The sequence below is a fragment of the Oenanthe melanoleuca genome, chromosome 1 (assembly GCF_029582105.1).
Source record: "Oenanthe melanoleuca isolate GR-GAL-2019-014 chromosome 1, OMel1.0, whole genome shotgun sequence".
Lineage (NCBI taxonomy): Eukaryota > Metazoa > Chordata > Aves > Passeriformes > Muscicapidae > Oenanthe > Oenanthe melanoleuca.
The window spans coordinates 53,865,217-54,009,395 of record NC_079333.1 but is presented as its reverse complement, the minus strand read 5'-3'; the positions used below and the strand labels follow the sequence as shown (position 1 = coordinate 54,009,395).

At 41.3% G+C, this 144,179-nt stretch overlaps 1 protein-coding gene across 5 annotated transcripts; it reads right to left on the bottom strand.

Moving 5' to 3' along the window:
- Positions 1-35,063: 35,063 nt before the first annotated feature.
- TSC22D1 (TSC22 domain family member 1) lies at positions 35,064-125,849 on the bottom strand. Of its 5 annotated transcripts, none has more exons than XM_056503910.1 (4): positions 125,346-125,849; positions 121,869-124,720; positions 37,406-37,457; positions 35,064-36,478 (listed from the first exon to the last, which is right to left on the bottom strand). In XM_056503910.1, the coding sequence occupies exons 2-4, from the start codon at positions 124,685-124,687 to the stop codon at positions 36,221-36,223; spliced, it is 3,129 nt and encodes a 1,042-aa protein (XP_056359885.1). In that variant the 5' UTR covers positions 124,688-124,720; positions 125,346-125,849; the 3' UTR covers positions 35,064-36,220. The 5 variants fall into 5 exon arrangements, 4 of the variants coding, with proteins under 4 accessions (XP_056359885.1, XP_056359802.1, XP_056360021.1 ...); XR_008841660.1 differs by lacking the exons at positions 35,064-36,478; positions 37,406-37,457 and adding exons at positions 84,615-86,729; positions 87,743-88,000 and having other exon boundaries at positions 125,346-125,787; XM_056503827.1 differs by lacking the exon at positions 125,346-125,849 and having other exon boundaries at positions 121,869-124,729.
- Between the last annotated feature and the right edge of the window lie 18,330 nt (positions 125,850-144,179).

Here is a 144,179-nt window from a genome sequence, read left to right as displayed (position 1 = left end):
GCCACTTCAGTATGCAAAAAACCCTCAAGCTCTTAACATTTTGATGCAAAACTGCCTAAAACTGCCTCTGAAATCAGTGGCCTTTATAGGAGCTCAACACTGCCCAAGAACTGCTGTGCCCTCCTCCTGCCTTGGGAGAGGAGTAGCCACATGCCCCACAGAGGCATGGATATCTCACGGAGGCAGCAAAGGCTGTTCCCTTTCCACCTGTTTCACTCCGGGCTGGCACAGCTGGAAACACCACCAAAGATCCAGCAGCAGAAGTTATGCTTTGCCTTTTCCCCCCCCACCTTTTCCTCTTCTTTTCCTGCAAAGCAGCAGGAGGGAGCTGAGCCAGGATGCTCCCACCACCCTCTGGGTCCCAGGCACCTTTTCCTGAGCACTTGTGCAGCATCATTGCCCTTGCAGGGAGGAAGGCACAGAGCAGGGTCTGGAGCATCTCCTGCTGGCACAGTGCCCCAGGCAGGCAGGCAACAGCCCCCACCACAGCACACTGAGCAAACAACCAAACATCTGCTTTAGGATATCAGCTGGAACAAAGGCACTGGACACTTTGAGTGCAATTTAACAATGTCTGTGACCTCAGACAGTTTGTTGTTTCTTCAGCGCGTGCGGAGCCTGACCCCGTTCACATCCTCTAAATCCTTCTGCTGTCTTCTTTTTCTGCCCTCAAAAAGGCCACAGAAAACAAAAGAAAAAAAATCCAAGGGGAACTAGCATTAAATTTTAAGTAGCAGCAACCAAGCACTTCATCAGTATGAACAGGGTATTCATAAATCTTTATCACCAACAATTTTTTTTATATCTGGAATCCACTATCCTGCAAATTAGTCCCATTTGTCCACTCAGTGCTAATGCCATTAAAATCGACCTCATTTGTCAAAACATATGAATCCAGAAATCCATGGACTTGTTAATTTCTCTGTTCAAAAATATAATCTTGATTCATAAACTAAATTTTATGAAAAGGAATCTTGTTATATTTGGAAACTACACCCTTGTCACTCCAAGGAAAATTAAGCACAGACCACTCTTTGTTTGGGTTGGCACTGGAGGACACTTTAACACCTGGGTTATTTTCTTGTAACCCAAGAGCAGCCACTCATTCTTTTCCATTCCAACCCAATATTTTTCACCTCTGTCTCTGGCTGTGGTCACCACAGAAATTTCAGAATGGTTGAGGTGAGGTGACAACAATAGATGTGATTTATCACAGCTTCCCAGAGACTATTCTGAAAAAATGGGATCCTTCTCTTTTTCACAGAAGGGTAACTTTGGGTGTAGGCAAAGTATTCTGAAAACTTACCAATGCTTGGGAAACCAAAACAAAAACAAAACAAAACAAAACAAAACATTTTCCTGAAGACCATTATTTTTGTTATTTATTATTTTTATTGTATATTTCTTTACTATTTCCACCACCTCTTAATTCAACCAGCTCTTTCGCAATGAAATCTAACTTCTAATTTCACTTTCCGTTTCTGAAGCAACTCATCAAAATTGATCTCAGCTGATTATAACTGCTAAAATGTTCAGCCCTTCACCAATGGGCTGCTACAGGAAGAGATGAGTACAAATCTTACTTTGGCATGAAGAGATAATGTGAGTGGGTATCAGCAGTAGTGCATAAGTATGGGTGTGTATTTGTGAAACAGGGAAAGCAAAAACAGAGAACCATAGACTCATCCAAATTGGAAAAGACCTCCAAGATCATCAAGTTCAACCATTAACCCAGCACTGCCAGGTCCACCACTAAACCATATCCCTGACCACATCTTTTGGCTATACACACTGGAACTAAAGGAAAGGCAAGACAAGGATAAAAGGAAGAAAAACAGTGCACCAATTTCCCACCTACACTGCATCCTGTTTGGTGAAGAAAACTGCATTGTCATGCAAGAAGCCTTAAGATGTGCACTGATGACAGGTGCAGTACAGCCAAAAGACACAACTTTGATAACAAACTATTTCACAGCCTGCTGTTGCATCATAGATTGCTGAGGGTACAGCCAGGTGGGTGAGATGCACACAGTGCATGAGAACAGGCACAGACAGTGCAGGCAAGGAAACAACTCCTGAAAAACAAGCTCTTTTTCCTGGGGGCTTTGGCAAGAACCAGCAGAAAGGATTAAGATTCCACTGACCTCAGTAAGCCCATATTCTCTTCCCTCTTTTGGACATCTCTGAAACATCAGATTTATGTGGTCACCAGCACCGTCCTGATGCAGATTCATACTGTAAATAGCACTGCCCTTCTACAGCTTTGAGCTGAATGCCTGCAAAAGTAGTTGGCATCCCACAAATAGCACAATAGCACAAATATTTGTCTTGATCAGAAAGAGATTGTGACTTGCTGCTCAGAGACTATCAGGTGCTGTGGAAGAGAGGAGGAAGACCCCAAGGACCATAGTGCACAGCCCCAGCTCCAAAAATCTGCCCTCCAAAGCTGCATGGGTGGCACATTGCCTGTCCCTGCTGCAGGCAGCTCACATCCCACCAAACCTGAGCCCCGGCATCGCTCCCATTCCACCTCCCACCCCTCTGCCTTTGTGGGCAGCTGGCAGGCAGAGGGGCAGGAGGCTTCAGAGGAGCTGCCAGCCACTCCCCAGGGGCAGCAGTACAGTCACAGCCCACCACAAGCCCCAAAAACCCATGGGCTTTCCTGGCCTCATCATCGAGCCCTCCTCCAGGTCCTGGCTTCACTTCTCTTCCTGCCCCCACCAGGGCAATGGGAAGAGGAGCCCCCACCAGGGCTCATTCCTCTGGGCAGTGTCATGCCAAATACAGGACAGCAGAAAGAGCATCTGGCCCCAGACTGGGACATGGTGGTGGGATGCAAAGGCATCCTCCCATTGCTCTTTGATGCACACAGACTGGGGATCAGGTAAATGGGGCCAGGACTTGGGGATGGGAAGAGGAGAGAGCCAGGTGCCGTGTGAAAGCAGTGTGTTGGAGCTGGACTAACACCCAGGAGAGATGGAGCAGAGCTGTCCATCTGTGGAGCAAGCCATGATGGATGGATGAAGGCTCAGCATGGTGCCATCCCCTGAGCTGTGATCCAGGGCATCATTGCTGCTTTTCCCCGTAAGAACCCCGGCCCAAGTACTGCTCAGCCCACCTACAGGCAGCTCCCCTGGCAGCCAGGTGAGCAGGGCTGGGGTCCCTGGGACAGCCCTGCCCTGCCTGCTGCACCCAGCCCTGCGCCTGCCGCTCCGGGGCCGCCTGCTTCACATCAGAGCTGCTCTGCTCCAAGGGCATGTCTTCGGGAAGTGTTTGTGCAGCAATAAAGCAGCATTTTCACTGGGCAAAGCTGCATTTTAATAGTAAGGGGAGAAGACTGTTAAAGGCTGCAGCAGGCCCCATTTGGCGCCAGCCACTGCTTTTTTTTCTCTCCCCCATATGTACCCCATATGCAAGTACAGCTGAGAAGCTGACATGGAATTTTTTTAAAAAGGAGAGAAATATCTGAAACTGCCCTGAGAAGGGGTTTGGGGCTTCTTAACTCTGCTTTTCCAAGAGCTGTGAAGACCCAAGAGATCTCTTACCTCTGTACTTTCTAATTCCTTCCTTGCAGGTAATTAATAACAGGGGTGACTGTGATGTGGGTGTAGGGGTGAGAACTTTCCACTCTTTATGGGCTCTCCAGGTCACAGCCGGTGTTCAGTTTTGGTCCTGTGCCGTGAGAACACGTCTGTGGCTGACACAGCACAGGCAGGAGCTGTCTAAGGAGTAGTAGCCCACTGTTTGCCCACGTTTGGATGGCTGTCAGGGGTCCCAGAGAGCAGAGAACTGTGATGGGTCCCCCATCCCAGCCTCTCCTACCAGCCCTCCACTGCCACACTTCTAGGGTACCCACTGCCTAATGCATCCATTTACTCTCTCCTCAAGCAGTGTAGACCACCAGGTCAACCAGAACCAAAACCTCTCCAGACTCTTCAGCCACAGAAGAGGCATGGCAGTGCCCTGCTGTCAACAAGGAAGCCATGCTCACAAACTCCTTCTTAGTTTCAGCTGAGAAATTCACTGTCCATAGATTCACTTGGATGGGTTTGTGTCCTTTACTCCCAGTGTGACAGACTGAACTGTAAAGGGAAAATGACTCAAAGCATTCCCTCTTTGTGGAGATGCCAGGGTGCTTTGTTGAAAGGAGGAGGTGAGTTTTGGGTGTGTAATGGCCAGCCCATTTTCCCCCACCACTCTTTTGGATATCCCTCAGCACCTGATGGGTCTTCAGCCAACCCAGTCTCATTGCAGGGCATACAGGTGGTGAGAACTTCACACTCTTGTCCTTTCTCTTTCTTTCTTTTCCCTCCTGCATGTCCTTGGGTGATGTGGTTGCACATTTATACTGCAATGATTTCGTGTCTTTATATTGCTGTAGACAATAATAACCAAGATAGATACATACCTGTTTTCTTTTGCAACCAAAGTGCTCTGTAATAAACCCTACATGTGTGTATTTACAAACACTGATCATCCAGTGTTGTTTCACTCTAATCCACCCCAAGGAGTCTATTAACATGATCCTGGTTACCCTTGTTTTCTGCAGTGTGTCATAACACCCTGCTGCTCAATGCAACATTAAATAGCTGCCCTGTTTTCATACACACATGTGAAATATATCTTGAAATTAAAAAAAAAAAAAAAAAAAAAGACAATCTCTCCATTAGAACAAACATTCCTTGGACTTCCTCTTTTCAGACCTTGAGGCACTCCCAGGATTCACTTTGGTTTCTAAACAAAAATATGATCTTTAGTCAGGTAGCATGAGAAATACATAGATCTGGGATATATAAGATTTTCTACTTTTGAAACATCTGGCTTGCTCATCACATCTCCAAATCTGACTCAGCCTAAGACAGCCTCATACTTGCTGTAAAAGGGGTTCCTCCCCTCATGCCTCCTCTCCCATCCTTTCCTGAATTTCATTGTGCATCCTCCACAGAGCAGACACATCATTGTCATGTGGAGTCCATTGCTGTGGACTCAAGGACCTCTTGCTGCCCAAAGCCTGCCCTGTGTTGAGGCTTCTGATCAAATATCCTCCCATGAGAGCAGTCGGAGAGGAGGTTGGTTTTGCATGCATTTGAAGAAATGGAGGTCACATTCCCACAACCAAATATATCAAGCTTGCCAGGAGCACTTAACATGTGGACAGATTTTATTAGGCCATCAAAAAGTTTTAAAAATATTTGTCAAATGTAGGTTAACATAGAGGTCTGCAACTAAGGCAGTCACAGTATTTCCCTGCCCCATGTCCTAAACCCAGATTCTCACCATTGTTTGCTGCATCCTCAAGCTTCTGCAATTCCTCTGGGAAGTTATTTGGTATTGCTTGTATTTCAGTTGTGTTCAGAACTATCATCATGCTGTCAGTCTAGACAAATCAGATAAAGCAATGGCAGATATACAGTTTCTACCTCCCATTTTACACCTAGGTCAAGAGAAATTATGGGGACATCTTAGCATGCCACTTAAAATGACTCAAACTCGGCATGAAAAGTTCTTTGTAAGCTGCTCAGGCTCCTGGGTGGCTTAGTGCCAGTGTTTCCCCCAGCAAACATCTGCTTTTTTGAAGTTCTGGTCCTTGTTCCCACAAGGTCTGTGGCCCTTTCAGCACCATGCACATGAAGAAGCAGGCATCCCCTGCTGCCCCTCTCAGCTGGTCCCTAACCAAGGATGCCTGCTCCCCCAGTCTCCCATTTCCCAGTGCTCTGTGTCAGCAGCACCAGCTCCTGACAGCATCCTTGATGGGGCCACCTGAGAGAGAGCTGCTGCCCTTTCCTTTCTCACAAAAGCCATGCAGAGCAACAACCACCTGCTGCCTGCCCTCTTCTGCAGTGCATTTTAAAGCATGTAAAACATCCCTTTTCATGGCATGTCAGGTCCCCTAAATCTCTCCCTGCTTGTGAAAAATGTACCAGGAGGATGGAGATGAAGATGTGAGTCCTCTTGGCTTGCTTCTTAGCTAGGAGAAAGTGAGGGCTGCTGCTTCCAGTGCTTCTCTCATAGTGAAGAGAAGCAGGCAAGAAAGGAGTATGCATGGCAGGGAGTGCAGCTGATGAGTGAAGGACTTGGGAAGTGGACTGTGGCAGGGAAAGACACTTTCTACAGGTTTCTCTATTACCTCCTGCAATATGACCTACTGAAAAATATCATTTTGATCCTATTTTAACTGGTTTTTACACTTCAGTAGAGCACATGATGCAGTATATGATTCTCTCATGAAGAGTGAGTTTTCTGCACGATAATAAACATGAGATTGATGGCACATGGGTCACCTTTGTATGGGGAAAATCAGGAAAAATATTCAAAAACCTATAACAATTTTTTTTCTGTAGCTTTGGGGAGTCAGCCTTGAACAGAGATACAATTCACTGGAATATTCTATAGGGTAGAAAAGGTAAGAATTGTTACTTTCCATTAAAATCTTTAGGGGACTTTCTGTAAAAACTCTATAATGCTATTGGTCTTTGGGAGATCTGAATGACTCTGAGTTTTGTTCTACCACTTGAAGTGTTGTTTTAGAATTACTTCAGCCCTTTAAGTGTGTGCCTGCCAGACAATACAGCTCCTAGGAATTTGCCATTAATTGGAGAGTGGGGCATGTACCAGACGAAGTGATTTACTTTCAAAGTGCTGTTATTAGGGTTGTAGACTGCATCTGGTTGCTTAGAAACCACCCTTATCGATGATTCAAGTTTTCTCCTGATAGCATGGTGAACAGATCAGATAGCACCTTTCTTTTTCACTCAGAGGTTGTCAGGAGGAACTATTTTGTAAAAACCTCTGCAAAAGGCAGTACCCTCCATGGACTGGCAACAGCATAGCTGGTGTGTTGATTTTGGCTGATTTGATCCTTATTCCAAAGGATCAAATAAGACTTTTAGAAAACAGCATTTGGCAACACAATGCTGAGAAACCTATTGTTGAGCTAGGGGAGAGGCAGAAAAAAACTTGCTCATCAAGTGGGAAGACTTATCTGACAAGCAGCATATCTAACAAGCAAAAAAATACTAAGAAAAAGGTCTCTGTAATGTTTCATTAAAACCACAGACACATTACCAATGTGGACTTTTAGGCTGGAACTCATTAGTAAATGAGCTCTATCTGTGACAGCCTTGTCAAACCCAAGCTTTACTGATTACATTTGGCTTTCAGGCACTAACCCCCAGGGAAAATGATTTATTTCAGCACTTGATGGGTTACTTCATGGATGGCAGTGATAATGACAGTATCTTGATTTAGGCTAGCATTTATAGGGCTCTTGGAAGGACTGAGTGTTCGAGGGGGATTTGGATGAAGACAGGTGGGAAGTCAAGATGATGGTGCCTGGATAGTTGGAACTGTTTGGAAAGCACAGCCCACCTGTAATGGCAGAGGGGCTCACCAAGCTGGAATGCTGAGAGGAAATGACCCCAGGGTAGGCAGCAAGGCCACAGTGTGGCACTTCAGGCTGCTGGTGAACACAGGCTGAGCAGTGCTGGCTTTGGCTCCTGACATCTCAGAGCAAACCCAGAGCTGCAGCAGGGAACTGAGCCCCAGATGCAATGGGAGATGGCCAGCAGGTAATGATGGGCAAAATCAGGAACAGCAGACACAGGCAGAGCTGGGCTGGGAGGCTGGGAGGAGTAGAGACAGCTGTTAATGGATCAGGCCAATAGCAAGGTGCTTCCCTGGCAAAGAAGAGAGAGAGGAAAGAGGGATGGGTCACAGCAGCAGCAGCAACTCTGACTCCTCTTTAGACAATTCTTTTCTCCTTCCATGTCCTGGGGTCTACAGAGATACATTGGGATCCCTAAGATCAAGGGAATACCTCCTTGAACTCCAGGCAACCAAAGGAATTAATGTTTTACCTTCACACATCTGCCATGGCAATTCACACAATACAGATCTGGTGAGCCAAAATACCTGTCTTAAGTGGCCAGATGTGGAACAGGAGCTCCAGGAGAAATCAGAGCTACTTTTGAGATATGTCTGATACAGGCACCACAGGTGAGATTGTACCACAAGATCCCAAGCTTGGCCAGCTTGAGCTATGAAGAGATTTTCTGAAATGCAGGGACAAAACCTGAGCCCAGGAACCAAGGCTGTCCCAGCAAGAGCTGTTTGGAAACCCCTTCCTTTGGGAAATCTTTTCCAGGTAGAGGACATCAAACAGGGATCTGCAGAGGCTTGGCAGCCCTTTAGCATATCCAAAAGGTGCCTGTTCAGGTTTCTGCTGTCATCCAGCTGGCCTAGTCAGGCTCCTTCTCTATGAGGAACTGCACAGCAAACCACCCTGGCTGTGCCAGGGACATGAAATCAGAGCAGTAACACATTTGAGGGCTGATGAATTCATAACCTCTAATAAAACATCACATCACCAATCTCCTGATTTGTCTGTATGGAAACTTACTCTGTGGCAGGAGCATCTGCAGGCCTTGTGCAAATCCAGGAGAAGGTTTTATGACTGCTGAAATTGTTCTGTCAGTTTTCACTGGAGAATATGTCTCTCAAAGTGCAATGAGCATGTACCAAGTCACACTGATCTGGTATCACCCCAGCTCTAACAATGAAAGAAAGAGCAGCTTATCTTTCCCAGTAATTAACTCTAATCTGAGAAGACATAGGTGAGTAATTGCAAGAATAAAGGCTATTGCATCTCCAAGAAATGAAATTTGATCTGATTTTTTTTTCAGCTCCAGTCTTTAGTTGGACCACGAAGTTGTTTCTGTTGCAAATCAGAAGTGTGATATGATTAAGCAGCTAATCTACTGTTACTGCTTTTAAGGCAACACTAACTTTTAATATCCTAAGCAAGTAAGCTTGAGATAGAAGTTGCAAAATTCAATTACAATTTCTGGAACACAGTCTAAACCATAGGGAATAAATGGCTTGACTTAAAAAAACTTTCTTATTTAGGGAAAAAGGGGCTGGATGTTAGGCTAGTACATAGTCCTGAGATGCTGCTTCAAATAAAAAAATCTGCATATTAAGCCTTTCACTCAGTACCATACATATTGTCAAAGGAAAGGAGTGGACTTAAATTTGCTAAATGACCATGGTTATCCTAAACTGCAATGAAACCTTCTCTCAGGGAGTTTGTCAGTAAAGAGGAATTCTGCAGAAACTGCAGGAGGCGAAGAAAGAGTGAAGAGATGTTTCCTCCAGCACACCTTGTTCTTACTGGTATTGAGGACACCCTGTGAGCAGAACCCTGAGGGGCACCACCTCCTAAATTCCCAGGAAAACAGTCTAGAGAACAGCTGAGCTTATAAAGAAATGCTGTGTGCAATTTAAAATAAAAACTATAAGGCTAAATGAAGTGAATTGTTTAGCCATAAGCCTAAATTAACAAATAATGCAGATGATAATACTTTTCACCATGTAGCCATATCAATTTCTATACACAAAAGTGTATTTTGAAAGCAACATGGTTCAGAGCCACCAGCAGTACGTGGCTGGTGTGCTATTTCAAATGGCCTGTCTGTGCTGAGGACAATGCAAAATATGATTTTATTAATCTTTCATTCTAATTTCATGGCACTCAGCAGTGTTTGTGGCTGTGCACAATGGCAGGCACCAATCCAGAGGCTGTGCTGGCCCAGGCTGGGTTTGTTCCCTTGACCCCACAGAGCCATGCTGATTTACACCAGCTGAAATCTGGCCCATGGTTCCTGCCTTGGAGAGATTAAACCTCATGAGTTCTTTATGTTTGACCCTCAGCATGGGGATATCCAGCTCACAGACCCGAGGTGTCCATCTCTGCCCTGGGCTGTAGGAAACATCCCCATCCCAGGAGCTCATGACAGCTGCCTGGCAGGGAGCAGGAGCTCTGCTGGGCCACCAGCCCCCCTGGCTGGCTGGATGGCCATGAGGGTCACACACAGGCTTTTTGGAGGTGGGAGCAGGAGCTCTGCTGGGCCACCAGTCCCCTGGCTGGCTGGGATGGCCATGAGGGTCACACACAGGCTTTTTGGAGGTGGGAGTGCTCCACGGGGATCCCAATTCCTGACAGAGGCAGCTTTCAAGACCAGCCCTACAGGACAGCCCCTGAAAACCCCTGAGACTTCCTCCACAAGGAAGAGGGGTTTGACCCTTCCAAGGGACCCTCCCTGTGCTTGGTCTGGATGTGCCCTGGGTCTGGTGGTGCTGCAGAAAGGTGAGTGTGTGGTCCTTGTCTGCTCACACCGCGGCACTGGGGGTGTGTCACTCCATCACATCACCCTCCTGCTGGCTGATTCTGCCTCCTTGTTTTTCTACTGCTTAATTACCCTTCCTGAAAGCTAATATGGAGTCTCTCACAACTGCTAGCTTGCAGTCTGCTCTGAACGTTTCCAGATCTCTGACCAACAGGGGAGGAGAGAGCGTTTTGCAGGGGATGATTTAACACCAGGTCCTGCCACCCACACAGTGCCCCTGCTGCTTTGACCAAGACACTCAGTGCAGACCCTCAGGAGCCAAATTTGGGATTTTAGAGGTTAAAACACAAGCACCTTGGCTTGCCTTGCTGTGCCAGAACCCAGCAGCCGTCTGCCTGGTTCTCAGCATGATCCATCTCCCATGGGAACCACGGCTGAATGAGGACACGCTGCCACACTGTCCTGTGCTCACTGCAGCTTGACAAATGCTTATAAGGAGCAACTTACACAGGACCCATTGTAATGATCATGCCTTGGGGCTGTCTCCTTTCTTTCCAAGCAGAAGGAGCTGAAAGCATGTATGGAAACTATTTCTCACTGGGCACACTGGTGCAGAGAAATCCAAAGGCCTTTTTTCCCTGTGCTTCTCAGCCTGCACACCCTCACTCACACTCCTCTCAGCCTTCTGGTTTGTGAATCACAGAATCATTAAGGTTGGAGAAGATGTCTGAGATCATCAAACCCAACCATTAACCAACACCACTGTGCTCAATATGCAGCTGTTATGCACAGGACAGCTTAGGGCACCTGCTGCTGAGCAATTTGCTGCTGAGGGATTATTGTCTGCTCCTCAGTTGAGCAGGTTCCCTGGTGATGAAGAATAATAAGTGCAAAATCCAGGGTGCTCACCCTGTGCAGCCCAAGATGAGGCAGCACACAAGGGAAATCCTAACTCTGACCAAGTCAATGGTCACCTGCTCCTACTGCATTAGAATTTTTCCTTCTTTTTTTTTTTTTTTTTCCTGTGTGGAACTGGGCAATCTGTTATGCCAGGGATGGTGGCTGGGTTTGTTTTGCATAACACAGCCAGGAATGTCACAGTGCCTGCTTTCCATGTAGGCAGAAACAGCTTCAGTATAATAATGTAAAAATCTCCTGCTGCTAAGCTGTACCTATAGGGAATTGATTTCACTGTGTCCCTTCACTTGAAGACTTGCTGAAAGGCAGCTGTTAACCCTAAGGTATATCTCCTTACAGATCTGAAGAGCATACACTGGCTCAGTAATTTTGTCATTTCATCTGGGAAAGATCAAGTCTGGAAACTTTTTTTTTTTTTCCTCTGTTCTCTTTAACTTGGTAATTACGCTGTCTGTGAGAAAACAGAGCAGAAAGGAAATTGCTTCTAAAAGACATGGTAATAAAGGTGTCACGTATCTCACTGCCTGGGTTGTGTTTGTTATTAACTCAGAATGGAGCAGCAGTCAGGAGCATGATGGACTGGCTCTCCCAAGGGTGCAATTCCAGACTGCACTGATTATCCCACATTTGCACCAAGGGACCCAGCCCACACCCTGCACCTGAGCTAGGGACCTGGGGATCCTATCTCTGCATGCATTTCTCCACAGTTCAGCAGCAGAGAATTCCCTAACATTTCCCTCTTTGATAATTTCCACTGACTGAGGATGTGACTAATTTTAATTAAACCAATATGTACTGAGGATGACTCCTCTGACTTCACTCTAATGCCAGCCAACAGAGATGAAAATCCTCTTTGTGAAGACTCCTCCTTGGGAGTTGTCAGCTCAATGAACTTCAGCTGTGAGGTTCATCTGTAGAGATGAACCTAAAGATGTCAGCTTGATGGTGAATCTTGGACAGGACTCACAAGGTAGTGAATGTAAACTCATAAATTTCACTGTAACCAAAATTTCCCCTTTATGTCTTAAAAATGTATGTATTCAGGTATGCTATGCTACTGCTTTAGATTGATCCCAAGCTGTAAAATAGAGATAAATGTGTTAAACAAGTAGCTACTTTACTTGTGTTTCCGCCTACTTTGCATAAATTAAATGGCAAAAAGCAGCTTGGATGTGCAGTTGAACCTGGCCAAAGGTTGCCCAGAATTTTCTGTTGGAATATATATGTTCCTATATAGACAGACAATGGATGGGCTTTTGGCTAACACTGGAGCTAGAAAACTGTATTGTGGACATCCTTAGTTTGTAGCAAAACCTGAAGCAGTCCTGCTCAGAGGTGTGAAAGTCAGGCAGCTGTACCAGGGTGTGCAGAGCAGACACTCCTGGGCTTTGAAAATGGGGGAGCCATCCCAAGACACTGAAATGTCACTCAGATTTAGGGAGGACTTTCAGGTCAGCTGGGTTTGGGTCACTTCATGGGGGTGAGTGCAGGACCAGTACTAGGTGAGGAAATGTGCTCTGATGGGGGCTGGGTCACAGTGACAATCAGCTCAACAGGACCAGCTTAGTCTCTGTGGCCAGTCCTGGGGCAAATACTAGACACCATTAAAAAAAAGGCACAATATATCTATGGCTCCTCCCTGGTGACATGAAGCACATCTCTCAGAGTCTATATTTTGAAAGCTGTATATTGGCCTTTTTTTCCCTCAGGAAATTACAGAGGTGGCATCCATTCACAAAATCTCTTTCTGCCTGATTTAAGTTAATAAGCTCCACCAAGACAGCAATTATTGTCTTGTTTGGCTGCTGCCTGTAATCATTATGTGTGTGTATATTATTGCTATTTATCAGCAATCTCCTTGGAGCTATAGAGTGACACAGGATTATGACATTCCCTGCTCCCAGAGCTTGCTATACCAATTACAAACAAATGATCAGCAACAAACAGAACCACAGAGCCTCTGATACAAGTCAGCCAACTTTTGAGCTGTGGTTAGGGATTCAAAGAATCAAACTGTGGCTTGTCAGATTATCAGGACCTTGAGTTTTTATATGATCCATCAGAAAAAGCTAGTACTTTGGCTGGAGCACATTTGATGCACATTCCTTTGAGGATGGTAGGACGTTTTCCTTCTTTGGTTGGTTTTTTTTCCCCCACATGGTATTGGTTTTAAAGCATTTAAGTGGTGATTATCCCTTATTTTCCTACTTTATTGGCAACAATGAATCGTGGGGATAAACAAAATATATGCAATGGTTAAAAAAAAAATAAAAGCATATTTCTAAGCTAGGAAAATGAACTGTGGAGCAAAGACCACAGTGCAATTACACAAGATTATTCACTGATAGAAGTAAGTGCTGTGGCAGGCAATTATTTCCAGATTCTACTATGCAAGAAAGGCAAACTGTTTGCTGGAGAGCATTCATGAGGGTCAGATGATGGAGGGAAAGGCCAGGAAGACAAGAAGGAAAGCTTTCACGTCCCTTTTCCAAGCTGTCACATGAAAGAAATGCCTGTAGTAACATACAGTGAATGTGAGCAGGGGGATGTTCACAAACTGCCAAAACATCCCTCAGTGGGGCAGAGAAAGGAGGGAGAAAAAATTGTCATGGAACAAAACAATAGGAGAATTGTCACCATTTTGTGTTATTTTTATCATCTGGGAAGCTCTGAGAAGAGAAACAAGCTGTGCCTATCCAGCGTGTTCTGCCCTGGTGCTGCTACAGCTGCACAGACTCCTCAGGTGCTGCTGGTGAAGGACATCCCAATGGTGATAAACCTTGAGAGCTTGCTGGCAGCAAGGAGAAATGCAGAGAGCAGAGTTAAAAAGGTCTTAGACCTGACTCAGCCGACATGAGACAAACAGGAGTGTTAAAACTTGTGCCCTGAGCCCCATCCCAGCTGCAAAATCACCTGGGCTTGCTCAGAAACCACACTGGTCCTGGTAGCATGTGTGCATACTCCAGATTAGCCACATGTTCTGACAGACTTCTGCTGCCTGAGACTGTTGCTGTTTGCTGTTCAGCCCTGAGTCAGTGGCTGCAGGACCCCAGATGATGGCATCTGCCCTGGGTGATGGGCAGACACCAGCCCCTTGAGGGTCCAGAGTTGATGCAGGGGAAACAAAACATTCCTACCAAAGAGCCAGGGTGGTGGGGTGGCTCTGGACCTGCTGGCTCTGGACCATATAGCCCCATCCCAAGGCTCAGGCAAGCTGGGACCAGCACACCACTCCTGTGGGCACAACAGCTCCGTTAGGAATCTGCTGGGGATTAAATGAGGCTGCAGAGAAAGCTCCTCAGGAAATGCAGCCACTCAGGCATAAGTGGGTCCTGCTATCTACAAACAAAGGGCTGAAAAACAGGAAAGGGAGGTCGGGAGAAGACAGGCAGTTCTCATATGGCAATGATAGCAGTGACCTTCCATCGGGGTCTGGTCTGTGCAGTGACCTCAGCTGCTCAGTCTTCTGTAAACAGCTAGAAAAGGGGTGAGGAGGGAGGGGAGAGACCTGGCCACTGATAAGGAGCTGTCTGAGAGCAGGGACAGGCTGTGAGAACTGCAGAGAGTCAGGGGCCAAAGGGCAAATTTTGCAAAATTAGGTATTTTGTGGGGGGAAGAGAGTCCTGGACTCACATGGGCTCTGCACAGACCACTGCTGGTCCAGAGCTGGTCCTGTGTTTAGTGTCCACCAAAGCATGAGCTCAGCCAAGAAAGCAGGTCAAGCACTAGGAACCTGCAGGAAGTGAGCAAAGATCTCAGAGCCTGGCAGGGGAAGCATTACAAACCCTGTCCTCCCTCCTCCCAAAGCATCTGGGCACATCTGGGGATGGATGCTGGGCTGGATGTGAAACCAGTCTAGCCCACACAGCCTGGCCTTCTCCACCAGCCACGCTGTCAGTGCACACCCAGGGTGGGAGGTGTGTGCACCAGTGTCACAGACACAGCCTTCCTCTCTCCACACCCAGGAAAATGAGAAAGTGCAAATAACACGAACAGGAGGAGCCTACACCTTTCTACAAGGATAGCTCTGTCCCAATCAATAACTGAATTTTTTTCCCAGCCCTTAACAATGGGATAATGTAATGTCAATACCCAAAACAAACACCAGAATACCAGCCTTGGGAAGGTCCATCACATTCCTTGTTTGCCAGCCAAAAGCTGGTCTAAAAAGCACGTAGCAGTAGGTTTATTGCTCTTTGGTTGTCAATAACAATCTACATCAGTTACAGCAGCAGTCACCTGGCCATGGAGCTATGGCATGGGGCACCCTTTGTCTCCTGCCATCCTTAGTCATACTTTCACAACACAGATCTGGTTGCAGGGCTACTGCAAGAAGCTGGACAGTTTGCCATGTGTTTTCTTGCTACAGCTTGAAATGATTCCTGGGGACATGTTATATCCTGAAAGCTGAGACAGCCCCAGACCAAAGCAGCCAGTGAGCCAGCTGCACTCTCATTTCAGGAACCAGTTTGCGTGTCACAATCAGGCAATTTACACCAAAACACTCAAGACTGTGCTCACATGGGCTGGAAATAAGTAGTGCTTGTCACAAGAGGAAAGGGGGTTTTGCTTTCTTCTTAGATGATCTTGCTGCTTCTCCCAAAATCAGAAAGTGACACCTCAGGGTTTGGTAGCATGTTGTTCCAAGATGTCAGCAGACTCTACTCCCAGGGACAGAAAGGAATGAGCACCAGCAGCCCCTTCTGCACCAGCCCTCCATAGAAAAGGTGGGTGTGATAGAATTACACCCAAAAAACATAGATAACACACATATATGAATTATTTGTGTATATGTACTTACAATTAATTATATATATATATATATATATAAAATAAGAAAGCAATGATGGCCAAAGAGTGGATCTGGAAGGCAAGTGTGAAGCACAGTGAAACCCCCACCCACCAGAGAGGAAAGAGAGCCCAGCCCTGGTAAGGCAATGCTGAGGTGGTGTGGGGGTGGTGGGGGCATTAGGGGGGCTCTCTGAGGGTCATTCAAGTAAGCTCCCCTGGAGCCTGGAGAAAGCAGGGCTTCTTTATCCTCTTCAAAAGGGAGGAAAACCTCCTGCCTGGTCATTGCAAAGTGTGTCTCTGACCCAGTGAAACCAGCAGAGGAAGTGTCAAACCACACCCTGCAAAACAAACAAACCCGTGTGAGTGTGTACATCTGTACCTATGCACGGACAGCCCAGGGGAATGGAGCCTTTGTGGCTGAAGGGATCCAAAATCCCTCCTGTGGCTGTGGCAGCTGTGGGCTGAGAGCCCATCCAGCCACAAAGGCTCACCAGCAATTGCCCAAAGCTGGCTTGTGAAGGAGGGCTTTTAATTCCAGCCTTGAGCCAAAACTCAGCTACAGCTCTTCCTTGATCTAAATCCACCAAGAAAAGGAGATAGGTGGAAAGCACATGGATGTACTCCTTTCCCTTTCCTCCATCCCAGCAGAGAAGAGAGGAAAGGAGATTTTCTGGTGTCCCAAGGGGGTGGAGGGAGACCCACAGCCAGAATTTTCCTGTGAACAGGCAGAATGACCATTGTGGTTAGTGGGACTCTTCCTCAGATATGTTTGGCCACAACCCAGCTTCACTGTTGAATCATCCTCACCTCTCTGAAGACAAACTCTAAAAGAAGAATATTACAGCTCTTGGCCGTTTCCAGTCCTTAGGAAAAACTTGTTGATTTGCTTTTCTTGCAAAAAAAATGCAACTCAAAATCAACTATTACCAGCTAATTTAACCCACAGCATTCCTACAGCCTGGCACCCGTCTGATAACAGGGCGTGAGGCTTTGGGTGGATTTGTTTTTCTCATGTTTACTCTAAATCAAGTCAGTCTGTTTTTCTCTTTCGCTTCTGCCTCTTGCTGATGAGTGAGGCAGCGTTTTGGCTCCGGGTGCCCACGACTGACAGCAGCATCTGCCACTCACAGCATGAGCAGCCTGGGATTGCCCATTGCTGCCCCTGTGCCCCACACAGCTCCAGGTGCCACCCCTTGGGGCCCAGGTGATGCTCCTTGTGCTGGTTAGCGGGACTTTGCACCAGAACTGTGTTTGGAGCTCGGTTTCCATGCTTGGCACCAAGCAGAGGCATTGCCCTCGCTGGTTGGGGGACAGTGAGGGTGACACCCCTCAGGCTGATGGCTCTGAACCCCCCTCCCTGCCCAGCAGGGACCTGCCCAGCACCTGCCCCCGTGGGGTGGGTGCCCAGGGCAGGGGGAGAGGAAACAGAGGCTGTGGGAAGGCACCAATGAGCTGAAATGAAAAATGGTGAGGAAAAGCAAGAAGAGAGGGAAGCCAAAGCAGAAATTCAGGTACTCTCTGGAGCTGGGGGAAGGAGTCAGTGTGTTCCTCAGCCTTTACTCTGCTGCTGTTAAGCTCTACCCACTGAATGAGTCCAATGAGTGATTATCAGTATATGCCAGCTGTTATGGCAACATCTGCATTTAGAGAACATCTGTTTTTTTCTGTAAAGCTGCAAGTACTATATTGGTATTTAATGTTTTGGGTGGGGTTTTTTTTTTTTTTTTTTTTGGTTTGTTGGTTTTTTTGTTTTTTTTCTTTAAATCTTCAACATGTTCTGTACTGCCATGCTAGCAGTACACATGAAAACAAACCCTAGCAGTTAAAAATTACTATAAATTAATTAACTTCTCCTTTCCACCTCTGTCCCCAGCCTCAGAGCCCTGCCTCATGCTGCTTCATTGTACTCACTCAAAATAAACCCAATAGAAGTTGCAACATCTTAGCACATTTCACATAAGGCTATTCCTAGAACGTGCTGAAAAGCATCTATTTTAATGGGACTTGAGGGGAGTCGGTAAACCATCTAGCTGATTTTTTGGGAGGAGGTGCCTGTATCAATAGCAACTGAAGCATCTCTGCAAGAGCAAAAAAACAACCTCCTGAAAGAGAGATGCTATGAGATGTTGAGGCTTTCAGATCTCAGGGCACCTTCTATTTTATTTATAGCTCCTCTTTGACTAAATATTATTTTTCAATTACTACATTGTGTTTTTTTCAGTTGGGCTCCTCATCCTTTCTTCGAAGCAACGTGACCGCATAGTAAACTGTTTTTGAGGAGTGTGTGCTGTTTGAGGTTACAAGATGAAACCACAGAGTTCCTTATCTTGTCTTTCTGCATCTGTTTTTACATGAGCTAACAGAGCAAAAGAGCAAAGCAGCAACAACCAAAAACTCCTTCTTCCCCTCTCCCCACCCACATTTTTGAAGCCATGGGAGAAGTCCTCTGTAGGATCCAGATGCTGGCTCTCTTTGGTTTTTTGTCTGCAGACCAGGTAGGAACATGCTTTGAAGGGTGGGCAGAAGGGAAAGCAGGAAGGTGGAAAGCAGTCACCAGCCTGGCATGGTTCCCCCTGAAACTTGTGCTTTTGCCTTAGGAAACAGCTCTGGAAACAGCAATAAAGTTTGTTTTGCTACCTTTCCTCCCCATACTTTCAGCATTCAGTATTTAATGGCCAGAAAATGATAGAAAACACGTCTGGGCATGAAAGCTGGTGGGAGTTTTGCTGGGTGCTGGGGCTCCTGGGCAGGTGCAGGGGGTTTGGGGGCTGCTCTCCTGAAGGCTGTTCCCTGGTGCTGGGAGGGCAGCCACTGCTGCCATCTGGAATACTCTAATCACTCTCAAGGGGAGACTTTTGGGTGAGCCCCAGTGACAAAATCTGCTCCTGTATTTACAGTTTTAGGTTACAAGCTTGTTAGAGACTTCTACCAGGGATGAACTGGGCCACCTTTCCAGGGAGGGATGTGGGTTTTGGGGGCTGGAGCATCTGGTCCCTGAGCTCTGCTGGTACCTAGAGACCTTCCCAACCCACTCAAGCTTCCATAAACCTTGAATTGCTTTCAAAGGTGTGTTTTACATGTCCCAGTGATCACACTGGATGTACCCCAGTATGTACTTGTTTCTATACAAGTGTGCTGGTACAAATCATTGTGTAAGGCTATCTCATTGCAAGGGCTCAGCAAAGCCTGGCCAGCCTGGGATTGGTGTTTAGTTCTAAGCTTTAAGAACAGCCACACTTGGACTGCTGTGGCTTTTTGATCCTGTGACCTTTAACTAAGAGGGAAATTATAAAATAAAATTATAAACACCTTCTTAGACATATGTCTTAAGTTACCATTATCTCCAAACTATTGCTCATGTCACAAAGAGGTGCCCAGGCATTTCAAGGATCCTTGGGCAGACAGCACAAAGCTGCCTCCTGTGCTCTCTCCCCACATGTTCATCACACTGAACCAGCCCTTTAGGAAAACAGAGTCTGCCCCAGAGCACCTGGAGCACTGGGATGTTGAGGAGGAGGAGGCACTGAGAAAGCACAGGAGTTCAAGTGTGTAGTGGCCGAGACCAAGCCAACAGGGCACATCTGACTAGGCAGCCTCCTCTCCTAAGCTCGTGGCTGGATTTGGGAGACAACACAATTTTTCTAGCAGTAAATGATCTCCTCAATCAACAGATTGATTTCTGAGCAAAAACATTTGTTGTAGCATTGAACTCTGAGGGACATTCATTTCTTTGCACAAGCCTCCAGCAAATCACACGGAATTCTGCCTGACAAACAGAATTAGTGTCATTATCTAGAGACCCATCTTGAAAAGACAGCACTGATAATGACATGGGTTCAGTGCTGTCTCTCAGAAACTCCAACTTTCTTCCTGAATAAGATGGCTAGGGGAGCTATGTTTGGACAAACATTTCCTGCTGGCAGAAGCCACTTCTGCATCACTTCTCAAGCTCCATGTAAGTCCAGGAAGCTTCACCCCAGTGGGTGACTTCTCACTGCTCAGCCCTGATCTCAAAGTCTAACCTGAACCCTGCACCTCCTTCAGCTTCAAGCCATTGCTCCTAATCTGCCACCTTCAAGAGTAGAGCAACTGCTTGCTTTTGTTTTTTTGTTTTGTTTTTTTGTTTTGTGGCTTTTACCCACAAACACTTTTTCATAGAATGATAATGTGATTTGGGTTGGGAGGGGCTTTTAAACATCACCTCATCCCAACCTCCCTGTCATGGTCAGGGACACTTTTCATTAGATCAGGCTGCTCAGAGCCCCATCCAACCTGGCCTTTAACACTTCAGGGATGGGGCATCCACAGCTTCCCACCGTGCCAGTGTCTCACCACCCTCACAGAAGATAATTTCTTCCCAATACCTAAAATAAACCCACCCTCTTCCAGTTTAAAACCTTTGCCCCTTGTCCTATCACCACATATCCTTGTAAAAAAACTCCTCTCCAGCTTTCTTTTCCTATGGGACCAACCATCAGTTCTCTTCCCAGTGCTTTTTTCCACACCACCATAGCATTTCACCCAACATCCTCTTCACTGGTGACTGCTCCCCATCCCATGTTTATTTTAGAACAATTTGGTTGCAATGGAAAGCAGGTGTGTAGCTGTTTTGGTTACTGTTACCTACAGTAATATGGCAATATGAAAGCATAAAAATATCACTCACTTAAGAAAGTGTATAAGGGAAAAGAAAGAGAGGAAGAAAACGTAAGAGGAGAAACACGTCATCACCCACGGATCTCACGGCAAGACTTGATTGTTGCAATTTAATGTCCCTGGGTCAGAGTGATGATCACAGTCTTGATCTGTTGGGAGTGGGAGGAGAAACCCATAAAACACAAGTTCCAGTGGGTTCAAATACACTCTGGCTCAGTGGGAGCTCCCAGGTACCTCCCCTGGTGAGAGCTTTCAGTCCTCTGGTGGAAGGCTCAGAAATGGGTCTGGGGGCACTTTGGGGGTCTCTGATGGTTTGTGGCACCTTCTGAGCCACCACAGCTGCCTCTCACATTCTCACAGGAATGCCCCACCAGGAGGGATGGAAACCCTTCCCCTGGAGGAGATGTGGGGCAGTTTTACAGCTGGGTGAGTTGTGTAAGGGAGAGCAATGGGCATGATGGAAACACCATCCCACCTCACAGCATCTGCCTCTTGTCGGCTCAAAGCCCCTCTGCAGCTCCAGGGGTGATTGCTCAGCCCCCCTGGCTCATGCAGAGCAGAGGTTTGCCATTACACACCCAAAACCTCACCTCCTCCCCCTCGGGCGGGGTGCAGGGCCATTGTTTAGAGTCATTGACCATTAACATTTCTGTCTCTCCAGGGCTGGGGGATGGCAGGACACGATGGCATTGCCTTCCCCCCGGACACTCTTGACACACCATGCCACACCTGAAAGGCATCTTCTTCATAACTACTTCATCTCCTACACTGAGTGACTCCTCTCTCTTGTTTTCCTTTCCCCTGGTTCATGAAGGGACGGATTGACAAGTCTTGCAGACCCAGCAGCCAGAGCTCACTCTTCTCCCTGCTCACCCTGAGTGCTGGGGCAGAGCTGACACAAGGGCTTTGCCACTCCCAGGACACATTTCCCCATCCACATCCCTGCTGTGCCTCTCCAAGGGCACCCAAAATCCGGTGCTGGGCATAGGATCATGCAGGGGTGAGCTCTGTGCTCTGGCCTTGCCAGAGGTAGAAGGGATCCCTCCATGTGCCCTCTTTGCCTTGACCCATTTCACTCCCTTTCTCTGCTTTACTTCCTGTGACAAATTTGCTGTGCTGGGTCTGTGGAAAGCAGCTGGAAGAGTTTCATGCTGCCCCTGTTTTTCTCCTTTATACCACTCAGCAGGCTTGGAGCCATTCAAATCTCCCTTTCTTTTCTTTAGTTTTTTTTCATCTTTTCAGTGCAGCTTCCTACAATTTCGGCTTTTTGGCTGACTCGAGGCTTGAAATCTGTCTTTCCTCTTCCCTGTGCCTCCTCCTGCAGTAACCCTTCACGTGCCATGGCCTTGCTTTCCACAGGCACACTGAGGTCTGGTATGAATGCCAGAATGGAAAGCTGCTGGCACCCAACAGGCCACACAGAAGGAATCTCAGGGTGGAAAGTTTTCAGGACACATTGGCTCCATCCTACAGACAGCTAAGGCAGGCAGATGCCCAGCTCACAGGAGGACTGCAGCCTCAGGCAGACCCTCAGGGGCATCAGGAGCAGAGCCTTTCCATGGCACAGCTGCCTGTGGGGCTGGACACTCCCAGTTCTGATGGCACAAATGCAATTTCTGGCCATCTCATGTCTTCTTGCACAGTCTGATGCAGGAAAGCCAGCAGCCAGCTGCTCTTCCATTTGGAGGTGCCTGTGCAGCTGGAAGCCTGTGGTAGGACAGCAGAGTGATGTGCCACCACCAGCCATGCTGCTGGCAGCTTCAAGCTGAGATGTTGCTCTGTGGTTGGACTAGATGGACTTTTCCAGCCTAAATGATCCTACAATCAGCACTGATGCTCACATTATTGGGCAACAGTTAAAGCAGGGCAGGATGAGTTACCAGAGGGGAATGGGAACCCTCACTGGGCTTCTACCACCCTCTCTAACCAAGGACCTGCAACACAAAAGCGCATTTTTGGTTTATACTGATTTAAACCATATTGGTAAGCCAGCCTGGAGCTGGTCTGATTTCACCCTGCTCTTGCCAGGGAGCATTTGTGTGATGACTGTGTGTGTTTATTTCTGGATGCTGCTCGTTTTGTGCACACTATCATATGATTGTGTTTGATGCTGGAGGAATAACAATAACAATAACAGTAGTAGCAGTAGTGGTTATTGTTATATGCTCACACGTAGGGTGTGATGCTGGCACTCAGTTCCCAAATAGCTGCAGTCAGACGTGGAGCTCAGCACGCTGTCTCCTGGAACAGACCCCCAAGTCCCACAGATAAACTGTCTCCAGTTTATGCTCCAGACTGGGCAGCTCTTTGGGGTTTTATTTTTGTTTGAGAAACATATTTGCCAAGAGTTTTCTCAGGCGTCTTTGCTGATCTGGAATTTTTCTTGGACGTTAAAGGAGCCAGAGGCAGCAAGGCAGGACTCATCCTTGTCACACAGGTCATCCTCATCCCTTTTTAAACAAGTCAGGCATCTCCAGCCTCACAGCCCTGCCAGCTCCATGCCCCATCCCAGCAGAGTGCAGGGCACACTCAGTGCCTGGCAAACCCAGCCTGGTCAAAAGGAAACGACAAAGGAAAATACCCTTACCAAAAAAAAAAGTCACCTTCTTCTAAGAAATGCTCTTTCATGCTTTTTATCTGTGGTTTAGGTTTTTTTCATATGATTTCGTGGCATTTCATTTGTCCTGCGTATTATATAGGAAAACCTTATTATTTTTTTATTCTGTTTCATTTTAAAACTATTAAAACCATCTGCCACTTAGTAAACACTAACATACTTTCTTTTCTAGATCAAAGTGTCTCCTGCCTATGTTATAATGGAAGTTTGACATTATTTTTTTTGCAAGACAGGCAGGAGACACTTTGATCAGGTGCCAAACTGTTTCACTACAACAAACAGGCAACACTCTGAGCTAGAAATGATAAGATGTTATTATGCACTGTGATGATTTCATGACATGTCAGCCATGATGTTAAAAAAAAACCTATAGTACATATAACTTTAAAAATATCACTGTGAAATTCCAGATTTTTAAAAATGAACAACTTATGAATTGAAATCATTCCTATTATAATTTTCCTCTACGGATTTATGACCATTTGACTATTTTTTGGAATTATTTTAATTTTGATCAGTATCTTCTGTCAAAAACACTTCATTGAAAAAATTCTGATGGATTCAACTTAAAAAGCTTTTTTTTAAAAGCCTTTTTGCAGACAAAATATTATTCTCCCTGTCAGAGAACAAATGAATCACCTGCTAGCTCTTTTGCCATTCCTAAATAAATTAATTGCTTGAGGATTATTTCATCCATGTTTCTCAAAAGCACTGCTCTGACCAGCCCCCCATACATATTTGTCTTTTATCCTGGGATGCAGGATGACTCCACATGGCTTTAACATAATAACATAAATCCTGCAGTTACACACTGTGGAAAAACAAAAACAAACAAAGAAAACCATGTACACTGCAATTTCTATCTTAATTTGCATTCTGAAGAGAAGATGAGCCCTTCCATAGCCACCCATGCCAAGCACATGGACACCCCAGGGAGGCTGTGAGTGTGCAGCCCCTGAACACAGGAGCAGCAGGTGGAGCAGCTAAAGTCAACCAGCCTCTCTTGCTCTCCCTGAGAGCAGGTTTTCTGTGTCAGCAGGAGCTATTCCAGCTTTCCATGTGGACAGTCACAGCTGAGGAAGGGTTGGTTATCTCTGGTGGACCTGGCAGCTGGAGGAGGTGTCTGCAGCCCAGGATAACTGGTAGTAGAAGGGAAGCAGCATGCACAAGGTCTCACCAGTGGGAAAAGATGGGCACACTTGGGCCTCCTCATCTGCAGCTTGCAAGTTATTTCACCCCAAATGAGGTGAGAAGCTTCATGGGCCAAGACTTGCATCAAAGAAAACCTGATTGTGTATTAGGAAAAAACCCAAACAACATTGGAAGAGATTCCCCAGAAGGGCTGTGAATTTTTTGTCCTTGGAGGTTTCCAAAACTCAGGTGGACACAGTCCTGAGTGATCTGCCCTCGCAGTGAAATTAGCCCTGCTCTGAGTGAGAAGTTGGAGCACATGACCTCCCCAGGTCCCTTAGAGGTTCAGCCATTCTACATCTATGCTACCATGTCCCTGCAATCCTGTGAGGAATCCCAGGTCAGGAGACAGCAAGTCTCAGGTTTGCCCAAGAGTGATCTTGTATCCTTAGCCATACAGCAATGGCATTTGCTGTGCTGCTGGTGCAGGTCATCCTCTCCCAATCCATGTGCCATTGAGGGACAGCACCCAACCCTTCCAGGAGAAAGCCCTTGGCTTCCCCAGTAACTGCATTGAACCAGTCTGGGGTTGAAGGACCTGTGTCACACCACCCAAGGTGAGATGGGGACCCAAGGCAGCACAGTCTGAGGACATTTTGGCACAGTGAGTTGTTTGTCCAGCACATCCACATGCTGGTGCAGCATCAACACATGGAGCATGTCTGAGTACAGCCCTGGCCACTGGTTCTGTGTCAGTATGTGCAGCACAGACAGGCACCAAGCACAGGTCACTTCATGTTTGGGTCTGCTTTCATCCCCTGATGCTTCAGGTCAGCAGGTGTCACAGCCTGGAAAATTACTTTCCAGCATCAGTGGAACAAAGGCTGCTCAAGAAACAATTAATCCTTAGATCAGCCTCTCATCTTTTAAAGGAGAGTTGTTTAAAACCAAAAGCCATAGGATTGTGTACATTTGTCATTTCAACCCAGCAGTAAGTATTTTAATGTGCAATAAAGCATTATTCACAGAATCACAGAATGTGCTGAGTTGGAAGGTACAGCCAAGGATCATCAAGTCCAACCCTGGCACAGCACCATCCCCAGGTGTCACACCCTGTGTCTGAGAGCACTGTCCAAATGCTGCTTGAACTCTGCCAGGCTGGTGCTGTGACCACTTCCCTGGGGAGGCTGTTCCAGTGCCCAAACACCCTCTGGCTGAAGAACCTTTTCCTGATATCCAACCCAAACCTCCCCTGACCAGGTTCAGGCCATTCGCTGGGGTGCTGTCCCTGTCACCCCAGAGCAGAGATCAGTGCTGCCCCACCTCTTCCCCTCACAAGGAAGTTGTAACTCCAGTGAGGGCTCCCCCCAGTCTCCTCCAGGCTGAACAGACCAAGGGACCCCAGCTGTTCCTCATACAGCTTCTCCTCCAGGCCCTTAAATCCAGAGCCTGGGAGACAAGAGGTTTGGGTTGGGCATTGCAAACCAACCTAAAGCAATGCTATTATTCTATGATTCCAGCTTTTCAAACAACTCTCCTGTCATTTGCTATGCTCCTGATGAAGTTCTGAAAGGATGGGACCATTACTGCAGCTAGTTATTTTTGCTGGAAATGGCTGTTGCTATTTTTCAGTCTCATTGACTTAGCCAGCAGTTTCTGGAAAACAGAAAAGTCAGTGCTTTCTCTTGACCCTTCAAAACACAACACAAGCTTCAGGAAACCTGTTGTTGGAGAGTTCTGGATCCACAGACCTGCCCTCACTGTTGGGGCCACTGAGAACCACTGCTGGCTGTGTCCCTGGGCACTGAAGGGCATTGGAACACAGCTCCAGGAAAGCAATCCTCTACAAAGCACTTGGTGCCAAACACTGCCCAGGTTGTAGAGCTATAACAAGTCCTCCAGATTATTTTGGGGTGAGTGAATGAACACCAGTGCCCCTGAACTAAATGCTACTTTGAGAGGCTCAGTAGAGCTCACTCCCAAATCTGAGCACTGTTTCTTGTCACCCATCTGCACAGCTGAAAGGGACTGACCCCTTGCCTTCCCCGTTTTTGTAAACAAGGCTGCAACCTTTATTCCTGCCTCGAGGAACAGATTGAATTGCTTCTGATGATCCAGAACAATGTCATCCTTTATTCCCTCTTCAAAAGCAATTAGTATTTCAGCTTGATTATTTGCAGATAATATGAGTCACCAGATAAAACACGCTCAATACAAAATGCTCCTTGGGAAGGAAAGAGAGAAATGGTATTTAAGGTTAAAAATCCAGCATATGCTTAAATATCACAAAACTGTCACACATCAAGGAAAAAAAAAAATCAGTCTCACTTTGTGAAACAGAAAGATTGATCCTGTGTTTGTTTAACCCTAAATCCTTAATTAATTTGTTGCAGGATCAGGGCACCATGACACCAAAGGCAGATTGTGTCACTGTCACAGCACAAGAACAAGCTTGGTGCAACACAATTTCAGAGTTGTCAAACTATCCAAAACTTCAGGCCAAATATGTAATTTAATCTTAAAAAACAAATTTTGACTTTTTTTTCTCATATTTATTTTCTGATTTCTAGCTTGGTGTATTGCAGCTCGTTGATATTTTCAGCTCTTTTACCCAGAAACCCAAGGCAAGAAGCTGACTCATTCTTAATAGAAGGTACAAGTCTCACAGGAGCAGCATTATTTCAGGAACTCACATTTTAATGGGAACATCAAATCTATCTGGCATTATGATAAGGTCATCAGAAATTAGCAATACTGAAGGTTTATCCTGGGTTTGCTTCTAACACAGATGGTAGCTGATATATCCTTTCTCTGTACTGATGTTGCCAAGTAGCTTCATTGATATATTTAGAAATAGAGTTTTGTGAAAACTTAGACCAAAAAAAAAGGTTGCTTTTTTCTGGAAAGAAAATTAGTGTCTGAGAATTTTCATATACAACATCTCAAAAGGGTGTAGGTGTTTTCTTTCAACCTTTCCCTAGATTGGTTGGTCTTCCAGGAGCTGGAACAGCCAAGAACTGCCCAGCTTTGCTGGAAAGATTCTTTCTTCCCCCTGGGATGTACATCACTGTGTGCAGAACAGCTGTGGCACTCTACAGAGTGTTTTATACTTACATTTGTTTTTTTAGCATTGATACAAGATTTTTTTCCTCTCTAAATTACTATCAACTTTCAACTGTACTTTCACATCCCCAAAAGGAGACTTTTGTAAATAAAGGGGTATTTGCCACTGAAGCAGTGTGGTGAAATGCAAAGAGAATTGTGGTACAAGTTAATTTTACCTCCAGATTGCCTATGAGCAGCCATACTGAGATGAAATTAGGAAATTTCCCCTGGGGTACAGGGTGCAGCCCCATGTGCCTCACCAGTGGCTGGGGGCATCATCCTCACGAGGAGCTCCTGGAGGGAAGGGTGGGTGGGCAGTGGCCAGCTGAAACTCCTGTAGCACCTGTCTTACAGCCTTCCTGATCCAACAGGCTCAGCAAGGATGGCTGGGGGGGTCTAGGCACATGCATGTTCTGCCAAAGCCCAGACTGCCCAGGAGCAAGTTAAAACACTGCAGCCTTGAGGATGCTCCACCAGAAAAGCAGCCCCAAACCTCCCCACTGTCAACTCTTTAAAACAGAAAGGGACCCCTGCTAGACTGATTCCTTCCCCTGTAAGGTTTCACTTGATTTATTAAAAATAAACTAAGAACAACAATATTGTGAAAGGCAGATGGAGAAAGGCCAAGGCTGCAGGCTTCTCAGCAAGGCTTTGCTAAGCCCTGTACTCAGGGTAGCACAGACAGGTACAGCACTCCAACTCTGCTACACCCAGCTGCACTGCTCTGATCCCCATTCAGCTTTCTCCCATCCCAGGTATTCAGTTTTCAGTTTTCCCCTCTGTCAGCTGGGGCCACTTCTCCCTGAAGGCAGGGGAGCTTGCAGTAAACTGCAAACCAAATCCACTCTTCATGCTCACTTTCACTTTTAATTTCTCCTCAGATCTGGTTTTTCACCAACTACATCTTTTCTACAAAGAAGCCGTTCAGGCTTTTTTCACTTGGATTTTGCAGGTCTTTATAATCAGTTCTTACAAATACTTTAAGCAGACCACTGAAGCACTTTGTAACATCCTTCTGGAGCGTTTATAAACAAGGTTGTGGTTCATGTCAGGGACCAGCCTGACAACCCTTAGAGACCAACATTTACCTCTAGGGTCATGGAAATGTTTCCAAAGAGCTGTTCCTTGCAGGGTTCCAGTGGTCCACCCTGCCCAGATGTATGGTCCACACCTCAGTCACCCCACAGGGTCCCTGCAAGCAGGAATGGTGCCCCTGAAGCAGCTGGCACCAGGGAACATGCCTCTTACAGGACCAAGACTGAATTAAGTCAGCAAAAAAGTCCAACTTCTTCTAGTACAGGCATTCCCATAAATTCATCATGCTTTCATGTCTATGCCAAAGATGCATGAAGTTACTCCTTAATGTCCTATGTCCCATGGCAGAAAGATTCTACTCTGCAGCAACCACTTTCAGCACATTATAAAGCAGGTTTCACAGCTCCTCAGCAGTGCCAAGTTTCCAGCTTCTCTCCTGCTCTGCAAGGAAGAGGAAATGAGCTCCTACAAGCCCCCTCTGAGGAATGGCTCCTCATTTCAGGCACTGTAAGCAGGGCCAGCAGGGCAGGAGGGGGATGAGGTGCAAAGCACTGCAGGCTGCAGCCCCAGCGAGCCCATGGAGGGCACTCTGCTCTGGCACTGGCTGGTTTCACAGAGACCTTGAGTTTAAGCACAGATCTAATTGAATTGCAGATGTCTTTTCTGATGGCTATCTGCTAGCAAAGCTTCAATTAAAGCAGGAGCAGAGGCAGAACAGGGAGGTTCTCAGTAATAAAACTAATGGAAGGAAGAGTGGGCATTTACAGCAGCCTCCACAGAGAGCATAATGCAGGTAGATTATTTTAAGAAGATTTTTTTGGTGGGGTGTAGGGGGAGAGATCTGAAACCTCAGCACAGATACCAAGCTTCCAAATCCTAGAGATCCTGAGTGTACATTGCAAAGCAGCTAAAAGTAATTTAAATAATACACAAATAAGCTCATCTCCATTGCTGTCAGTACCCCCTGATGAACAACTCCATCTGCTTTCCATTGAAAGGCCATTGAGGTTTGTTCTTCCTGACTTTGGTTTTAAATGCTGAAAGGTTTTATTCATTCTCCCTTTGTTACTTCCAAGATTAAGGTGCATTTGCCCTGAGCTTGCACCTGCCAGATCAAAACCTCTGGTCATTTTACAGTGCCTTTAGAGCTCCAAAGAGGGAGAACTTTAATAGGGCTCTCAGTGCACCCAAACTACAGGACCATAAATTGGAGCATTATGACCTTTTTTTTTTTTTTTAATTTTTGCCTGGAGCGACTTTCTCATGATGACTTGAACCTCAGCCAATGTGTATTACCACATACACACCACTGGAAAACCACCCCCACCCAACCCAGCTGAAGAACCAAAATTAAGCTTCAAGATGGCCTGAGAATCTGGTTTAGCTCAGGAATAAGGTTTTGAGAACTGTTTTCCCTTTCCCCAGCCGATTGTTATGCTGTACCCAAATTCCTGTTGTGCAACAGCTTGGAGGCCTCTTGGCCATGTCCTACCCAAACTCTCCTGGGGCATCTCAATGGACAATCACCCCCTGGGATTCAGTTTCAAGGAAAATAATCAGAGTTTTGCTCGTTTTCCCTTTTGAACTGCTGCCCTTTTCCGATGTATTTACAATGTAAGGAAGTCAGTTTATTCATGGTTTGGCTTTTAACTCCGTTGTTGAGCTTGGCTTTGCTCCTGTTGGAAATTGGACCCTGGCTGAGGAGGGCAGTTGCCAGTGTCTGCTGGAAACTCCTTGCCTGGGATTTTCAAGCAGGTCATTTATTGAACTAGCTCAGCACATACTAAATAAATGCAGTCAGAAGAGTCTGCTTACTCATTGCAGGAAAAGGACTGGCCCAGTGGCAGGAGTTTTCAGAATATCCCAAGCATTTCAAATGCCTAAGTTCACTCCAGACTTCTCAGGAGGTCACTCCAGCAACCATCCTCCATTTAATTTCATACATCTAAAGTAACACTGAACAGCAAAGGTCGGAATTGGGCTGATTTCCTTGAATTTGTAACTTCTTGCAGGTATACTCCAGCAGAAAATTCACCAGGAAGTTAAAAAACATAATCCTAAAGAGAGAGGAGAAAAGTGAGAAATAATGCATCATCTGTAAGATGTGACCTGTTACTAATGTGCTCAGGATGCTTCACAAGAGGTTTTGCAAATGGCACATATTAAATAAACAAGTATCCCTTCAGCCAGCAAGCTGCTATTTCTCCCTGCAAGGAATAAGGAATGATTAAAATTCTTTGTATTGAGGTTTGTAGCTACAAAAAATCATGGGTGGCAATTCCCAAATAGCCTTGTGGGGTTCTTTCTGCCACTGAACCACAGGAAGATGCCGCCCAGGCATTGATTTATTCCCTAAGAATCAGGGAGAGGCATCTCTGAGGCACTGCATTTACTCCCCTGCTGCTGGGAGGTTTTGTCTGGGTGCTCTCTGGACAGTTTCCAGGCATGTTATTGAAGAGTATTTCTCTTTCCTTCCATGACAGTCACTTGCTCACTCCCACCCCCACTGGGATGGGGGAGAGATTCGAAATGAGAAGACTTACAGGCTGATACCAAGACAGTTTAATAGGTAAAGCAAAAGCTGAGCACACAAGCAAACCCAAGCAGGGAATCCACTCACCACTTACATCATGCTCAGATCTCATACTATCCAGTACCTCCTCACTACCCACCTCCACTGCCACCATCCTTTGATATAATAATACACAGGTGTAATTTCCTTAGTCTATGGATCACCCCTGTGAAATGTCTGTCAGGCACCCACACAAAATGTCCTTTGAGTTCCTTTAGTCCATGACTTTGGTCAGGACAGGAGATGTGGTGTGCTGTGTGGAGTTACTGGGCACCACAGCTCAGGTCACTGCTGCACTTGCACTGCTTCCTGTAAGGCTTGTCCTCCACTGGTTTGGGTGATTCCTGCTGTAGTAATTCCTATAACACACAACTCAAACTCCACATTAAAACAATTTCAAGACCTTTCTATTACAATTTCCACCTCTGATTCATTTGGAGCAGACCATGGGGTTTAAAATAGTTAACTCTTCTGCTTGCCCTGCTCTGGCTTGGACTTTTCCACAGACCACAGTCCCTTAGAAGAGTACCTGCTGCAAGTGAAGCCTTATCTATGAAGCACAGACTCCTCAGGGGTCTGTCTACCTGCTGTGGCACGGACTTACCCACAGCCACAGCTGCTTTGAGGCAGGCCAGTTTCAGCATGGTCTTTCCATGGGCCACACCACCTTCGGAGATGTTCCTGCTCCAGCATGGCCATGACTGCAGTGCCTCCAGGGGTGTATTTGCTCTCTCCTGGGCTTATCCACAGCCACTTTGGGGTACTCTTCCGTGACTCAAGCCACTGATTGTCAAGGTGTGCCTTCTCCAGCATGGACTAAGCCTTGGGCCACAGTCCCTTCAGAGGTGCAGTGCTGTGCACAGACACAACCACGGCCACAGATGCTGCGAGAGGTACCTGCTCTGGCATAGCCTTATCCAGGGCCACAGGTGCCTCAGGGTGTCCAGCTCCCCCACAGACTCACCCACAGAGCAGAGGCCCTTCCAGTGGAGCTGACAGCAGCATGCAGCCTGCCCAGAAGGGCAGCACAGCAGCAGCTCTGGCCATCTGCCAGCCCGACACACCGCCACTATCGAAATGCTCCCAGGCAGCCAGCGAGGTGATAAGCACACAGCAGGGCACTGAGCAGCACTAACCAGCACTACACTCAGGCAAGCAAGCCCTATGGCAAACAGGAGCCTGTCAACTAATAGCAAAACAGCAATAATAGCTACAAAATCGATTGAGCGCTTTCCAATCACATCTGGTGGGACTCTGAGCCCCACAGCAGGCAACAAAAAGGACTGCTGTGGTTTAACCAAGCAGCTGTGCCACAACAGCCACTTGCTCTTACTTCTTTCCTTCCACAACAGTCACTTCCTTGCTCCCCCACAGTGGGATAGGGGAGAGATTCAGAAAAATGAGAAAACTCATGCATTGAGATAAAGACAGTTTAACAGAGAAGCAAACAAGGAATCTATTCACCACTCCCTGTGGGCAGACAGGTGTTAGGCCATCTTCAGGAAAGCAGGGCTGCATCACATGGAACAGTGATTTGGGAAGACAAACACCATCATTCTGAGCCTCCTCCCCTTCTTCCCCCAGCTCTACCTGCTGAGCACAACGCCGTGTATTACAGGATACCCCTATGGTCAGCTGGGGTCAGCTGTCCTGGCTGTGTCCCCTCCCAGCCCCTTGTGCACCCCCAGCCCTCTCTCTGTGGGGTGAGAGGCAGAAAGGGCCCTGACTCAGTGTCAGCCCTGCTCAGCTGTGACAAACACATCCCTCTGTCACCAACACTGTTTTGGTCACAAATCCAACCCATGACACCGTACAAGCTACTCTGAGGAAAATTTGCTCTACTTCAGGTACAGCCAGCACTCTCAAGTATTTATAGAGACCCCAGAACCTGAAGCACCCAGACTTACCTCAGAATTATTTGCCAAAAATGTACTGGTTTGGAAAAAAAAAAAAAAAAAAAAAAAAAAAAAAAAAAAAAAAAAAAAAAAAAAAGTAAGAAAAAACAACCAGTAACCTGGTCTCAGTGACAATTTGCTTTGATCAGTTTATCATATTGCTGTTAAGAATAAAGCCAGCATGCAGCTAATTGACAAGAAGAAATTAAGTGATAAACAGCTTGACTACAGCCTGAAGAGTTACTAAATTGGTAATACACTGAGAATAAAAAGATGGACATATAAAAGATAGGTTACATTTAATATGACCCTCAGTGCAGATGAAAACATGAGAATCCCAGAGCTCGTAAAAAGAGAAATTTTGTTGGAAAAAGAAAACGCTCTTGACCACTGATAACACTTGATTTAAAGTTCTCTGAAAAATTATTTGTTCTAGAACAAAAGCAAAAGTCAAAACAATTCATTCCAGAAGTATTACAACATAACTGACAAACATCTACTCTTTGTCTGGATTTCAAGCACTATTTTAGTCAATTTGAATCCGTTTCATGAAGAGGCTGCTGCTTTGACAGAGCTATTGCTCAAATCATCTCAGCAACAAAACATTGCTTGGCCTCATTTTAGCAATTAATAAACAGCTCCAAGAACCAGCTCCACAGTTTAGAACTACTCATACATAAGTGATCAGATTTGCCAGCATTGATTTGCAACTGTTTAGTACAGTGTACTAAAATTATTAATGTATTATCTAACCAAACTCCTGAAGCCTTCCAAACCCTTTATTAAAAAAAGAGTTTAAAAAAACCCAAACTTGAATTTAGAATATGTTGACACTCTTCTTCAAAGAAATAAGCCCAGAGGTCAATTTCATTTTTAAATTAAGGACAAAAAACCCCAAAAATTATTCGCAAATTTTGATAACTGAAGTGGGTGAAAAAGCTGATCTGTGTAAGTATATTAAAAAGTCAATTTTCACAATGTTATGGCCTGGAAGTGCTAAAGAGACAGAATATAAAGGCAACTGGAGACAATTAAGCCCTTTAAAAAGCACCAAAATTAGCATTCCTTTTGTCCGATCCAAATAATTCAAGTGTTGTTCTGCCACAAAGGCCATCAACAATTTCTAATTTTAGCTTAATCCATTAAAAAGAAAAATCCTGCACTTCTCTCGGCTGTTTCCTCATTACGAATGCTCCTAAATTGTACACTGAAATCTCAAGAACACCAGGTATGAATTCAAGTTCACACTCCTATGAAGACAAACTGACAAGCACTTTACTATGGCAATCCCAATAAAGGCAATTTAACTATTCGTGATTCAGCTAAGCAGTGCCTCAACTGCTACATGGTAAGCATCCACCAAAAGCAAAAATTCAGCTATAAATTACACAAGAGTGACCTGCCCTACCTTTGAATCCTCAGCTTTCCAGTTTCCTCTGCTACACTTGATTACTCTCAGTATCAAGATGCTCCACAAAAATAGTATCTCCTGATTTTCATTATGTGTAGTAAGACATCATATGACCCTATTAAAAAACTCTTTGTAATTAACCCTTATATTTTAAGTCAAATTAATTTATTGTATTCACATTTTAAGCCACTGCTATAAAATTCCTTTGCTCCCCTGACTGCAGTGTATTGATGACACCTTCACTACTCATTCACCTAGGAATTCCTAAGTTTAGATTCAGTTTTAATCAGTATTACTAAAGAAGCATTTTTTCCAAGCTTACACATGCAAAAGTGGAAATTACTCTCAACATTTTTCAGAAGGCAGAATTACTACTGTAATTAATAAATCCAGGCTGAGCTGGTGGGAGAGCTGCAGTGCTTACTGCCTTTGTCACCCCGAGTTAAGGGTGGCAAGTGTGCCAGCATGGGACGACCCATGCACAGGCAAGGGCAGTTTGCCACCAGGAAACAACTTACATATTCGTATACAACAGGTATCTGCAGCCCTCCAGTCCTGATCTTACAGGACTGGACCAAACCCAGCATTTTGCTTAGTCAGGTGCCCTTCTCCCTCCAACTTCAGCATCTGCCTGTTTTAAAGAGCTATGCAAAGCAGGAGCTGCATTTTTAGCTGAAACTATAGATCTAAAGCCAACAGGCAGCATCTTGCACCAAGACTTAGGCTTCCTGACCTCACCGCCTGTGTAAAACTGCATTGCAACATATTAAAAGTGGCTGCGCTTAACACCAGTACAATATACAAACAGTGATTTATCAACATTGTATGCTTTATTGAAAGTTGACAAGTGCAACAGTTAAATACATTGACGTGTTACAACTGTAGAGAACATGCACAAAAACATATGCATACTACTATACAGATCATATGCAAAAAATCCATACTGGGAAATCCAATTTTTTTTTTCTTTAATTCTTTGCTAGCAGGGCTTGATAGTTTTTGGAGTGGTTTTTCCCATCTTGAACCAAACTACAATGAACAATGATTTACTTCAAGATAATCAGCAGCCAGGGAACTTCAGAAGTTACACAAACAGCATCAACTTGCCAAATTCTGAACAGTTGCGTAGGTGCATTCTTATTTATGTAGCATAAAAAAAAACTTTTCAAACTTCTTCAGATCAGCCAATGAAACAACTAAACTTCAATCTGTACAACCTAAATAGTTACAGTTTTCTATTTTACAAAGTAATTACACTAAATACACAAATATACAGTAGGCAAATAACCTTCATTGTAATTATCCTATGACCCAACAACTGTATTGTCACCTACCTGTTTTCTATATATAATACAGCTTTATGCACCTGTCCACTGCTTCAGAAAACGGTGCAAGTATTTGCACTTAAGGTTTCAGGTGACAATTAAGTGTTAAACACTGAGATTACCTTTCTCCCTCTTCCTCTTAGATCCTCCTATGCACCAGAGTCCACACTTTGGAACCCCAATGCACTACAGGGGCTTGAGCCATCACTTTTTACTCCAGTCTATTTCTTCACGTTTCCAAGCTTGAAAAGCACTTGTATCAGCTGTAGCACTGGATGAGTGGAAGATTTAAAAACAAACAAAAAAAATTCAGGCATGCAGCTTCGTTTCTCAGCCATTTGCAGAAGCTGCTCGAGTCCCCAGTGTACTTGTGCTAATTCTCTGGAAGAAGTTTATTTTATTCAACCAACCTAAGAACACAGACTCCTTCAAGCCAAAGGGGTAAGGGAGGTAAGAGAGAGACAGATGAGTGTGTAATACAAGGGGGAGAAGCCCCTCCTGAAGTGTGCACGGCATGGAGTCCAGTCTGGGTTCGATGTGCATTGAAATGGATGAAGGGCGGCTGCGGCGGATTCCCGCCAGTCCTCCTCGCTCTGGGCAGTCCAGGAGCCGGCGATCATGACGGCGGTGACAGCTCGAGCTATGCTGAAGGCCCTGAGCCCTGTGACGCCGGCTGAGCAGCCTGCTGCGTTGTCCCTTGTGACTGGGAAGAGGAGGGCGGAGAACCAGTCTGCAGCTGTGCTTGGAACTGGGCAAGCTGCTCTGGGCTGGCAAGTGTTTTTAGCAGAGTGTTTTCTTGCTCCAGCTGCGAGTTCTTCTCTATCAGCTCCTTGATTTGCTCTTTGAGGACCTCCACTTCCTCTCTCACTGCGTACATCAAGTGACTCTTTACGAGATCCTGAAACGCAGAAGCGTGCGTGCGTTAGGAAGGCACGGCAGCGGGCCGGGGGTGCCCGCAGCCCCTGCCCTGTGCCAGCCGGACCGGGCCGGGCCACGCCGGGCTGTCACCGGCGGCACTCACGTGCGGCCCGGGCTGCTCGCGGCCCCGCCCCCGCGCAGGCCCCGCCCCCCGCGCGCCGGCTGCAGCCAGTTCTGGGCGCAGGTTGCCGCATTTCCCTCCCTCCCGCCGTCCGCGCGCGGCCGCGGGTGACGTCAGAGCGCGGCGCGGCCAATGGGCGGCCGAGTTATTTATAGCCGGGAGTTAAAGGCTCCGAGTTTGCCTAGCAACAGCCGGAGAGGCTCCCGGGAGAGCGGCTCCAGGCACCGCTCCAGTAACAAAGGGCGGCCGGGCCCCCGGCTCCGCTCCGCTCCGCGCCGGGCGGGGGCCGCAGCCGCGGCCCCGAGCTCAAGCCGCCGGCTCCGGCACCGCGCTGCCCGCGGGGAGAAGGGCGCAGCGCCGGGGATGCCCCGGCTGCAGCCCGCGGGGGATGCGCTCGCTAAGCTTGCGCTGGCCTGCGGCTGGGGGAGAGTTAAAAAAATAAAATGAAAAGTACCCCGAAACGCCCCCTGTTTGGGACTGTAAAAGCCCACAAATACGCTCCGCTTTCTGCCCAGCAGCGCCCCTCCGCCGCCGCATGGATCAATCGTTTGGGAAGGCAGGAGCCAAGAGCAATGCCGTCATTCCCTCCCCGGCATCAATACACAAACGTGCGCATTCCTCCCCGCGGGAAGCCTTTGATCAATTACAAATAAAAATATCCAAAAAAAAAAAAAAAACAAACTCCCGAAACCGAAACGCGTCCCCGCACGGGTTAAACGCCGCCGCATCCCCATATTGTTTACCGCTTCAAACACCAACAAGGTTTTATGCCCCATCGGTACGTACCATCGCTTGCTCGATTTTGTTGTCGATAGCTACTACGCTTGCACCAGAGGAGCTGCAAGAGAGAAAGAGAAGAAAAAAACATACATTAGCAGCGGCTGAATTATTTAAGAGACAAGAGACGCGAGCACTGGTAGCCAGTTGGCTGAGAAAGTCATCCTCACGCTGCCCTGCCGCCGCCTCGCCAGGATGCTCTAATGCAGCAAAGCAACCTGTAAAGCCGCGCCGAGCCGAGACCCCCGCCCGCAGCCCGACCAAATATCCCGACATTTTGGCCCCCGACGGACCACAAAGATGGAGCTCGGCGGCAGGCTGCGGCAGAAGCGCCGGGCGCCGCGGAGGGCAGCACCTCCGGGGGGAGAGGCGGGCGCCGGTGCCGCCGCTGCGGCTCCCCGGACAAAGGAGCCAGCCGGCGCTCACCTGCCCCGCTACCGCAGAGCCGCTCGGACACAACACTTATTTACCTACTGTCGAGCCTCAGAGACGAGTTGTCGGTGCCCAGCAAGGACGATAAGAACGAAATCGAGAAGTGTCTTAGTTGATAAACTCCTAGATCCATTGCCACCGGTCTACAACATTGGGCATTCATGCAACCGCGGCCAGAAACGCTCCCCGGAAAAAAAACAAAAATCGCGTCTCGCTGCTCCGGGAGGCGTGTGTGCGTGCGGGGCCGCTCCGCCGGGCGAGGCGGGGCCGGGACCCTGCGGGACCCTGCGGGGCTGCGCTCGGCCGGCTCCGAGCGGGGTCAGCGCTCCGCCGCGCAGCACAAAACCCGGGCATCCCGGCCCCCCCCACCATTTAAGCGCCGGCGCCGCCTCCCATTGGCTGCGCCGCCCGGGCCCCGCCCCGCCCCGCGCATCTCATTAGCGCGTTCCCCCCCCGCGCGCGGCCCGGCGGCGCCCACGCGGGACGGTCCCGCGCGCGGGAGGGGGGGAGGCGCGCTCCCGCGAGCCCCGGCACGCGCCCGGCCGGCCCCCACCCGCAGCAGCCGAGGGGCATTTAAAATTTAAAAAAAAAAAAAAAAAAATTAAAAAAAAAAAAAATAAAAAAAGGGAAAGAAAGAGAAAATAAAATAATAATTATCGGGCCGGGGGAGAGGCAGGGAAGCCCCGCGCGGCCCGGCGGGAGCGCGGGACGCGCCGAGGGGCCGCCCGTGGCCGCGCCGACACCGCCACCTGTCGGCGCCGCGCAGCGCCAATCCCGGTGCCGGAACCGCACACTGAAACCCGCACAGCCGAGCCCCGGTGCCGGCTCGCACAGCTCGGCCAGCGAAACGAACCTCCGCGCCTCGGCACAAAACCGCACACTGCAGAGAAAGATTTCAGACACCTGCATCCACCTTTATCCCTTACACACACACCTTATGAGCCTAAAGCCATTTATGAAAAAATACTCAGCCACTGATCGGTTACACATGGCACAAACCTGTGGATTTCGAGCAAGCCGGCCGATACTATTCTACAGCAACAGGGAAAATGCCTATTCACTTATTTTTAGGTGGCACCTTAAGGCACTTAGTCTTAAAAGCTGCAGCACATGCATTAATAATTTAGGAAAAGATCCTTCTCCCACCTAACTGTGGTGTTTTTCTCAACAAATGTTATGCTTTCATGTGTCATGGAACATATCAACTACATTCAGTGCCTGCCAAAGGGATCTTCTCTACCAGTAACAGATTAGAAAGACAGCCGAGACTGAACTAGACCACCATGAAATACTGTCACAAGAAACAGACAGCCTCTAAAACCACTCTTCTAGACCTGCACTTTCAGCAGGTGTTACATTACTTAAAGGCACAAAAAAAAAAATAAAGTAAAAAACCTTTTCCATTCTCTATAGCAAACTTCTCCAAGAGCTGCAAGTCACATACATCACAGGTGCTGTTCCCAGAGAAGCAGGAAAGCCAGGAGGCACAGAATAATCATCTTAAAGCTAAATTTAGCATTTGCGTATCTGCATCATCCTTCTTAGTTTATTTATGTTGTCCTAGACTACTATTCTTTCATTCAATAATGCCAGCAGAGTAGTACAAACTAATCCTCTTCACAGGGAGGTCACATTTAAGAACAGGAATTCCTTACAGCCACTTTCCCGCTAGCAGAGAGGGTTCACATCCCACAAGGGCACAGCTCTCATCCCACCCTTTGGGTATGTGGGGAATTTGCACGGGATAGCACCTACCAGGCTGAAAATTCTAGTAAGTGTTTTAGAAAAACCCTCGCCTGTCCTGACTTGCCAGCTGGTGACAGCGAGTTAGCTGAAGCAATGCATTCGAACACGTGCAGGGGCTGCAGCTTCCCCCTCCCGAGGGACCAGCACCAGGACCCACGTGCTGTACTGCACATACACTTCCCACAGCACTTTCTCTGCACAGGTTACTCACTGCACACCGTGGTACTCATGGCCTTCAGTGAGCAAGCGAGCCTTTTAACAGAGTGCCAGCAGCACATCATCTGTACTGGAATCTGCATCAACTCCTGTCCTTGACTTGATCTCAATTAATGTTTTATGACAGGCTGGGCTTCAAAATCAGTAATGTCTCAAATGACTCCTCCCCACGGCAGTTACTCAGCACAATTAACAAAATTGCAGTTGGATAAAAGCTCTGGGACAAGCTCTGTCCCTTGTAGTTCTTTATCAGAAAAAGGGCAGAGCAGGTGTTAAAACAGGTAAGTCCTATCACTGCTAATCAGGCTTGTGCAAAAGAACTTGAAGATAGCAAACTCACAGACATATCCTCAAAACTCCTCCTTTGCTGCTGCAGGACAGGCAGCAGACAACTCTATGTAGTTTCATTCATACATGTATAAATAAAGGCATGGATGCCATAACAACTAATAATTATCAAATGTCATTATTCCATTTACAACAGAAAAATTCTTCTCAAACTAAATTAACAACACTGCCATCTTTAATCTATTATTAATCTTCACAAAGAAGAGGTAACACATATGATCTTAAATTCCCACTAAACTCATTAAACATCTTCTATTAACTTCAGTGGGCTTTTAACAAAATCTGTCATTTATTTTTAGATGCCTACAAGCAGAGTTGTGATTCAACAGAAAGCTGTCAGCTGCGTAAGTAGGACTGCATATTAATATGCACGTTCTGCTTTGCCCACTCTATAAAAAAACAAATTATAAGTGCCCCTTTATGGCTGAGAAAGCAGATCATTTAGGAAATAAAAAGCCCCATGACATAAATTACTTTACTCTCCAAAATTGGGGTGAAATTTTTTGGGAGGAGGAGACAGCACCACTATCGCTGATGATCCCACTTCAACACCCCCATCATCTGCCTGACAAGATTCACTGAACTCTAAGGACTGCACTTTTGCTGCTGCTTTTAACAAATACTTATTTATGAAATAAAAAATATACGGAAGATTTAAGGAAGATAGTTCTCCAAACTCAGTTTTCCTCTAGAAGGGTGTCAAGATTACTACTGTGTTACTCAAAACCTTATAACAAACTCCTTTAACACCCCGTTAACAGATAATATACGATGTTCTTCTTCTGAAAAAGCTTCAGTTCCCGGGAGTAGAGGTGAGAAAAGCTGCAGAATTCCTCGGTTTGGTTAAGACACTCTGGGTCTGCACTGGGTTGAACAAATTCATGCCCCTGTTAGCACATGCTTTGGAAACCGGTGTATCTACAGAGCACCTCAGGTGTTCACAAACTGCATAAAGTAACACAAAAAACTCAAGGTGGACTCCTGAGAAAACAGCAGGGTAGAGTACAGTACAGCAAACGAGTAGCTCATCAGCATCGTTGATCCTCATATAAACTAACTTCTTAAATTGAACATCATTAACTACATATAGCAGTCAATGACTTTTTAGCACGCGTCACCTTTTGTAATATTTCAGCTCTTAAACACTGTTTCTCCCACTAAATAATTTCCTCTTGTCTCAATTTATTCATCCTAAGCACTTGAAAAAAAGCACATGAGGTAAACCAGCACAGAATAATTTTGTCTCTATGAAAGTCTGGTTTGTCATATTTCTCCATGTGTGTTAAAAAGTTCTCTAACTGAAAACATTTATCTTTTAAGTACCTTGTCAGTGTATGCTCCCTTCAGATGCCAACATTAAAAGCCCTCGATAAGCATCTTCTGAACATAAAATAAATCTCATCTTTTGATGATGTTACAAAGATACCACATCAGAAACCATATTAGAAAAACAGCAACTGCTGTCACAGCACACTTTCATCTTATGCTCAGACAGGCTCAGATCTTGTGAACTTAAACTACGGTTTTCAACTGCAAGTACTGAAGAGGTTAAAAATAAAATCTGCTATTTAGTCAAGAAAAGGCTACAGTACTTAGATTCCACCTGACATCTGACTATGCATTCCATCTAAAAATGGTGAATAAATGGCAGAGTACTTTTCTACCTTAAAATCCATAGATTCAAAATTCTTTGTGTAGTGACAGCAAAGCCCCAAGAATCCAACTTATGCAAAATTGTGCCAAGCTAATAACTGAGAGAGAAAGCTCTGGCTATACTTGACATCAAGGACTAAAGGTTTATTTATTTCAATAGGCCATGATTTTTTTTCTTCATCTCAATAAAGGTACATAACTGGAGAAGCTGTCCAACAAACTTTCTTTCCCACAGTAAATCAAATATTTTTAACAGACTAAGGACCAAAAAAAAAAAAAAAAACCCCACCACCAAAAAACAAACCCAAAGAAAATAACCCCACCCACACAAGCCCCATCTTTAGATGGCCTAAATAAAGATCACAAAATCTCAGCCGACTTCCTTTTCCAGTTCCAAACCTTTAGCTAAGATCTTTATTTAAAGAAACCAAACTACTAAGAACTTACTGCTCAGCTCCAAAAGACATGTATTTTATGTTTAGATTGAATTCTGCTATTTCAATGTATCTACTTCTGCTAAATTGAAAAAGCTCTTTCTACAAGACAGTACTCTCTGCTTTCTTAAATGTGAGCTTTTCCTCCCCCACAGTAATGATATTTGCATCTGTAATTTAGTTTATTAGTTTGCTAGAAATTGGGGTTTAGTTCCATGAAAAACAGATAAAAGGGAAAGCTATGCAAGATGCTAGTAAAATGAAGTGCTGTATTTGTAAATAGTACTCTCTTTTTTTCCTTTTCCCAGATGTGCAAGCATAGCTAAATAAATATTTAGTGGAAAGAATACGCACACCCTACTGGGGCTCTGGAAATAACCTGACAGTATCTCTGATCACAGTGCATACACAGAAGTATCATGCTGTGAGCTCTGCACAAGAGACAGAAGGCTGCATTTAAAGCAAGAAGATAACTATGTAAGATCAAAAGAAAAACAAAGAGAGGTTCTCACTGGTTCCTCTGAGGATATCCTCTTTCTCTTTGACAGGCAACTAATTGCCAAGTCAATCATGGTTATTTTTAATGAGAACTATAATGATGCTTTTAATTTTAATTTTTTATTTTAATGCTGACAAAACAAAATATACTGTCTATAATCAAGTACCTGGATATAGCCAAACAAAGAGATGACCCACTTGCTCCCCATCAAAGAGAACTCTGCAGGAAAACATGAGCCATCTTAAAGCAATTTTGATGCTTGGAGAGGGATGTACGGCATTCCCTTTCCCGAGATCATCCATAGATAACCATCTAGCAATGCAGCTGAGATGAAGGTCTGTGTTCTCTACATATCCAGTGAGATTCAGAGTCCCCTCACAGAGCCAGCTGAGGTCTATCATAACCCAAAACCTGAAATTACATCCAGATGGTACTCCACTTTAAATTTAAAGAAGTAATAGGTTTGCAGTAACACGCAGCTTGGGAATCACAAGTTCTCCTGATTTCAGAAACCTTTAAATGAGTAGGTGTGAAATATTGAACTTTACTACAGGTAAAAGCCCTCCTCCTCAGCACACTATAAAGTGCCCTTGACCAAGGACTGCAAAGGAAGGAATCCACCAACATGTTAGCATCCTGGAAGTTTTAAGTGAGACATCTGAGCCAGGAATTGATTTTCTTTCCTCCAAAAAGCTGCACACAGCGTGCTGACATTGTCCCCTGGATGGATGTGGGAAAGAAGTTTAGTGTCATAAAGCAGCATATAGAGAAGAGTGATAAAATGTTACAACCTTTAAGTTTCACAACTCAAATTTATTTTTCTTTTATGTGAAATTTTGCTTCATTAATATTAGATTTAAAGCATAGAAAGAGTGCTCAATTCCCTGATGTTCTGTATAAATTTACACCTTTCATGTGTAAATGATTTTCTCAAAGGCAAGAACATCCCGAAGTAAAAACCACTTATACAAATATTTAATCCCCCTTATTCTAGCTGTAAAACACACACTCCAAAATTAAATGAAGAGGGAAGGAAAGAGTCACTGGAGCATTTTAAATTACACTAAACATAACAAACGTGGCAAGTATAGGGAGTGTTTTGGCACACTGACATGACAAGCATTTGGAAAGATGAAATTCTCTGCATTAAAAGGCTTCTCTGACCCAGGGGACAAACAGCCAGGAAGGACTACAGGACAACGGCTGACACCCACCCACCCCAGCTTACCTTCAATGTAAGTACACAGTGGGTTTAGGAATCAAATTAAAAACTGCCTAATTAACCTGTAACTAAGAAGGGTCATCTTTGTTTTTGAACTTGTATTATTTTCTGTTTGAAACTATATTGAAAATTTTGCATCAGCTAATAACTTAGTCATGCTTATTAAAAAAGTATTTATACAGCATTAACAGCTGGTCTGCACTTCCCACTGAATATCATTTGCCCTCTGATGGCATTTTTTGGTGCAACACTTGAAATTAAGGCTCTATTTCCCACAGAAGCCTATCACACTAAAGCCAACTCAGGTTTGCTAAAGTCAAAACCTCTGCAATTAGCCAGAGTTGTCCTACAGTCTTCAGGAAGCTGGGAATGAAGTTCCTTACCCCGGCTTTTACAAAAATTAGCAAGAACAGCTGAAAAAAGTACAGAAAACAAACGTAAATCCTCAGTGTGGGAAAGGAGCACTCGGGATGCAGAATCCCATCTGCTGTGAATGAAGATGAAAATCGGCCACTTCTCAGCTTTTGTGGCAGCAGATCCCTCGTTACCACCCTGCTGTGCAGAAGCATTTTAAGGTCATTCTGTTAAATAATAAACTCCCAACACTGCTTACATGTATTGAAAAAAAAAAAAAAAAAAGACAATAAGCTCAATGCCACTCTTCTTTATCAGCAAGTACTTGAGACAACAGATCTCTACCCAGTTGCCCATTTACACTCCCACAGTTTCAGTCTCTGCAATCACTAGCAAATAGCTTCACTGTATCACCAGTATCAACGATCTAGCAGGTAAATGACTTTCAGATTAACTCCCCTGGCTCCAATGCATTCATATTACACAAATTTAAAATGTGTATTTCCTAATCTCTCAGTGGTCAAAATACTCTAGTAATACTATAACCCACAGTTTATCATAATTTGCTGACTTCCTAAGAAAATATAGGGAAAATTCAAGACCTGTATCATCCAAGAAGAACTGTACTTTAACAGGCTGAATTTACTGTGGCCTATTTAAAGGTATTTTTCTACCTGAATGGTGACTTTCATTTATAGAAATCAAACCCCATGTACCTCCAACCATTCAGGAAGCATGGGGAGAATTTCCACAAACAAATTAGAATGCAACCTGATTTACTGCACAGTGCAGTGTACCCTAAAATCTTACTTTCCTTTAACAACCCTGAGTTGAGCATTTGTGGGATAATTTCCTGCCTAACCTGTACCTTCCCCCCATCTGTGAAAACGAGCATATGAGAGGAATTTGATAAATGCCCATGCTTCAACTCAGTACAGCGCTGAGAAACAGGTACAGCTGAACTCTGGAGTGGGAAAGCACTCCTAGGCTTCTTAATCCAGGCACAGCTTCAGTGATTTAAGAGAGACAAATCCTGCTGACTCACAATCGCAGGAATCCCATCAGAGTATCTCCATTTACATTCTCCTTGCTGAAGGAATAAATTGTAAAGCAATACTGATTTGAAATAGAATACAAGATACCTGGGAAAATAAGACTATGAAATGAGGTGTGCTTCAAAACTTAAAAAATTACCTAAAGAACAGATTGACTGAAATTTTGATTTGACCTGACTGCCTCGTGGTTTTAGGGATGGTTCTTGAAACCCTGCCACGCTGCAAACCAAAGAGAGCAGAACAGATGTGCTGGCTCAGCACATTTTGAACATGTCCCTGGAGCACCTTCTAGGCCAGAGACTGCAAACAGCTGGCATGGGTCCACGTCATCTACAAAAGGCTGTATATCCTGAAGTCCTGGTTCTCCTTCAAACGGGATCCAGCCTTCCTCAGTATCCTACTGATCCTGTAAAGGAACCCCAGGCAGTAAGAAGCTCTAATTTTCCACAGGACAGCATCTTCTAGCTTAAAAGCAGCAAGCACCTCGAGACTGTCGGGCCTGTGGTGGCCGTGCAGGGCACACGGCAGTGACATTTAGCTGCCCTTGAGCCAGACATTCTGCAAACAGCAGAAGGCATTCTCTTTATCTTTTAATACACAACTTGTGAAGGAAAGATTGCAGCGTATCGTTTCATACCTAATCAGTATCTGGGTAATCGCCTTTAGGCACTGATGGCTACATTTATGAGAGGCACTCTGTTTACAAAGCATTCCTGTTCTCTTCCTAAAACTGCTGATGCATGTTTTTTGGTGGATATCCACCTAAACCATTTACTTAGATGTCCAAGGTTTTTCTGTATTTAAGGTCCAAAGCTTGTGTACATACTACATCAGGCACCTAACACTTCTGAAAAACAATTACTTCATCCTCCAGAAACCACTATCATTATAATGACACTCTGAACCACTGTGGCTTAAAGCAATTTAATACAAAACCCAATCCCCACAAAAATAAAACCAAAAGTAACTGCAGTATCAGAAGTCTGAGTAACCCAGTTAGAAATGCTTGGAGTCCAAAACAGCTCCCAGGAATGTTTCCTCATTCTTATACAGGGTGTTAACCCAGTAGCTACTCTTCTACAGCATCAACATGATGAGCTGCCACACAACTCTCAATATATGGGAAGGGGAGAAAATCCCTACAGCAACACAATCGAAATCCCCTCTTCCACCTCCACTGACAGAGCCAGGGAACCACTGCTGCCCACCAAGCACAGAGGACAGATGGATCTCTTCTAAAACCCACACTAGGCAGCCTCCCACCCAGGGAGGCATGCCTCCTCCTAGGGAAATTCCCCTCTTAGCTACTACTAATTGATAGGGGCCCTTACCAGGTGGACAGCAACATCAATCAGCAGCTCAGGTACAAGCAATCATGACAACTATAAACAAAAATATTTGTAAGTGAATGTCTGAGTCACAGGGCAGCACTGCTGCCACTCAGATAGGCTCCTGACTTAAATTAGTTTGCCCAAACCTGTTTTTCAGCCCCATTTCTGAGGAACTCAGCATTTTAAAACAAGCTGTCAATAAACTGAAGCAGGAAGAAAAGAAATATTAAACTGATTCCAAGGCTAGGGGAATTAATTATACTGATAGACTGAAAGATGTCAAGGTACTTGAAAGGATCCTTTAAATCCCTGGTAGGACTGAGAAGTGACTTGAGTGAAAAATTACCTTTAAGTAGAGAAAACACTAGGTTTAAGGGGCTATCAGACTTTTGTTTTATTTCTTCGTATTAGAGTACAACTAGCTAATATTTGCTCAATGATGAATTAAAGCCTCTTTTTAAAAAAGAGTAAGAACATTAGCTATAAATATAGTGGGTTTTCTATCCCTTGATATCACAGAGCCATGGGATCATTTAGGTTGGAAAAGACCCTTAAGATCATTGAGTCCAGCTGTAAAACCTAACATTGTAAAGTCTACCTGTCAGAGACTAGATGCCCATCACTCAGGTATGCTTTAAATAAATTTAGATTACTAATGTTCTGATAGGGATGACCTAAACATAACAGCAAGACAGCTGTTTTCACACCTACTTCAACAGCCATGTATTTTACAACTACAGCCCACTTTACCCATTCAAGGAGTTAGCAGGTGTACCCAGTGCTCCCTCTTTCCAGTTTATGCCATAACCAAAGGCTGAAGCATCCCCTGACCTGTGTTTATCTCCCCCATCCTCCCCACTCACATCTTCTGCACTTCCAACCAAGTTTCAAAAACGAATATGGAGGATGCCACACCACCATTCAAAAAGAAAGATGGTGGTGTACATCCAAAGTGGACAGTCACCTGCCTGCACTACACAAGAGGCTGGAGCTCCTACACACCCATACAATCTCCATTTCCAGCTGTCTAGTTGTAGACAGCTCCCCAACAGCACACAGGCATCAGGGATTACTTTTCCAAAACAACTTGGTGGAGCTCCAGAGCATAAACTCTGAATCTTGGACTTCATTCTGGCAGCCAAACTTAAAATGAAGAATACACAAAGTTTTTAATTTTATTAAGAGCACAAGTCCTTCTCAGTATGCTGTAAACTGCTCTTGACCAAAGACTGCAAGTAGAAAAGGATTCACCAACTGTATCTGTATCCTCTAAGTTTTAAATGAGATGCCTGAGCACAGAGTTGATTCTCTTTCCTCCAGAAAGCCACACACAACTGCACTCTCTCAAATTCTGCATCTACACCAGAAAAAGCGAAATGCTTCTTTGTATTTGACCCATGCATCCATGGGTCAGTTTTGGGAAAAAACATATAGTTACATGCAATATTAGCCAAGAAAGGCTGCCATTTGCAATGGCCATTTACCATTTGCTATTTATGGTGTCACGACAACCAGCCAACCTGAATTCACAGAACAATAACCAGGAGAAAACCAACATCTCTGCAAGAGAAACTAGAGGAAACAAAGGCAAATGAAAATTAAATAGAAAGTAGCTTACAGAGTAAGACTACAGGAGAAACTGTTCACATTATTTGTATGATGCTAACAGATGCAGACGTTGGTTTATGACTTGAGGTGCTACATCATGCTCCTGTGTGTATCAGTAAAAGTCGGTCACAACAAAACCTTTTAATAATGCAGAAAGGTTAAAGAAAATTACAAGTCTTCTCCACCACACCTTTTTCATTACACGTTCTATGGAATAGCTTGGTTGATGGTAGGAATCAACCTCCTCAATACTACCACCCTCCTTCAGTAATATATGATACCAGTGACTGCTGTATACATGTGCTGCTCACAAATAACATACCTGTTGCCACTATATATCAATTGCTATTATAGAATATTTCCATTATACTTAATTGCTGTTACAGAGTATTTCCATTATACTTATCCTTAAGCATTTAGATTAATTTACTACAAGTTTACTATTAATTTGAAAGTTCAACATGTTTTCAGAAACTGTCAATTACTGAAAAAAAAAATTAAATGGAGCTTTTAAGAAAAAGTTTTCTAATGTATAATTTTATATTCTTTAAAGTGACACCATTCACAGAGAAAAGCTGTTCTCAACAGGCAATACCATAAACATAATGAGACAAAAATATGAAGTTAAATGTATTAGTTGATATATGTAAACATTCATGTAAGATCAAGGGGTTTAGATTTTAAGGGTGTGGCAAAACCAAAGCACCAGTTCAGAGATCAGCAGTTAGGAACAAATTCCATACTCCCTCCCACTGATGGGTATTTTCCTTCTGCACAAACAACCCTGTAACATGAAGAGACAGGGCATTTTTTCCCTCCACTGTCATGTATTTTTAACTCAGTAAAATAATTCTTCCAATTCACCACATTACTTGGTATTTATTTTAAACATTAGAAAGAACCACAACAAAAACATGCAGTTCATATTTCACTGTTAATATGGAAAAGGAGGTTACGGAAGACTAAGCTGCATCTCAATGCTCTACAAACATTTAACAAGACTGATTAACTAAACTTTTTCTTAATCATGTGACAGTACAGAAGATAGTGTATGTCATCTATGAAAAGTATTTGAAAGAATACAAATTTATTTGATAATGAGTTTAAAATCCTGTTTTTTCAAATTCTCTTTTTTGGTTTAATATTACATTACTTAAGATTTGTAATAAATGGAGTGTTTTTTGAAAAGAAAAAATAAAAGCACTGTAAGTCCAAATGTTTTCTAATATGGATTACTTTAAATACCACAGTAAAGATATTTCAAGGCATGTACATTTTCACTGAATAAGTAATCAACTCTGCATGACAGCATTCTCAACCAGTATGATGTTCCTAGCTTGAAATAGTTTTAACAAGTGCCAAGCATCTTGATTTAGATGTATTGAATACTTAGGCAAACAAAATAAAGGAACCTCCCCCAAAAAGTGAAACAAATAAATCAAGCATTTACATATTAAAAACTTTACAAATACCTCTTCAGGTCCTGTTCCAGCTCCAAGAAAAACACTTTCATGATTATTTGGCCAGGCACTTGTTCCTGGAGAAGTGCCACTTTCATTGATGTATCTGTTTAGCACCTGCTGATTAGCCTTCCCCAGCTGGAGGGTTAGAGAAATACCTCTCAGTCCTTGGTGGCTGTAAGATTAGCACTAGCATTCCACTATTAACTGTGGGTCCTGAATTCTGCAGCACAGAATTGCAAAGCCTTGCCCGTTAAAGATTATCCACTCGCTTCAATTCAAAGTTTGCTGAGTTTAATACTGGTTGGTCATGATCAAGAAAAACAAGAAGGGTGAACACTGACACAACAGATCCTGAGGTCACATGGTGCTGTGTTATATAAAGCATCAAAAGAGATTAAAATCTTCATGATTACGTTTTCAAATCTCAAACAAATGCATCTTCTCTCAGCAGTGCCAAATTCGCCAACTCTGAAGCTGATTCAACCTGCTCCCACTTTTTGTGAAGCACATATTAATCACTACAGGTAGCTAATTCTGCTAATTCTGCTTAGAGAAAGGCAGCTCAATTTGTACTGTTTCTCAAATCAAAGTTCTAAGGCTTAATGGCAATTCTAATTAGACACAAAAGTGACAGTAGCTTGTTTGCCAGAAAATATTTTACATAGACAAATGTGTTCGTCACTGCTACTTTAAAAAGAACCAGTGATGAGAGTTGGAGACATGTATCTAGTTAGTCAGATAAAGATAGCAACTCATCATGTATCGAGCCAAAATTCAGTCAAATACTTCAAATACTGCATATTCTTCCTCACAGAAACACAGATTGCCACGAGGAGGTTCTGGTGCATTGTAGCAACTCTCTGCCATATAACTATGACCCTATATGCACAGATACCATTATCCAACATTGCTTCAACATAAGCATTTTCCTTCCTTGACCCTGTTGAATGCTTTTCAGCAGGAAGAGAAGATTCATTTCCTTACTCCATAGGCAAACAGAGAGAGCCCCTCACCAGGGAAAGAGCCACTTGCAGTATGTGTGTAGGAACTCCCACCACACCTCAGAGCATGGGCATTGATCACAACAGTTACACCCTTCCATCAGACCAAGACCTCACAAATGCAGAGACAACACCAGAAACCCAACCTAGCAGATGTTACTTGGGCTTACTGCTGACTGCCAAAGCGATGTCAAATGTGTCTCCTCAAGCAGATTTGCCTTGCAAGAATACGTCGGAAAGAAACCAAATGGAAGGGTCAAACAAGTTCTTAGAATCATAGAATGATCTGGGTTGGAAGGGACCTTAAAGACCATCAGGTTCCAACCCCTCTGCCATGGGCAGGGACACCTTCCACTAGACCAGGTTGCCCAAAGTCCCATCCAACCTGACCTTGAACACTGCTAGGGATGGGGCATCCACAGCTTCCCTGGGCAACCTGTGCCAGTGTCTCACCATCCTCACAGTCAATCTAATCTAAACCTGCCCTCTATCAGCTGGCTAAGAGCATGGCCATATATTATTTACCCACACTCCTGTTGTACCTTGCCAAGGCAGTGAAGATGGCAAGAGAAATAGGTGTTACATAGTAAAAAAGAAAAGGGTCTGGCTCAGGTGAGGAAGGGAGAGCTAAAACCAACTGTACTTAGAACCAAGAAGTCTACCATCACACACAAAGGAACATTTCCTTTAGGAGGTAGCAAGGAAGCAAAGAAAAGATGCAAATTGTTTTCCCTTGGAAATAAGGGGTGCAGTGGGAGTAGTTCCCCATTCCCAAAGCCTGGAGGGAATTCAGAGAATTTAAATGGAGCTTCAGATGTACTGACTGTGAAGGAGGGCAGAATATTTCTAAACAGTTTTCACAATCCTTGTCCGCCTGTCTTACAAGGATTGTAAGGATGTGCCTTTTAAGGCACACCAAGGAGTTGAAGTTGACAAGTTACACTTTATAATAAATGTTTCTCTTATAACATCAGGTCCATCTGTCTCAGCACAGCATGAGAATACGTAACAGGGCTGATTTTAGCATTCTTCTCTGACTCACACTGAAAATGCACAGAGGTGGGACCACTCAGATAGTAGAGGAGTTGTATTCCCAGATCTTGGTCCTTGGAAAAGAGACAGATGAATATAAAACCCTTAAAAGAGGGATGTTTATTTTGAAAGCAGAGCTACTCTTGAAAGCTTCAAGTGGATACAACCACACACAAGAGGGATGTGAATCAAAGTCAACAAGCTCCAAAGGAAAATAAACAAGCAACAAAGGAAACAGCAATCACACCAATAAACAACTAGTGAGAAAGTCTGATACAGTATAATTGAGTTACTTCAGCATTCAAAATTAGATATTATTTATAGTATGGAATCTTGCTTATTTTAAAGAACTGAAGCATCAAGCTCACTAGAAGAATGCTCAAAACCAATTCCAAAAAGCTGAACCAAAACAGTTTGACTTTGAGTGGCCTCCTTCTATATCCTTCCAGAGCTGGAGACTTGGTACAGCAATAACTCCTAATGAATCCTGCTGGTTACACAGTCTCATATATCAGATATGCAATAACCTCTGTCTCTGTCAGACAATCTACAGAGCTGAGCTGTGGCAGTCAGGCTCACCCAAGTCTGTGTCCCTTAGAAATGCACCAAGAGAGCTGACAGATTTTAAGATGCCATTCCCCTAACACTGTTTAACATCCTGTTCGCCATCTCTGTTGCCTGTAAAATCGACACCAAGCAGGAAAGCAATCTTTCTCCATACCTATTGTGCATACAGTATGTGCACTGGTGTCACAGGTGTTTTCCAGGATGCCTGACACTATGAATACACACTGACATATGCTGGAGTGGGAAAGGGACAAAAGCAGTGACATTAACCTTTCCAGTCTTTACTTTCTCCTTTCCTATTCCAAGATGCCCTTTGAACAGGAGCTCCACCAAGCTAGCAGCTGTGTCATGAGAGTTAAAAACAGTGTCCAGTAAGCTGTGCATATCTGACTAATACACTGCTCAGCTCCAAAGCTCTGACTCAAATCTGGGTTTCCCATACAGCCAGAAAGATCACTAAATGTTCGATTGCATGGCAGAAAGGAATTTCTTAAGAGACACAAGTCTAAGCACTGAATAAAATTTATGAAAGATTAATAACTGTACTATCAACTCACATCCACACACAAATAAAAAGATGCTGCAAATAGTTATCATGAATTTCTGCAAAAATTCTTGTAATTTGCTCTGCTTATTAGAAGCAGCCAAATCTGAGTCAGTTTGAAAGTGAAAAGCAAATATATACAACCCAAGCATGTGTGATGCAGGACTACAGCATATATGCATCTGCTTCATTCTGCAAAGCAGCAAGTTCACTGCTGAGCCCACAAGGAAAAGCCACAGGTTACAATCTCTGGGAACACCAACCACCTTTCCTCATGCTCCAGCCCCAGTTCCAGTGATGAATTTACAGAAAGGCAACACTCACAGACTTTATTTGATGCTACTTCTTTAGCTATGTCAAGGAAAATGGTTTCTATACCACTGATCTAAAAGTGCCTGGTTCAAAGTAATCAGCTTTTTATTTGTGCCACAGAGGAATCTTTAGCAATTCCACTTCTCACCTTCACAAAAGGCAGCAAAGGATGTGCTTTGTCAGTTACCAGACTGAAACTAAATTAAAGTGAAAACACAACTGCTACAGAAGCAGGTATTCTGATAATTATACAATTTTTCTCCTAAGCATTTCCCATAAATTTGACATAAAGTTGGTTCCAGTGCATTCAAGTAATTAAAAACATTTCTCTGTTATGTGTAGGCCAACAACTTACAGGTAATAGAAACTACAAAGAAATTGTAAACAACTGGATTAACTAAGAGATTGAATATTTTTATTGCTTAAAAAATAGCCTCTAGCTGCAACTGAAAAATGCCTGAAGTACAAGGATCTCCCTTCTGTCACATTCAAGAATTCAGCATTGAACTATGCTTTCCTTCCTTTGTCCTGAACTATCCTGGCTCTTATATAAAGTGACAGATTGTGCACAGATGAATTATCACTCTGGGTACATGAGAATGTCAGATACAGGCAAATTTTAACATTTAATGAAACAAAAAACAAGATTTCATGCATGAGAACATCAGGGTATACCTAGGCTCTCCCTCACCCACAGCTTTCATGTCCAAAGGGGAGGAGGGAGCCTATTTCAAGATTCTTGGTTCGTGGTACTCCTTGACAGTTTTGTTTTTAAAAAAAATTAAATTAAAAAATACATCAGCCCAAGTTTAAATCTAACCTGTAGGTGAATGGATCTGGCATTCATCCAGCAGAATTTACTGTTAGTGTCAGTCTGAAGTGTAGTACTTCAGCCCAAATTCCTCAGCATGTCACACATCACTGATTGAGCTGCCATACCTTCACAGGGTAAACATTTAGTAGGTTCACTTTCAATGCTCTATAGAGGACTTCAGACTGTTTGAATAATGCAGACTTCACCATAAGACAAAGCAGAAAATAAAGACAACCTTTAGACAACAGACAAAGTGCCCTACTAAAACAAGCACCAATTTTGACTTGATGCAACAAACTAAGAATCAGTTTAAAATCTGGATCTGCCTATGGGTGCTTGATAAAGCACAAAATATACTAGACATTCAAGCTCTTCTAGAAACTTTAAAGTTACAAACATGCAATCCTTAAGATAGTTAGGGATTAAAAATACTTTACAAATACAGCAAGTTACACTGCTTATTCTTATAGGAGCTATCCCATAAATCATTTGCATCTTAACCTACAGGATTTTTAATGCCCTATTACCTAGCACATTCCTATTTTAAATCGGTCTTTATGGAGTGCTTTGGCACAGGGTTTTGCAAGGCTCCTAGTCAGCAAAAGCAGAACATTAAAACTGACTTCTGAAAATATTAGAACCCATGAATAAAGAAATGCATGCCAGATTATCAAAGGAAATAGTTTTGATGACAAGAAAAGGTAAAGAGCACAAAAAAAAAAACAAAAAAAACAAAAAAAAAAAACAACCCTGTAAAAAGACACCTGCACTGTAGTGAAAACCAAAACACTGAAGGGAAAGACAAGAACATGGACAACAAACCAGGAAGTATCTCATTCCAAAATGCTAGCAGCAAAAATCACTGCTGTACTTCTGTCATCTTCATATTTCGAATTAGTATAATGAAGTGCAGTTAGAGAAGATAGCTTTCAATGCATCATTAAGCAATTTTTAAAAGGTCTTTAGCTACTAACATCGTAATTGAACATCTGAGGAATTTTCTTATACACCCCTCATAGTCATCACCAAGCAATACCAAAGGTATGGCTTTCAGTTACCCAGAGATAAGGTTTTAGCCTGTTAGTTTACACTCAACTTTTATTTTCATCTTGTTATGTCTATATATACTGCTGAAAAGCAAATCCTCCCTGTGTGAAAGAGCAAGAAACACATACAGGGAAGATCTCACTGGATTGAAACACCCATTTAGCCTGGGAGCCACTTCTAGGCATGATCAGAGGCAGACATTTAGGAGAGAACCCAAAAAGGCAAGCAGATAAATGCAATTTTCCTACAGTAACCTCTAACCTGCCAGCAACCAGCAGCTTGAGCAGTTCCTGCACAAGAAAAAATAACTTAGCGTTTAATGGTGCAAGAGAATTTTTTTCCAATAACTGGTCCATTTATTTTCCTTTCAAGAAATTACTTACATCACATAGTTCTGAAGTTTTCGTAAATTTCTGGTGAGTTAATTTGGACTTACTTAATTACCCAGTGAAGAGATATTTTTAAAATTATCAAATATAAAACATCAATCACCCTGGCTTCTAAAGAGATATGATTTTGAATCTCAAGAGCATTCCTGATTTAAGAACACACATTAGAAACACCTGGAAGCCAGCACAAGCATGAAGCTGCAGGAGTCAGTCTTCTCCAAGAGCTACAGCGAGCCATCTGCAAGTGAGGGCTTTACATTCCACTAACTGAAAGGCACTGAACTTCTGTCATTTAATTATATAGAAGAGCAAATGTCATCAAAGCATCTTCAAACTGTGGAACTCTGCTAGCATTGATACACACTGCCAATTAGAATAGTTACTGCTTTTTTGTACTGTGGAGATGAGCAAGATCAGATTAAGCCTAGAGGGGACAAGCCCAGTATCTCTTCCACTTTGACAGGTAAGGCATGTCTCTGCCCTGGCTATGCTTTGTTATCCTAGTCTAAAGTGAGTGCTCCTTTCCTTTGCTGTAGCACCTGTGAAACACAAACCAGCAGAATCTCTGATTAACAAGAAGCCTGATGAACATGAACTGGCACAGCACCTAACAGCAGCTCAGCATTTTTTGCTGCAAGGGACTGACAATTCATTTTGCATGTTACATCAGCTGAATACAGAATCAAAAATGGATTTGCAGACATCAGCCAGACTGGAGAGGAAGGAACTCTGCCCCCAAAACACTTTTGCATTTAACTTCAGCATACAAGAGAGAACTTGAGAATACTATGAAATTGTAGTTGCCAGTTGTACAATCCATGAAATGGAGCCTCACAGTTTCAACAGACAAATGCACCATGAAGAAAGATTCAGCTTCCTACTGAAAATGGAAAACCTCCACAGGAAAACTCCAGACTAAATCTCTGCCCTGCCCAAACCTCCAAATGAGACTCATTACTAGGTGTGAGCTAACAGGAACCAACTAAAGCTATGCTTATGATATTCTTCCTCAGTAATACTAGAGCTTTTTGAAACTAAATTACAGCAGACATTCCTTGAGCATTTGGTGACATCCATATTAAAGGAGTAAATTAAAGATTTAGAATAACATAGTTCTAACCATTATCAAGATAGGAAAATCTGGGAGAAGACAGCTGCAGAGTTAAAAATTCTTCCTTTATTCTAGATTTCAGAGAGCAGCTTGTTCTCAGGCAGCAGTTTAGACCCAGTAAGCTTTGGAAGCCATAAGGCTACCACCTTATTTTTAACAAGTCAGCCTGTTTAAAAAAGGAGGCAAGTAGAACATCACCTCTGAGACACTACAAAAGCACCAATTCATACAAGAGTAACCAGCCCTTTTGGTATCATGAGCACAGCAGTTGAAACATGACCCTCACTGCTCTAAGCAAGTTGCAGAGACCAGACAGACTGAGGTTCTCTCTGCCATGCCAAGTATTTCCCTATGGAAGGAACAATGCTTTGTTATCCTGACTCTCTTCTTCAACTGGGCCAGAAATTCTGCAAGGCAAGATCTAGCTAAAATGTGATTCTCTGATGTTTAAAGTAGAATAAAGCCCTCCATTAACACATGGCTTCCCAAGAGAAGGCCACTCCAGCAGGTCCAAGCACTTGGCTCCTGGACCACCCCAGGACCTCTCATGAGCAGCACAAGGTGAGTGCTGTGCATGCAGAAGAAAGAACGGTGTAGCTTGCTGCTGAAACTGAAACTTCAGGGTCTGACAAGTGTTCAGTGTGTTACTTGTTCTTGTACAAATGACTTCCATCATGCTGTGAAGCCTAGTGAAACACTTACAGACATTTGACAGGAAAACAGCATCAACAAAGTAACACCACAGGTGGCAAACAAAACACCTAGCCATATTGAGACACTGAGGCCACACAGGGATTTTCCTGGAATTAATCCAATCAGTGGCCCACCAGGAATGATTAAGCTACATCAGTTCAAGTGTCAACAACACCCTAACATTAAGCATTAGCTCCTTTAGCAGGCATTGGAAGACAGCACTAGTCTTATACTTCATTATTTTTACTGTGAACATCTTACCCTGTGTCTATTTCAGTATACTTCTAAACTGACTGCCTTTGCCAATGCTTATTTCAGAGAAGATTGAAAGTCATCACCTGCAATTTTCTTATTTGGCTATGTAACAACAGCCAGCAATTCTGAAATTAGCTGCTTCTGACAAAGCATTTTCTTCAGAGACCTTCTGACAATATTTTAATTTCTTCCCTTATCAGTCAGAAGCACAGTATGTGACAGCATTTCAGATGTGCTGAAATGCCCCTCAAGCCAGAAACTGGGACTTCAGTTCCACAGCTAGTAATTATCAGTGACTTTTCTTGAATTGAATTGCTGTAATCAGGTGAGCAAAAAGCTAGGAAGGTTATTTGGGAGACCAAAATAAGCACTTGCAAGAGTATCACTGCATCTCAGAGGAAGAGATTGTTTTTATATACACTACAGTTGAGACTGAAAAATGTATTTATAATGAAATTAAATATTAAATAACAGAACCACAGGAAAACCATCAAACTACAGATTTGGAAACTAGAAAAACACGTCAGTAAACTAAAGAGAGCTGTAACAGTAAGAAGCAAAGTGGAAATAGGAAAGGAAGAGGGAGAAAAAGTAATCAGGGCAAGCCAAACAGGAGAGCAAAGCATTAAAGAGAGAAGGGTCAGGAACTGCATAAGAGAGCGAAGAGGATAAAGGAATTATTGGCTAAAAATACCCAAAAGAAAGGTAACAGCAGATGCTATTTTTTGGTACATTTAATACAACATCTGAAAAAAGAAACAGCATTTTTGGAAATGCTGTATTTTTCAAGGGGAAAAAAGAAAAAGAAATATAGGAAGGGAAGAATCAGGAAACTAAATCTACAGCAAGCATCTGCCAAAGTCCTGCAGTTTCTTTTGGCAGAACAGCACTTCCACTAATAAACCAATGCCTTGGGATCACTCTCTTATGATGACAACTTTTAGAAAAGAAGAAGAAAAAAAGAAAAAAAGAAAAATTAGACATTTCAAACTCTCTAGCTCCCTTTTCCATGTACATGAGCAAAAACATTCAGCCTGTGACGACTCTCTCCTTAGTTCATGCTCCAAATACAGTGTGTACTAGAGAAATGCTTTAACTTAAAGTACCAGAAGCAAACCAGTTACATTAGCCAAGACCCCTACACGGCTCATCTTACCCCTCTGGAAAGGGCTGAGGTGGCATTGCTAGGGTAGCTCCTCCCAGAATGACACATCCAGCCCTGAGCTGTGCTGTCCTGCCTTTGCAGCCATGCACCAAAGTGCCCCCAGCACACAGGATGTGCTGCCAGGGGCACTGCAGCTCGACAAGCACAGCAGCCCTGGTGTAGCCAGCACAGCAGCTGCCCTCCAGTGCAGGTTGGTTAAACACCACTCAAAGCAAAAACCCGGCCTACATCCATCTTTCCACAACCACAACTGATCCGGTCACTGCACGTGTGAGGATTTTTTAGGAGAGCAGCACTCCTGTGTGATCTCTGAAGAATATGCTGCTATCTTCACTCCTCTTCAGAGCACAGCCTTTACAGTGGGAAGGACAGATGGATAGATGCAATGCTAGTTTATTGACCTATGTGCACTTCAGCTATAGCTAATAATGGCCAATGCCTCATATTGTTTACTGAGAAATGCACCAGAAGTGACAAGGATGATGGGCTCTAAATGCATTCCAAAAACTCTCTGTTTTTTTTTTTTTTTTTTTTAAATTAAATTTATCAAGTTAAAATAACCAAGAGTTTTGTTTCCAAGGCTGCTGGGGGGAGAAAAAAAAAACCCCAGACCAAAGTTTATTACTTTCCCCTTTGGTGAACAGTTCAATACCCCATTAAACCTTTGCAGTGATGCTTAACAGTACATACATACTGAGCTAAGTCCAAAGATGTAAGTAACCTGCTCAGCATTCATGGCAACAGGTCTTCCATTGACAAAGGCTGAACTTTAGGTGTTTTAATAAAGGGCATGAATGCAGCTAACCAGACAAGTTGAATAACATTCCTTTATCTCACTCCATTACACATATTCCACTATTGTACTTCATAACAGGCTCCAACTAACTGCCATGAAAGGTTCTCCTACTTCATCCTGCCCACATACTTTTGCCTTCTCCTTTTCATTGGATCTGAAGGAAAACCAGAGATTACCACCTGCTACTCCATGTGGACAATACAAAAGTGAAGGCAGAAATGAGTGACTGGCAGAGTGGGAAGAGTGAGACTGTATAAACTCTTTTTTCTAGGCTGCTTTCCTCCTCCTTACACACACGCCAACTCCATTATGAGCATAAGGTCTCCCAGGAAACACCACCAAAAAGCAAATATGAAATTTTCTAGCTGAGTATTTTACTGCTGTTAAAGGTGGGGGAGGAATAAGAAAGAACAGATAAGGAACTAAATATGCCTGGCTAATTATCTTTTCTAAAGATGCACATCATGGCAGCAGCATTTCCCTTTCCCAGTCTACGGATGTGACATGTATGATTCAAGATTCATGGAACACTGCCAAGCAAAGGGCACGCTCAAGAAATACAGATACAAATAGACTGGTATTTACCTGTGTCAGAAGTTTATCAGAACAATTGAAGAACCACATTCCAGTGGAGATAAGCAGGCAGGCAGAAATGACAGCAGAAAAGAGAAAAAAAAAAAAATCAGTTACAAATGAGTTATCATATTAAGAGACACAACAGCAAGTACAATTAACACTAAACCCATTATTTCAGGGTCAGTCAAGAAGTGACTGAATCACTTGTGCTAGGAAGAGAGAAGTATTGACACAAATGCAACATTATCCAATTATTTTACTCAAAAGTATTACTAGAGTCATGGATTTGTCACATGTGACTGTGTGTGGACCATTCAAAGGCACCCTACAAGGTAAATGCACAGTTAAGAAAAGGTCTGCTCACAAGCTCAGTAAATGTAATTCACATACTGGATATCAAGTGGTGTTTCTAAAGCTCACTTCAGCAAAGACAAGGTTAGAGATCTAGAGGATAGACATCCTCCCAGGGTCACTGCCTTTTCTCCACTAATCACAGAAACAGCAGGATGAATATCCTGAACTAAGGTTAGCATTTATAAATACCTTTCCCTCTTATAAAGCAGACTTTTTAGTGGCCAGCATAAGCCAAAAGAACAGCTCATAAATAACACAAAGCACAAGCACACAAAACCCCCAAACTCATAAAATAATTCTGGTAGCTAAAATCTACTATGCACAGCACCTACTGGTAATGTGACTTGACAAGGCTACTCAAACTGAGACCCTTACTGGAAAGGATTTGAGTATCACCTTTTGTGTTCCTGTGCTTTGTGCTGGCTTCTGAGCCCATCCATTTCTCTGTTCCCATCTCTCCTGTATTCTTTTTATCTATTCTTTCAGGTACTTTTCCCCTTTGGGTTACCAAACTGGTACATAATAAACCTTCCAGGTGTTCTCCTCTCCCCTTACTCCCAGAAGACACAGTTGGCAATTAAGTTCCAAGCATGAGGGAAGTGTAAGCAGATGGGTAGAAGGTGAAGGCAAAGCATACATAATTAACCTGAGCTGCAGATATCTTGGTAGAAAATGCAGAAAGAGTCTTGTAGCACACCATACTATAGGGAAAGATCTAGGGCAACACAAAAAGGTCAATCTGGCACGTTTAAGAAAGCCAGAGATAAGAGTTTATAAAAATCAAAAAGCTCCAAGGAAAAACCATTAATATATTATCCTAAACTGAACAGACTAACCTTAAAATAATTTCAGCTTCAAATATTTTTACATTTATTTCAACAACTCAAAAAGAGTGTTCAGTATCTAGCAAATTCCACTGAAGATGAAAAAAAATCAGCAAAAGGTACCTTAAGAAACTGGAACATTATCATCTTATTGCTGTTTTAGCATTTATCCCAATTATTTTTGCCACCCTGAATTAAGAGAAAATTAGGCAGATTGTGCACAAAAGAAAGTTTTTACTAGGATTAAAAGGCATTCCACATTTTGTTTTTAAAGCAAGTGATTACTCAGGCTGATTTTAAACTCCCTTCACCAGTTATGCGCCTACTTTTTTCTTCAAAGTCCCTGTTGTATAATACTTCAATTGCCTATAAAACACTCATTTCTGTACAACAAGCATAAAAGACAATCGATTTTTGCATTAAACACTCCTCTGTTTTCCTTTACTTTTGCACCAACTTAGAGCAAGAGGAAGCTGCCACTAATATCAGTGCCACAAGAAGGTATCTAAAATACAAATGCAGCTTTGTTAAAAAACAAAACAAAACCAAAAAAACCCCACATACCAAACAAAATCTCCCAAAAAAAACAATCTTGTACCTAATGCAATGCTTGGAGAAAAGCAAAGAAGTCACATAGATTTTTAAACTTCCCATACAGCACAGTGTGCCCAAAAAGAGGAATTACAAGTGCATAATGCTTGCTTGCATAACCAGAAATTCTTCTTCTCAGTGCAGAAAATTTCAATGTTATCACCACCAACCTTGCCCCCAGAGAGCCCTTCATTTATGGAATTATCTGTAACAGTCATGCTAAGACAGAAAAACCTCTCTTGTTTATTACTGGGAACTCAAACAAGAAAGATATAAAGTGCAAATACTAGTCTAGACCATTCACTGTTTTTATCACAAGCTTCATCCAAATTTGGGAGTAATCCAGCTACTGCACTAATTAAGGATACCTGGAGAACACCATACCTGAGCAAAATTTATTCTAATACACCCCACTGCTGACACTGGAGACTTAGCTGAACAGCACCTTGCCCTGGCAGCTTTAAAGCATTTTCTGCCTTTCCTTCCCTCGATGCTTCCCTCCTTTAGGGCTCCATGGGCTTGGAGAGGCAGACACTTCTCTGGTCAGACACAGAGCTATCTTGCAGAGGTCAGGCAAACCCTACTCACAACTCTGCCCCACAAGTCTAGCTATAAACATCTTTTAAGTTAAAAGCTAAATCGAGGTGAAATTTAAACAGGAAATACCAGATCAGGACTCTGCAGAATCAATCTGGAAGAAAGTGGAATACAAAATATACAAAATGACACAGAAATGCAAAAAGCAACCTTAGTGCTATAAACTACTTCCATCAACCCCGTCCTTCCCAGAAACTCATATATAAGGTCGGTGGAAAGCTCATCTTAACCTACTGAGCGCATTTCACAACTGTCATGTACAAACAGTCTGCATTCTTGTGGGGCATCACTGTCCCTTGCCCTGACCCACTCCACAATAATCTTAACTACCCCTATCTTGGCCAGTTGTGGGTTCACAGACTCGCAAACACGAGTCGTTTCCCCTGGAAGCGATTACCACTGGGATCGGTAATCCCAGGAGTTAACCGGGCACAGCGCCCGCAGCTGGGATCGGTAATTCCAGGACACGGCGCCCGCCGCGGCGCTGGGCAATGATGGAGAGGAGGCGGCGGTGGTTCAGCAGCGCCACCTGCCGGCCGCGCCCCGCCGCCGCCGGAGCGGGACTCGCCGCCGCACCCGCGCTGCTGCCGCACCCGCGCTGCCGCCGCGCCCTGCGGAGCGGCCGGTCCGCCCTCCCCGCACAGAGCCGCGGCTGCGGAGGGAAAGATCGCATCCCTCCGGAGCCCCGAGCCGCCGCCGGGAGGGCGGCACCGCCGCGCCGCGGCCGCCAGGGAGCGCTGCGGGCCCGGCTGCCGCCGCAGGGCGCGCAGGGACCCTCCCCGTGCGGGCCCGAGGCGCCGCGGCACCAGCGCACCTGCTGCGGATAAATAACTACACACGAACCGTGAGACGCGCCCCCAGAACGGCACCGCGGGCCAGCCCCCTCCTTCCTCCCTAAAGGAACGGCGTTATCTCCCTGAAAACATCCTGAGCGGGGAGGCACAACGATCCAGCTATCTGGCCTTCACCCACAGCGATAAGGGCAGAGCGCGCTGGCACAGGAATATCTCGGCCTTACACGGACACTGGGTATATAAATAAGAACATCAGAGCGGACAAAACCCGGCCGGCAGCGAAAGGCGGTTTTGCGGGTGCCGGTGGAGCACAGTGGGGTGTGGGAACCCACGGCTTGCAGGGCACACGTGTCCCCCAGCTACAGGGCATCACCGCAGGGCCGGGACACACTGCTCCCACTGCTTTATATACCCCCACCTAGCAGCCTTCTCTCACCGCAGTCCCACTGCATAGAGTGCCAAGGGAAAGCTCACCGTCCCAGCAGAACTGTGAGAAAGCAAACCTTTACCGCGGGACATGCTCCCTGAGAAAGGGGGTGCACACACTGTGCCAACACCCCAGCACTACCAGCCCCTTCCCCAGGGCGGCCACCAGTCACCCACTGCACTTCCAGCTCTGAAAAGACCTTGGGGCCAAAACCTCTGCTGGTTTTTCCCAAATATTCAAGGCTGTGTGCATGCAGGAGAGGCCCAGAAAAAATCTCCCTGGTGCTGCACATACAGGAAGCCAGCACAGCTTTGATTGCTGGAGCCTGCTAGTGAATGGAGGCAGAAAGAGACAGTGATCTGAATCAGACCGAGCACACCATGTTTTTCTTGGGAGAGGAACCTGCAGAACGCCACAGCAGACAGGCTGCAGTACACCACGCTTGCCAATTCAAGTTGAGCAAAGCAATGCACTCCCCTCAGTAAAAAATCACAGGCAAAGTTAGCATGATACTCGTGTCACACCAGAAAAATCCACGTTTTGTGAAAAAAGGGGGGAAAAGATGATTTCAATTTATGGAGGCATAATTTACAAGAGACCTACTTTTTTGTTTTCCTTTCCAAACACTGAATTGATAATATATTTATGAAACCTTTCACTGTAAAGCCATTGTCATTTCTCAGACAGAAACAATCCTTATATCAATTGGATTAGCAGATTCCCTCTTATGTTTTCCTGAAAACTCGCCTAAATTTAGTCCTTTCTATTGCTAGGAGGTCATTAGCTAGTCCACCACAAACGCATACCCACAGCATTGAAGGTTTATCAAGAAAGGACTCTTATCCTTTGGGCCAGCCCACAGCATAAGGCAGGAAATAAAAACAACCCAAAGAGTTTTTTTAACAGAACTTGTCAAAGGGTCATCTCACTCACCTCCAACCCAGTCCAACTTTGTTAGCTGGTGGCTTACCTGTGAGCAAATACTAAATCAGTGAGGTGCTGTGCACTCAAATCCTGCCATGTTCCCAGGGATACCACAAGAAACAAGCCCTTGCTGAACCTAGCTTAAGAAAATACACACAAGTGTGGGTAGGTACACAGTGCACACAAGCAAGGTTTTATGTCAGAACAGATTTTAGAGTCTTAATTTTCAACAAATTTTACTGCTAGAATATACTTTTTAAAAGTCGGGCTTTATAGGTTCTTTTAGGTTTTTCTGAAAAATGTGAAGTTTAAAGAGAGTGTACTCCCCTGTGCAACCATTTTTCAGTGTTGGTGAACATGCAGCTTAGTATTTTTCCTTTTTATGAGCACACAAACACTTGAAAGTATTGTTGTTTGGTTTTTTCCTTCCCTGTTTTTTTTCCTGTTTGTTTGTTTTAACAAAGCATCAGCCAACATGGCACAGACTTGTTCTTCAAATGCCAAAAGCATCACTAGTATAAAAGTGATGTCAGCACTGTTTTGTTAGTAACACTGGCCTTCTCTCTGAACAGGCAGAACATACACATTGCCAGGTCAAGCATTAATGGAAACTATTGTTAGTTTTCTTAGCCCGGCAGCGTGAAAGCTTGTAAGACAAAACAACATCATCAAAAAAGATCTGGATTCACCTCTAACAATTACCCCAACTCACATGAAGATCCATACATTCAGAAACTCAAGTAATTGAAGAAATTGCAAAGGTAATCACAAAAAAAAAGGGACCAAACCTAGATTTTTTTTTTTGCCCTCCTTCACCTCACCATCTCCCTTCACTGACTTACCTGCACTTGAACATAGTATTTCACAGAAAAATATGTGCCTGCAAGATTGTGAACTCAATGAAAAACAGGTACTTTATGCAACCTACTCTTCCAAATTTAGTATTGAATCAACTGTCATAACAGGATTTGATACAAGAGTCTGAATCTTTTGTTACTGTGCCAACCTGGAATTTTGTCAACTATGATAGTTTCAATACAGCACGTAGACTCCACAAGTTATCTGATCAAACCCAAATGTACACTTTTAAATTATCAAAGTAATGTTTTATTCAATGATTTCACTGAATCATCTCAGTTTTCCTGAAGTAGTTGAGCTCTTTCTATTCTCTACTTCACAAAACGTGAAGCAGGCAGTGAGTTTTCTCCACAAAAAATCTCTGAAAATGGGCCTTTTCCAGGATGCACAGGGAAGAATACTGATGGGCAATTCTTAACTGACTAAAAGTCTCTTGCTATAGGTTTTACAAGTTAGAGAACTGAAAGTTTCTGCCTTCAACATATGGAAATAAATAATAACATGGCAAGTTCAATAAAAAGAAAAAAGGAATGAAAATAAGTGCATAAAATGTAAGACTTCAAAACCACTTAGTTAAGTATAATACAGGTGTTACCAACCACAAAGTAACAGAAAAAAAAAAATTAGACTAGAAGACTCCTTTGGCTTCCATCTAGTCCAACCTCCTGCTCAAATGAAGGGAGTTCAAAATTATATGAGGCTGCCTTCTGAAGAAATGGTACAAGAATAGACAGAGCCCAAAGCTCATGAGCACTACTACCCTGACAGACCACCTGAAGTTGGAAGGTGCCATCCAAAAGATTCAACTTTAAGAATGGTGAAGAGCAATCAACAAAAATGGTGCAAACTTCATATGGACCTTGCAATTCAGACCAGCAGAAGCCACACATCCCCACCCTCAACTAAAACAGCACAAGTTATTTTCTGGAACAGCAGAAAGGAAAAGAATAGATTATCCAAACAACCAACAATCAATTCCCAAAATATTACAGCTTTAGGATGCAAGAACCAGGAAAAACTATATGGCTCATCAAAAGTACAGTTACAAAAGTACAGCAGGCAACTTGTCAGAACATACTTTATATTAAGCTGTGTTTGAAAAATTACTTCAGCTGTTTGTTTCTGCACTCTTGGTAGAGAGTAAACCAGAATATCAGCTCTCCACAAGCACTGGCCTTTAATATGTCATATTCATTTTCCTGCGACGGTTTAAGGTAAGAGTCCACACCAACCCAAAAAATGAAAAGTATAACTCTCCTCCCTCGAGGATGTTTTTAAGGAGGAAGGTCTCATGCCCTCAGACTTCTACTGGCAAAGGAGATCAAGGCAACAGCCAAAGACAGCAAGAAACTCACCACACGAAACCTTTTCATAAATGCCCAAATTGCATTTGAACTAGGGCAGGAAGGGTATCAAAGGGAGACATGGCAGTGGAAACACCCCCAAATCCATCAGTCACACAGAAGGCAACAGGTTTTGTAGTACTGTCCCAGCTGAAACCCTGCTCTCTCGTCTTGCAAATGTAAATAGGACTAGATCCTAGCTCCGAAGCACCCTGAAACCTCAAGAATTCACAGTAACTGTATCAGTAGACTGTGCTAATTAAATACAATTACATATTTAAAAACAACAGTCACAAACAATTACATTGTAATTAGGTATGATATCACGATCCGGGGTGCAGACAGCATTGAAAGAAGGCCATATCCAAACTGACAAGAGAGATGATATCTAAAAAAGAACCCCAGAGACTGATCCAAAACAGTCATGCTGACTAGAATTCATTTTAAAAATGCCACATCTATAATACACATATATACATAATAAAAAAAAAAAACCCTTAAAATGCAGGCAAGAATTAGATACTTTGGTCTTAAGTTAAAAACATGCCTATGAATCTGCAAAAGTTTTATTAGCTTTGGTGCTGTTCTGTAATACTCGAATGACCACTTTCACAAAGCCCAGCACCTGTGTAGCTTGGGACTGCTTTCTAATTTAGCACTCTGAACCACTGTTTCAGTCCAAGTGTTTAAATGAATGCTACCAGAATTAAACCACTATCAGTAGTTTGGTAAAGTTTAAACACATATATTTCATTAGTAGCTCAATGGGTGTAGCTCTGTACAGTCACAAGTCAAAAGCAAAATACAGCAGAAAAGAAGAGAAACATTAACGTTGCTATTACTACAAGATTCAAAAAAGCAATCAGGTTACACAAAGACTGGAGATGTATCTTAGCCTTACATCATCCCATTTAACATTATTCTCAGAATATCAAAATGTCTGTGTTATATAAGTACAAAATATTAAGTGTTTTTTAAGTCTATTAAAACCAGTTACTCTCTTTTCTGCATTCACTGCCTTTCTATATTATAGCTTCTAACAGTTAAAGACTGATATTTCTAATGTTCCAAAACCTCGAAGGTCACAAAGTTATGACGGAATTTTCCTTTTTTTTTTTTTTTTTTTTTTAAGAAGTTGTACTCTAGACTCAGCTCTAACAGCAAGGTTAGACATGCTGGAAATGTTTGCAATACATGTTTGCTGAGGTTAAGAATAGCCCAAAGATAAGCAGTTGCCTAAACTTGGCAGTTATGAACTGGGACTCTACACAGGCACAAAACATTCTTCTGATGCTCAGACTCATTTGTTCTCAAACACTGACTGTCCTGGCTCCACAGCCATACAAAAGTTTAATGAGGTGACAATCCCCTGCTGTCACAAAGTTTTGAGAGATTCAGGTCACAGAAAAAAAAAAAAAAAGTAACAAACCATGGGTAATTTGACACAACAGGAACTCACTGAAGAGAATTAGATAATAGGTGCTGGGACTTGGGTTTTTCCCATCATCAAGATAAAAATCTTATTTTCTTCCCAACACTAAATGAGATACTCACACTTGGTATCAGAAAATGTGCGTATATTTGATCTCTGAATCCGGGGTAGAATTTAAAGGAAACCTCTGATAAAACACATTCTTTTCAGGGGAGTCACAGTCATTTCTTTCCCAAAGCTTTCAGAAACCTGAACCATCTTAAGGTAGTCTTACCTTTATATACATCCACATAAAACTAAACTTGAAGGAGTAGGCTAGTGCAGAAAGAACAGTTTTAGCAAACCATGTAATATTACCCATGGCAATGGAGTCTGCCTCTCACCAGCAATACTGCCATATTAAATCTGCCTTTATTAACACCATAACATTTCCCGTATTTATCAGAAATATAAATTCTGCGAATTTAGCATTATTTGATCCCACATGCATTCTGCACCATTCCTCCTGAAGCCACTGTCTGATACTGATACCAGCAGTAATTCTCCCAGCCCCTAAAACACATCCATCTTGTCTACAGTGAAATATGTTTTTTAGTTTTGTTTTCACATTCCGCTTTGGAAAATAAAGAATACTGAATGCCTTGTTTTATACCAGTAGAGCCCTGGTATCAAGGCTCATTATTTCTATCTAATCAGACTCATTATTTCTATTTAAATTTGATTAAATAACACCCATAAACACCCTGAATTCAGACACTAACAGTAACTTTAGTAAGAGTAATTGTATATGCCAGCTCTTGATTAATTTTATTTAACACCAGTTAGCATAACATGCAAGGGTCCACTAAGTCCAAGTGATTCCCTATTAGGAAACTGCACTGAATCATTTTTCAGCCAATTTTAAACTGCACAATTTTTTTCCCTAGAACTGGTGATCAGTTTCTGAAAGCAGATAAGGCACAATTATAGGCAGATTCTTTATCTAAATTAGTCAGACATTAAAATACTTCATATTCTTTCTTTTCATCACAGATTCTTAGTAGGAAGGACCCAGGTTTCCACCCATTTTAAAAGCAAAACCAGAAACAATGGTATTTTGGTCTCTGAAAATGTAAGAGGCTTCCACATTCAGTGAAACAGTGCTGCTCCACAACAGCATGCAAGACCATTGCAATGTCATTACATTTCCCAATTATTAAGAAAATGGAATTTCCAGATTAAAAAAAGAACAGGCACAACAATCTGGATATTTCCTAATCACGTGTAATGGACAAAAATTATATGATAACAATTTAGACTCAAACTTTACCATAGGGGTCAGTAACTGTGGCCTTGTTTGAGCAGAGAAGACAGTTTTTCATTGTTTTCTAAAATAGCTTTGGCCCAGAATTAGCTTTCCATGGAATGTTCCCCTATCCATTAAAGGATACTATCACTATAAATACTTACTGGAAATAAAGTGTTAAATAAATTGAAAGGCTTAATGGAAGACTTGTTTTCTTCCTCAGATTGACCTTCAACCTAGCCCTAATTAACAGTATTATCCTCCTCAAATATTAGCTAATTAAAATGCTAACAGAAGCTGTAAGAATTAAGAAAAAAAAACCTTACCAATCAGAAAGGCAGAATAAATATTCAAAATATACCAAAACACAGGAAAGCATCATAAATATAAAATAATCAAAATTATATATATAACTTGAAAGAATCTCAAAATGTTTTTATTCCTTTCTTATCCTAAAGGACATGGAAAACGAAAACTTCAGCTTCTCTCCCCTCCATATCATGGGAAAGAAGTTTTATGCTTTCATCTTCATAATTACTAGTTTTATCTTTTGTGAACTACAGTCACCTATTTCCAACTGAAACCAATGCATTTATTATTAACTTAAGCAAGGAGGATTTGGACTTCAAGTCATTAAGGATTTCAGAAATATAGGCTGGATGATCTATAATTAGCATTCCTGATGATTTAAACATGGTTTGATGACTACTAAATTCATCATCTTTAAATAAACACTTCTGACTCAGCATCAGCAAAACAGAGACATTTTCATCAACTAATCTAGCCTAAGACATTTTGGCAAACAAGAATAGGAAAACCAATAGCTTTATAAGATCAGTGAAGGCAGGAATAGACATGCAACTATCTTAACAAGTAGAAGGGAAAATATTATCATGAAAATGAATCCAGAATCACTGCAGACATTTGTTCCCATACCCCAGTGTTTTGCATTTTAAAGTGACTAATCAGAATGCAGACACTACATAGACAAGAAAGAAGTCCTTATCTAGGTACAGGTAAGTGACCTACCCTTTTTTAATTATGATTAAATACTAACACGTTAGAAGTCAAGCTGTATCTTGTAGAAGCTCACAGAACATAAAATGGAAAACATTTATTTCAGTACTTAGTGGTCAAAGAGGATGAAGCTAATGACTTCTGAATCAAAGTTTTAATCCTATAATAGAGTCACATCATTCAGTTGCCTGACAAGCAGGACACTTCACCTGCTAAGTGAGCCAGGAAACAAAACAAACTAAAAATGCTGAATATCCATAGTGGAAGAATGTACAAAGACTGAAAGAACACGTGCCCATTATGATCCTCAGCAAACAAACAAAAACCAAAATCAGGCACCACAATTACTTGATCAGTTCACTGTTGTCCAGAACTCAGACCTTCCCACAGCTCTAAGATCTGACCCATATTTAACAGCCAGAGCCAGAACACTACAGGTCATCTGAACTGCAAAATCTTGTTTCCAATACGCTGGTGTCACATGAGGCTGTCAGTCTTTCTAAACTCTCACACAAGATCTGCTCAAGGATAAATATAATCCTTTACACCAGATGATTGATAATACACACCCCCTCCAATAATTAATTGTAGTAGAACACAAATAATTTTGCATATCAGGTCTTACTCTGTTTTGCCTACAGACTCCTTAGAAACTCAGTTTGCATAACATGTTCTTTCCAAAAAATTCCTCTGCTGAAATTAGTATCTGTTTGTTTGGCTTTTTTACTTAAAGATACAGCACTTGTAGTTTTCAAAAACTCATCTAAATTCTCTAAGTTCAGCAGAGGACCCTTCCTTCCATCTTCATGATGCAGGCATTCCAACCTACATAGCTTGAATGAACTCATTCTTTCCAGATTCAGTAGCCTCTTCGGCTTTTACATATTGCATTAACTTACTCTACATTAAGATAAGACACCTTTAACTCTCTTTTCTACCGCGTTACATCAGTCTTCAGCTACTGGGCTACATATTGCTCCCCAAACAGCACAAGCCATACTGATTTTTTACCACTATGTACTTTGTATGAAGTAAATCATTCCTCATTTTCCCCCTACATCAGTTACTTTAAAATAGAAAAGACATGAATGATGACAAATGTCTAATGTGAGCTTCTTCAGTGATCTCATTTTAAAAACAAAATAAAAAAAGGGACAGGTGTATCTGTACAGGGTATAAGAATATGGCTGACTATACTAGCAACCTATTTACACAGTGCCTGTGACATTTTGAAACAGCCTTGCAGCATAGTATCAGAGCAGAACAGCATCAAACATTTATTCACATGATTGCTTCAAGCAGCTTTTCACTTTTCCTGGTTTTCTGTATAGAGGTTGTTGAGATTTTATATTTTTTTTTTTGACTGATAGCTATTTCCTCCAGTCAAACAGGTGGCTGAGAGAATCCATCAAAGTATTTTTAAAAAACTTGTCAACTTACATAAATTTAGACAATATTACTAAGTAACAGTTTAAGTATCTAAGGTTTTATGAATGATGGCTTTTCTTCAGATGAATTTTCTTACATCATTCCAGAGATTATAGCCTTAATACAATTTGCAACCTCCACTAAATCAATATAGAGAACTATCCCAGAAAATGGAGAGACTTCAATATAGGCTGCTTGTATGGATTTTGCTTTAGGGTACACATGCATGGAAAAGGTTTCGAGGTCAGATCTAGGACCCTGAAATGTCTCAAAACAAAGTGCAAAGTAATAAATAATGACAATGTACTCCTAAAAAGATTTCATGAACAGTCTGAAAATGGACTTAGTAGCAGTCTAGGAGGGAAACAATGTTGTCCAACACCATATGCCATACTTAACAGCTGTATTTTAAACCAGATTTTATATTCTAAATTGTATATATGTTCCAAACTAGTTATAAATTATGTATGCTCAGACTTCTGATTTTCTGTAAGCCCCAACATCTGTAAGTCTGTACATAGAAATTATTTCCCATTATACTACAATTTCTCTTACATGTTTCACCAACACAGCACATTTGAAAACTGAAATCAGTATCTCCTGAAGTAAATTATCTCAGATGATCATTTTAATTTTGGTAAGGAGAGATTTCTCAGACCCACAGCCCTCGAGCAGCAGCTGCCGAACCCAGCAGCGCAGCAGAAAGGGCGCCAGAGCCCCAGCTCCCACCCCAAGGTCTGGGCTGGTAGTGAGGCTGAGCACAGCTCCCCACAGGCACACACCAAACACGTGCACAGCACACACACGTCTGGCAACACAGGTCACTGCAAGCTCAGCACTCGGGTAAATAGAGCCGGCACCAAGATCCTCTTCCCGCTGCTGGCTGCTCGGGTGAAAGTCCATTGCGGAGAACGGACATGTGCGCACTCACACTCACACATGGAACTGGCCCTCCGGCTGGCCTTGGCTCCCCGCAGTTTGCCCGGCAGCTGGGCTCTGCTAGCACAGGCACACCAGCCCTCGTGGCCCCCTGTGCTGGTGCTCAGAGCCCTCACAAACACGCAGACCCCCATCACAGAGCCCTCTGGGATACGGCCCTGCCTCTACCCACAGCTGGGCCCCAGAGCCTCCCGCTGCTTCACGCACAAATACGCGCTAACAGGAGTCTCAGCCAGACCCAGAGCCTCTGCAGCACTTGGCCTGGACTCCCAGCTCCTCCAGCTGCTATCATACAGATGCACACAGGCTTTTTTCTGGACTTCATGGCCACTCCCAAGACTCTTCACCTACTCCCTCTCCTGCTCCACTGTCCTCACTCATCACACCACATGCACACCCCCTCACCTGACCCTGCCACGTGGCCCTTGTGACCCACAGTCACATCTGAGCTGCTGGCACTGAGACCCCTAAAGGCACACACAAGATTGAGCCCCTTACACAATAAAACAATTAGAGTTTGATAAGACTGCACTGATGAGGTCAGGGCATGGCCACAGCAACATACTGACCAGCCACCTGCTTACACACAAGCAACTCCCTTTGCTCCTCTATTTTACCTATGATTCATTCCCCACAAGGCCACCATTCCCTCCTTTCCCCAACCTTGTCCCTTACCCAGCCATCCCATTCTGAGCTGTGTACAACTGCAAAATGTTCTTACCCCCTTCCCAGTCTGCCAGCTGAGCTCTGTTAACTCAAGTGTCAGTCACCCAGGTCCCCAAGGGCTCATAATCTCCAGTGACAGCCCTGGCAGGAGCCAGGTCAGGGGGCTCACTTCTCTGACAGGGTTACCGGGCTCCCCCACCCACTGCTGTGCCTCAGGGCTTTGCTGTGTGCACAGAGACAAGGCTTTTAATCACAGAACCTATCACCCTTAGTATTTCCAGCTGAACATCCAAAGACATTACAAGAGTATTTATCAAAGCCACAAAAATAACATTTCAAAGTTCAAAGTTAGTGTATTTGGAAAATCATCATGTTCATAACTTGTTTCAAGTTGTGGGGGTTTAGATTAAAACAGACAGGCATATAATTTATCAGATTTACTTATTCAAGTTGTTGCTCTTAAGGGTCAGGTGCTGGCTCATGTGTAATCCTAATAAACGTTTTCCAACAGTTATCAGGACACTTAAGTAATACAAAAAGCACCACATACCTTGTTGACCATATTGTATTATATTTGCTTTATAAACACTCATGACTGTTAATGTTATTGCTAAGCAACGGGATGATCTACCCTACAGTATTCACAAAGCACTGTCTATCAGCAAATAAATTACTTGGAACTCTTGGTTCACAGTTACACACCTAACTAACACTGAATAGGTTTTTTAAAACTTTTGATAAATTATCCAAATCATTAGATGACAAAAACCAATTCACCAATAGTATTTAAGAAATTTGAAGTGTAAAGAGATTAAAAAATACAGGAGGTTTGGGTTGTGTAGGAGATAAGAGGAAAGCTGAAGTTTTAATTAGACAGCAGCTCAGCAAGGCAGAACTAGAATTGCAGACATTATCTGGAATTCATGAAACATTTTATGCTTAGAAGGTGAGAGAACTCATCACTCCTTACCTAGTGGTTATAGTAGCTGCAAAATGCAAATCTGTTCATGTACAGAAAAAGAGTTAGAAGAAAAAAAAATAATTAGAAAATGGAAGAGGAACAGACAAAGAGGAAGCAGGGCTGGGTTTTTGTTACAAGTAAAAAGCTATCATCTTCCACAGCCTCCTACATATTGCCTTCTCCAGTAAGCCTGTGCTCTCCTTCACCAGGACATGGGGTGGGTGATAGCTCTTTCAGATCCTTCCTCCTTTCCATTTTCTCTGAAAAGTAGAGGTTTTACTTGAACAAAAACCTCACGATTTCCAAACTATTTGATCCCAATGACATGAGGTACAACCTAGCAATAGAGTTACTGTTACTGAATTACTTTTAACACGCCCCTTCCCAAGTCTCACTGTTAAATGGCTCACTGCCTTGTGCAAAACACTCCACAGAAATTCATATTTTGAGGGAGCAATGAGCTTGGCCAGACAAGCTGAGGGAGGAAGCATGGCTGGGCAAGCCTGCTAAGGGCGAGTAAAACAGGCTTTTGTATCAGAGCAATTTTGTAAAGGCTGAACTTTAGAGAGGGGCTCTGAAAATCTCAATAAAAAAAACACACTCTCACCACTACAGTGATGAGCTGAAAGAGTGTCTGTCAATGCTGTGGAAAGATCAAACATCCAGCAAGAGTCAGCATACATTTTTAAATGCACCATTCTTCCATGCAGAACCATCATCTCACTTACTCACTGGTGTAAGCAGCCATACACGAGCTGAACAGCAGCAGGAGGAGCTCACATATTCCCATTTGTCAGGCCAAAACACTGGGTTATTTTAGAACTACTCCACAAGAGACACATTAAAATAGACAGATGAATGACAGGAATTTGGAGCAGTGGGCGTGACTACAAAAATTCTGATTACCAAGTGTCTGGAACTGAATGCTCTACTAGCTAGAGGATCATCCAAATATTGGTTAGGCAGGTTTTCTAAACATGGAGCTCCAAAAAGTCTATGGCCACCCACACAGCCATATGCTTAGGTTATACCAGACATTCCTAACAAACTGCCTTATTTTTTGGTTTGATCTTTGCCTCATGATTATTAATTTCCCACCTGTACTATTACCAGGGAAGCTGTGGCATCACTGTTTGCAGCCTAAAGCTCAATACAGATGTCAATGGAAAGAACACCACACAAGAGGATAAGAGAACAGATTTAAGCTGCTTTGGCAAAAAAACTGACCTCTTCACATAGGACAGAGAATCTCTTTTCTATATTAAACATGAGAGAGGAAGTTTCAGTTTGCTTGCAAAGTCAACATTACTACAGCTGGGACAGAGGGAGGAAGAAGTGGCAAGAACAATGTCCTACCCACCAAGTGGAAGTGGGCTGCCAAAACAGAAGAATACTGCTACCCTTTTAAAAAGGAAACAACTTCCAGGGCAATGTTCTTAAAAATCTGGCTATCAGCAAGAATCAGAAGTAGAAAGAGTAAGGCTAAAGAGAAAGAGCAACTTCCTACCACTCCAGCACTACAATGTCTACTTAGCATGCATTGCATATTAGCAAAAACACATTACAAGCAGAATAATAGCTTCTTCAGGTTAAACAGTTTTATAGAACAATACACATTTAATATGCATATAATGGCATTACCTGGCATCATACAGGCTTGAAGTCTCTGTGGATAATGGACTATACATCAATTCTTTCTCCAGGTTAAAATGTAAGATATTCTAGAGACTACATATTTGATTTTTTCCAGGGAGAGTCAGAAGGAAGTGGTACAAGACAGACAGAATCTTCTAAGTACATTATATATGCTTACTTGGATTAACAGTCATGGGTTTTAGAATCCTATCATGAACCTACATTATATTTCAATACAAGAATAAAAGCTCCCACCATCAGTGTCAATGGAGAACTACTCACATACTGACAGACTTGGATAACTTTAGAATTTGAATGTAATAGCATCAGATTTGTACCAGTTTAATGCCATTATTTTGAACCAAAATTAAACACCAAGTCCTGGCACATCCAATTATGCTAGAACTTGGATATCACCATGATAACATGAAGATATAAAAACAGGCCTTTCAAGAATTATCTTTAGATACACATAGTAGTTATGCATGGCCTAAAATCCTCAGAGGGAAATACTACTGAAAAAAGAGAATATTATCAATTTCTATGATGATGATGGATCAGAGAAACATAAACTTGAAAATTCTCAAATTGTGGAGATTTCAGCACTCAGATTACAAAGGAAATGATTGACCACCAAGAGTCTGTTTATCAACATTATTTTAATTACTCTTTGTGAAGGCTCTCCTTTCATGTAAAATCATGTGTGGTACTTGGTTCAAAGTATACGTATGATGGAAGGAGAAAAGTCTTTATGGCTCAGAGACCATTTCCTATGCTGACTTACACTTTCAATCCTACTTTAAAAGGCAGTCAGCAAGAGCAGTATATTTCTTCAGTAAATTGTGATTCCTCTGTTGTAACAACTAACCTGTTAAGAACTTATAGTTGGTCTACATAACATCAAAATAGACTTTAGGAAAAGGTCTCCAAGAACTCCTGCCTCAGATGTGTGTGAGAACTACTCAAAAGTTGCAACCAAGCTGTGTAACACTGTCACATATCTGCATAAGCAGAAATCATTAATTTCTGCCTGTGAAACACCATCTGCAAGCAATAAATTCTATCTTATTCTGGCATCCAGAAACATGACTAATGGCCTTTCACAGAGAAGATATACAGCTGGAGAGGGTGCCAAGATAAACCTAGAGTACTTCTGTTATTGTACCAAGTCTTACACAATTGTTAAGAGTTCCCAGGAACTCTTAGCCTCTTCTGAAGTCTGTGTCTTCCTTCTCTCTACACATGCCTCAACTACAACATCTATTCTAACATGCTGTAACAAACTATTTAGCATAATCCAAAATCTGCTAATATGCCCCAGATCTCCAGGTGAGATATTGGAACAGACCCAATTAACAGCACAAGCAGGACTGCTCAGCACAGCATTTGGGGGAAAAGCACTGCCCTATGCACTGTCACCCATCCAAGCAACAGTAACACTAATTAAGCACGTTTAGAGTCAGAAGGTACCCCAGACATGTAACAGGCAACTATATAAACCAGAAATAACAGCATGTCCTTCAAGGATACATCAATTCACAACAGTATAAACCAAAACAACAAGTCCTAAGAGGTTAAGATGCTACAAGTTGTTAACAGTATTGGATAGTACCTGTCTATCCATGAGCACCATAACATTTCCACGAAAATTCAGCAGCCACCTCTTAAGGAGACTGCCCTGCAGGACAGGTCCTCTGTTAAAGCTATAGAGAATTCTTATGTCTTCCCCACAGAACCCTCAATGATCCTCGTGGGTCACTTTTAACTTGGAAAATTCTGCAATTCTATGAAATTAAGAGTGGTATTAATGAACCCTCTTGAATTCTTAGATGAATGTAAGATCTTTTTATGAAACATCTTCTTAGAGGTGGTCTCAGGACTAAAAAGGGCCTTCTCAAAGCAGAAATCTTTAGTTCATGCTCTTCAGCATTTGAATTTACTTCTAAAGCATAAATTTAAAATTATTTTCCTCTCCATTGGGACCTTTGGTATTAATCTCAAACACCATTATGGTTGTGACTGAGAAATATTTAAAGTCCACCATATCTGAAGTTTTGAAAGCATGGAAAAATTAAGTTGCAGGTCATGTTATTTCAGCACCATCGAGAAGACATGATTCCCACCTTCCTCAAGCCCTAGCCCACTTATTTCAAGTTTCACTGAACTAGCACTCAGGTACTAAGCCATAGGAGTTGCAAATCTACCTCTTGCCTAGTAAGTCTAGCATTGTTTTATAAAACAGGAAAATCCCTTCTGAAAACCACATTTACAGATCGAGGCTTGCATACCCAAACTCATTTAAAACCTGGATCTTTAAACAAGCTAGTAATATACCTGTTTTTCATTACTGCAACAGCTATCGTAAGCAAGCAGATTCAGCAACTTAATTTCTGTGAACTCCACAGTTTATGACTGCGGACTAAAACCACCAAAAACTCCAAATGGTTTAGAAATCCACACTGCTTACATAAGCCATCTCTTTCAACTTGTAATGCACATCAGTGACCACCAAAACCATGTTAATACTTTATTTAAAAATGAAAGAATTAACTGACTTAATGCCTCGTTAATCAGTCTGTGCTCTGCATTTAAACCTCACCGCCCTTACAGGGCAAGAGCATTCAGGTCAAGTCAAAGCAGCACACAGGCAGATGGCAAAAAAAGCTTCTAGTGACAGAGGGACACCACTGCTGCAGAGACTGATCGCTGCTCCTTGTGGGGACAAACCCCTTCGGTTATACTTTAGTGCAGAATCATCAAAAATCAAGTAACTGTAGCATAGTAACACTGTTTTGAATAGCTGGGGAAAGTTATTTTAAAGCCCTTACAACTTAGAGTCTGGTTTTGACAATCTTTAAAGTCAAATGGAATAAACAGAAGTTTTGAATCACTAAGGGTGTTTACAAAAATTATATTCCTCACCAACTTGCTCTATCTAGCTGTAGAGATAAACAGATCCATAGCTATGTCTGTCTATCTACAGACATAACCCTCTTTCCACAGACAAAATAGATACAATTATATCCAATAGATCCATCCCCAAGTTACTGTTACAAGCTGCAGGAGCTTGGAGTTGACATCAATCCATTTTTTTTAATTTAAAAAGACACCAAAAGTAATGGTTTGAAGCTGAAGGAAACAATATCCTCTCTCACTGAATGACCTCACTTTAAAAGTAGTCATCTGCATCCTTAACCCAACCTCCTTATGACCACTGGAATTACATCTCCCAGAATCCTCAGAGAACTCATTATCTTAGTCTGTTTTTTTGCAGGCAGTCATGTTAGTTGTTTTAGTTTGAGCTTATTTGGGGTTTAGCTTTCATTTTAAAGGTCAGTAAGAGTGCCTAGTGCCATGAAGCAGTTCTTTAATAAGATATCTGTATTTAATTTACCACTTCTATATACAAGAGCACAATGTTTATAAAGAACAGTAAAAATATACACCGAGTTGCCATATCTGTAAGAATGGTTTCATTTAGCAAAAGGCTAAGAAATTCTCAGCTGAAACTGTCAGTAACAGCACAGTAAAAACACAATATATGAACATTCAAATATTTAACAAAAAAAATAATCTTTCTACTGTCTTTAGATGAAGAAGACACCACTACAACACAGACAAAAAAATAAGGTCAATGTGCTAAGAGAGCAGCTAGGCAAGAAGGGCAGAGGGCTTATTAAAAATTGGTGGTCATCTCTAATAAAGTGTCACAGTGTTCACAGATACAAAATTATTCCTTTCTAAAACACCTCAAGCTGTGAAGAAAAAAATCCCAACAGGGTACAATCCCCAGTCTCTGAAAGTGATTATTTTTGTGTCATGTTAAAAAGAGAAGTTGTATCACACATGACACCATGCTTTATACTACAGATCCCAAAATTCTACCTCAGGGGGATTTCTGTCATAGCAAAATCCTTGTATGACAGCCTATGTTTAAGTCAGAATTTTGAGGGAACAATCTTTAGCTTTAGGTGAAAAGGAGGAATTGAGATTCATTTGGGGTGTAAATAATACACTTTATAAAACAAATGCCTTATAAAACAAATTAGTTATGTTTGTACTGAAGCACCATCCAATGGTCTCATGTAATAAGCGAAGTCTACTTCCTGGGACAGAGAGGAAAAGGAGAAAATACTTACACCCTAAATTTTATACAGACTAAGCTGAAGATTTGAGGGGGTAGGTGGAAACAGCATTTATAGCACATTACAGTCACTGTAATTGTTGAAAAAATTGAAAGGTAAATTCCTATATTTTGATACAGGGTGAGGCTTTATTGATATTAATGTACTTTGTAAATTAAGTAATGGATCATATAGAAAGCAATGAATTTTCCAGGCTTATCTAACCTGCATGGATTCTCCAAGTGGTGGATGGAATTTGCTATGTAAATACACTTCTTAATTATATAAGAAATTAATGAGCAAACACAGGAGCAAAGGAGGAGGGAACAAACATGGCTTTAGCAGTTTTACTGCATTTTCTTTTAGGTAGTGCAGAAAAAAAATTCCTTCAGGTAACAAGAATACCTGCCTCACAGAAAGCCAGTCACTACATGATTTATTCCAATTAAGTCCATATAAAAACAAAGTTCCAAAACGTAGTGAACTGAGAATAAGTGAATGTCACACATCAATCAAACTGATATGACTATTCACTAAACCAGAAGATTACACTATGTGGTTCTCAAACATCTCCAATCTAATTCTACATTCTATGCTAAGAACCAAATAGGAACAGCTAGTCAGGCCACAATATCTTGCATATACTTTGGTATTTACAGAAAGGCAGAAAGCAGAATTTCATTAGGAAAAAGTATACAGAATCAAAAAGCAGGGCAGATTTTGAAACAGCAGGCGCTTAAGGAGGGACACAACACAGATGGCAGTTCAGGGTGACAAAATGTGGCAATACACACCATTCACTGCTTAAGTGCAACAGCAAGTGAAGATCCGAGATTCATCCATTCACACGTGGTGCTAAAGCCCAAAGAAAAATGTTGAACTGGCAAATTTGTATAGAATGGGCAAGGAGCACAGATAGCCTTTGTATCATTATTACACTGTCATCAAAATTACAGTTTTTCAAAAGTTTTGAAGGAGGCAGAAAATTAATCTGAAACAGTAACTGGAGTTCAACTACAAGCAGGAATTTGGGTGTTAATATTGCACTGGAGAGACAAAGAAAATGTCCTGTAGCTTCAGTACTGCCACACTGGAAGCACTGGTTTCACTGCTAGCAGTGGAGATACAGTCAGGTCTTACAAGCAACATGTATTTTTGGAGAATGATGTGAGAACTGACATGGGAACAGTAGTTTTTATTCTCTGAACAAACCTACCATTACTGTTCATAGTCTCATTTGCAAAGCTGCTATATTAAAAAAACCCAGCAGTTCTGGGCTAATTAAAAAGGAAGTATCAAAGACCTGACTAGTGCACTCATTCAAAAGGGATAAATGGGAGAAATCTCCAGAGCAGATCCAAGTTTAGGGAAGAATAGCTAAAAAATTTTGATAAAATTTATCACTAATACAAGGGAACATATACCTACAAGGTATCACCGGTACAAGAGAAAAAAAAAAAAAAAATCAATACAAAAAATCACTTCTTGGAACATGATCAATATAATACATAACAGAAGAAAGTACTAGTGTTCCCTAAACTCTAAGAAATTAGTTACTTTGTGTGCTAAATAACTACTGCTTACAAAGTTCAGAAACCAATTAAGCAATTTATGAAAAACATTATTTGTACTCTAGGATACTATAAAGGTAAAACTGAGCAGAGATTAACATATGAAAAGCTAAAAAGTTTGATGAGAATGTGCTACAACAAATGTTATAGCTTTTGATGTATAGCATATTCTCATTTCTATCACTACTTTTAATTTATTAGGAAGGAACCTAATGTAAGTTGTTCTTTGAATATCCTTACTCCTATGTTCTTACATTTTTTAAACTGTTTCTAATTTCAAGCAGCTGCAAGTGTTGCAGCTGCTGAAGATATACAAGGTCTTAAAAAGTTATACAAGAATAAATGTACAAGTTCAGAAGCTCTTCTAACTTGTCCCTACTTTTTCCCCTCAAAAAAAAGCTGCAGCATTAACTCAGGTTATAGACACCACTAGGTGATAAAAACAACAAGTGCCCAAGGCACAATAAAGCTTCAAATCAACACTTATACTCTATCATACACCAGAGAACCTAACCACATAAGTTATAAATCTGAATCCAAACTTTTCTATCATTGCTTATAGCGGGGAAAAAGGTTTAGCTGCTTTGAGTGATTTTCTGTCAAGTCTAATGCCTGTTAAGGGAAAGTTCCTACATTACTGGCTGCTTGTTAGTCCAGTTCCTGTGCTGTCCCAGTATCCAACTAAGCTTCATTTTCACTGAAGTCACCCAGGAACATTCCATCTGTACACAGCAGCTGTGCTGATGTCAGCTGTTCTTCATTTACTCTTACATACTTCTGTCTGATTTCATCTCTCCATTGTTTATATACGCACACAAAGATTTTGCAAATCAAATCTTTTTTCCCCATGCTTTCTCATCTAATATAAAGTAGTACCAGAGACTAGGAAACCATTCTAAAAATAGCTAAATTTTACTTTTCAGAACATTTCTAAACACATCAGCAGCAGGTATGTGGAAATTCTTCTGAAAAATTCAAACAGATAAGAATACCTTAATGTGAGCTCTAAAGTAATTCCACCCAATGAAGAAACGTCAGTTCAAGTCAGAACAAAGTTATAGTTCGGGAAAATCCATATAAATCACATTTCTATCTTCAAAGGCCAATTATGATCTCATTAAATCCATTTATAACCATACAAGTTGTTATTTATTGAAAAGTCATTTTCTTCAGAATTAAAGGTGATACTTAACCTGAATCTGGCAAGAGGAGGTCAGATACTGCTATAGTTATAATTGCTGAAGTAGCTACCCAGAAAAAAACCACCAAAAGCCATACGCCTCTTTAACTGTGCAACCTCCTACAACCCTCTCTCAAAATAAAATATTATCTTGCCCCCATGGAAAGTGACACACATTTGTGCAAGGTACAATTTCTTCACTTGCTGTTCTTTAACACCAGGCTAAAACCCACGCATTTTACTGATCTCCACTTCTTCAGTAGATGGAAAAAACAAGAAATGTCACTTTCTACCAGGGAAATAGCAAAGCCACTTATGTGAGAGCAACCAAGGAAACCAAACAATACAATATAGTTCACGAGAACAGCAAATTTGTATTCTTTAAAAAATTAGCAAGTGATCAGGGAAGTGTCACTGTCATCAGCAAAAGAACTACAAACTTAATATGCTCTTTAAACTGACAACCCAACTTAAATAGCAAAACATAGCAATTCCTGCAACAACCCACCAACTCACCTCGTGTTGCTGACATCAACTTACGGACCTGTCCTAGGAGCCGTGCAGCTGCAAGTTCTTCGTAAAAACTGGAATGGTTCAACCATTTGACACCACTGCTTTCAGAAAATGCCTTTTTTCAGCTTTCATTTAAAACTACTTTTTCTAAACTTACCCCTAAATCACATTCACTCTTTCAAGACTCAGGGATGCTTTCATGTCTAATAAACAAAGGTATGAGCTGACTTCCTTCAATTAAAAAAGGAACTGAAAACATATTTTTTTCCAGATGTTCAATTTTTAAATGTTACCTGCTCAAATCCTCATGTCCTGCAAACAAGACTGAAAGGATGAAGTCCAACTTAAAGCACTTAAAGCTAATGGAACAAGTCTGGCTTTCAGAAAATCACAGCAAATTGTTCATGTTTTGTTACCCACCTCCTCAGTGTAAAGCAAGGGGATACAAACACCCCAGAACCTATGCCCTTTAGTCTCACTTTCTTGTTTTTAAAATCAAAGCAATTTTCTTGTTTACAAAAATAACACTTTTTGATACCTCTCCCTTCCAGAAACTAAACTGACAAAGCATCTCTCACACAAATTAAAAGTTTAGCTCCGGCTGAAGTAGCAACATCAGCAAGAATTTCCCTCAAATTTCCTGATCTTTACAGGGTATTTCCTCAAAGCATCCTGTAACAGAGAAAAAGCTGCAGCATAAGCCACAGAGGGTGGACAGAAGGTGAAAAGAAGAAAGCAGAACTTTCAAGTTAAACAAGATAGCTCTTCTGGGAAAGGAAAAACTGTGTCAAAAGCCAGGATTTTATTGACCGGCTATGAAACAATTAGGAGGAGCTGGTCAAGACATTAAGGATTACACAAAGTGAGTTAGGTAGCTCAAATGCTCAAAGAAATCTTTAAGAAAATAGAAAGAGGAAAAATAGCAATTTTATATGCCTGTTTTTTAAAATTCTTTTGGTACCAGGCATTAAAAACTTCTGAAATTGTACAGTGTTTTTCCATGTCTCCTGGCATTATGGAGTTTGTCAGAAGAGTCACTCGATACATACATTTATGGCAAGTACAATATAAACAAGAAGAAAATTTTTTCAGATATCTTTATTATTTAATAACACAAAGGCAAGAGTTATTATTCTAAGGATGTATCAAGAATCCAGGATTCCAGCTGTAAAACTCAGAGCATGACAGAAACATGCTAACCCAATGGTGATAGACAAGTATCAAAATACTGACTGTAGAATTGCAACAGGCTTTTTACTTTGGTTTGTATTTTGTTTTGGTAGTTTTGTTCCCTAATTGTGACAGGGAGGAGTAAAGCCATTTTAGAAACTGAGACACAGTAACAAACAGTCCTCAGTGCCTGTTTCGTAAGTATTTGACAGTCCTAAATTTACCTACTACAGAACAAAATGACCAAAAACTGTGGCTGAGGCAAGTGTAAGTATACTTACTAAGGCACAAAGGATATCAGACCTTAAATGGACTAGAAATTTGAAAAATAGGTATTTTCAACTAAAAGCCCTGCTGGCACAAAACTCTAGTCACAAATGTTAGATAGAACTCACTTCTAAGACCCACAGATCTTCAGCTATTAATGTCTAGATCACCTCTGTTCAATACACAATTCACCTCTGTATCTGTAACAACTACTCAATTTTAAGGTCATCACATACATATTTCCACTTATTATAATAGGATTGAATTTGATATATTAAATTGAATTCTTCTTAAACTTCAAAGTTTACAAGTGTTACTGTGCTTGCATAGTTTAACACAGGCATGTGACTATCAATTCTCTAAAAATACCAGGTTATAAATTCAGCACTTTACTTAATAACCACAGAAACAGCAAGACAAACAAGTTTGATAATCACAGCAAAATAAGATATTAAAAAACCATCCAACAGAAAGCCAATTTCAGAAAGTCCAGTGAAAATGGCTCACTACATAAGTATGTACTTCAACAGCACCATCTGAACAATTATTTTTAGAATGTACTAGGACTGCAACGCATTCCAGAATAGTAAGAAGTCACAACTGCCATGAAGCAGTAGCCTCAGGGCTATGTGACTATTGAGTAATTTAAATAAACTGGCGAATTTAGCAAAAGATCTAGGCATTAGTTTAAAAACAATGTTTTGTGGTAAGTGATTTAAGAAACTAATTGGATTCAAGTACAAGCATCTGGCTAGTTTACTTCAACTGCCAGAAGCAGAAAACAGAAAAATGCAAGTGCTCTTTACCTACTGCCAGAGGGCTGGTACACCCTCCTGCCCCCTATTCTCACATTCAGCTTCAGAACAAAACTTTCCCCTTTCCTAATCTGAATATTTGAAGTAAGTCCCATTCTTAGAAACCAATTTCCTATAGTGAGAACAACACAAGTACACAGGCATGTGTGTGCTGTTCACTACTGCCAAACATAAGGTTTTCATTTGAGATCCTGCAAGACATTTAATTAAGTTTGACTACAGAATCCCTTAGGGGGAAAACAATTAAAAGCTTTCTGCTTTCTAACAAACAACTTCTCAATCTTAAAGAAAAAATCTAAGATTTCCACTTTTTTAATGCTCTGCAGTTGCAACATACTTTTTTGTGACATAAAGCCACAGGAAACCTCAAAAGATGCACTATTTCCCATACTACCCATTGTGACATTTTGGTTCAAATTTATTTTTAAGTAAACCCAGCAAGGTAGAAGTCTAAGTACCATTTTCACAAGAACCTTTATTAATATTATTTCTAATAATTTTAATGTAAGTAGAAAAGGCTTTACAAATGTAACAGTCTGAACCACAGCAGAACCCTGTTTCATAGATTCATGTGGCATCTCCTATGCAAGAGACAGCAAGACCCGACCACATTATTAGACCTGTAAACTCTTAATCTTGGATTTATTGACTTGAGCTTCAGATAGGAAGATGCCAGGTTTAGATTTAATAAAGGATATCTGTACGACACTGTAAAAGGACCATGGAAGGCCAAACACATTTCCTAAAGAACGACGCACTAGAAGTAATTTTCTGCCTAGGCCTCCATTTCTAGGGTGGTTCTGTGTGATGGAAAAAGGAGTCATGTCTTTCCCAATCCCATTTTTTGCCAGGAGATCCTGCTTAGGGAAGGCCAAGATCCAAACCCAGTCATCTTCCAGCAACATAAGATCTTCTGCTGAAGGCTTGTGATGCAGTATAAAGATTAGAAGGTGTCCTGAAGCAATTTGGAGGGAATGAAGAGGGAGAGAGAGTCACAAGATGCAACAAAGCAATAATGCATGTAACATAGTTCCAAATGACTTCAACTCAGCACCAAAGAGGAACTGGTAAAATATCCTTAGAATTTCATTGCCAGTTTTCAAGTGCTTTCTTTTGCTAAAAATCAAAAAGGAATTTAGAATAAACTTCCCGAGCCAGCAATCACATGGCTGGAAAAAGAAAGGTCTGACTGTGAGCTACTGATGTCTGCAAGGAAGAGGCTGCTGCTTTGCACAGCACGAAGTGAGAAAGGCAGAATTTACCTGAGCTGATTCCCTTTCTCTGGGCCTGAGGGATTGCTGATGGTGTGGGTTAGCAGCACATCCCCTTAAACAGAGTGTTCCAGTCTATTTCCTTCACATGGGCAAAAGAACAGGACTTTACAAACCCAGCAGCCATAGGCTCCTCCAAAGGAAGAAATGTATTTACACGTTTAGAACTGGGGAACTTTTTCAGTGCTGGGAATCAAGTCAGACTTCAAACTCATTTGATGATCTCCACCTTATTGCACATTCAAACCTAGCACTAGTGTAAAGAGACAGGGAGGAGATGAAACTCTGTGGCTATGGACCATACACAATCACTGGCTTTATCTTGGCTCCAGCCACCAGCTTCTGCTCTTGACTTAAGTTTCCTGTCTAGAGAAGGGTCACACCAAGAATGTCATTAGTGCTTCACAGAACTGAAGTACAAATATGACCCACAGACAGGAAGCTTACACCGAGGCATTCTTTCCAAGTGCCCAGAACATTTTTCTCCTCTCTCTCTCCCCAACACTTTTTCTTTACAATGTTCACACTCCTTTCCTCTCTCAGCCTAGAGAAGTAGAAGACAATATCAACAAAAACAAAAAAAAAAAAAACCCAAAAAACAAAAAAAAAAAACCAAAAAAAAAAAAAAACATAGAGAAACAGCATAAAGTTATCCTTCACACCTGAGCAGATGGCAGTTCAAAGGGGCCCTACCTACCTGCAACCCTGTTGTTTGCTTCAAGAACTGTTTGCCCAAGGAAAAAGAGACGAGCAAATCCTGGAAGCAGATCCTTCCCCAAAGGAAGTTTCTTTCTGAGTCTGCAACCTGGAGCTTTTGCTTGAGACTCAGTCCTCTGAGCGGATTCTTTCTTCAAACTCTCACACTGGTTCTTTACTTTTGTGGGCAGCTGGAAAAAGAATGAAGCCGTAGGCTGAGGCAGGGACTCCATACTTCCAGGATAGGGAGGCAGAAAGACTGGAGGGGAAGGAAAAGTGCTAGTTGGTAACTTCTTGAATAATGATCTGTATTCCCTCATTTTCTGCCACACAGAGACATACACATAGTCACTGCAATAGGGGAAGATGACAAGAGATGAGTACTAGACATGCAGTTTTTTTCATGCTCTGATGCCAAAAAAAACCAACCCCAAAGTGTTGAACTGTGAACTTTCAAGACTATTAAGACATCTACCAACAGATGAGATCAATCATAAGATGTTTTGTCCAGAAAGTTCTCTGTTTGTTACAAGTAGATGTAGGTGGGGGGGAGGGGGGAATTTAAGTGCTCATTTCTTGGAAAAATAATCCAAATCTTTCCTCTGTTCACTTTTTCTCAAGTGAATTAAAAATAGCATCTATTGCAATGCAGTGAACAACTCCCCACAACCTCTTTAGAAGAAATGGTCATACTTACCTGAATGTTTCCCTCACCAAAGACTTCCTAACACCACTCACAATTCCTCCATAAAGCTTAGTCCAATCTTAAGTCTTCTACTTTATTTGCAAAAATCAGACTGATTGAACACTAACAGCAGTTTAGTGCTGTTGCCACAACTTTTGATCTAACCTAGGCAGATTATGATTTCTGTGAAAGATAAGAGCCTACTCAAATTCCTGCATCTGGTTTCTGGATTTCTAAAATACTCCTCTTTTTATTCCTGAAAACCAAATGCCCTAGAAGTCATCATTACATGAAAAATAAACAAAAATAATGTGTTACAGCTGAAATTTTCTCCTTCACAAATCCTGAAAGCTGGTTAAGACTCCTGTGAAATTTTATCAGTAGCATGGAGCCCACATGCAACAAAACAGAAGTCACTGGACTTCCAACAGCTACAGGGATAGCTGCTCACATATGGATTTACTGGCTATTATCCACTGCAGTACCTTCTGCACAACAACAGTGTCAGGTATTTGTATGTGAGGCAGTCATTGTGATGAGGAATGCGAGGCACCTTCGTTTTACCAGGAAGGCTCTTCTCTGCTCTTAAGACATCAAGTAGAGCATGATCCAACAGTTAACCAAGCAGGTACATTACTCATTATGGTTGAAGAATTTTGCTTAATTCATTCTGGGACAATTGGTGGTATTTCTTCATCCTCTCCTCTAGAGCACATACTTTAACAAAATAGCATCATGTGGTTAGATACCTCGCATGTTCTTCAATTACAAGCTTTCACCTGCTCAAATAAAACTTTCTTTCTTTGTACTCAAAATAATACAAGAAAATGGTGGGGAGAAGGGAAGGTTTTGTCATTAAAACCACAGCAATTTTGCAGTTAAGAGTAGCATACAGGAAACATTTTGTTTTTTAAACAAGTGACAGATAAAGCCATCAAGGACAAATCCTGATACTCTAAAGTAATTAAAACAGAAATATCAGCAAGCTCTCTCCAGAGAAGCTGCTCAGACATGCAGAATGATACTCTGCTTCTTTGTTCCTGAATATGATTAGAGTATCTCAAGCTAAGGTAAGAGGTAGTCTAAACAGAAAGAGTGGTTCACAAAAATAGGGCTCTTTTATATTGTAGTTTCACGACTTTTCATCAACTTAAGATCAAGATATGTTCCTGTGCCTTTTAACTGCACAAAACAGTGTCTCATTATTTCAGGCCAGCTTTCAAAGATAAAAGAGTGAGGCTCAGTCTTTTCATCCCACATGCATGTTCTTGTGAAAGGAGGCCTTCCTCTTCGGAAAGAATAAGTGATGGACACAAATACAAATGTACTTGGCCAAGAGATGTCTCCAGGCTGATGTTTGTACTCTCCTCTTCAAGTAAAGGAGACAGAAGAAAAATGAAAGAAGATAAAATACAGTAAACAGAATGTGTTCAATGCAAGTTTCTACTGTTCTGTATCTGTTGGCTAAGAAAAATATTTCAAAAGCATAGCATTTGAAAGCATTATTTCTTCTTAAAGACTCCCTTGTGACTAGACGGTTCTTTTTGACCAGATAATTTGGAAAGTTCTTGAGATTCAAGGCATTGCAAGTTGCTCTAATACTAGTTATCATTCATAACTATAATGCCATACACAGTACTACAGCCTTCATTTCAGCTAATGCATTGAAGCCCACAAATACTACTGACTCCAGAAGTCAATATTCTTTTCCAGCAACAGAAGTTATCAAGACATTCAAAACAATAGAAGGTATCAGAGCAGATCAGCCCAGACAAAGCAGCATGACCCAGCTTATTGCAGGTTCCTTTCAAACAGCAATCTGACTAGAACCTCTGTAAGAAATAGTCTTTCACATGAAAGACCCTACTCCATGGAAAAAACTCCAGATGACCTTCAATACAGTAAACAGTCTGACATCACCCATCACAGCTTCAGGAGCATAGGAGAGAGGAGTACCTGGTCTTATTTGATCCATGTCTCTTCTTCAGCAGAAGACACATAGATCCAAAGAGCAATTTAAGAGAAAGATAAAAGGCATTATGATTATTTTGTCCATTGGTGTTCACACAGAAACAGCTGAACAGTTTCTGGAAGATCAATCTGAAACAAGCTGTTAGGAATGATTTGTTTTTAAATTCTTTTTCGTACATCAAGATCATGATATCTCTCCTTTTACAACCAAGGAAGAACTCTTATTTCTATCCTTTCATACATAATTCTTCCCTCAAGCAGACTTGTCTTGAGCTGTAAAGAATAAATGAGGTTGGCAATTTTTATGTTCTAGCTATCAAAAATCCTAGCCTGATTAATTCCTACACAGAGATAAGCATTTCAGGCTGAAACAACTAAATCTTCCTGCATTTTGAGATGAGAAATGTTAATAAGTACTCCATCGCCCTTAAGAAGATTCAAAAGAATGAAAAAGAAGTCTAGAAAAGACCACCCAAAGTACTTGAATCCCTCTTACAGGAATTTTGGGAAAAGTTCTTTAGCTGCCTCACATCAATCACTAGAAGTGATTTGTACTACCTAGATGGGATGTTAAGTCAGCTTAAGTAAGCAGCTGAATATCCAACAGTTCTTCTCAGCCACTGCACTGTAGTTTGTTGGTTTACCTCAAAGACAAGCTCTGATGGGATCCTTCAGGTGGAAGCAGAAAGAAATGATGGCCATGATGACATAAAAAAACCATGCTGGTGATACAGATAGAGATGAAGTCAGGAAAGCACCAGTAGTCCTGTTTGTCAGCATATGGAAGATGGTAAGGAATCCTATAATCAATACCCTCATCTTCTCTGGGCAAAGAGAAGAATCTCTGCAATGTCTTTCCATAGTGCCCTGACTGCTGATAAATACACTAGGGGAAAACTCCCTTTAGTGCTTTCCTCTTCTCTACGGCACATTCCACAGCCAATTCATGAGTCAGTGAGCAGTAGTCTCCATTTTTCTGCAGCAGTGAGCAGAAGCTCAGTAGCCAAAAAACTGGAAGTTTAAACAATTGTGAGCAAATTGTACAGGATACCATCTGTAAAATAAGCAAAAAATTGAATCTCCATATTTGGTTAATGGTATAGAATATAAGCAACAATACTTTTCATATTGCTAATACTGCAGCTCCAACAACTGCTGGATCCAAGTGAAAGAACATAGAAAACAGGACAAATTGCCATACCTGATTCAAGTTATCTGCAGTCAGGTCAAGTACTTCTCAACCCTCAAAATGAACTTTTAAAGCACTATACAATTATTTTAGATCTAAGGTTTAACTACCCCTGCAGAACATTTGCAGCTCTTCTAGTTGTTGTCCTGCTGCCTTTACACCTCTAGATGTGCAGGCTGCAAACCCACCACACGATCTACACACCAGCACCCAGATGAACTGTTATTCAAAATAAACATTACAAGAACAGAAAATTTTAGTAAAATATCTTTATCCTGGAAACTAGCACCAACATGGCATGTGTATCAAAGTATCAAGTATCACAGGAGTGACATATGCTGTTTAAGTTCCAAGCTACAAAAAAAAAAAACATAGTTTTCCAAAACTTTCTGGTTTAGGGCTTTTTTTAGGGGGAACAAGAAGAGGAGACTTGAATGGAGAGAAGGGTAAAAGTCATTGAACATTATAACAGCTACATCAGATAATGTTATTTAGTCCCAAGATGGTGAGAAAACAAAACAGCAAAAACCTTGGACAAAGCATTATTTTTAAGATTATCATGCAACCTGTCATTAAAAGATAAATATGCCAACAAACAGAATGGCAAAAACCTTGACTTTCTAAATTTCGGAAGGTGTTTAAAAAGCATTTGGCATCTCTCCAGAAATGCTTTGTGCTCAACTTCTTTAAAGGCCTACTAAAACCCAGAGTGTCATAGCATTGTCTAGATTATCAGACAAGGCATCAGACAATACTACTTAAGACTGGCACAGGTACCAACCCCTGAAAGACCCTCCACAAACTCCTGTTTAGGAGTGGCTAAAAGCCCTGGCTTTTCTGAACTCAGCATGACACAGAATTCTGAAATTATATATAGCTATCACAACCCCACACATTTGAGAAACACAGCCAATATTTTTTGGCACATATACAACAACAGGAAAACACTAGAGGTATAAAATTGAATGACTGGTTGGGCAGAGAAAATGCTACCTTGTAGAAACAATTCCCACTAATAGATGCATCAATTTTATGCAATTAAAGAAATGGGTATTTGCTAAACAATGTTATAATTATTTTTTCCTTTTTAAAACTGTTTACATTGCAAGAATATTTTTAAATGCCTTCATTAACATGCTTTTTATTTATTGTCAGCTTTTATGCCAAGTACAGTTGAGAGCAAACCTTTTTTGGCCTAACTAAACCACATTTTAATCAGATTAACAGACTTTATTGGCACTAACATACATTTCTGTCATAAAAACACATCTCCTTTCAGTCTTAGGGAAATTCTATGCTTCTGGGCAGAGTGCATGAGCCAATATTAAAAAAGCAAACTTTTTAAAGACATCATATGATGACTATTTATTTGGGCTTTTTCTGCTTAAGAAAGCCAACTACAGAAATAAAGGTTACAGTATTTCTGTATACCTTAAACTTACTTGATAAAATGATCTAAAACCTGTAGTTTCCTAAAGTCAACAGTAGTTCTTGTACTTTGCTTTGTAGCTCTTGATACACAGCTTGCTTAAAATAATTTGAGTCTATTTACATACAATTAGGTAACAAATTTCTTACACAGTTTTTTTTAAAGCACAGTTTCTCCTACTGAGTTTTCAATCTTCACATAATTCCTACACCTCTCTGGTCAGTCTTCTAGACTGGCTCTCTGTAGAACCTGGAATCTAAAATACCACACAAAAGGAATGTTAGGAGTGGTTTCACTGTTTTGGCTGTTCCACCAGCCACACCAGACTGGATGCTTTGATTTTGTGGTGGTTTGGGTGGGTTTTCTGGTTTTCTTTTTGGTGGGTTTTTTGGAGGGGACTGAGGTCCTATCTGAATTTCCAGAAGAGAACAGCTCAAGGCTTTTCTCTGTAAGTTTTGACACTTCATGACTTCCCTCTGGTGTCTGGGATCTCTGGAGAACTCAAACACAGCAGAGAAATTCCCCTTTCATGCAATATTTACTCCAATATAAATATTTAGTAGATTAATGTTAGGAAAGGGCAATATGGATGCACTGATAAATAAAAGCTAAACAAATTACTGGGTTTTTTTTAAGTCATCAGTTTCAAAAAGTTTTATTTTGGAAAGCACTCAAAACTTGTATTTCATATATGAGCACTTATGTTACTTTCCATAGCAAATCCTGATTTCTACAAAGGGTTTCTTTACTGTTAGAGTTTATAAATTTAGCATGCAGTCAGAGCAACAGGCTTGATCCCTTCTTCATTTTTAGAATCAGTAAGTACTCTACAGCCAAAACTGGACTGAGTTTTCTAGTAACTGTTACTGCTCAGACACAAAGTGATGTCAAATACTATTGTAAGCTGTATTAGTTCTTCAGCAATAATAGGTCTGTGATGCAACAGAGGCTTATTATTGTCTAACATGAGCAGTTGACAGTGGAGAGGAACTGATTCAGTCATGACTTGCAAATGATGTGCAAGCACATCATGATACCTCTGTAATATACTGACTTGCAGGTTCAAGATACAAGTTTAAAGTCTCATGTGCAGTCAGATGTTTTAGATCAGAATTACATTTTTATATTTTTACCTAATATGTGCTAACAGTATGTGAAACAAGCATTCTAAATTGTCTTGTACTGCTACTACCATACAAAATATAATGTCTTTAATTAGCTAATTAAATGTTTTCTGAAGGTTTGCTGACTTAACTTTCCTTATTGGACTAGTGCCTCAATTCACCCACATTTCAGTATTAAATTAAAATTGTGTCGTTTTTTCCAAATCACTTGGAATAAGACCATCACAAGTTTTATTATAAAAATGTTTCAGTCAGCTGAGGTAAATGCCTTTTTAAATTTATAATTTTGTTCTGCTTATGTAAAACTATTTGCATTGAGTTGTCCCCTTCTCTCCATGCAAGCACCTTCACACCTACCTGCTTTGATCAGCCAGAACTCCAAGCTTTTGCACTAGACACAATTAACTTTGGCAGTGCCTCTTCATAGGCATACCAGTGTGTAGTGTTTGACTGTCATTCTGTATCTGTTGAAATATTAGCATTTGGTTTAGGTTGTATACAAGAAAGAAAACAGTATCATAAAAGAATACATACAAAAACAATAAGATCTATTTCTCGGCTAGGCATACTCTCGTCACAAAAATTATTCAGAGCAGGGAAAAAGACAGATATCAAATAGCCATATCAAAATAGCAACTTACCCCAGTGACTGATCTGGGCTGGAGAGTGTTTAACCATACACTGAATCTCACAGGACTCTCTTTCCTTCATGTGAGTAAAGATTTCATTGATAAAAATAACCACAATCCAGGGCAGATAAAGAGCTTCCCACGCACTCAGGCAAACACGCAAAACAGTATCACAGAATCATTATGGCTGGAAAACTTATGAACCCTCTTGAAAACAACATTATCTTTTGAATCATTATCTAACATTTCTGTATACAATTATTACCTACAATAGGCACAGTTCATTTTGAAGCAAGTCTGACAACAATATACAACGGAGATATTCTTGACAATACTCTTAGCATGAAATTCGTTGCCTGATTTCTGATTTCTTTATCGAATATATGTAAAGGTCAAATGTTTCCTCAGAAAGAGTGGTTATATTTAATAAAATACTGCCTAATCTTCAGAAGAATTCTATGGAAGTCCAACATACCTCCTTTCCTTCCATTTCCTTTTTAAGGCAAGATTCTAAGATAGGTTTGCAACAGGACTGAAAAGCAATCTGCATTTAAGGTTACCAGGTTTGAGCCACCTAAAAAAACCTCCCAAGTATTCCATGCTGCTGTTACTTCTACACATTCTAAAATTAAGTCAAACTCCATCTTCTAGTGTAGAAATATGTACCAAGAGGAAAGATATTGCACGTGACAAAGCTTGGCACAGCCAACATTAAGAAAACTGCAGATCCCTAAGAAAGTGAAAGACCCGAACTGTTGGCATGTGTTTGAAAGCCTTCTCTAGAGGACGCAGTTAAGCATTACATTCTACAAAACACAACTGAGAATGAGTCTGTATTTCTGTATTCTTCCTAACAGCTATTTCTCCAAGTTTCAAATTATTCTTAATTCATAGTTTGGTATCTGCATAACTGAAAACCCCATAAGCATTTTGCAAACTAGAACAGAGTTTAATTCTGCATAACTGCTTTTTTCTCCTTCTGCTTTTTTTGATGGCTTATATTACTTCACACATTTTACATGTGCACATCAAGGAATTTCTATTCTTTTATTTCTTAATTGTTTTTACTATATACTTCAGTCCAACAGGAACACAACTGCCAACTTCATATTTTAAGATGCAACTTACACTAACAGTCTAGCTGGCCCATCTTTGAATGACCTTTTTACAAGTCAGAGAAATTCTATTTACCAGTCAATTTCTTTCATTTTATTTTTAAAAATAAAGCACGTATACATATATACATCCCAGCATCAAACCTGACAGAAGAATTATCTATGCTACCCAAAAATAAGCATTCTAACAGTACTTGCATAGGCAACTGCACAACTTTGAAGCTACATGATGTATTTGGGCAAGCTCACAAACGTCACACTGCAATACAGCATTAAACTTTTTTCCCCAGATGAACTGAACACAGATTTCAGAAATATGGCACATTCAACCTATGTTAAAAGTCTGATTTTCCAGCAATGTATCATGATATCACGACTCAATATTTTCATTATTTTCTCTCTTGTACATGTAAAACACACAAACAGAAAAAAGAGGTTCCACAGAAAAACCAAGAAGTACTAGTATACCAAGTTGCTCACAACCACAATCAAGTAAAAATTTGCTTTCATACTTAGTACAGTTCATTACAATAATGTGCAATAAAACATATATTGCACTAAAAAAAGTTACTTGGAAGATACTTCCCATCTCCAAAGCTGGGACATAGAGCACTGGAGCACTGGAGACATGGGGAAGGATAGAATTCCACAACTCCAGAGGAATCACTTGATCACCTGTGAGTAACATGTGGCAGACTGTTCTCAAAGAGCTAATAATGTCACCATGATAACCTTGGCCTTTAAGGAAATGAATCATTAACTGGATAACACAGATTTTTGAACTTCACTATATCTAGAGTTCCACAACTACAGCAAAGCAATCTTGAGTACAGACTAAAAAAAAATGTATGCAAATATATGATAGGCATTGGAACTATGTTACCTTTAAGGTCCCTTGCAACATAAATCATTCCATGAATCTAATTGTAACTTAGTAATAGTGGTAAAAGACATCATTGACAAAGCTTAAATATTTTAAAGGGAAAGTTAAGAGATAAAATGCAAACATTAACATTCTTCTTCCACACTACCAATCCATCTTTTCTTTCCTCCACTCGATTCACCAGTACGCATTAACCAATCCTTTCCTCTTCTTCATCACTTAGATATAAGCAAACGGTTATTCTGAGCAGTGTCCCAAATAATAATGTAAAAAATTATGCCTATGCAGCAGCTTGCAATCAGAAAAGCCAATACCATCTGATTACCCTATTCTCCTATTATCATAAGAGATTCAAACTACCACTACACATTCATTTTCAGCATGAATATGTAGAGAATTCAAAGTTAGTCTGATGTAAAAGCATGATACTGTGGATAAGGACATTGGTAACCCTTCTTCCCACGGCCCAGGCAAAGTACACAAAAGGGAGGAACCAGAGTTACTATAAGGAAGCCAAATCCAAACAAGCCTAACAATCTGTTTCTGAATTGGGGCTAGCATTAAACACAGAAGCATACAAGTCATAGGAAACAGGGGCTCGTAGCTAGTGTAACAACTAACTCCTCTCCGTGTTTGATTAGAATCATTAATTTGTTCAGAAGGTGACAAAGTTAATAAAAATTTATTTCGTTTACACACACAATTAGTAACTCCATGGACTTGCAAATTTCTGGTTATTACATTTAAGTAGTTTGCAGTCATAAACCACTCTCATACTCAACAAGATTACTGGCTACTACACACAGTTCAATCACAATTCTGATGGTCTTCAAAAGCAAAACAAACTCAAAATAACAAAAGAAAGCAAGTCCCCACAAAACCACTTCTGAAGCCACTGTTAATTTTATATCCAGTGTCTCACCTCAAAGAATAGAAGAATGGACCAAGGGAGTAGATGAGCATAGCCCTATTTTTTCCTCCACAAGTATGAGGGGAGGAACATCAAGAGGCATCCCCAACATTACTCATTCTGATGGACAACCACCAGCTACCCAGGTAGTACATCCCAAGGAAAGAGAACAGCAGCCCAGCCAGGGTTTCTTTTCAGACAGTCAGCAAGCCAAAATACACAAAACAAAAGGGAAACTACAATGAGGAACAGAGGAAAGAGACAAGAACTGAAATACTGGGGGCAAAGGGAAGAGCAGCACGGCAATAGAAAAAGCGTAACTGCAGTGCCACAGTCAACGAGACTTTTGACAGAAACCCCCAAAAAGTCATGCACACACTTTTTTTTTTAAACTTCAGTACTCATGGGTATTTTTGCTTGTTTCTTAGATATTAAACAAAAATAGCCAGGGGGGCAAACATACTTGAAAATAAAATCTTTCAAGGCTGGCTGCTACATCCTACACTCACCCAGCAGCAGAACCACTGACTGGATTAAACTCCACTGAATTCAACGCTCCTGAAGCATTAACTTTACTCATTTATGAAGCCACTGGCAGGACTAGAGTCAGTGTTATGGGTATAACACTTAGGCTTCAACGTTTGCCTGACTATTGCATCAGCCACGCTACTTTTAAGTACAATTCAGCTTCTTTCATGATCTGATGCAAGTCTATATGGTTTTTATTTTGCTTTTAAACACCGTTAAAAACTCAGCAATTTGCTCAATGCCATCCTATTTGCCAAACTTTTAAGAACCATTTTAATATGATATAACAGTATCTACTGGTGAGAATATTAATTAACAGAAGCGACTGCTATGCTTGACAAGATAGCAAATATTAAAATCTATCCTTCTAAGTAACACAAAGCTGGCAAAGCATTTTTTGTTATTACTTCCACATTACTACTTCAGGCTGAATGAAGGCTAGTATAAAAACATCTGGCATCACCATGCAAAAAAATTTAAAAGCATCCCAGGTACCCTGCAACCAAAACTTTTCTAATAGAGGCACACAATAAAACAAATTAAAAAAGACCTAAGAATTTACAGTGGACACATGAAAAATCAGACTGTATCATGGTTTAAACAGGCAATTCAGGGGGATTCTCAGGAAGACAGCCTTCAGTCTTTAAAATTTCCAACCAGTACATGTCCATTTGTGTTGTATTTCAAAGAGCCAAATCAGTTCAATTTAAAGCTCACAATTTCAATGTATTATTAATTCTGAATTTGTACATGCACTTTTTTTGAAGATGATCAATGAACACATTAGCACTTACCAGAGCTGGCAATCAAGTATTTGAAGAAATTAGGCCCTGTCAAGAATATTTGGCAATAGATATAAGTGTTCTTTCCCACACTTGTTTTAATTGCTCACATTGGGAGAGAAGAACATTAGGTTCTCAGTTTTTATGTACCCAACATTTTAGAAATCGCTTCCTCCACTAACCAACGCAGGAACAAATGTTTTGAATGTCTTCTCCAACTACAAATGGTTTTGAGTGAAGAATCCTTGTCCCAGTTTCAGGAGCATTCTTCTTTTGAGACCACCAGTACAAGTGCATTTTAGAAAACTATTAAGTAAGACTACTCTGTGCTAGAATAAGTATCATCTAAAAGACAGCATGAAATTGAGACTTAACTATAACTCAAGCAGTTTTATTACAAAAACAAATCTGTAAAAAAAAAAAGAAAAAAGGAACTCAATAGTTAAGTCAAAAGCACGACAGAACTATATTTTTGTTTCACCTAGCACAAACCAAAGTTCAAAGTATTTCCAAAGAAGCAAAACCACACTTATGAAACATTTCTGAAAGGTAGTGCTATACCCTCTCAGAAAGAGCTCAACATTAAAAGTTACTCACCTAAAAGGCAAGTTGAAAAGAAGAATTTGGGAATTCTCAGTCTAAGACTGTAGCAGAAAGGAAACAGCATCCTTTAGTCAGTTTTGCTGAGCCTTCCCCAGTTCCTATGCTGTGTACCTAAACAAGTGCCTTCCCACAATTTCATATCTTTTACAACCTTGGGAAACATTTTAAGAGTCTGATTTGTCAGGTAATTTGACTCAACCAGGAAGCTAGAATCATTGTTTTGCTCCTCATGCTGACTTGATCCTTAGACTGGCTTTCCTTTACAGCAAGGCACATTCAGGATGACATTTGCAACACTAGAAGTTCGTCAGCCATAAGACAAATACATCTAAAAAATACACCAAGGGAAAACAGGTTCATTATTTGTAAAACTACTGTTGTCATGATGAAATCATCGGTCCCCAAAATATAGAACCTGGCAAAGGGAAGACAGATTCCCAGATACCTCCCTTTCCTGTTTCTTTTAATTCTCAACATCCAAGCTTTTTGAAGTTTCACAGAAGTTCATGAAAAGGTAATCAACAGGCTCATGATGTAGTGTTTGAAGAAAGACATGTAGTTGCCAATTCCACCACCTTTGTTTTCCCTCAAATTATCTACCAAAGTCATTTAGCAATCCAGCAAACAGGAAAAGGAATAGTTGTAATAAACCTGAACAATGGTTCAAAATCATATTCCATTTCCTTGGCTCCAATGCACTCACTCTGGTCTGCTTACAGGCCAAAGCAAACCCACACAGAGACCTAACAAGTTCTGAATTACCGGTTTAACGATAGTCTGAGCATGTTATTTTCACTCCCATCATGCATTTATAGCACATTCTCTACCAGATCAGAAGACACAAATTGAGAAAGTGATGAAGAGACACTTTCCAGTTCTAGAATATACAGAAAAAGTAAGTCTGAAGTGTCTAATGATGCCTAATGAACCCCTGAGAGTCAGAGATGCCTATAAGTACAATGGATGTCTCTTTGTGACAGTCCTGCCTATCCAGCTGCTGCTAACTCTGGAAGGAGTATTGGACCTGCACAGGTTGACAGCTGTCCAGAAGCTTGTAGGCTGCTGCCCAAAGCAATGGGTTAACAGTGTACCACAAAAAGCAGAACTGCTGACAGTAGCAATTTCTCTGCCATACTGTCAAACTTAACAATCCTTTACTTCTTTCTGTTCCCTTTAACGAACACAGAGACAAGAATTCAAGTAAGGGAACAAAACCAAGACTCTCATTCCTTAGGTATCTCCCCAAAAATATGCATAACAAAATTTAAAATCCTTCAGCCCCAGAAGTTTGAGCTCATAGCAGCTTTGCCAATGGCACTGTAGATTCCAAAACCATAGGAGCCAGGAATGGGGACATGATATGGCTATAACCCAACAAAGGATAAAACAGGCAAGCACTAGCAATAGATTGCAGAAGGAACAGTAAGTTACTTCATGGTCCTTCCAGAAACTTTAAAGAAAGCTAGATGTTCTCTCTCAAACTCCAGTGTAGTAAATTAAATTCATTAAAAATCTATGTTCACCATCATAATACATTTTTATATACTGATTGCAATTATTTAGTTTTATGATTTGTTTTATATAAAACACAAATTCTATCACTTCCTAAAACCCTCTACTTTTAAGTTAAACTTACAATTGTATAGTGTTTTAGAATAAATTAAATATGGATAATGGACAGTGTCACAACCACGGGCTTAAGATACTACAGTGAATTAACCACATTGTCTTTTCTTTCATCGTCCCCAGACATCCCATCTTTAAATAAAACAAACCAACAAGTATGGAAGAAAAGCAAAGATACAGACAGCAGAGAAAGGTAAAGGGACCTGAGGAAGGAAGCAATCTGTTTGAAACAAGACAGCCATTGGAATTTACAGCAGTATCTATATGAAGTTTCATGAAAAATGTTCCTTGGGAAAAAAAATCAAAAAATACAGGTGTGTACCAGGAGAAAGTTAAAGGTGTTCTAGGGAACCAATAATTAACTGCAAGCTTAAGGGGACTAATAACATTTGCAGTCCATACATCTGACCTAAGACACTTCATGTTTCTGCTTTCAGTTCTGTGACTGAAGAAGAACATTATCTCTTTTAGTGAAGTACCGCCTTCAGTTCTGGTTTTACAATTATTGGTTCCAATTTCTATGCTCATTTCCTAAAAAAAATAAAAATAGAATCACCAAACAAGTATTTTACCTCCTTTGTAAGTGATGGAGTTTAAAATAAAAAAATTATGGAAGTGTTCCAAATTTCTCACAGGATCACCAACCAGCTGAGGTTGGAAGGGATCCCTGGAGACCACCTAGTCCAAACACCACTGCTCACGGCTGGGTCAGCTAGCAGAAAGTAATAAGAAGCTACAAAAGAAGAATACACTGCAAGATGTTCCAGTACACCAAATTTTAAGATGCATTTCTCTCTTCTTGCCCATTTTTAAAAGCAAGTAACAATGGTACTTCCTTATAAGAAAAAGAAGCTTCATTTTAGTGTCCTGTACTACTTTTTGGGAAAACAGGCTTTTTCTTCATAGGAACTATCAAGCATTCAGTGATGCACAATGTGCCACCAGCCCACGAGGTAACTATATTTAACATATCATTCTGACACCTGATTATCAAATCAGTAAACTTTCTTGTTTACACATGTGTCACAATTTGATATTTCCCAAATTACGGAATTGGGAAATTCCAGGCCATATACCATGCCTGCACTGTCAGGAATTGTCTATAATTGATTTGTTACTAATGACTTATATATAGCAGAATTAGGGTATCACATAAACAGCTTTCCATCTTAAAGTTTTAATTTCAAGAGTGTAAAACATTTAGTGACTATGTTAAATTCTTTTCCAACTGATACAGTCCAATAACTGTATTTTTTATTTATAACCACTTGTTTTGAAACTGAAGAGCAAAGAGACAGCTAGAGGAAATGTGTGAATTTTCTTCTATCTATCTGCAAGACCTAGGAAACACCAAAAGACATGAAAAAAACAAAGTGTGAACAGACACAGAAGCTTCAAAGAGCAAGTTCCAAAAAGCGCAAAGACAGCAAGTAATGTTCAGGGACACTGTTTTGATTGACTTCAAGAGATTTTCACCAGGATGCTTTGGGACACACATGGGTTTGAAGGCAGTACATGGCAAAACTGCAAAATAAACCAAAAGAGGAAGAAAGCAAGCAACATAACCACTTTGGAAACATTAATGCTAGCATGAGGGATTTTTTGGTTGGTTGAGTTTGTTTGCTATTGTGGCATTTAAGTATTGTTACATTAAATCTGTAAGAAGAATTCAGGAGACAAAATTGCTCCTCCCTAGTTGTCAATTAAATACTGACAGTTACCTGGGACCCACTAAAGACAGCAATTTATATAAACTGGACCAAAGACTGAAATGTCACAGGCATTCCATATTACACTTCTCTATTATGTATTATAAAATAAGGTTTTAAACACCAAAGACTTTTTTTAAGCTAAGACATCTCTTCTAGTTTTCATAAACTAATGTCCACATTAATGATAAAGAGCATGCTATACTGCAAACACACTAGGAGAGATAACATCATGTGAAATCCCAGTGACTTCAATGAAATCTCTTGAAGTACATACATGTTTTCAACTGAAGTTACATTAAGAAAAATATTAAATAAATAAATAGCTTCAAAAACTACTTAAATTTCAAAGTTATGGGAAATCAAAATCTTCAAGGAATGTATCTAGATTCCTATTTTTGAGTTTCATTGTTACAAAAGGTAGATGAAGTTCAAAAAACTAATGTAATCAACTCTGTGTCAAAATCACAGCCATTCACATTTCCCTCTGTCTTGCTAACACTCCTTACAGAGCCATCCTGACAAAAAAACCAAATCACTGATTAGCAGTTTTAATACAAAATCTCGATAAATTTTTAGACAGCTATGAGAAAAGTCCAATAGAAAATTCTTCCCCGGATACATCACTCTTCCTCCAGGGAAAAATGGGCTCCAAATATCTAGAAATAATAGGCGTTTGTCAAAGGCTTTGAAATTCATGCTGCCTAGATACAGCCCAGAAATAACTAATCACATACAAATATCTTAAGAATGCTTTTCCTAAATCTATCTAGGACTGCAAGAGTTATTAAGTACCAATTATAAAGTTAAGGAAAGTATTTGTTCATCTCCCTTCAGCTGGACTACCACACATTAAACCTGAAGTTTCACATTCAACCTGATTATTAATTACTAAGTATGCTTTCTACTACATAGCTAATTATTTGAACTGATTACATTAACTTTTAAAGTTTATTAGTACAAATAAAATAATTTAACAGGTTTTTTTTTTGATGCTGAAATGCAATGTAAGGTTCATTTGTGCAACATCTAAAAAGCTTGAATTACATGGGGGAATCATCCAAACCAGAACAGAAAATCAGCATTACACAAATATCTGAATCACGTCCCACCGCACTTATGACTGGTCACATATTCCATAAGAATTTCTAAAAATGCAAGAGTATTTCCTTTTCAGTGTCATATTCTGACAAATAATACATTTATTGATAAACACAGTCACGGAATTTCTACATCTATTCTATTCTATCTGATAACTTCTTAAGCTTCTGGATTTCAGCAGTTTATATTTTTTCATGTAAGATAATGAATAGCAAGCTTTACACTCGAGATCTATATAACACGCAAGCTTTTCTATTCCCTTCTGCATTTTTTAAGTGCAATGACATTAGGGGTCACCAATTTCAAAGCGATTTACATAGCATAAATTATGCACTGAGTTGTTCTGGCTTATTTTTTCCCTCTTGAGTTTTATGTTAATCCTTACTCTACTTACATGATTTTTTTTCTAGCTAAAAGAACTTCAGTACCATCTTGGTATACAGTTCTCAAAACTATTTAATCCACATCAATTAACCAAACCTAACTATCTAAACTTGGCAATACTAAAAACTCAGCAATCCCTTTCATCATTTTCTGCCATTAGTCTCAAACCCCTAATTACAAGAGCAATAACGTTTCCAAAGCACAAACAATAGTGACAATTCTCTTCAAAGGCAAAACAGAGTCAATACAATTCTTGGTTCTAAGTAAGTAAAAGGAAGAGTATCAGGAACATCTTAGCTTAAAGTCCTCACCCAGCAGAAATAAAATTCCATCAATCTCCAAAGCCTATTAATCAATACTGCATATTTCAAACACTTATGCTGAAATACAACCTGATGGCATAATAGAAGGTTTTGCAAAAGGCACCTATTAAAATTTCTGGCACTAAGTTATTAGACTAAATAGTTTTATAAACTCATCCAACTCAACAGCCACTGTTCTACGGAATCACATGGCTAGTTCAGAGCAGTTTAGTCTCTTACACTGTTGAGCTGTTCATCACAAGCGTATCCTGTTGCATCCAGGAAGCAGCACATACACAGACATTTCTTACATGCACATCTTAAACATCATACAGTACCATAAATATGGAAGACAAAAAGGCAAGATTAACACTTGTAAGTTCAGCACAATGCTCTAGTCAATACAATATGGAAAATGTTTCTGAAATATGCTAGCCAGTCTAATTACATATACCTAAACATACTCAGTACAGCAGCTTAAAATAATATATTAGAAAGGATCACGTACATTTTTTCGCAAGTAAAACTACATGAGTAGATTACACATGTAATTGCACCATCCTCCTCAGTCTTCAGCAATTTTTCTTCCAAGAATGCAAAATACTCATGTCTGTGCCTCTTCCAGCAGACATGAGCAAGATGTGGGCACACGGTAAGGACTGATATAAAGGAATAATGACTAAAATTCTTATTATGGGTATTTGATTCCATTTTCAGTAATTCTGCACCTATTTTCTGAAAAGTTTAACGTATGAAAAACCTGCTGAATAAGTAATCCATCACCTTAGTGTTCCCAACAAACACAGTATATTACAGTATCACTCAAACAATAATATGATGTACACAACTACCCAGCATGATGAAGAAGAATCTCCTGAATATTAGTTAAAGTATAAATAAAACACTTGGCCATCCTATTTTAGATATGTTTCATTTAGCATATTCTAATTTCATTACCAAGATGCTTCACTAAGGCTATTGAAAGCCTTAGCAAACCTACATAAAATAGGTTCCAGAGGAAAAAAAAAAAAATGGATGAAGAATAGAAATTCATGCCAAGACACTAAGCAAAACCACAGTTGCTAACTAGCCTCATACACCAGCTGTATGCCATGTGAAGACTTGGAGTATATTACATTGGGTTTTGAATTTTGTATTTTCAGAGCAATTCCCTCCAACACTCCCTCATGTGGCAGCAAACAATACTTGAAGCAACATTTTCTATACAGTAAACACATACTAGAGTTATCTATTGACTTTAATAACTGCAATTAATTTTTACAAAAAAAGCTTAAGTTTTGCCAAACTTTTTATATTTAAAACAAGATCAACAGGCTTCCTGCATTTCTAAATTTATTACTCTTTTTACTCTGTTAACTTGCAACATCATGCATTATTTTTATATAACCCACAGTACACACCACTTTAAAAGCTAATCAAACATCCTCTCCAAACACCAAGTATAACCCCTGAAACCTTTGCAGACTCCTCCAGCCTCTGAAGTAGGTCTGGAACAGGTGGTGTAGATTACACACAACACTAACATTTAGCCAGAGAGAAATGGCAGATGCAGTACCTGGGCCTTGCCTTAACCCAGGTTTTGACCCAAGTCCTTCCCACAATGGCACCCTTTGGGGGATCACATTCAGGTCTTGTCTAACATAACACTTGTTTCCACACACTGGACGAGATAGAAACATCCTCCCTCACTACTGGACTGATTAAAACAAAAATACAGCACAATGAAAAGAGAGCTATTTTCAATGTATTTCAAACCAGAAGTTATAAATAAAGTCAGAAAAACCCCCAAGCGCCTAAGTAGATTACTTGTCTCCTTTAGGGTTTAGTGACCTCTGACGTGCTTCCTGATCTGCAGAGAATCAGGTATGCCAGCACCTCTGAAGCCCTAGAAAATGTGCTCCAGTATTTATGAGTAGCAGTAAGTCAAATTCCTCCTCTATGTTAATTACTTAAAACATCTGAAAAAGGAGCACTGTGATGAGGGCATATTTTAAACACTTATGCCAAATCTCAGAGCCCTGGTAACTGATTTTAGAAAAGTAAATCCTAGTGTCCTGGTTGCAAACATGAACACAAAGAGACTGATTAATCTAAAATGTCTGATTCTCCTTTTTTTTTTTTTTTTGGGGTGGGGGGGTGGTACTGTGAAGACAGTTCACAGCAACTTTGGTAACAGCATTTACCCAATACAATTACACATGGAAGCACAGGAAGCATTCACCACCCTTTATTTCAAGTCCTTTTCATGCAGCAGTAAAATTGAGAACCTGGTAATACTGAATGCTTTCTATTTGCCAATTTATTCATTAGCAACAGCTAGGCATTACCACAGACACTCTAAGAGGGGTATTTACGACAGGAGGCATCTTTCCTACCCCGAGGCAGGATCTAACTACCAGAAGTAGGGAAAAGCAGAAGAGGCTGCTAAAGGCCACCCCTCCCTCTGGTACCAGCAGTATCCTGCAAAAGGACAAACACCCCAATTGCATCAGGTAACCACTAAACCTACTTGAATGTTTAAAAAGAAGAACTGACCTAGAAAGGCCTGCACTGTAACCTGACATGCAACTAAGAATTTGAAAACTACACAAGCAGAGAGAACAGAAAAATCCAGCGACTGAAATTATTTCTTTTTATCTCACTGGTACAGTGACCTCTTGACTGCACAGTTGGAGTCATTCTTTGCAGCTACCTGCCTACATGAACTCCTATAATCAATAAAATTAATTAGTGCTGCAAATAAGAATTCTTGCCATCTAGTGTGTTTTCACAGGATTTTCAGCTCACTCAAGTATTTGACTAAATAGACATATAATTGGAAAACTTTAGAATATTTAAACTTAAACAGAAAAGAAAATTGAAGTTAAATTTAAACAGAAACTTTTGAAGCTTTAACACTTAAGACATTTTATTCTTTTACAGGCCTCTTGTATGTTTGCCAATGAGGCTCTAATGCCAGTGCTATAGCATCCAAAATGCTATTTTGAGCTATTGCTATGCTGACCATTACATTTTTCAAGCACAAGAACAGTTCCCAAAAAATAATAATTGTGAATAAGTGGGGTTTTTTTTAATGAAACCACAAATATCTTGCTTCTACTTACACTACATCCTAATTTCTGGTCTATGTTTTGACAGAGTAGGGCAGTTGTTAAACTTTTCCCTACTTTAAAGGTGCAAAAACCTCTAAACTTGGTTTTTTTCCCCTTGTAGGTCTCCACAGGATCTTGAGGCAATAAGTTCCACAGACAAAATCTTTCTTAATATTAGCCAAGGCAATTTTACCCATGGTCTCTTGTTAAATTGTTTGAGGACACATAGTCACATACAGTCTAGATCGTGATCTTAGCTAGTCCTCATTTATAATTTAAAGCACAAAAAAGGGAATATGCTATCATAGCTTTAAGGCTCCTTATGAGTCAATGTCTCAATCAGAAGTCTGATGTAGGTCTATCATTCAGCTTTAGAGATTTACTTCTTGGTTTAGGTATTACTTGGTTTCATTTTGAATTCCTTCTAATCCCTGCAGATTATCTTTTGTCATTTAAGAAAAATACAACACGTCAACTCAATTTTGAGATGTTGTAGGACAGGCCTCAGCAACAGCAGCTTTTTGTTTTCAAAGAACCAAGTTAAAGTACCTTCTTAATTTACAAGATGGACATTCTGTGCTTTGTATCTGCTCACATCAGAAACAAATGACCCTTCTGACACTTTTGGCAAGAGATGTGAACTATCAAACATATTAATTCACCATAGATAATAGTGGGTGAGAGTGAAAAATCCTCAGGAAGGCAAAAATGAACAGGGTAAGACACTCCATTGTACATGGACAATATATGAATGACGTAAGAGAAAAGGAAAGCCAGTGACCCTGGCTACACTCCTTCACTTCCTACACGCCTCCACTTCCTACAGACACCAAATGTTTGGAGCAAGCAAACCTAGTCTACAAGGACAATACAAAGGCCTTCTAGTTCAGTAAGAATGACTTTCTGAGAACACAAAGAAGGAAAAATAATACAAATGGAGGTAATCTTGCAATCTGATGAGGAATTAGCAGCACACCAACTTTGGCCATTCACTAATACCATTCTTTTCCTTACTGCCTTTTATTGCTTCTACTCTTCAGACTCACCAACTGAAGCCCTGGTTTCCTGAATGTGAGTATTTACCGTTCATCAGGAGTCCCCAAGCAAAGAACAGCAGATGCTGAACCAAACTGGACAAATGAAAAAAGCACAGGACACAAAGCTGAAGCAGAAGAATCCTAAGAATCGTTCCAGGCTTAGAAATTGGATGCATTAGTTCATACAGCATAACCTAGCTCGGCAAGTGTTGCATTTTGCCAACATTATCAGGAAAGAAGCAGAACAAAGTTCTGAAGCCTTTACTTCAGCATGTAAGCAGAACAATATAATGAAGCCAAAATACAAACAGTTGACACCAAGTAAAGAAAATACACTATAGAATCTTGAAAAGCAATTTGTACATGCATAAAACATGCTAACCTAGGACATCTACAATTATCATGAAACAATCAGTTCTATTGCTTATAAATGTGGATGGTCTTGGCCTCAACAGTTAAGTATCAATTAAACCAGTCACTTTCAAGGACATATGGCATCCCCACAACACTCAGTCATACCAGCCAGATGCCACAAAATCTACTCCAGCTGGCCAAATGCTTCTCCACTAGCCACTTATCCCCATGGCAGTGAGCCTCCAGCCATGAACCATTAAGAGAATAAACTCTTCCACAGACATGCATACATTTCTAGATGTCTTTCTTCTAGGTGAAGGTGCAAAAAGTTCTAGTAGGCAAAGGTTTGGAATCCATACAGCAAAGTGCTCCAGAAGGCAAACTTCAATTCAGTATTTCCAAGTTCTTCACCTCATAGGGCTCTTATTGAGCCTTCTCTTCAATATCTCTTTTTTATATTACTGTTATCAGTTACTCAGGTGAATTGACTTGATCTCCTTCAAGAAAATCAATCTGCCAAGTTAACAGAAGCCACACTGACATTTCAGGTGTTCATTACCATGTTTCAAACATACCTTCTATCCAGTTTTAATTTTCAGAACAGCCAGAAGCAAAAAATTCTAATTTTTATGTTTCTATCTGTGCCATCTTCATAAAATGCCACCACATCAATACTTAGAGGAAAAATTGCTTACCTCACCAGAAAAAAAAAACATCTCTTCAGACACAGTATTTCAAACCATTTCTTACCAGTTTGAGATTAAAAATAACCCTTGTTTACCACTTAAGAACAATCTCATAGAAACTAGTCACATTCACTAACAGACACTATAATTAAATAGTATTCAGACATGGCTGGATCTTCTTTCATGAAGAAAAAAGCCTACTTTTCCCAGCAATTAGTTTTGGTACATTTTTCTTGTGGTCACATTAGGAAGATGAAACTACCAATGATAGTTACTTCTTTTAACTCTTAAAATGCAAATCTTTACAGCAATCTCATGATTTCTGAAATGGCTTTGTTTTTAAACCTTGCCTCTTCATCATAAGCAGACAACATAAATCAGTGGTGAAAAACATGCAGCAGATGAGAAATAATTTTTTTTTTTAAAAAAAAGGGTTACCCATATGCTTGAACAATTCTGCAATGGAACAAACCATTCTAATAGCATCACTTTAAATGCATCCCTTCTGTTAGAGTATATAATTAAGGACTGAAAATGCTACAGAAAATATTTGTTTCATTTAATATGATTTTTCATATTATAATTACAATTTTTAAGAATGGTATCCAAGAAAATTGAAGTTTTTAGTAGAAAACATATTGTTTAAGAACTCCCAGCATATAATTTACAGAAACTCTACATATAGATATTACAGTCTGCTACAGACAACCAGAACTTATACTTGACCAGTTGTGAGCACAGACCTCACACTGCCAAGCTGCCTATGCCAAGTTGTGCACAGCTACATGGCAATATCATTTGATGAATACAGCACATGTGGCCCTAGTGATCACAGTAACAAAAGCATGAGAAGATTTGTCTGCAACCACAAAGGCTATAGACCTAACCCAGAGCAAACTGACAGCAACTTTGAGAAAGTACTTTCAAAGAGTACCTGTAAATTCACAAAATCATAGGATTTTAAAGCCAAACTAGAAGGATGGATGTCTGGGATTTAGGTAACTGCATGGTTCTTATATTGATCTGACTTATCTTCTGGCTAACAATATTATATAAACTTCATAATTTAACAAAAAGATATCCCAGAGCTTGGGTGCTTCTTTGTTCTTTATTGTTGTTCTTGTAATATAAAAACAATTAGTACATTTTAGATAGTTTTAAATGTACATGTTTCTGAAACATGAAGAATGGTTTAGTCTATCATCTTCAGAGTCTGGAACAGGAGTAAACATCTCCCAAGATAAAAAGTATTAAGAGGAACGATTACCTGGCATGCTTTAAATACTTAAATATCTACGTATCAAGACAAGCCTCTATTTGAAAATATGTATGATCACTTCATACAATTTCAATGTCCTTTGCAAAATTCTTTGGAGAACTTTTTCAGAGAAAACATTATTATTCAATAACTTCACAGGAATGAAAAAAAACAGTTCTAAATATTTTAAGAATCTGGACACTAAACATACATAATAAAGATTCCACATTGGATTCTGATGGCCAGACAAATGCAAAAGGTGAAGATAACTACACCTGCCTGCTATAATATGCTAATATTTCTTTTCCCCCTTCCACAGATCACAGTGCTCTAGAAGCTGAAGGTATCTTGATGCAAATAATTATCTTCCATTTACATGTTAAATTCCAGTGAACTAACAAGACTGCTCAGTTTCTTCTCCACCTCCAACACTAAGCAGCACTACACTACAGATCTATGCACCCCAAGGGCATCAGTGAGACCTCCTGAAGAGGCTGACCTGCACCTTCAGGGGGAAGTGGCAGCTCAATCAGTCTTCAGTGCAGCGCTATTCCAGAGATGATACACGTCACTATTAACAGGGTACAACTCCACAAGAACACAGAGATTACTAATCCTGCTTCGTTGCTCTGTTTTTCCATAAACCACTAAAAATATTTAGGATTTCACCCGCTTTAAAGCATCACCATCTTAAAATCACTTCAGAAGTTGCATGGACATCAGACACCAAGTCCTTCAACATAATCTTTTCTGCTCTTTTTTATAAAGCAGTCAGCAAAGCAGAGCACCACTTCACAACACGGCCTTTTAGCTACTTCCCCAAAAATAGGAAGAGACCGTACTGCCAATAACTGCATATACTTGACTGACACAATGAATGCCTGATAGTATTTCAAAAATTAAAATCCCTTTCCCCACCAGAAAGAAAGAAGAAAATCAAAACAAGCACCATGAACATTTCTTTCACACCTTCTACCCTCCCTCCTCTCTCTCCAATCAAATACAGGCTCAGAAACTCCTCTTTTTCACAACCAATTACAGAGCTGGAAGGAGTCTCATACACTTGGAAAGAAAAAAAAATAAAATGGAGGCACATGCACATCCTACACCAATCCCTGAACATTTATGAGCAATTCGACATTTCACCCAATTTGGGATATTAGGCCTACTAAAGAACACTTGGCAGTGCAATATGCTGATCCATTCTTAACATAATAACCTCATTCAGCAGATTAAAGAGGTGCATTTATACCTTGAATTCATTTGGGTGCTACAGTAAATTATTTAACAAGTACTTAAAGTACATAGTCATTAACTCATGATTCCTTTTATTTTATTTTTACTTGGTCTTATTTTGTAGGACTGCAAAAGCAGCAATTGCTCATTCTTTCACCAGCAGGTTTGCTTCAGGTCATTTTATCTTAAAAAAAAGCTCTATACATTCTCATGTGCATACATACAGATAAGGAACATTAAGAATTTCAGACTAAAGAATTTCAAAGAACAAATTCATCAAGATTTCAGGAGCCATTTCAAGTTAAGGCCAGGTCAAGATTCTTCACTGAACAGCTGATAACATAAACAAACTATAATGCTAAATATAAACTAATTATTGCTATAAAAACCTTCCTTGACAGATTTCAGAGATGCTTATAATCTGAAAGTGACATCAAGGGAGAATGACAATTAATACCATGCACAAGTTGACACACACACACAATAATCATGAATCATCCTAAGTAGTTGTTCTTCCCCTTACATCCCTTTCTATATGGCAGGCATTACAGCATGAACCCTCATGAAATCCTAAAGGGAAAGAAAAGCATTCCACTTCTGTCAGGCTTCAATCTGGAAGTACAAATTAAAATGCTGTTTATAGTCCACAGACAGACTTCCTCAGAAAAATATGGAATCTTTCATATGGTACAAAAACACATTATGATATTTCAACACACATATATCCAGTAAAATTATGAAGCTTAAAATAATCTTCCAGGAAATCTACAGAAGCCTTTTTTTCCCTTTGCTTATCCCAGCTCAGTGGCAATATATGCCAAACAAGTCACTCATTATTCAGATTCTGTCTGAGAAATTTTTGCTTGCTTTTCGTTAAAAAGAAAAGTATTTCAAAACTGCAGTCACAACAGACATCAAAGCAATCATACATTAATTACTGGGTTAATTTTTAATCACAGTCTTCCTTACTAGCTATAAGAGGACTAAATATATAGAAATACAATTTTAGTATGGTTACATTCTGACTTCTGATTGCTACAGTTTCTTATATATAAATTGACTGCCAGTCATCATCTTTCTCTGTCATCTATCCATGACTGTGATGGAATTGGGTGAAATGAAGGTCAGAGGAAGCTTAAGAGGCATTTAAATTTTCTCTCCTCTTGACAGGGATTTCATCCCTCTACATTGCACAGACTTCAAAGTTACTGGAGAAACAGTAACAGTTATTTCTAGAACTTCTATTTGTTTACAAGGATTTAAAGGAAAACACCATTTACAAACCAGCATATGCAACTCTTAACAGATACCAAATTCAGAACTTAACACTTTATGCAGCTAAAAGGACTACTGACTAGATATGTAACTACCAAAGACAATTAACACTCAGTTATCAATAACTAGGACCCACAAGACAATAGATTACAAACAAAAGACTAACAACATCTGTAAAAATATTGTGCAACTTATATTTGATCCACACCTTGTGATCTTATGGGGGAATGAACCAAATGTAACACTGAGAATAAAGAAACAGCCATACAGTAATAGCACTGCGTGCTGAAAGTATGTTACCTGTGTAGCTCATCATTAAGAGCTACACTGCAGTACTGTAGTAAAAAAGAACCCTATTATTAAATGCATTAAGATGCTAAGACTATTGTTGAATGTGTATCCACATTTTCAGCAGCTTTCAGTACTATCCCTAGTACTTAGCATAGAACTTTGACACTGTTGCTTAAACAGCTGCTGGAAAAGTTCAACACTCAGTAATACACCAAGAAACCAGAGTCCTGAAAGCTTCCTGCCGATATCCACGCTAATTAGAACAACCAAACACACAAAAAACCAAAAACAAAACAAGACCAATAAAAGGAAAGAAGACAAGACATGCAAACAAGAAAGCTGGAAAAATACTTAAATCACACAGAAGCTCAAACAATACGCCTGGCCGAGTAGTTTAAACTTAAGCAGAAAGTTATAAAACATTCTACAACCAACTTCCATTTGCTATCAAATCTACACCTTATTATTAGTAGTGCCTGTATTTTTAATAGACTGGTCCCATTCCCCTAGTAGCAAGTTTTCCAAGTCTAAACTTAGAGAAGATCCTCTGCTGCCTGTTTTAGCAATTTATAAAATGGTACTTCTCTGCCACACTCAAAATCATGTAAACAGATGAACAAGATAACCCCTGAAACTTAATTAAAACAACTACAAAGTCATTTTCTGAGAATTTCCTTGAGGACAAAAAGTAGCATCAGTGGTAGGTGCATTTGTTGCTCTTTGACGACTAAGTAAGCTCCAGAACTGTGTTAGACTTCCAAGCCTTAATGATAAACAAAATCCCCCAACTACTTCACTTCTTACTCTGTTCTTCTAGTGTATTTTCAAAATTTTATACTCATTTCAGTCCATACAATACCTACAAGCCCCAGCAAGGAAGGCTAATTATAAAGAGTAGTTTGCTCTGGTAGCCATTCTCAGTGGAACAAAGAAAAGCTACTTTTACTGTTCTGGACCATTACTAACCCTGTACTGCAAGAAGAAGCAGAAACTGGGACAAGAACTTCAAGCCTGAATGCCTATGATTCTTAAATTTACATCCTGATTGTCAAAGGTCATCAATATAGGAAGCCCCACCAACAGCTCAAAACAGCTAATAAACCATTAAACATGAGGGACAAACATCTAACAAAATCCAGTGGAGCAAAGTAGAAAAAGACCTCAGGAGTAATTTCTGGTACACAGTAATGCCAAAATGATTTAAAGGAAACATAGTCAAAGTAATTGTTTGCTCGAAGAAAACAGCGAAAAATTTTACAGTGACTTTTCTGTTTTACCAAAACACGTTAAAGATCTTACTTTTACAGAAAAATTTTAAAAAATATAAAAAATTGCAGAAAATTGTACAAGTTCCCATTACAAAAGCATAAGGATGAGTTTGAACATATCATTCTTCATCTCTGCACAGCACCAAAATCAGAAGTCCTCATTAATAGGTACCAGCAGGTCACTTAGTCCATAAGGTAACCAACAACAATAGAACACCTAAACTACCACAGGCTCTACCACTTGCATGTATGGCATCATTACAATCCCTGCCTGCCTGCCATTTATAACCTCTAAATATCTCTCTCGGGAAAGTCAATTCAGCTTCAGTGGAAGATGGAGACTTTACATATAACTGCAACCACAAACCAAATCCTGCTTCCTACGCTGACAATGCACAATAGGTGTTTGGAGGCTTGCACAAAATGAGCTGATAAGGATTTCTACACCACTGACTTTAGCACAATTACTGTCTTTGTTAGCAAATTCCAAAGGCAGACAAAGAGTTAAAGTGTTCCCAGACATTAAAGCCAGAAGGATGATCAGGTGCTCCAATTTGATACCATAATTATGCTGCACTTCCATCATGCAATTCCTAAGTCTGAATGCTTTAGAACAGGCTAAAATAAATAAAGTGCCTATCTCCAGTCACTCAGGAACTCTTTCCATCTTAGCTTTAGGCTATGGTTTCCTGTACAACCATGCTGAGAATAAACTAGTTTCTTATTTACAGTGATCATTACCATGAAATAATTTACTGAATAATATTACCCTCATTTGGCCTTAATAGCACTGCTTTTGGTGGCATAAATGCAGTAAATAAAAGCTATAGAGCCACTTTGAGAAGTTTTCAGTCATTTGTTAAAGTATAATATGTATTACACACAGTACATTTTAGTCTCATAAATTAATCAAAAGAATAGAAAAAGAACCAGTGCATTAAATCAATGAGAACAAAGACATACTATTCTTTTCTATTCATTTTTATGTTTCACCAACATCACACTGCAAACCCAGATCAGAAATTATTCCCAGAAAGGTCATACCAAGAATACACTTGCTATAATCGCACTGATATTCAGGTGTGTGCAGTTTTTTGTTCAAAAGATCATACTAGCCAACTGTTTACAATTTTATGTCCTTCCCATGCTGCTAAGAGACAGGTCTGAAAAGACTTACTTACTTTATTACCATCTGTAAGATGAAGAGGTTATAGGGGGTCTTTTTGTAGCATAGGTATGCTAACCATACGCCTTTTTACTTGTGTCTAAGCAAGATACATTAACATATTGGGGGTTGCTACGCTAGGCTGGAGTTGTTTGTTTAGGGTTTTTTGGAGGAGATGGTGGTGTTTGTTCTTTAATTATTTTCCCCTGCCACTCTGCTAATTTTGCTAGCTTACCACTGACTGACAGAGCCATTATTCTGTCCCCCATTATCTAATAAACAGTAACTTGTAAAGGCTGAAACACTTCACTACCAATCCATTTGTCAGTGGGTTTAATTATAATTTTCAGATTAGCCTGTAAAGAATGCAAATCCTGAGACAGTAACAAAGATTGTTTTTCAACATTAAATACTTCAAAATCTTGTTTGCTCATTTTCAAATACACATACATATATGGTTTCATATTTATGCACTACTCCAAAGAGCAACCAAAACTGCAGTGCTAAGGAATGATTTTGGGAAATCAGTTGAAGAGATTAATTTCTCAGTATCTGCCTTAAGTGTTAAATTACTGTTTTTACAACTCCCTGGTATCTGTTGGTTCTTCCTGTCTTGAAAGACAATGCAATACCAAGCACTGCAGCAACCCTTACTTCAAAGTGTATCATGGCATGCAGAAAATGCATCTATAAAAGACGCCAGGAAAAGCTCCATCAAAAAAGGTATTGCTACCTACAGCTGGGTCAGCAGACATACAAGGTGCAGACCCTAAATTCCTCATTGTTCTTTACTTAGAGCAGAACTAACAAAGTCAATTCCACTAACAACAAGTCTTTTAGTCCATCAGACAAAGCGAGAAACTGGACTTGTCAGCGTGACACAACAGCAAGCACATTTTCTCCAAAGTTCTCTTTCTACTCAGTCTACTTGCCATTAGTGAGGCTAATAATTTTTTCAAGTTCCACAGAAAGCTCAATTGAAGATGAGAAGAGATTTTTTTTAACAATTCATCTCCTAGAATTCAAATCATGGTTTTCAAAATGGCAAGACTATGAAGCAAGTTTAAAATCTGCAAGACAGAAAATAACACCAGTGCCCCTAATATGCAACTAAAAAAAAAATAAAAAAATTACTACAAATCTATGCTTATCCACCAGATAGCCATTGTTGTAAAGTATCTATTCCCTTTCTCACCGAATATAGAGCAGCAAAACTTCCAGCAAACAAGAAAGCCCATATAAACTCCAGTCACTTACAAAATCAAAATGAGTACGCAAAATAGTTACTGCACCAAAAATATAATGGAAGCTTCCAGTTCTACCTTACTCCATTCTCTACTACTTACTAGAATCTTCAAAGAGTATTGAATTTCAAGTGTAAAAATCTCACTTGTACCTGGTCAATCTTTCCACAACACAGCTGCATACATGATGAACATTAAACCAGTTTCCTAACTGTACTTCACTTTACAATCCATTACTAGTTACTACTGCTAGAGATTTCACAAAGGGCACTCACAAAGTCTTTTGATTCTCATGTTCAGCTTTAATCTTCCAGCCCCTCTACAAACTTAGTAACAAGCCAAAACACACAACTTACACAAAAAAACATTTCTAAAGGGATCTTTTAATAAAAATTTCTCTTAAAAAATAATGAGCTTGTCAGAAAATAACAAATATTTTAAATCTCTATGCCTGTTTTGTGTTTACCATCATCTTTTCCTCCTTTCTCTTCAGCTTTTGTTGGATGACATGCACAAAGAGGTGAACACAACTTGTACCAGCCTAAAGAATGCAAACAATTCTACAGGAAATGTTGTCAAGGACAGGGAGGTAGTTATTAGTTCTCTTATCCTTCATTCACAAAATCTGCTTTTGAGTAACAAACAACATTTCATTTTTAAATTCACTTATAATAGCCTTTATAAACTCTACAAAATAAATTAACTTTTAAAGGCTTCACTTTACAGATAATTTAAAAATAAAGTCCATACAAAATCTTACTGCAAGCGTGTACAGCAAAACATTGTCTACGAAGATATAAAACTGATTTTTCAATACTAAGTATTAATACACAGAAAGATTCACCTTGATATCAACATGTATTCTTCCATGCTTAATCATAAACATGTGAAAATATAAGCTATCCTGCCCTATGGTTCTAAAGATAAAATTCTAATCTAAAAAGACCATGACTAAAATTAGTAAGATTGAGTAACTACAGCAAATAAATCAAGGTAACCACTTCAAATCCAAGAAACTATGTAAGAACTATGCCTAGAGTCCATACCATGGCTCAAGCTAAGGAGAAGAAAAAAAAAAAGTATTTTAACAACCAAAAAACTGGCCTGCATTTTTGTTGACCAAAAAATTAAGAGATGATGAATCTACTGACACACAAGCATCTATGGCATACCCAAAAGGCTTAAGAAAGACTAGTCAGAACAACTACGGGTATTTGGTGATTTTGTTGGTGTTTTGGGTTTTTTGTTCAGCAGTTTGATTACTTTTTTTTTAATACAGAAAAGTATAGAGAGTATTATTTGTATCCTCTCCTTATCTATTAAAATTTGCAAATTAATTTTCCATATGGCATTCTGCCAAGCAGCTCATTTTTAATATCTAATCTTCACTATGACTTGAAACACAAGTCATTCATACTGGGGAAATAAAGGTTACGGTTCTCAAAGCAGATACACTCCACACCGTCTATATTTAAAAGGGCATGCCCTGATAACAGGCACAGAAAAGAGCTGCAAATGGTGTTCTAAAAACTGAACAGACTTAAAGATACTGGCACGGCCTTAAACACAGTTATATACAGGTTTAAGGAGAGCTGGGAGTTAATCTATACAAGGTATTACATGGGTCAGATGTTTTTTCAAACGCACACTAAATGGAATTTTACAGCTTCTTTGCTGGCCCAATTATGTCATCACTCACTTCTTTTCTCCTACCTTTTCCTTTGCCAGGTTTAGAATCCCTTGGGATGTATTGATAGAAATCTTCAGTGATATATGTGTGTGCAGATAAGACCGAGAGAAATGGGGATTTCAAACACACATTTAAAATACACCTGCTTCTGATATGCATACGTCCTTTTACAATACACTACCCTTTACCTCCTGCAAAAGAGGGAATAATCTAACAAACCTGCAAAAAAAAAAAAAAACTAACTAGAGAGATCCCACGGCCAGAAAATAAGGAGCCAAGCAGAATAACGATGTATCTTGCACTGTCTTTAGCAACAAATTCTGAGCTCCAGCCCAAAATTCCAGGGAAGATCACAGTAGAAGCACCCTGCCATGAGAACCCCTGAAAGCAGAAACAGGTTTTTAATGTCACATACAAATATATAGGAGACATGCCGCTGTAAGTTGTCTGAATGTACACAAAAATGACCTGGCCACTACTGCCATGCAAAAAAACCTCAATTATTTTTGGTCTCCCTTGAATAGAGTCATATCCTGCTTTGTGTAAAGAATATAAATGGTTTTCCAACTGCAGCTAAACAAAAGTGTAGTCTACCTGGAGATGACAGATTGAACAAAGACGCAACGTGCACGGGAGAAGAAAGGATGTGATCTTTGGCTAGCGAAACAGAGGAAGAAGGTATTTCTGGCTATTGTTACCCTGGAAAAACTACCAATCATGTCAAACTGTTAACATACGCTCTTAAAATCAGGGTACAGACATATTCTAGATGTCATTTTCCAAAACACTGAGTGTCAATAAGCTTGCAATTCTCCTACTCTCCTAGGATCCCCTGAAGGCTTACGGGGATTTTTTTGTTGATAAAACAAAACCAAAAAACTACAACCACACAACAACAAAAACTAATGACACCACCAAACGCCAGTGGGACCCACGAATAGAAGGATTAGTGTCTTGATTTACAAAATTCAAACAGAAGAAAACCAAAAAACATTTCTGAAAAACTGCTAGTAGCATAATGGTAACACTGTTGGCTTTAACACCTCAATCTGTCTTCTACCACCTTCATGTACTTATTGACTAAAAAAACATAATCAGAATGCAACAGTGTTGGAACTTGTCTTCTAGCACTCCTGGAAGACAAGCTGCTACTCATTACAGCTCTTTGGCATCTTAGAAAGATGTGATGAAAGCCACTATGGCATTCAACACCTTATGATCAACATAATCAGACACTGCTGATAGAGTTAGGATTTTCAATATTAAGAACAGAATTCAGCCTCTCCCAGCAACCCATTTTATTAAAAAAATTTAATAAAATCTGGCCATTGGTACTATTCTTGATATAAGTTATGGCACCAAGAAGGTATTTCAAAAGTGTTTCACCTCCCATTGCTATGGCATTTTTACCACCTTGTGTTTAGTGCGTTATTTTGTCTCCTCATCTTAGTCTCAGTTTCTCTAGTGTTTTCTGTCCTGCTCCCAAGGTGGGTTATTTATCTTAAAAGTTACTTCTCCCATTAATGCAGTTTCTTAGACAGGAAGTTCTTTGGAAGAAGCAGAAGTCTTCTGAGCCACTCGCAAACCCATATCACAAGAGGTCCTCAACACATTGAGGACTATCCACACATAATTAATATCAAACCATCACACTTTAAAATTAATGTTCAATCAATTCAGCCTGCACACACAATGGTCTCAACTTCTTTGCACACACTGTCAAAGAATTGAGAATATTCGCATGCACGTGCTATTAAGACCAGGCAGTGGTCATTTACTTGAAAAGGTGCAGGTGACAGAATACATGTAGTTTGAAAACTGGAAAAAAGGACAACAGGAAAGAAATATGCAGTTTTCTTACTCTAACTGCACAGAATTGGTGCACCAGATTCAAAGGTTCACCACCCTTCAGCAGGCCTGAGTGGATCTCACCCTGCATTAATGCTTTGAAGCAACACCATCAAGACCAAAAGGATCAAGTCAAAGAGCCACAACAATGTTCTCAATGAACATCCCTTTTTCCACCATACTCATTTGCCTAAGCGTCACTTGGCTGTCAAAGAGGTTTTAAACACACCACAGAATCACAACTGGTTCAACCTAAGTAAAGTGAATACTTTAAAAGGAGAAGCTAAGGTAGAATGAAGTGCCAGCTTGTGAAAAAAAATATACCTAAGAATAAATATTAATTATTTCCATATAATAAATAACCTAAACTGCAATCACCACTAGTATAACCACACTCTAGAGTATTCTCATTTTCCTCAACACAATGGGAATATACACACTGAACAGACTGTTAAGCACAATTTACCCACACAGTAGTTTCAAAGCATAATCAATACAACCCACCCCCTCAAGAGAAAAACAAGTTCTTTAATACAATATCTGCATGTGCTGAGACCTGAGAAATAGTATTTTAATTAGACAGAGACATCACACTGCTTCATTTCACCGAATGGCTGTAACAAGACCTGCAAGTTAGTGCAAATCAAACTATCAGAGAGTCCATCTTTTAATAAAGTCACAGGCAGTCTTACCTCTCATCCTCACCATCTACAAGAGGCGTTGTCAAGGGCAGCACCTTCAGCGGGAAGAGGGACGCCGAGGACGGCATGCTGCTGCTCCCGCCATCTGAAGCGGCCGATGCTCCACCACCGCTCTCGACGCCGGCAGCTTGAGGTAAACCCACCAAGGAAGGTTCTGTAGGGCGTCTGCCATCTTCCATTTGGCTTACAATGGACTGAGCTAGGGATTGTGCAGGGAACTGGCTAGAGCTTAGTGGCATCTGCTGTGGCACACTCTGTGCCACTGGCATACCTATACTTGTTGATATCAAGGGAGGCTGACTAACGCTTTGAGCCAAATTGCCATTCTGCACAGCCGAAGCCTGTGCTATATTCTGTGGCTGTCCCAAACCTACAGAAGCAGAAGGTATGCCAGGAGGCACAGCTGAACCAGCTTGACTTGGTGCAGGAACAGTACTAGCAGAGGGTATTGGGCTTACCGCAGGCAGCTGCTGGCCAGTCATCCCTTGGACTACAGATTCCACTCCTTGTGCCTGTGGCTGTACAGGTAACAAGGTGCTTTGCTGAGCAATGACCATTTGTTGAGGAAGGCCTGTAGCACTAGCCTGTAATCCCTGCTGCATTATTCCTGTCTGCACAGGCTGCACCACTTGGGAAGATGGAGGAGCAGCTGCTGATGGCATAACTGGAGGTGGAATTTGGTTTGTAGCAGATGGTGGTTGCACCACAGCAGCTACACTTCCTTGCTGCCCAACATTTAGTATTTGACCACTGGCAGCTACACCTGGTATTGCTGCTGGAGCATGTGCAACAGGCTGAGCTGGGGCAGCAGCTGGATGTGCTTGCACTGAAGGCTGCATGCCCTGCGCCTGGGCAACAGGAACCGGTTGCCCAGCTCCTACTCCTGTAGAACTTGGCTGCATGGCAGGGGCTGGAGTCTGAAGGATCTGCTGATGCTGGATGTAGTCTGGCATAGCCCCTGTGACAGAGTTTTGGTTCACCGCCTTAACGTGACCCGCGGCCATCTGCGAAGGAACTGGCTGCTGCTGCTGTCCGTACTGCAACTGCTGCTGCTGCACCACTGGCAAAGTCTGCACAGGCTGTGCCGGCTGAGAATACGGCAGCTGCTGCTGAGCCATGCTCTGGAGGGCAGGCTGCTGGTGGCCCAGAGATGGGGATACACCTAGTATATTAACTGGAGCTGGCTGAACCCCAGTAACAGTGGTTAGACTGGCCTGTGCAGGAGGTTGGACCCCTGGCTTCTGCTGTGGATAGTTTACTTCTTGAGAATGCAGCTGGACTTGTGCAAGCTGTGATTGAGAAACACTCTGTGGTATACTAGATGCTGGAATTGCTGGAGGAGCAGCACTGCTAAAATCCATCTGCTGCGGACCCACACCTTGAAATGCTTGCTGCTGTACCACAGTAGGTGCTCCCATTTCTCCACTTCCCACACTTTCTGTATAGTGACTCAGTGTGCTTACATTGCTGCTAACAGAACTCCCACTGGTGCTCTCCCTTTCAGAAGTCACTTCAAGCGGGTTTTGTTTTATCGTCTCTACTGCTTTGTTTACTGCTACTCCCTCTGAAACTGCAACAGTGTTTTCTTTATCATAGAATTCAGTGCATGTCCATCTACCTTTTTTGAAAGGTTCAGAACTAGAATCTAATTTTACAACCCTAAACCTTGATGTGCCAGATGCAGGTTGCTGCTGGCTTGATCCCACTGCCATTCCTGCAGTTGGATTAGTAACATTGTTAATGACACTAGAGGAAGCACTCGTACCATTGCCAACACCACTCAAGATATTCACATTAGCATTGCTGCTAGCTCCAGACAAAGCATTTACATTACCAGTACTCATGATGTTGCTTAAATTAATAGTACCAAGCACATTGCTTGCCACACTAGAACTACCACCAGCAATATTATTTAAGGTACTAGTTCCAGCAGCAGGACTTATACCTAAATTTCCAGGAGTACTTGTAGTGCGGATATTAGACACGGCAGATGCTGGGGAACCAGTGGATGATGCAGCAGAAACTGGTGCAGTTGATATAACATTGTCAGAGCTTCCAGTTGTTGATAGTTTTCTAAACGATGGACTGGGTGGTGGTCCTCCAGAAATTGGGGCACTACCCACCCCAGGATGCGATGGATGATGGTGTCCATGATGGTGGTGGTGAAGATGGTGGTGGTGATGAACATGATGGGGATGAACACTTCCATTGATCACAACACTCTGCTGTGGGTGATGAGGCAGAGGAGCATGCTGCTGAGGAAGGTGAGGCTGGTTTGGAGAAACAGCCCCAGGAGTCTCTGCCTCTTGGAAGTTATTTAGAGTCTCTTCAGAAGAACTCCTCTCAGGTTCTCCCATGTCAGTGGCTCTGGATAAAGACACATCCAAGATTTCTGAAGATGACAGGTCTTCAGTGTGAGACTCATCCAGGTCATCGTAGCTTTCTGTATCCTCAGCTATGCTGTTATTAGAGCTCATACTAGCTGATATTTGAGCAGGGGTCACACTGGTAATTTGAAAGCCACTTTTCTTTTTCATTTGAGCTCCAGTCTGTGCAAGGGGCTGTGGCTGGAGCTGAGACTGCGAGAGGAGGTTCAGGCTTTGTGGATGAGGGGGTGTCGGCTGTGGACCCGCCGTTGAAGCTGCTGCAGGAGATGGAGGCGGCGGCTGGACCAGCAAAGGCGGCTGATAATCCTCGGCAGAGAGGGCAGCGCTCCCAACGCCGGTACCTGGTGCAGTGGGAGCAGTAACGCAGCTGCTGCCGCTGCTACTGCTGCTGCCCCTTCTAGGAAACATCGCCGGGTGCGCCATCTTCCTAGCACTAATGTCTGCGGCTGAGTCAGGCTGGTGCATTGTATCGGGTGTATTTTAAGAGTGCAATCCCCCGGTATGGAAAGAGACAGACAGACACACACATACACACACACGCACAGTTAGCTGTGTGCTCAGGGCAGGGCAGACACCAGCACGCACAACCCCCCCGACTCCCGCAGCGCACGGGCTGAGGCGGCTCGGCACCGCCGCTCACCGCCACCCCCCTCCCCTCCCCTCCGAGACAGGGAGGGGGCGAGGACCGGTCCTCCGCCGCCTCTGAATGTGACACTTTCAATCCTCCGCCATTCACTTTCTTTCTCCCCACCACCCTGCCCCCCGCCTCCCTTTGATTCCTACCACCACCTCCCTTCCCGGCCGCCCTCCCTTCCCCAGCCCCCCGACTGCGCCTCTCCCGGGAGGGCACCCAGCCGGCCGCGCCGGGGGCGAGCCCCTTCCCTCTCCCCGCGGAGGCTCCGCGGCCGCCGCGGCTCGCCGGCAGCCGGCAGCACCGCCCTCCCTCCCTCCTTCCCTCCCTGCCCGCCTCGGCGGGGCCAGGGCAGCCGGCGGGCCCGCAGGGCAGCCCGGCGAGGCGGCCGGCGCCCCTCGCCATCACCGCTCCCAGTAGTAGGAGGAGGAGGAAGGCGCGGATACGTACAGGACTGGCGCACAGCAGGGCGGCAGCGGCAGGCTAAGCCGGGCAGGGACATCCCCGTCAGTGGCAGCCATGGAGCTGAATCATTTTGGGTATTAGAGAGACGGAATAAGGACGGAAGAAAAGCAGCAGCAGCAACCCGACAAGAGAGTCCATGAAAAGGAGAGAGGGAGGGAGGAGGAAGGGGGAGCCAGCCAGGCAGCCTCTCTCTCCTCCCTGTGTCTGGCTGTCTCTGGAGGAGGCTCCGCTCCGCACGCTCTTCCTTCCCCCTCCGCCGCCTCCTCCCCCTTTATAACAGGCGACACCCGCTCGTCCTCCGCAGAACCGCGCCTGGAATCCGTCCTCCTCCCGCGTGCGCGTCCGCCCCGTCCTTTCTTCCCTCAGGGTCTACTCCCGGCTTCCCCGCCGCCGCGGGTCTCTCCCTCCCCGTGCCTGCCCCGTCTCCTCACGGAGCGCTGGAGGAGGCGCCGCGGGGGGGAGGAGGGGAGAGCTCGCCAAAGGGGAGGGCGGGCGAGAGACAACGTAAGATGGCGGCGGCCGCCGCGCACGCGCGCCCCGCCGGCAGACATAAAGCCCGTCTGGCCGGGCCGGCGGAAATAGGGCTCGGCTCGCGTGGCGGAAATGGCCGAGCGCCGCCGAGCCCGCGGCGGGCGGCTGAGGGCGTCCCGGCTGGGAGGGGGCGAGGCTGCGGCCGCGGCCATGGCGGGCGGCCGCCCCCCTCACTCCCCTCCGCTCCGCTGCCCGGCCGCGTCGTGTACCCGCCAGGTGCCCCCTCTCTGCCCGCAGCATGACTGTGCCTCACATGACCTGCCACCGCCGCCTCCCTCCCCCTCTCCTCAGCTCCGCTGCAGATTTATTCAAGTTATTCATCACCTTCTCTCCTTCCTCCCCTCCCTCGGTCCAGAATATTCCTGCCCGCTCCTTCCCCCGCGCACGGGAAGGAAAGCGGAGTGTGCGCGCATCCCCCTTGCTCGGGGCCGCCTTTCCCTTTGTGCCGGCTCGCCCCGGCGCCTCGCTCCATCCCATTCCATCCCGTCCCATCCCATCCCGCCCCATCCCCGGCGGGGGTCGCCGCCCGCCCCCAGGCGCCCTCAGCACCGCCGGAGGTCGGGTGGAATCGTTCATCCGCATCCACATGCGGTGTGTCTCTGTCTGTCTCTGTGTATGTGTGTGTGTCTGGAGGAGCTCCTCATGAAAGCTCCAGACGAACCGTGCCGAAGCACTGATCAAACAAAAAAAAAAAAAAAAAAAAAAAAAAAAAAAAAAAAAAAAAAAAAAAAAAAAAAAAAAACCACGCACGAACCAAACGTTCAAAACTTACTAAATGGGATCGAGATTAAATCGATCCACCTTCTTTCCCTGCTCCAGTGCCAGCATCCTCAGAGCCAGGCAGCAAAGCTCAACGCGCCCGCCACGCTGAGGCTCATCCCATCCCATCCCATCCCATCCCAGATGGAGCTGGCTTCTTCCTGGCAGCAGGACCATCTCCAACCAGACTTTCAGAGCTCGATGGGTGGGATGTCCTGCATTCCTACAGAGGCAGGTTCACACCCTCTGCCCTGTTTCTACATGGTGTGCGCCATGCCTGGAAAGCTGCTCGTATTCCCAACTCCTGGCAGCATGGCCCTGTCTCCAAATGGAGGAATCCACGAGCAGGCAGGATGTGCCTCTCAAATCACTGCTTTGAAATTGGTCCGGCTTGTCGGCAATGGTGAAGTGTTTGCAGGGCTTGAGCCCACTGGTCAGGACAACCAACAGGGCACGGAGAAAAACAGGGCTTGGCTCTTGCTGCGGTGTATATTTTGGCACATAAGGAAGAGTAGTAGAGCTTTAATGGGAAAAAAAAAAGTTGTGAGAGTCCAAGGTATTATATCATATAGCTGAGTCATTAGAGAGTTCTTATGGGAGATGTAAATGTTAGTTCCTTCAGGCAGAGAGGAGATTTGAGTCTCCCATGTTTAGTGTGTGGCATTTAATCACCAAGGAACTAAAAAAGCTGCTTTTCTTGCTCCATTTTGTGAAAAGGGCAAGGATTCAAGGTCACACACAGTAAGAGCTTTTGCTGCCTGTTCCTGAATTTCACCCTTCCATCTTGCCTCTCCCTGCTAACCTGGCTTATCCAGCTCTCATTTGGTGTGGGGATAAGGGTGGCTTTTGAGAAAACCCTGTCTTTTGCCGTTTAATTCCTTTTATCTGGAATGCAGGCATTCAGCTCAGGTCTCTAGGTACCTGAAAGGTAGACTTGTAGCCCTTACTCCTTCTGTGGTTGTACTGCCTTTATACGTCTCTATAAAGAACCATTGACACATAATTAAATAAGATTCTTCTTTTCCTGAGGTCAAGACAATATTATTTTTTTTTAAACTGATAATCAGAAGAAGGTCATAGTTAAAGACCATACTACCTGAAAGTGAGCTGCCTACATGTAACCTTAACAGATTTCAGGACAGTGCCCACAATCTGTCTACATCTTGATCCTTAGTGCAAAACTGAAATCTTAGGTTGTCTTTAATATGATACTCACATGTGTAAACATTTTTGAGGTGAGAGCTCAACACTGAGAGTCAACTGCCATTAAAAATCCCTGTTCTCTCTGCTTATAACTTTCCCAGAACAATTTCCTTTGAGGAATTGAGTCTTCTATGATGAGTTGCAGCTCCAAGATGATTTTTTGAATGTTTGAACAAAGTCCAACTACTTTTAAAGCACATAGGCTATGAATACAGATGAGTTGGTTCCTAGACTTAAAATTTTGAGCAAAAGCAACCTAAAAAGGAATGAGCTGTAAAGTTTGTATGCACCTAATCAACATCACCAAGATATTGAAAAAGAATTACAAGTGCAGTAATGTTATTAATTGTTTGCTTTGCCCATGCTAATTAAGTTATATTCATTTTGAGTAGTTGGGCCGCTTCATAGTACAGTGTGTGAAATGTTTTGATTTTTTTTAATTGGGTCCTTATAGTTCTCTTCTTATAAAAAGAAACTGAAGAAAAAATGAAACTAAGATAGCAGTGTTAACTTATCTGCATGATGTGGTTACTGATCTATTAACAATCAAAATAATGGTTTAGACTAGACAAAGCAAATCGGAAGTGGCACATTTGAAATTAATTTTTTAATTATGTTTGTAAATATGAACATTTTCATGTTATACCCTTTTTCTTTCCTTATCTATTTTCTTCAGGTATAAGCTTATTTCTCTTTCTTTCTATTTTTTGGTAGGCATTAGTCTAAGCATAAAAATGGGATTCTCGGATTAACAATTTAAATTTCTTTTCATATCCGTTAAACTATATTAAATTAAAATTAAACCACTGAAATGTGTAATTGTAATGGATTGTGTTCTTTAGTTGTTCAAGATGGGAAAAGAAATTTCATCGTATACCTAATTTACAAAACACTAGATATGTAAAAATTCAGCCACCACACAATAGACCATGTGTAGAAAGTAAGTGAAATTACCCAGTAGTTATTCCAAACAGACCTACCTGTATTTTTAATTAACTGTATTGATCAGGCAGCTGGAACCAGAATTACTTGTGTCATCACTGGATGGATTCAGTAGCTCATTGACCACGGCCACTGCTCAGAAACAGTCCTGCAGTCCCATCCTTACCTCAGCTGCAGTCCAAAGACTGCTGGAAGATTGCCAGGATAGAGGAACCCCTTTGGATTGCATCTCCTGTGTACATGCTTCCCAAGTGAACCAGCACAGATGAGCTTGATGCAGTCCTTGCTGCCAAGCAGGGAGAGTGAGTGTCTGCAATAACCCTTATTTCAATTTTAAAATCCTATCATTCGGGCTAGTGCAAGAGAACAAGATCTTCACAGTGTAAATATTTAGAGATCTGTCTCCTGTATATGTAATATTTCTTCAGGCAGGAAACAACAAGCCTTGTTACCACCACAGATTCTCCAAGGATGCCGAAAATGCAGTATTTTAATATTTTCTTTCTTTGGCTTCTTTACTATTTGACACAGTTGTGTGCATTCATCCTAGCATATGCAGTAGTTTATGTCTTTGTACCAAGTAATTATAAAACCAACAAGCAAGAACACTATGGGGTTTTTACTCAAAACAGTCAGACAAATCAGTCTGATGCATGCTTTAAATCCTGTGTGACTGCTTCATAAATAATTTTTTTTAAAGTTTAATGAAAAGAATTTTTTTTTTCCCATGAAGCTGCCATTGTTGGTTTAGACAGAAAGCTTCTCTCTGTTCATTAATATTGCTGACTGTAGTCTCTAAGTTGATTTGCAAAGAATTTTTTCTTCCTTCTAAGAGAAATAGTCATGAGAAATTTCTCACCTTTCAGCCCTGAAAAAGTGGTAATTCTGCTTCTGCATTTTCTTAGAAAGTTCAAGTCAAGTCTTGATCTTTCTTTCTTGTTTTGTTTTTAGTTGGCTGGTTAGTTGGTTGATTGAGTTTACTGATTCCAAAACGCCTACTGAGACATTTTTCATCCCTTATTTTAATTCTTATTAAATAATGTTGAACATTTGGGAAAGGGAAGTTTTCTCACAAGTTTTTATTAAATAAATGCTTGCAGAAATCAACAATTCTAGCAGTCTTGAAAAAAAAAATAAATCAGTTCTCTTTAGACTAGCAAGGTATATTCCAATGCCAATATACACAAAATCATATCTTTCTAGATCAGCTGGAAAAGTTGTTTTAAAATATTCATTATACCTGCACCTGGGGAATGTGGCCAAGTAGGCAATCTTTTTTTTTTTTTTAATGGGGATTGCATTCAAATTCAGTTTAATGAAAGATGTTTAGAAGCTTTATCATTGCTTTAAACTTTATAGGTGTTTAGACTACATACAGGACTTTATTTTTATTATTACACTGTATTGTGGGAGCAAAGGTTGAAAGTAATTCTTCCACCATGACTAATGAATTAACAGCCAAAAGATCACCATGATTTTTATCACTGTATTCATCTTGATTTCCTTTATTCCTCCATTTTCTATTGAATTCGTAGTCACCTGATGAATTTGCATCTTATAGAAGTGCCAAGTTATGGAATGTATTTCCTAGATACCTCAACATGCAACTCTAATGAATGCAGTGCCACTGTTGTGTGAGATCATTTATTTAATGAAGTGTTTGTAGAGCACAGGTCTTAGATTGCTAACTGTGTGATCTTTGATTAGTCAGCCAAATGGTATATATAATTAAGCTGAAGATTAAATAAAATAGATGATCAAATCGATGGAAAATGGTCCAACAGTTAAATAGAGCCTCTTCCTCCTCGCCCCATTTTTGTTTTTTTGGGTTTTTTTTTGTCTGGTAAATCAATGATCAAAGTAGCAAGTCAACCTTTTATTTTTTTAGATTAGTTTTCATTTTTATGAATTAATCATAAACATTTGCATAGAACTGTTTAAAAACACTGAAAATTTGAGCTCTTAATTTGTAGTTCTCAGTTGCAAAGATTGTGTGGAATTTTTTCTTCTGACTGATCCAACCCTGATAGAGAAAAGCATGTAGGAAAATGCTTTGTTTAGGAACATACATTGTGTTCCCTCACTACACTGAGAATTTTGTGATGTCTAAAAGTTCTGTGATTTATGTGTGGTTTTCTTGAATGGTCAGGAGTGAGGTGTCTGTTGTGATAAGTCACAAATCTTTGAAATCTCAGCCTAGAATTAAATTTTATTTTTCCCCTGAAGAGACAGGTTTCTTTGATGCTGAATTCTTTGGAAAAGTAGAATGTACAGTTAGTTAGTATTTAGTACAGTCACACAGTTTTTGTCATATTATCACAAAGTAGCTGGAGGCAGATAAGATGTCCTGATTGTGGAGGGCACAGAGAAATTCTTCTTGAACTCATTTAATTGTCTGAAGCTTGTGTATCTAATTTTCATTTCCCTTTTGGCTGTGTCAACAGTATTTCTGGCCATTTAAAACATACTCTGTGGAAGCAAGTATTTGCAGAAATCCAGAATTTTCTTTGAGACAGTACTTGAAAAAACTTCAGCTTTTTTTTTTTTATATACATTAGTTGTAGTGTAACTGATCTTCTTGCTGAAAACAAGCACAGGCTGGTCATGAGCACAACAGAAGTAAACACAATTTTTATCAATAGTCACTTGATATGTTTCCTGATAACTCCAATAGTAAAAGTTATATATACAGTATTTCTCTGCTAAAGGACTTACAAACTCATTCACAAGAACAGTAAATTTAATTATTCTACATCTCTGAGGTCTTTGGTTTGTTTCCATACATTATGATTTTTCAGGCACCTTGTCTCCAATTATCTCAGCATTTTAAATACTGTATGTGTCACTTTTGCTTCTGCACACATACACTGACAAGCCTTGAAAGTCATATTAAAAATCCCCTTGTGACAAAATTCAGAGGGAAACAGGTTTAGGATTTCCAGCTCTAACACGAGAAAAAAAGTTGCCTTTATTACTTTCAGTAGAACAAAAGATGTGCAAAGTCCTGACAGTTCAAACACGTAGTCAGAGGCTTAACTTCGGTCATGTGAATAGTCCCTTTGACTATTAACTTTTGGTCACCAAACCCCTAAAAACTTAACTTTAAATGTGTCAATATTTGTAGGCTCAGAAGACAAAAAAATGAAGTTTGTGCTAAGGTGTGGCCTTATGGAGACTTAGGATTTTGTTTACCTTTAGTTGGTAACACTGTTGAGTCCTTATCAAGAAGAAAGTTACTCCTTATGCTGCCAATATTTTTTTGAAAGATGTTGACATTATGTCTGATGGAGCTTTGTGTCTTAGCTTAAAAGCCAGTCCTGCAATATTTCATGGCTTTAGGATCAAGCTACATTACCTCGTTTCCAGTTTTACCTGTTATTAAGGCATTTAAACTGTTGTTCATGAGAAATTAGAATTACAAACAAAATTGCAATTTTGTTTGATGGCCTGTTTTAGAAAGGCCATCAAGCAAAAATGCATGCTGCTATTGATTGGAAAGTGCTTTATTCCTGCTCAGTCTTAATACCTTTATTAGTAGTTTCAGCATGGAAGCACTGATGAGAGCTTGAAATCCACTGGGGTTACTTGCCACATCTCACTGCTGAATGAGTTCTTAGATAACACATGAGGAAAGGCAGAAATAGTGTCAAAACACACCTCAGACTGTGCTGATGGAACCCATCCTACTTGAATAAAGGGCAGTATGTCAGTGTGTCTGCCCTGTGAGACAAAATGTGGTGACATTGTAAATGAGGGAATTGCTTCCTGCAGCAAACACTCCCTGCCCAGTGTCTCCCAGTTGTCTCTGCTAAAGCATCTGTGGGAAGCAAAAGACAAATCCTGGTCAGCAAGCATGCTAAATCGAGCTCAGTAACATGCAGAACACTTGCTCTCAAATTGACAGGTGCCTCCTCAGCAGCCTAGCAAGGATGGTCAAAGGGGAATCTGTGGTGAGAGGACTTTTAACAACTCCCTCTTGGTGTAGGCTGTAGGAGATGGTACTTTTTTCTTGGTGCATAAAGGAGGAAAGTAATGGGATACAAATGAAATTCACAGACATGAAAATGAGAGGTGATGTGTCAATCACACCGGTCCAGGAAATAACATCCAGTCTTAGTATTTCCAGAAATACGTTTGCTTACTTCATACACTTAGTAAACACAAAATTAGATCTGATTTTGGAATATAAAATGGATGCAAAGTAGCATTTTTAATGTTCAGTGACATTTGTGAAGATGGTGTTGCTGGTATGCCCTGTGAATTGCAATAATTTAAGAACACTGTGGAACTAGAAGTATACTGGAGAACAGAAAATAGCCCAGAAAAATGCAGCAAAACAGTGATGTTGGAAAAAGCAGGAGTTTCAGTCATGATGTGTGTTTGTTTGTGAGTGTAAGGTTGAGGCATTAAATCACAAGATAACCATCTGTGACTATTTAAAGGGGACGGGTAGTATTTCAAAATCCAAATTCAGCTCACCCCCAGTGAGGTACCTGAATTAGAAATGTTGCTGTAACATTGCTTGTACAAGTTCTGCATTCTCTGTGCTGTCTCCACTGACTGCTAGGAGAATCCAGAGTAATTAGATGTCTTGCATGCATCTATCAATTGGGACCTTGGGTAAGGTGGGAGGTATGTAAGCCCATGGCATCAGAAAAAGAATATTTAGACTGAACATCAGAACAAACAGTTTGGAAGGTACACTGGGCATTAACAGTAAAAGACAGCCCATGTGAAAATCAATTACAGTGACACTCAGATTTATTTTGATAAATTACTAAAGAATTGCCTGTACAGAGTAATTCTATGATTACCAAGAGAGGGTCCATATAAACTGTAAGATTATTCCTACTATTAATATATACAATAATCTTATCTGGCAAAGGACAGCAATCGATAATTGAAGGCTCTTACCTGATACTAGGATTAAAGTGACAAGTGATTATTCAGAGCAGGGAAGACCATGATTTTATTCTTTAACATTAAGCTGGGAAATCAAATCACATTCTTTATATAGATAAATCTACGAAGGTGTAAAAACATGTGCATGCATATGTAAGTATTTTAATATGTGGTTTTATATGTGAAAATGTACATTGTATTATTTCATAAGTATAATCTTAATATATGTTTCCAAATTGAAGCTTGGTGGTGCTCTCATTGTCTCCTAATTGGCACTTCCACCCCCTCCTGCAGTCAGATGCTATTAGCCAAGGCTGCTCTGGGCTTGGTTTGGCCTGGCCTGTGCAGCTGAGAGCTTCTTCCCGTGTTTCATGTCTTCCTTCTTCCCAAACTGGACATCTCTCTACTGTCCATGTGAACATGACCTCCCAAACCTAATACTGGCTGCTGGATGAAAGCAGATTTGTGGGTTCAGCCCTGGCTTCCTGTTACTGATGTTGTCATCTTTTCCCTGCTCTGGCATCCACTGCATTTGGAGGCAGTGATGCTTCATATTGATTTAAAAAGTGTTTAAGAACACCAAATCTATATTGTAAAATTTCTTCACTGTGCAGCTTCTAACAACTATCTGAACATACTTTTAACCTATCATTTAAATCATATACCATGTTCCTTAGCACACTTCAGTGCCTTTGTTAAGGTGCTCATTCTGGGTTTTTTTGTTTGTTTGTCTTATATTCTACTTTTCACTTACTTTCTGTGACTCTTTCTCCTGTCTGATGCTTAGAGTATTTTTGTTCTCTGCAAAACTTCCCCTTAGTTTCAACCCTAGAACAGCTACACATAGCTGCCACCACTTTGAAAATGCTGCTTTCAGGCTTCCAGTTAGACCAGCTTCATCTCGGGTCAGGTCATACAGAGGTTATGCTGCTTCTCAACTAATCCTCTGAGGCCTAGAAACAGGTTTTTCAAGCAGAATAAATAACTCTGCTGAGCCATTACACGCATTGCAAAGTGTTAAATAGCTGATTTCAGTGTTTTTGTAGACAATGATGAGTGAATACTGCATTTTGTTTCTTTTTTTAGCCTGCTTTCCTAAGGAAACAAAGCTTACACAACTGTTCTGCGTGGCTGTCTGTCTGCTTGTCTGTCAGCCCCTCTTTAGTAACTCTGAACCTGTTCCTTGGTTTCAGACTGGAACTGAGATCCCAAAGATATGCTAGCACTGAAGATCCTGCACTTCTACAGCTTAGGAAAGGATGAGTCCTAACACAGGCTCCAGGGAACAATAGGTGACCCCACGGCCATTTGGGGTGGCAGTGGCCACAGCACCATGGCTCAGCTGGCAAGGTCTGGCCAGCCACCCCACAGCCCTCTCTGGGGACAAAAAGAGCTTGAGCAGGGGCAGTGCTCTGCTGAGGAGAAAAGTGTTGATGAATTGGGAAGGATGGAGGCCTGCTCTGCAGCACAGCAGAAGTCTGTAGGCAAGCAAGTATTGTTAATGCTGTTGTTCATGGAACAAGTGCATTTACCACAAAGAAAATGCATGCAAAAAGAGTTTCTCTGGAGTCTTTCTCTTCATGTGTATGCACATCACAGACTCATGGTGCACATGTATTCATTTCTCAGTTGGTTGGCTTAGTCTTGGATTTGAGTCACTAGGTGCCACTGAAATACAAACAGATGTTAATAATATTTCAGCAGGAATGTGAGATTTCATTCTCTGGTACCCAAGAGATGGAGCCTACAGCTTGCAATTTTCAGAGTCCTCATGGGCATTCAAGTTTCCAGCTCCTCCAAGTCTTAAATCTTCTCAGCATTGCTACAATTTTCAGCTGTTTATCCTTGCAGGAGGCTGTTCTTCAGATATCCAGTGTGCAGCTACTTGGTATTTGTCCTCTGTCTCTCTTTGTCCCATGGAAGATGAGACTTTGCAGCTGCTGGTTAGCAAACTTCATACTCTAAGATTTTAACATCTTCATGCTTTAGCCACAGAGGTCACAGTCTGAATTCTCAGTTGCCTCTATTGATAGAAAATAAGATGAATCATCTGATTCACATGTTAAGCAATAAAGGTGCGCATAATTACAGTGTTTTAAAAAAACAATCATGGTGGCAGGTACTACAAACAAACTAGAGAACAAAATCTGAACAGCTAAATGAATACAAAAAAAAAAAAAAAAAAAAAAAAAAAAAACAAAAAAAAACCACCCAAAACCAAACAATTCATGCGTCTGGCATCCAGGGCTGAGAGTTTCTATATCGTATCTGAAATGGGTTGCCAGTGGGAGTGAATTCTAAATAAGGTGCCATCAGCTAAACAAGTCATTCTGTCAGAAAAAGATTTAATGAGACCTATTTCCTGGAGGTTTGCACTTCATACTTGGGTTTTCCCTTGTCTAATATGGTAGTGACCTTGATCCAAGCTTTTCTTGTGGGTGGGACATTCCCTTTCAAGTTTCTCTGCCTGTGGCTGTACGACATCAAACAGTCCCAGAGATCGTTTTGGCCACTCAAATTCAATGCTCTGTACTGTCAGATTATCCAAATGGTGCTTGGCATGGGGCTGACCTGTGTCTGTGACAGTGTCCCAAATGGATCCAGAACACAGTGTGGAAGTGAGCTTTGGCCAGTGCTGTTTCCATCAAGGAGTGGCCACCCTGCTTTGGAGGGCAAGAACATTTAGTAGTATGTGGCAATGGTCCTGGAAAATTAATGTAGGGATATAGACACACACTACACCTTTTCTTTTGGACATCTGATATACTTCCAGAGCTTTTATCCATTAACTGCCTCTTTACACAAATCCATAGAAAATAAGCATTTTAGAAGTCTCTGCTCTGCTGTCAGATTTGGCTGGAAGTGACTGAGAGCTTCAACATTACTAGTGGGTGATTGACAGCGATGAGAAGGAGAATTCATAGACATGCAAATGTACACACACATTTATGCATGTATGTGCCCTTGCATGAAGGCTGCAATCACAAACCTTTGCCTAAGGAAATCAGGCTGGAAATGTCATGGCCAAGCACAAACTGGTCAATCTGGTAGAGTGTGCTCTGTCACCAATCTCGGCAGTTTCGATGGGGCTTAGGTAAAGTAAGCTGTAACCTGGGAACCTGCCCTTTTGGAGCTCTACATTTGTTCAGGTCCCTGAAATTACTTCAGTTGAACTGAATTTTATGTGGAAGAAGGCCACTAAGAATGAGCACACACTTTTTGAACACATTTGACTACAGTGCTTAGCAAGCAATCTACAGCTGTGGGTGTGCAGAGATGTGCATGAGCTACGATTATGCCATCTTGGAGTCTCCATCAGTGTAGTAATCTGAAGCTTGACACAAGTAGTAGAAGCCACTTGAGGAATGGGGTGTATTCTTGGCTGGTGAGCTTGCCCTGAGCTAGTGCACGTGTTAGCATATGCAAGGTGGCTCATACAAGGTTGGGTCAAGGACACTGCAGTGTGTCAGAATGGACTGCTCAGACAGTGCCAGCACTTGGCACAGTCTAGAACTTGTGTGCTGCTGCTGTTAATTTCCAGTCTGAAGTATCCTCCTGCCCTTTGAAGTTGCAAAGAAAACTTTGAAAGCATGATCTGCTATGAACTTGGGTAGCAAATCCTCCTGAGTCTGCAAGCAGCTGAACCAAAGGTTGTGAGCGGCAGGAAAATAGCTTGTACTTTCTGTAGCACGCCATCTTCAAGGGAAGGGTTGAAGAGGTCAACATTAGCAGGTCACGTCTCATCTTTTCCATAGGTATAGTTTACATTCACAGCCCATACCTGCTGCTCACACTTCCCTTGATATACTATCCCTCCCTTCATCCCCAATGCTGGAATGTGGAATTGTTGAGACTCTACCAGCTGGGGGTGGTTTGTTTATCCTGCACAAGGGAAAGAGAAAACACTTGCACGTTGTTTTTTCACCGGCATTCTGAGGAATTTCCAAACAATCTGTGCTGAAAAAGAAGAGTTTCCTCGTGGACTTAAATGAGAACTTGTGAAAACACAGGTTCTTCATTATTTTGATGGTGATTATTGATTTTTTTCTCTCTTATCAGTAATCAACAGAAGATCAAAATGGTAGCCTTAAAGGCAGGGTGGTATAGCTAGCAAGGGTATAAGACATTACAGGCTGTCAAGATGGTATTTTTCAGGGCTATCAAAATTAAAGGCAATTTGTGCATTTTAAGGGCAAGCTAAAATCAAGGCCTTGCAACTGCAGAAGAACCTAACCATTGTAGTAGTCTAGCTTCTAGAAATATTTCATTGACTGAATGTTAATGCGTCTGTGGGATTTTCAGGAGTGTGCATTGAGGGCAGCTGAAAATGGAATGGAGTTTAATCTGGAAAGAGACAAGAAAATGATGTCTTTCCCTGTTAGAATCAAAGCCAAAGAGAATTTGGACACTTTCCATCACTTAGAACTGACTAAGCCTCTCTTTTGAATTCAGTCTAGTGTCTATTGCAGAAATGCCAGCAAAGCTATCCATCAGTGCTGGGAGGGAAAAAACACAGGTGCTCTCCTGACCCAGCTATTTATAGGAAAGGCTGGCAATTGCATGTGATACAAATGCCCTAGTTGTGTTTTCGCATTTCAGAGCTCTAAATCCACCTCTCTGGCTGAAAACACAGCTCCAAAATGATAATTGGCTGCCAGTTGTTGCTGCTTAGCAAAGTTGAAAAAACAGGAAGTAAATTTAGCTACCGGAGACTGGGAAAGGAGAAGAAAATTTGGGAATCTTTGTAGAAAACATTCTGGTTTGAGACAAAAGTGTAAGGGTACCAAAGAATTTGCATAGTATATTAGTGTAAGTATAATAATATTTTATCAAAACCAGTTTGTCCAGTCATTTAGGATGCAAGAAGTGCTATGGCTTCTAGATATGGACCAGGATTTGAATTGGCAGGTATTTCAAAACTTCTCAAAAATTTTCTATTTGTTCTCTTGCTGTATGAGGTAATCCTAGATATTTATTTTTAAGATGACGATTGTTACCATAAGTTTCTGAAAGTTCTCATAATTTGTTAATTCTTAAGTCTAAAAATTATAATAAATATGAAAGACATCTGGGATTGAATCAGAAATGTTTGGAGCCTACTGAAGGAATCATTTAGAGCTTTGCATAATGATATGAGCATGGTGCTTCCTTTCTCAACATGACTGCTATTGTCTCAGTCCCCATAAAAATTGTTTCACTATATTTTTTAACCACTTTTTAAAGTAAGTCTTAGCAGATTGCAAAGCCAGCAACAAATAAAGCAGTTTCAGATTTTTACGTCTCTCAGGAATCTTCCAGCAGTTCTGCTAAAATTGATGTGTGAACACATTGACCTACTTTGGCAGAGATTTCCACAAGTCTTACAGGACTTAGAGTTCTCTGCTCTATTATTATTTCTTTCTATATGCTTTAAGCAAGGGATTTGTTAGAAAGTCACATAATCAGCATCATAAATTGCTGCTGGACAAAAAAAAGAAGTGTATCTTTATGAAATAAATAAGTTTTAAAAACCCCAAACCAGCTCCTATTCTGTATTGTGAAAGGAATTCTGCTTGTTCAAAGGCAGCAGACTCTATGCAAACTACCTACTTACTTGATAAGTTAGTGGAAAAGACAGCATAAACAGTAGGTGTGGACAATAAATCCAATGATACTCAGTTTTGCAGGAATACCAGAAATCTTAGAGTCTCTGCCTCAGCTGATCTAAAGAAACAGGAAGAGCTTAAATGGAAGGAGTGTAGATTTGGATAGGAAGAATTTATTTACTGTGAGAGTATTGAGACCCTGAAACAGGTTGCCCAGAGAAGCTGTGGATGCTGCATCCCTGGAAGTGTTCAAGGTCAGGTTGGATGGGGCTTTGAGCAACTTGGTCTAGTGGGAGATGTCCCTGCCCATGGTAGCAGGGTTGGAGCATGATGATCTTAAATGCTCCTTCCAACCCAAACCATTCTATGGTTCTGTGAAATCATATCCCAGCAGTACTCCATTTTGCCTTGTGCAAACCCCCATCTTTCCTAAAAGCACTTTTCAAGTTCCTAAAAGCACATGAATACTTTCAGGGAACCATAAAGGCGACTATAATTATACCCAGATTTTGGTCACAACGTGCCACAGACAGCATTTAAACTTGTGCCTTTGGTTTCTGGTGTGCCCAGTACCTAGAAATATTACTGTGGGGCTGTGATGGTGACTGGTGGTGATCCTACTCATGAAAGGCTTTTTCTACAGAGAAGAAGGGCCCCTGCCAGCAGGATGTACAGGAGCACTGCCCTAGCACCATTTCTATAATATGCTGTGACCATTTTACTCGTTTTGTTGAGCAGCATGGTAGAAAGTGAAAACCCTATATCTCATATAATATTTTTTTAACCTACTTTTCAAAAGATTTGAAATATCTGAGAGTGCATATTTTTCCCATTTTTTTCTCCAAACTTCAGCAATTACATTTATTTCCAAACAATACGGGAATTCTAATGTATTTGATAAACAGAGGTCCCAAACACCTTTAGTTTCACAAGCTTAATGAAGTAGAGGAGAAAAGTTGTAGTGTAACTTTTATTCCTGATATGGCATGAGGATGGAGAGAAGTGTGTGAGAAAGAGAGAGAAGCTCTATTGAATAAAGGATATTGCATGAAAGCCCTATAGCCATAGCTCTCCTGAGTTTCACAGACACAGAGCTGCAGGGAGCCAGTCTCTCCTAGCCCTGCTGCAGACCAGCTTGCCACCCTGAGCAGCAGCAGCTGCAGAGGGAGGTTCTGTGGCCATTACTAATGCAAGAGCATATGTGATGATGATTTTATAATACTGACGTAAGGAAGGTGGGGAGGTGACACACCAAGCCCCACACCTGCCCCAACACCATCTCTGTGGAAAGCCAGGGCTAGTCACTCACAGCCCCAGAGGCTGTCAAAATGCTCTGAATGTAATTCTCTTGTGATAAGCAATGTGTACATTGCTATGACACTGTTGGAAGTTCTCTGTGCAAGTCATGCCATCTGGGAAGGGCAGTCTCATTCTGGAAGATATCTCATTCTGTAGAGCCTGGCATTGGCTCTACATCCCACATCCAGACTGTTTTTAAGTGCTTGCAAAAAAATAGTTCAGGGTTCCTTTATAGAAGAAAGAGTGCTGTGAACTCTACAGTTTGTTGGCACACAGTGAAACCTTGATAGTGTGGGGTGCAATAGCAATCTGGGAAGATCAGGGTACCAAACAGAACAGCATCTCAGAAACCAGCTGCTCACCAGGGCTGGCCTGGACTCCTGTGGTTAACATCATGCTGCAATGAAAGTTTGAGAGGCAGCTTGAGCATAGGCAGCTATCAAATCCACTTTAAGTTCCTGGGTGGGTTTTTGTTGGGTTTTTTTAATGCTTTACTTCCACAGCAATGTTTCCAATTAATAATCAAAGGTCAAAAGCTTTCCTTAGCAATAGAGAAACTACTTTTATTTGGAGAGTGTCCAAACGGATGAGAGTGAATCTGTTGGGGTGAGGCACAACTCTTTTTTTCTCTCTGGTGGAACCAAGCCAAACAAAGAGGTGTTTTTAGGCAGAGCCTTCAAGCCCTGAGCAGTTCATCAATCTGAAGATCCATCTCCAATCAGAAAAGTCAGTTTAAGAGCTGATCTTGTTTTACAACTGGGAAAGGTACAGGGAAGGTTTTGTCTGTTTTATCCAGTGTGTCTCTGTGAGGGGCAAGCATCCTACAACTCTGAGAAATATATAGCATCACACTGTACGTTCACAGTGCTTATGATTAATTACTTGGAATACACAGACCAAGAAACACAGGATTTGAAAAAAAACCAAAAAACTAATATTGGTTTCTTAGAGTGCTGAAATAGCAGAAGATAAGCTTATCAAATGAAAGCCTAGCTCCACTGAAATCAGTAGGAGTTTTGTTTGGGCTTTCAAAAAAATGATAACTTCACTGTGAGCTAATTCATGGCTTTCACTAGGTAGGAGCTACAAAGTGAAACTATATCCTTATACAGTAGACAGGTATTTGCCAAATATGTTTGGGTTGGGATTAGGAAGAAGTAAAATTTGCTCTGTTCTTTCTTTTTGGTCTTCTAATTAATTTCTGCTTAGTTCTGCACTGCCTTCTTCTGCTGCAAAGAGCAGACATTGAAATGAGATTGTGTGTGTTGACAGTCCCGGCTTGAGCCTTCCGCAGGGTTGGCTGAGATTTCACAATACATTTTTTCCCATGGTGTTTTCTGTCACATATTTTTTTAAACAAACACAATTCTGTCAGCTATAGAGGACACAAAGAGAAGATGTGCTGAAGAACAGCAAGCAAAAGGCAATTTCAGGTTCAGGATTTGCAAGATTATATAATGGTATTAGCAACTCTTTTCTGTAATCTCTTCATAAAATGTATATTCTATTTATTAAACATGCTATTCAAAGGAATAAAGGCAATTAAGGAACACTTCATTAAAAAGAATGACGCAATTTACCTTTGGCCACAGAAGCACAAGCTCTACTGACATTACAGAGTCACTGCCAACAGATCTGGACTTTGGCTTCAATCTGGAGGAAACAGACACCTGAAAATGAGTCCAGCTGAGCATCTGCTGCCACATTAGCTGTGAAAGCTATGACAGACATGTGCATCCACATGAAGTCATATGGCAAATATTTGGTGCCATTACAAGTACTGTGGTTCTTCCTGCTCAGGGAACTCCTGTTCAGGTAAATTTTCCAGGAGAATAGCCTTATGATGCAGTTGGTATTGACACCATTGGTATGAGTTTGTCCCCTTAGAAACCACTGATAAAATCTCTGTTGTCTTGCACAGAAGCAGGAAGCCATAGAGATAAAACACCACACAGTACCTTGAAAGTTAAGGAAGCATTAAGGTAATAACTTCCAGTAAGTATGACAAAAATCAATGCCATTTGCACTCTCCAGCTCTTCAGCTTTGTACATGCAGATTATCTGCATCTGGTTATCACACTTCATAATCCCAGCCTGGCACTGATTGAAAAAATGCTTTACAAAACATACAGCCCAGGGCAGAAGACTCCATAAAGTCAATGTTTTTACTGCTTTTCTTACTGATGTAACAACCCTCTTGTCATGTTTTGGTATGGGTTTTTTGTTTTTTTTTTATAGAGGGAAAAAATAGATGATATAAGATGATAGCATGAAACTGATCCAAAATTTGGGCCACAGCCAAGAAAACTGCTGAGAAGACAGATCCTTGGTATCCTGTGCTGAAGGTCAGCATGGGACCCATTGCAGAGCTTGTCTGTGGACTCTGGCTCCATCTCTTTTGGCACCAGTGTCTCCTGCATAAGAACCACTATATTAGACACCAGGAATCAGTTCTGTCAGCTCTTTAGGTGGGAGAAAGGTACTTGCAATTAAAAACTGCAGAGAGATGTGTGTTAAAAAATAGAAAAGATGGGGTAGAGGGTGGAGGAACAACCCAGAAAGTACTAGCACTTCTGCCAAAAGACCTACTGTAACAAACAAAAAAATTGAGAATAGGAGAGCTGAATCAAGTTCTGCTCCAACAGGTGTCTGTTGAAGTGTTAGCAGTGCATCTCTTGCTGTTGGTCCATTAGCTGGCACACTGCTGTGGTTACTGATGGCATCAGTATTTATTTTGGGATGATGTGCATGCAGGGAGGAGGGAGGGGTGGCTGCTCACGGCAGCTTGCCCAGACACTCTGGGTCTTGATACTCCCTAACTGCAATCCATTACTTCCTGAAGAAACACTGGATAATCATTTGCTCTTGGGCTTGCAGAGGGATTGCAGATCCCTTCCCCTTGGCCTGTTTGTTGGAAGGGAAGTGGCACAGTGCCTGCTGTAGGCTGGCCACACGTGCTGCAGCGGTGCAGCTGCCACTGGGCTGCAGAGGACAGGCTGCCAGGATGGAGCTGCCCCCCCAGCAGCAGCAACAGCAACAGTCCCTGCAGCCCCATCACTGATTGTGTGACAGCAACCACAGTCTCACCCCATCTTTCTCTTTCCCACCTGCAGAATCCCAGAGTTGGCACCCAGGGCTGATGAGCAGGTGAAGGCTTGCTAGGGAAGAGGGTAAGCAGCTCCACATACAGATTTCAGAAGAAGAGGATGCATGGCAGGGTGGAGATGAGCAATCCCAAATCCCAGGTCCAGCTGTTGGCTTCTGAAGTCAGACTCATTCCTACTGAGGAAGGTCAGCAATGTACAGTGTTGTTCAAACTATGGTGACAGAAGCCTAGTTAAACAAAAGTGATGAGAAAAGCCTGGTGAGGCCAGAAGGAGGAACAAACTCCTTAAACTTATTGGGCAAAGCCTGACTAGCAGCTTCCCTGCTTGGCCAAGGGAAAAGGTGCAGTATGTGCATCTCCTTCCAGAGGTCACATACTGAAATAGTCTTTTGGAAGTATTTACACAAGCTGAATGTCCATATTTTACATCTGTAATAATACCAGTATTTGTAACCAAGCACTACAAAACCTGTAGTATAAAATACTGTGGCA

Coding starts and splice junctions, on each gene's coding strand:
- TSC22D1 (XM_056503827.1), bottom strand. CDS start 124,729: ATGCACCAGCCTGACTCAGCCGCAGACATTAGTGCTAGGAAGATGGCG. Junction 37,458..121,868: donor GTAGATGGTGAGGATGAGAG/GTAAGACTGCCT, acceptor TCTCTCTTGCAG/CTCCTCTGGTGCAAGCGTAG. Junction 36,479..37,405: donor ACAAAATCGAGCAAGCGATG/GTACGTACCGAT, acceptor TCTGCGTTTCAG/GATCTCGTAAAGAGTCACTT.